At 40.9% G+C, this 144179-nt stretch overlaps 2 protein-coding genes across 2 annotated transcripts; both read left to right on the top strand.

Moving 5' to 3' along the window:
• Nucleotides 1-36428: 36428 nt before the first annotated feature.
• On the top strand, nt 36429-97063 carry LOC118817846 (zinc finger B-box domain-containing protein 1-like). The gene is made up of 12 exons (XM_036584802.1): nt 36429-36458; nt 39292-39415; nt 42391-42504; nt 56330-56402; nt 56675-56726; nt 58995-59113; nt 68215-68310; nt 85303-85485; nt 87990-88179; nt 88804-88921; nt 95426-95520; nt 96993-97063. The coding sequence occupies exons 2-12, from the start codon at nt 39354-39356 to the stop codon at nt 97061-97063; spliced, it is 1173 nt and encodes a 390-aa protein (XP_036440695.1). The 5' UTR covers nt 36429-36458; nt 39292-39353.
• Nucleotides 97064-100985: 3922 nt separating this feature from the next.
• LOC118818183 lies at nt 100986-124284 on the top strand. The gene is made up of 5 exons (XM_036585371.1): nt 100986-101026; nt 103934-104160; nt 110716-110878; nt 121171-121323; nt 124024-124284. The coding sequence occupies exons 2-5, from the start codon at nt 103999-104001 to the stop codon at nt 124257-124259; spliced, it is 714 nt and encodes a 237-aa protein (XP_036441264.1). The 5' UTR covers nt 100986-101026; nt 103934-103998; the 3' UTR covers nt 124260-124284.
• The last annotated feature ends 19895 nt before the right edge of the window (nt 124285-144179 follow it).

Below are 144179 nucleotides of genomic sequence, written 5' to 3'. Positions count from 1 at the left end.
TCTCCTCTAAGTCCAGTGTTCTCCTTCTCCAACATGTTGTCCTTTTCTGATGTCATCCTTTTCCAACACATCCTCCATAGTGTCTCCAACACGTTCTTCTTCTCCATCAGCAGAGTCTATTTCTCCAACATGTTGTCTTTGTCCAACATTCTGAATAGTTAATTGTCCCCAAAACTTTTTGTGGGCAATGTACATCCATCACTCACACATCTGCACACCCCAAACGCTCTCTCTCATTCTCTCTCTCTCTCTCTCTCTCTCTCTCTCTCTCATTCTCTCTCAATCTCTCATTCTCTCTCAATCTCTCTCTCTCTCTCTCATTCTCTCTCTCTCTCTCTCTCTCTCTCTCTCTCTCTCTCATTCTCTCTCAATCTCTCTCTCTCTCTCTCTCTCTCTCTCTCTCTCTCTCTCTCTCTCTCTCTCTCTCTCCCCCTCTCGCTCACCTGTCTGTGTCTTGTTTTAATACTCGCTCTCTCTCTGTCTATAACAGGATGATGATGATGTATATCTGCGGAATGCTAAAGAGCGGTTATAAACAGCCTGATGAGATCAGTGTGTCACACCATCAATTCTGTCTGATAATGTGTGTGTGTGTGTGTGTGTGTGTGTGTGTTTGTGTGTGTGTGTGTGTGTTTGTGTTTGTGTGTGTGTGTGTGTGTGTGTGTGTGTGTTGCTGAGAGTCTTTTCCTGCGCTATTTACTGCCACTCCACACTCCAGTATGTCTGCCAGTCGCCAGCAGGAGCTGCAGAAGAGACAGGCAAGGAGCATAAGGACCTTGGAGGAGCAGCTCTAGGAGCCGGCCCTGGAGGAGCAGCTATAGAAGATCGGCACTGGAGGAGCAGCTCTAGAAGTTCAGCTCTGGAGGAGCAGCTCTAGGTGCCGGCCCTGGAGGAGCAGCTCTAGAAGGTCAGCCCTGGAGGAGCAGCTCTAGAAGGTTGGCTCTGGAGGAGTAGTGCCGGCCGTGGAGAAGTAGCTCTAGAAGGTCAGCTCTGGAGAGCAGCTCTAGGTGCCGGCCCTGGAGGAGCAGCTCTAGAAGGTCGGCTCTGGAGGAGCAGCTCTAGAAGGTCAGCTCTGGAGGAGTAGTGCCGGCTCTGGAGAGTAACTCTAGGTGCCGGCTCTGAAGGAGCAGCTCTAGGTGCCGGTTCTGGAGGAGCAGCTCTAGGTGCTGGCCCTGGAGGAGCAACTCTAAGAGTTGGCCCTGGAGGAGCAGCTCTACGAGGTGGCTCTGAAGGAGCAGCTCTACCTGCCAGCCCTGGAGGAGTAGTTCTAGGTGCTGGCCTTGAAGGAGCAGCTCTAGGAGCCAGCTCTGGAGGAGCAGCTCTAGGAGCCAGCTCTGGAGGAGCAGCTCTAGGAGCCAGCTCTGGAGGAGCAGCTCTAGGAGCCAGCTCTGGAGGAGCAGCTCTAGGTGCAGGCCCTGGAGGAGCAGCTCTAAGAGCCGCCCCTGGAGGAGGAAATTTGGCTACATCACAAATCATGAACTCAACTAACCAACAACTCACTAATGCACACATCACTTTACTGTGACATGATCAGAACTGAGCTATAAATCTGCTGCCATGGAAACACAACGGCAGCATGCACTGACTTTTTCCATGGAAAAGATATGCAGTAAGATGGTTCTTCAGTAGTTCTTTAAAACCTTGGGTCTACATAGAGCCATGAGCACTCAAATAAGCATTTGCATGTTTAAAGTGTTCTCTGCATGGTGAAATTGTTTGCAGTACTTTCGAGGTTCTACCCCACACTCTAGTTAATATCTAGAACCTGTTAGGCATTTCAATGTAATTCAGTTGGACTGTCTTGGTACTTATCATCATTTTACACAAAAAATATTTACACAGCAGTTTGGAGGTTCTACCCCACAATTACTCAGCTCATATCTAGAACCTGTTAAGTCATTTCACTGTAATTCAGTTAGACTCTCTTGGTACTTTTCATCATTTTGCACAAAATATTTACGCAGTACTTTGGAGGATGTCCACCACACTTACTCAGTCAATACCTAGAACCTGTTGGGCCTTCCAGTGTAATTAAACTGTCTTGTTCCTCAAAACAATTACCTAGTACTTTTGAGATTGTACCCCACACTTACTCTATCTAGAACCTGTGTAATTTAGCTAGACTGTTTTGATAATTATCATTATTCTACCCAATATGATTACACAGTGTTTGTTTGGAGATTCTACCCCACACTTACTCTGCTAATATCTAGAACCTGTGTAATTTAGCTAGACTGTCTTGATACTTATGATTATTTTACCCAATATAATTACACAGTGTTAGTTTGGAGATTCTACCCCACACTTACTCATTTAATATCTAGAACCTGTTGAGTATTTCAACTTATACTACTCAAAATAATTATTTTGTACTTGGGAGCTTGTCCCTCACATTTTACCTGATTCATACCTAGAACTTACTAGCCTATACAAAAAAACCATACCCACCTGTTTGATCCTGTCACCATGGCTACTGTTCCACCTTCGTCCAGATATTAAATATAAACTCGTCCAGAAAATGCAAAACAATCAACACACATTCTTTTCCTCTCCTCCAGGTTTGTGTGTGACCTTTCAGTCAGGCAGCCCTGAAGGCCTAGAATGCACTGCTTAGTCACCCCCCCAACACACACACACACACACACACACACACACACACACACACACACACACTCTGATGGACCTGTTACTCATCTGTTAGATTGGATCTTTTTATCCGCGTCATCCTCTGAGGCTAATGAATCACAAAGCTGTGTCAGCACCCTCTACCTTCACTCCTTCACTCACATCCTTTCATCCGCCGCTGCTCTGTCATCTCTCTCTCTCACTCTCTCTCACACACTCTCATTTTTCATCCCTTCCCTCCATCCGTCCCTCTTTCTCTCCTCATTCTGCTCAGCTGCCCGTCCTGACAGCTGTCCATCAGGCTTTTATTGAGGTTAATGTGGAGGGGTGAGGCTGGAGCGCACGCACACACGGAACCGAGCGTTTTCATCATCCTGACGGCCGGGAGAGCTCGAGACACGGAGACTAATGGTGGTGACTCCACCTGTCCTGTGATCTAATATTGATGGTGAGGTGCCACTGCGGCAGCTATTATGAGTCAAGATCACTCAAGGTCATCGCTTTATGGTGGACCGTCCTCTGTTGTTCCCCGCCAGACACATTGTCCTGTGCCCAGGGGTGCAACTGGCTCGGTTTAATGGGGGAACCCTAGTGTTTTGGTTTGTTTGTTTTTTGTGAATGGAGAACTCATGCTGTTTCTGCAACATTATTATATTGAGATATGCCCTAAAAATGACAGTACTTTGGAGGTTCTACCCCATACTCACTCGGTTAATAGCTAGAACCTGTTAGTCATTTCAGTGTAATTCAGTTGGACTGTCTTGGTACTTACCATCATTTTACACAAAATGTTTACACAGTACTTTGGAGGTTCTACCCCACACTAACTCAGTTAATATCTAGAACCTGTTAGTCATTTCAATGTAATTCAGTTGGACTGTCTTGGTACTTATCATCATTTTACACAGTACTATGGATGTTCTATCCCACACTAACTCGATTGATATCTAGTACCTGTTAGTCATTTCAATGTAATTCAGTTGGACTGTCTCAGTACTTATCGTCATTTTACACAAAATATTTACACAGTACTTTGGTGGTTCTACCCCACACTCACTCATTTAATATCTAGAACCTGTTAGTCATTTTACTGTAATTCTGCTGGATTGTCTCAGTACTTATTATCATTTTATACAAGATATTTACACAGTACTTTGGCAGTTCTACCCCACACTCACTCAGTTAATATTTAGAACCCGTTAGTCATTTCAGTGTAATTCAGTTAGACTGTCTTAGCGCTTATCATTACATTACACCAAATATTTACACAGCGCTTTGGAGGTTCTACCCCATACTTACTCAGTCAATACCTAGAACCTGTTGGGCATTCCGGTGTAATTACATTGTAATTACATTTTTATATTGAAATTTACCCTACAAATGACCTTTACATTCATACGTTTTCCTAGAAGCTCAACCTTTCCTTACATCAGGGGTCTCCAACACTGTGGTAAATCTGAAAGAACAAAAACACTCAAGTTCTGCTTGTTGCCAACAACAGTGTTTTTGATTAGCTGTTATAACTAAATCTCGATCTGGTAGATTATAAAAAGGTACAAATATGTACCTTAATGAAGTGGTATAAGGCGCCGTCACTGGACTCTGGAGCTGTGGAAACGTGTTCTCTGGAGTGATGAATCAGCTTCTCTATCTGTCAGTCTGATGATGAATCTGGGTTTAGTGGATGCCAGGAGAACGTTACCTACCGGAATGCAGAGTGCCAACAGTAGAGTTTGGTGGAGGAGGGATGATGTTAAAGTTACAGCACAAAGACATTTTACACCATTATCTGCTTCCAGCTTTGTGTCAGCAGTTTGAGGAAAAGCCTTTCCTGTTCTAGCATGACTGAGCCCCTGTACACAAAGCAGCTCCATAAAGACATGGTTTGACCAGTTTGGTATGGAGGAACTCCAGTGACCCACACAGAGCCCTGACCTCAACCCCAGTGAACACCTTTGGGATGAACTGGAACATCGACTGTGAGTCAGGCCCTCTCGTCCAACATCAGTGTCTGACCTCACAAATGCTCTTTTAACTGAATGGACACTAATTCCCACAGACACTCTCCAACATCTTGTAGAAAGCTTCCCAGAAGAGTGGAGACTGTTATAGCCGCAGAGTGGGGCAACTGTGTAATGCCCATGGCTTTGGAATGGGATGTCCAACCAGCTCATATAGGTGTGATGGTCAAGCATCCACATACTTTTGACCATATAGTGTATAAGGGAAACACATACATGCTAACATGTGTCGTATATTTATAAACCATACTTTGCCATTATCAGCTTTCCGTATGAGTCTAATCTACATCTGAACATCATTAGAATTTCTCTTCCGAAATTCAGATTTTGAGTCTTTCAGGGTGTCGTGCACTTTCAAAAAAGATGGTTCTTCACTAAAAAATGGTTCAATTTAGAACCATTAACACTCAAAGAACCCTTTGCATGGTAAAAGGGTTCTTCAGATTGATGGAGAATGTGTTGTAGGGTGTTCTATACAGAACCTTTTTGAAAAGGGTTTTATACAGCACTAAAAAGGGTTCCACTATTGTTAAAGAAGTCAAAGAACCCTTGTTTGGTACCATATAGAACCCTTTTTGCTAAGAGTGTAGGGGCTTTTTTTGTACCTTAGAATATGTATTCTACTCATCAAATCAAACCAATTTATTAATTCATTCATTCAACAAAGAGCCACAGGCTTTCGTTTATATAATTAATGAATATTTAAAAAATGTAAAATATTATTAGAATGGTTGGAACTGATAAAGGCCCTCCGGCCCTAATTGATAGTCAGACTACTTTTTTAGCCCACCATAACAAAAGCATGCAGTAATTCTAAATGAGTTCTTTCTGACTTGTAGTTCTTTGAAATCAGAGGTGAAACAGATTCCAAACTTTCACTTCATAGCATAAAAAATGGTCTTAACATGTAAAAACATCTTAAATCGAGTCAATATATGTAACATTTCTCATGTTTGAGATTTCTGTAAGAATATTATAAGATTATTCACCCTATTTCTACATATTATTTACTTTTTTTAAGCCATTTTATCTAAAATTATCATAATCCACAGGCAGGTCTGCAGTGGCGGATCTAGAAAATGTAACCAGGGGTGGCAAAGGGGTGACAGGGAGTTTCGTCAGGCTGGCAGTGTGAATGTGAGTACGCAGGAGGGTGGGGGGTTGGAGAGAGGGTAGCTGTTCCGATGCTCGCCAATAGCAAAACAACTTTTCTCTTAAAGATGTAAACACCTGCCACACAGGTGGCAGAAATTATGGAGTGACCAATCAGATTTTTTTGATCCTTGGTACTAAAACTCAGAGAAAGCAGCTTTATGAGAAGCTTGGCTCTTTAGCTTCATATACCAAACCTGAGGTAGGAAACCTGGGTGTGATCTTAGACTCTGAGCTCTGTTTTATCCTGCAAGCGAACGCAGACACTAAAGTAGCTTTTTATCAAGTGAGGAAATCACTAAAGTCCAGCCTTTTCTCCCTCAGAGCGACGCAGAGAAACCTGTTGCTGCATTTGTTCGGCAGAGTTGATCACTGTAATGATCTTCTTACTGGAGAAAACAGTCCATCCTCTAGAACCCGTACAGAACACAGCAGCACGGATCCTCACAGCACCAACACAGAGAGCTCACATCACCCCGTTTACACGCTGCACTGACCGCCTGGATCTGTTAGAGGGAGTTTAAAGCTCTGCTGCTGGTTTTTAAAGCTCTAAATGACCTTAAAGCTCCTGAACGTCTGTTTATGATCTCATATCTGCAGATTCTGACCTTCTGAACTCCTTCAGTAAAACACAGAAAACATGGAGAGACTCTTTCAGTTATTCTGCTTCTAAACTGTGGAGCTCAGTTCAGCTTTTATTAGACAGTCGAGCTCAGAGCTCACTTTTAATAAACACCTGAAAACGCAGCTCTTTAACTCAGCGCTTCAGTAAAACTCTACGGCTCTTTGGTGTTTATCTTTTAATTTGATTTTTGTGATTTTCTTATATGATTTTAAGTTAATACTCAGAATTTATTTTACTGTTGTTAAACTTTATCACCTGTCTGTAAAGCACTTTGAAGGATCTGCTGTATTATATGTTTTATGTGTAATATTATGTTCAGTATTATGTTTGAGCTGCCACCATTATGAAAAGTGCTATATCAGTAAAGATTATTATTATTATTATTATTATTATTATTATTATAAATCACTACATAAAATTACCTAAATAGGTAAAAGTGTCTAGAAATGGGGTGAATAATCTAATAATATTCCTACGGCAACCTTATAATGAGAAATATTATATATATTGAGTACATTTAAGATGTTTTCACTTGTTTACAATGTTTAGCAATGAAGATGAGATTTTGTTATGATCTGAAATTAATTTTTACAGAAGGAAAAGATTTTACTTTTTTCTCTTTTTTTAAGAATCAGCTGCAAACTAAGAATTTAATTGCATTTGTTTTTGACCATAAAGGACTGGAACTATCATTCCAGCCTAGATCAGAGCAACGCTACAGCAGTGAGCGCGTACTAGCCAGGGCTAGTTTGACCCTTGCAAGAAAACAGAAAGGCGCAGCAGCAGCATAATGAGCAGTTTAATCCAATCTGACGTTGGATTTTAGCCTCTGCGGAAGACGCACCAGGCTGGATTGTACACAGAGCAGCTGCGGGCGGTGCTGATGCATTAGTGCAGGTATATTACTCCACTGACTGTGGGTGATTTCAGCATGTTGAATGATTCAGCAGCGCTGTGGCCCTCAGCGTGCTCTGCTGGAATAAACCCAGCGTGACTGAGCTGCCCTCGGACTCTGCCGCTCATATAAACTCCCCCTCTAATACCCTGCTCCTCTAATTTCAGCCAGAGTGGGGCAGTGGGCCACGGGCTGGGTTATGCATACAGTTACTCTGCTCTGTTCCTCAGGGAAACTCTGGCTTCATGGGCAGAGTGGAGCGACTCCAGCTGGGAGACAGCATGAACACACAGGGCCTGAGAGCTGTAGATAGTCAGCGTTAGAAGACAGGCGTTTGCACCAGAGGTGTAGTGGGTGATGTAGCAGTGCTGGTGCAGAAGACACGGACAACATTGTGCATTCAGGCAAATGCTCTCTAATTTTGAACTGGCACTTCAACAGAGGCAGCGAAAGCTAAATACGTCTTACTACTAGTTACACTACAAAGCCCCCCCTCCTCGGACACAGTCACACTAATAAACACAACTACTTCAACAACAACACATCGACCACTTTGCGTGGCCACACCCCCTAAACTCCCCACGGCAATGTGGCCTGTGGTTGATGCTACAATAGGAAAGCATACCGTTGCCATAAGAAGGCAGGGCAAGTTTATTTATATAGCACCTTTCATACACTGCTGACAATCAAAGTGCTTTACAAATGAGAAAAAAACAAAAATAAAAATTAAAAACATGATTAAAACAATAGTTTTAAAAGAGAAAATCATTAAATTAAAAATCAAGTTAGAAATTAAATTAGGAACGTTGCAAAAAATCGCATTAAAAATAAATAAATAAATAAATAAATAAAAAAAAGTGTCATTACAGAAGAAAGGGTCTAGACATGCTAACAGTTATTTAAACTGTACTGAAAGCTGCTCAAATAGGAATGTTTTGAGCCTGGATTTAAGAGTGTCCAGTGTCGGGGAACAAAACCTCGCATCTCTATTTTTGACGTTTTTCAGTTTTTGACATAATTTGAAAATACTTTAAGCCCTTTACATTGTGTGTAAATTTCATGAGGAATGGACAAAAAGAAATGGCCCAAAATTACTTGGAAGGACGTCTGGTTCCACTGACTTACATTAAAAGTAAAGTATGTTTTTTCCTTCTCCTGTAAAGTTACCATTTTGGAGATACGAGGTTTTGTTCTGACAGCAGTAATACCCTGAGTGACCACTAGGAAACCACTAGGTTTTGTGTTCATCCACTTAATTGAAATAGATTCATATTTTTTTTAACAGAATTAGGTAAAAAAAGCTGCCTTTTATAATGTGTTAAACTTTATGATGAATGGACCAATAGAAATGCTCCAAAATGCATTTAATAGAAATTGTGTTTAAACCCTGCAAGTATTGTAGTAGCACTTTTATTTCTTTGTTAAGAATCTGAAACACCCAACAGAAAATCAGGATTGTTCTCTCTGTAGTGTCTCGGTAGATACAGCCAAGCGAGCTCTCCCTTTGGTTAGGACTGCAGGAGCTGGACTGAAGACCTTACATGTTAAACTGCCAACATAATTAGGAAGTGACAGAGGAATCAACACAGCAAATGGTATCTTCTAAAGTAAAATTGTCTTAAAAATAGTCAATAAATCTAATATTTCTCCTGTTGAGATAATTGTAAGCTTAATATATTTGTCTAGGTTACTTCTAGACATTTTTACATGCTTTAAATCATTTTATGAAGTGAAATTATCTCAATATGTTGGCAGATAATTTTGCTTTTTTTAAAAAATAAAAATACCTGAATCCAGCAAAATTCCCAGCCAGTGTAGTGAGATAATATCACTTAATATCACAATAAAATTACAGAAAACATGTAAAAAATGTCTAAAAATGAACTAAACAATCTTATAATAAGTGCACAACCATCTTAAATTGGGAAATATTAGAGCAGTGGTGCCCAATACGGAGATCGTACGGTGCACGTTGGTAGATTGTGCCTTGTTCAAACAGGCTGTCACATTTCAACACTTTCTTACTGCTTCTGGCGGCAGGCAGGTCAACGTGATTGACTGACATGAAATGTGGCCACTGTCTCTTTTATTTGCTGCTTGTTACCATAGTTACACCGCAGCCACTTACAGCACTGCTGTGAATTTGCCTCTCTAGCAAGCTAAAAAGTTTTCATGTATCGGTTGCCAGTTTGTGTAGCACCATTTTTGTGTTTTTCCTTTTGTAACCTTCACTGACTCTTTCAGAAGACGAGTGCGAGACCGAGCGCAAAGAAACCCAAAACCTACCTCTTCCATGCAGAGTGGGAGGAGGACAATGTCAAACTCCAAGTGCATCTGCTATACACAGAAACAACGACAACAAATTTCCAGCTAAAAGTGAACCCGGGAGGAAAAAAGTGGTCCAGACTGCACAAACCAGCGACATCGTTCAGTGCAAATCCTCAGAATAAGGTTAGGGCACACCTTATCGCACATCCTCCACATCTGGACACTTTATTTCAGTACCAATATGTGCACATATTTATTCAGTATTGCCATTATATGCTGTTACCTGCACCTCCTTGTACAGTCATTACTGCACTGCCTTTTTATCACTGCTTTTTTATCTAGTGTGATTTGCGCTGTAATTTGACCTGTCCACTGGAAAAAGTAGATCTCAAGCCACAAAAGTATGTGTACCCCTGCATTAGACATATCGACTAGATCACTTCACTTGACCAGATACCATTTTTTGCAGTGAACAAATCACATTTTGATCACAATGTAACCAATATTGTGAGAATATGTCACTCTAGTCTTTCTGGAAGTTCTAGATACGTCACTGACTGTGATTACCAGTCATAGCCTAAGCAGGTTCTGGTTAGTTGTTAGGAATGTAAAACAGTGGTGGCAGCACTGTGCAGCACTCTTTACTGATTCACTGTAAAACTGACACATACAAGCTCAGATATATATTAAGGTCTCTTACAAGCTTCAAATGTCTGTGTTAATCTAGAACATCCAAAAACAAAAGTGTTATTGTGCACCTGTTGTCCCTTAGTGCTAACAAGGTATACCATTGGGGCGCTGACAGAAATTTGCATCATATCCTAAAGGTGCTTTTTCTTGTTTTTTGATCAAGTTTTCATATTTATGAAGGCTTGGCTCTAATAGTCATGGTTCATCATGGGTTTTTAGGTAGCTAAGCTATCTAGAATAGAGGCTAGACCTCATTCTTGTGAACCATACTGAGAAAAAAAAATCAGGGTCTAAATTATATCTTAAACTGTAACACAGATAACTCTTTACTGATAAACTAGAACCAACAACTCTGAAAAAAAATTCTCCCACAGGCCACTGCTATCATTGTACTCTCTATAAAGATGGTTCTTCAAGGGTTCTTTAGTACAGACAATGGCTCTAGATAGAACCATGAATACACAAAGAACCATTTGCATGCTGAAATGCTTCTTTGCATGGTGAAATGGTTCTTGAGATTGATGGAGAATATTTTTATTATGGTTCTATATAGAACCTTTTTGAAATGGTTCTGTATAGCCCCCAATAGTAACAACAGCTAAGTCCATTTAGGTAGTGTTAGCTCTCCAAATTTCTCACTAAGATCAAACATAATGAGTATTGTCCTCATTATTTCTGCCAGATGTTCTCCTTCACACACTTAAAAAAGATGGTTCTTCAAGGGTTCTTTAGAATTTCTATATAGAACCATGAACACTCAAAGAACCCTCTACACGATTAAAGTGTTCTTTGCATGGTGAAATTGTTCTTCAGACTGACTCCAGACTATAGAACACCAAAAACCGTTCTTCTGTTGTGATAGTGTAACAATAGAAGAACCCTTTTTGGTGCTATACAGAACCATATACATTGCACAGCCTGGCGACAGACATGCTAATGCTAGCTGTTGCAGAACCTTCATTTCCATCATCCAATTCCTGAGTCTCATTTTCTCTCTCGTCATTTGAGTCCCCAGACATTGAACCTCATTCTGTTCATTGTTACTGTGAGGACTTTTACAGCTACACTCAAACTAGCGAGGTAATCGTTACGGTGTGCGCCGCAGTGAGCAGAGCCAGCTAATCCAGTCACACCACATTCTTAAGGTCAAAGGTCAAGAACATAATTCATAGAGCATAGTTTATAAGTTCAATCCAATTTTTAAACTTGTTTTACTCGTTGTCTAAAAAGGCAGTTTGTAAATAAAATGCGAATGTTATTCTTTTAGTGATTTCTTTAAGAGGCTGGTCTTGATTACACTCGTCTTTTTCTTTATCATTCCTGTCATGTTTTGCCCCTTTTTTCCCCACACCCTCCCTCCCTCTCTCTCTCTCCATCCCTCTATTTTTTACTCCTCTTTGTACTCTCCCCCTCTGGTTTTAATAATGCAGCACCTGCCTTTGTCGGTGAGCTCATCTCTCTGCCTTTTTGTCTGTTCTTCCATGAAATTAAAGCGGGTTAAGCCTGAGTCTAATCAGCAGGTGTTTAGGGAGAAAGTGCTGCTGTGTCACAATCTGCTGGCTCAGACCACAGAGAGCCATTCAGACCTTCAAAAGTTTGGAAACTCAAGTATTGAGTGGAACAAAAAAATGAAGGTTTTGAACACTGAATACTTGAGCCTGCACCCCGGACCGGCTCGTTTGGGGGAGGAGCTTATTATCTCTGGTTTGCTTTCATGCGCAATAATTCCATTCACACCGTTTACGCAATGGTCGGCATGAGCTTCATCCGTTTGCTGCTTTTCATTATTTTCCTTGGATACAAACACTCGAGAGGTGAAGAACAGTCCTGGGTCGTTCTACTGAAACGTCTATTTTTGTGTCCCTTGTGTTTACAGATATATTACACTTAAAAAAACATGTCAGGGTTACAATTTATTTAGATTTTAAAATAAAACAATGTTATTTTAACAATTACACCTTCTTGAGGCATCAATTTAGCAATATTCGTTTTTAAATCAATTATCTAGAATTCCAAGCACCACAAAAGAGCTCATCCTCAGCCATGTGTGAAGACTGAGGCCATATTTTGAAGTAAAAACATGTTTTTCTGCAATTCTAACTGCAATAATCTACACATGAGTATGAAATATATGATTTAAATGACATAAAAAAACAAAAGCCAAATAAATATTATAAAATATATAATGAAAGTCCCCAGGAGTCGTGTCACTGGTGTTACTGCATAACAAAAAATCTCTTATTTTGAAATAAAAGTCACACTGATGACATCACTCGACTTCCTTTTACCTGTTTTCTGAGGATCTATGAAGAAAAGCTCATGGTGAGTCCACTGTGTCTTTCAGTTATCAGAGATTTTCTCATTTAGCTCATGATTTCATATGAAGCTTTTAGCTGAAGTCACTGGTGTGACCGACTTTATTCTGAGGCCATTATGAAAAAATAGAATACAAATGGATTAAATTCCATATTTTAGTGGATATTCCATGATTGACAACATGTGGTTTGATGCTCTGTAGCAGCCATTTAGTAAAATGCATTGTTCATTAAAATGTCTCTGGTGTTCCTTTATTATGTGTAACACCAATGAGGATCAGTAACACCAGTGACTCCTATGGATAGATAGAGAAGTGGACATTTCTGTAGAATGACCCAAATACAAACGCTCAAGCGATGAAGAACAACACTTTTTGTGTGAAAATGGCCTTAGACTCCGATTCCAAGAACCAAGAGATACACTCTTAAAAAAAGATGGTTCTTCAAGGTTTAGTTAAGAAAATGGTTCTGTATAGAACCATGAACACACAAAGAACACTTCACATGGTTAAATGGTTTCCTTGCATGGTGAATTGGTTCTTCAGTTTGATGCAGAATGTGTTGTGTATGGTTCTATATAGATCCTTTTTGAAAAGGGTTCTATAGCACCACGTCTAGCTTGTAACAGTAGAAGAACCTTTTTTGGTGCTACATGGCGCGGCATGTATCCCTCCCCCACAAATGGATTTTAAACATACATTTTAAGGTCAAAATCTTCTCAGAACTATCATAAAACAGTGTCTCAGTCATCAGGCAGTGAATTCATAACCATTTCATGTAGGAACTTTCTGTGAGGGAGCTTTTAGAGGTGGACGTCTGGTTCCTATCACCACCACTGTGAACAGTTCTGACTCTGTAAGTTTCTCTAGAACAGAGCGTTTCACACCAAACCACTCTGAACGACTCTGTTTACATCTTAACTATTTTATTATTATTATTATTATTATTATTATTATTATTATTATTAATATTATTATCTGAATGGTGGAATTTGCCTTTAAACTGTAAGTATATTACATAGTTAGTAATTTTAAGGCATACTATTCAGTAACTGCAGTAAATTATTTAGTATCTGCTATGTAAATGGGGAAATTGAAGTATAGACCTGCACATATGCAGCATTTATATGTAAAATCTTTGGATTTTTTAACAAGCCTTCTAATTTTTACACATCAACCTTTTACCTGTCGCCCCATTTTTGCCTGAAACGTAATACCCAAAGTGAAAGCAGTGCTGTTCCCACATACTTTGGGCTACATTTCGGGTCTCATCTGAGAGGAAACACCCTCAGCTTTTTTACCCAACCATCAGAATAACTGTCTGAATTACGGACTCAGAGTAACAGAGTCTAGAATGGAGGAGTTTATTTCCTCCTGACTCATAGATCTCCAAGCTGATCTCTGACTCTTTCCGTGTTATTAGACCATGTGCTGGATTATGGTGTCTCTGTGGAGGTGGAGAGGCTTTGAAGGTGAGGACACATAGATTTGCTCATTCTGTGCTTCTGTTGCAAATAAGACGATCGTCACTGCTGTGAATAATAGATCATAAAATGTTTGCAGGAATCAATCAAATTATGTACAGTTTCTTCTTTGCATTTTAGAGTTTAACTTGCATTTGTGGATGCAGTGATGAACTGTTTTCACAGACAGTGGTTTACAGAAGTGTTTCTGAGCCCATGCAGTGATGTCCACTGCAGAATCATGTCTGTTTTTAATGCAGTGCTGTCTGAGGGCCCAAAGATCACGGCCAGCAAATACTGTTTTTTGGCCTTGACCCTTACATACCGAGATTTCTCCACATCCTCTGAGTCTTTTAATGATATTATGTACTGTAGATGAAGAAAAGCAAAAGTTCTTTGCTACTTTATGTTTAGAAACGTTTTTCTTGAATTGTTGCACTATTTGATGGTGCAGTCTTTCACAGAGTGGTGAACCCCTCCTCATCTTTACCTCTGAAAGACTCCGCCTCTCTGAGATGCTTTTTTATACCCAATCATTTTACTGACCTGTTGTTTATCAACCACCATAAAATGTTTGCGGGAATCAAATCCTGGGATGTCAGGCTTACGGTGTACTGCATCACTGTATTGCTGGATGGTTTTATGCATAGAAATAATGTATGAAAAACCTGAAGTGAGTGCTTTGACTGAAGTGTGCCGGTAGAAAAGGTTAAAAACACCTTGACTAAACTAGATACACAGTAAACATGCTTTGTTTGTTGTCGGCAAATTGACTTAAAAATATGTGGATAAAATAAAATATTTTGGAAAAAAATTCACTGTTTGCTTCCACATGTTTGTGCTGTAGCGTGGATCATAAACAGAAGAAGTGAAGATTTGATCATAGTTGGCTTGTTTTTTGGGCGAAATGAGGCAGAAATCATGTGTAATTGTGAGCCGGGTGGTGTGATGGAGGGATGATTAGAAGCTGCGGGAGGCCGGAGTCGCTGGGTTGTTGCTGGAGCGGGTCGTGGTTAAATAAGCGTCGGGGCTGTTTACGGAGGGCAGAAATGCTGAATAAATCACCTCTCGGCAGCACCGCTGATTAAATCTGCCACATGACACATCAAAGGTGGACCGGAGCTACTGTTTCCACGGCGGAGTCCACGGCAGACTTTGCCAAGGTAAAGAAGCTGCGCATAATTCATAATGAGGGATTTAAAAGATTATTCTGAGAAGATTACAATGATGCATAGTATTGTTGACATTGGACCGCATTCTATTAGATAATCTAAATATTGCCAGTTAAGCCATTTGACTCGAATGCTAATCGAGCTGCTGGCAGGCATGAGGAGGCAGAAAAGTGAACACTGTGGAAGTTTTCTTGGCATTTCCTCAAGAAAGCATCGCCTTTTATTCCTCGTCCATGACTAGAGGTGGATCATATCGCTCTGTGGAAGCTGAAGTGCGTTTTGAGTGGCATTTAGATGTGTGTGGTGTGGGAGAAATGGCCGTGGCTGTTACGGACACGCCGAACGTCTCTTATCACCGGGCGGCAGCAGTACACTTATCTTCATGCTGCGATTGAGATGGAAGAAGAAAACTCTCCACTTTTGGATCCAACCTCAGGTGAAGAATAATATATAAATAAAAGCGCCGGCCCTCATGTCCAAGTAGAGAAGAGGATCAAACATGCTGCAGCTCCTCAGCTCTTGACGACGGGCCTGGATAAGGAGTTGGCTCAATGTTTTCAAACCCTATTGGGGGGGTTTAACCACTTACAGAAGGACGTGTTGGGACTTGACCCTGGATTTGTTCCTCTGCTGACCCCTAGATGGCAGCGCAGGCAAGAAAACCTTGCAGAAGGGAAGAAATGGACGGCAGGGAGATGAGATTGTGTGTGCAGGATGAAAAATCCAGCTTTTGCTGGTAGCTGGTTTCAGATGGTCTAAGCTAGTCTAGGTGGTTGGACATCCAGCTGGACTAAATGGCAACATATCCTTTGCTGGTCAACCAGTGTGCTGGGTATCAGAATCAGCATCTTTATTCAAGTACCAGCTGTATAAGGAATTTTTCTTGGTGCAGGTGTCAACATAAAATTACAACCCCATTTCCAAAAAAGTTGGGACGCTGTGCAGAATGTAAATAAAAACAAAATGCACTGATGTGCAAATCATGAGAAGCATATTTTTAAAAGAAAATACTACAAATACAGCATATCAGATGTTGAAACTGAGAAATTGTATTGTTTTTTGAAAAATATATGCCCATTTTGAATTTGATGCCAGCAACACGTTCCAAAAAAGTTGGGACGGGGGCCTGTTTACCACTGTGTTTCATCACATCTTCTTTAACAACACATTAAGCGTTTGGGACCTGAGGAGACACTGCTGTTGATTTGAAAGTGAAATGTTTTCCTGTTCTTGTTTGATATAGAATTTCAGCTGTTCAACAGTTCAGGTCTCATCGTCATATTTTTAATTTCATAATGTGCCAAATGTTATCAGTGGTGACAGGTCTGGACTGCAGGCAGGTCAGTGTAGCACCTGGACTCTTTTAATACAAAGCAATACTGCTGTGATACATGCAGAATGTGGTTTTGCATTGTCTTGCTGAAATAATCAAGGCCTTCCCTGAAAAAGACGTCGTCTGGATGGCAGCATATGTTGCCAAAACATGTATATATTGTTCAGCATTAATGGTGCCTTCACAGATGTGCCAGTCACCCATGCCATGTGCACTAATGCCCCCCTATACCATCATGAATACTGGCTTTTGAACTGTGCACTGATAACAAGCTGAGTGGTCTTCAGCCTGGAGGACACAGTGTCCATGATTTCCAAAAAGAATTTCAATGTTGATTCGTTGGACCACAGGACACTTTTCCACTTCACCTCAGCCCATTTTAAATGAGCTTGGGCCCAGAGAAGGTGGCAGCGTTTCTGAATCCTGTTTATGTACAGTTTCTTCTTTGCGTTTTAGAGTTCAGCTTGTATTTGTGGATGCAGCGCCGAACTGTTTTCAAGAGACAGTGGACAGTGGTTTTCAGAAGTGTTTCTAAGCCCATGCAGTGATTTCCACTGCAGAATCATGTCTGTTTTCAATGCAGTGCTGCCTGAGGGCCCAAAGATCACAGCCAGCAAATACTGGTTACAGTACTGCTTATATACAGAGATTTCTCCAGATTCTCTGAGTCTTTTAATGATATTTTGTACCGTAGATGATGAAAAGCAAAAGTTATTTTCTGTTTTATGTTAAGAAATGTTATTCTTGAATTGTTGCACTATTTGCCCGTGCAGTCTTTCACAGAGTGGTGAACCCCTCCTCATCTTTACTTCTGAAAGACTCTCTGAGATGCTCTTTTCTACCCAATCATCTTACTGACCTGTTGCCAATCAACCACCTGGTGTTTTTTTTTAGCATTACACAACTTTACCAGCCTTTTGTTTCGCCCGTCCCAACTTTTTTGGAACATGTTATTGGCATCAAATTCAAAATGAGCATAAATAAATAAATAAATAAATAAATAAATAAATAAATGAATGAATATTCTCATTTGATATGTTGTCTTTGTACTGTTTTCAATGAAATGCAGGGTTTAAATGATTTGCACATCACTGCATTTTGTATTTATTTACATTTTGCACAGCATCCCAACTTTTTTGGAAAGGGGGTTGAAAATCCAATAAAATAAATAATGAAAAGATATCTGCACGTAAAAGGACGTGCAATGGAAGATACAGTATGTACATATAATGGTTAAGATAATTGAGCAGCAAATATAAACATAAAAGGAAACATTTATAAAATGTGCATATTGCAACAAGTTAAAGTACATGTGTGCACAGATTACAGTGGTAGAGATTCTTATGCAGAAAAGTGATGGTTCTGCAAGGGTTCTTTAGTAAAGAAAATGGTTCTATATAGAACCATGAACACTCAAAGAGCCCTTTGCATGCTGAAAGGGTTCGCATCGTAAAAGCGTTCTTCAGATTGATGGAGAATCTTTTGTATATGGTTCTATGTAGAAAAGGTCCTATATAGCACCAAAAGGGTTCTTCTATTGTTAAGACGTCAGGCTTGTTACAATAGAAGAACTCTTTTTTAAAACAGGTTCTTTATAGAACCATCTACAGCACATTCTCCATCAATCTGAAGAACGCTTTCACGATGCAAAGAACCCTTTAATCATGCAAAGGGTTCTTTGAATGTTCATGGTTCATAAGAACCATTTTCTTTACTAAAGATCCCTTGAAGAGCCATCAATTTTGTGTTTAATATATATATATAATAAATATATATATATAATATATATATATATATATATATATATACCGTGGTTGTGTACATTACGGAGTGTACAATAAAGGTGTGTGCAGCAGTTTAAAGCAGAGGGATGTGAGAGGAGGATGTCTAGGAGGATGATGCTCTGGAGAGAGAAGCTGTGATGGTGGCGGTTGGTCTGAGTCTTTAGGGCTCTCACATTTGGTCTCTGCTGAGATGGAAACCACTGGGGAGTGAGGGAGTGACCAGGTGTGAGGGGCCAGCCATGACTTTCCCCACCCTGTTCCTCACCCTAGATGAGTAAAGATCTTCGAGGGGGAAGCCAACAGCTGTATTTTCTCTGTATATTGCAACGTTCACTGCAACTAAAGCTACACTTACATGACTTTCACACCAATTTTAGCCCTGATTCTCAGTCTGAGTCTGAGCTGGTCGGCTCTAGCCTGCAGATTTTTGGGTCAGTGGGAGTCGACAGTTGGAGAGAGAATCGAGTCGTGTGTGAGGGGCACAGAGTTTATCAAACGTTCGATTTTTCGACCCGTCTCTGAGCGAAATCTAGTGTAAACTGGTCAACGACTCAATCTGAACAGACTCCTGCAACAACCAATGAAAACTGAGAGCACGAAAAGAAGAAAATACAGCAAGTAAACAAAGAAAGCTGGCAAAAAGTCTCTCACGTGTGGAGCGAAGCTTTTTAATGAGTTCAAGGCAGAATCGAGTTTATGTACATTTAAAACTCTAAAAATACCAAACTGATCACATTTTTAAATCCATGATCCTCATTTAAACATGTTTACCTGCTGCTTCTGTACTATTTCAGCGCAAACAGCAGAGAAAACAGCAGCAGCAGCTACACATTTGTTTATTTGCGTCTCCTAGTAACAGGAGAGTTTGTGTGAGTTCAGTGAGTTCAGTTCAGTTCAGCAGCAGCTTAACAGTTGAGCAGTGTGTGATCCCTAATCGTTTAGTGTGTGATCCCCAATATTTTAGTCGCCCAAAAAAATCTGCAAAAACCAGTCATAGAGTGTGAGACACCCAGTCTTTTTATAATCTGTTAAGACTTTAAAAGTGGTGCAGAGAACCCAAGACTTTACGCTTGGCAGTGCAAAGATGCAGAGCCGAACCAGACGGAGATGGAGGCTGTGATGACAGACTCTGTTGTGGCAGTGTAGAACTGGGCCAGCAGTGCTTGAGGCAGCCCATATTTCCTAAGCTGTTGCAGGAAATACAGGTGCTGCTGGAGCTTCTTCATAAATGCAGTGCTGCGTCTGTCCCATTTCAAATCCTGCTGAATGGTGGTGTTGGTTTGTAGGCCTCTGCTGTGCTGACTGTGAAACCGTGTGTTTCCAGTGGAGGCAGTGGGGTGGGTTTCTTTATGAAATCAATGGTCATCTCCACAGTTTTTGTGTGTTCAGCTCCAGGTGGTTCGCTCCACACCATGACACTAGCTGCCTTACTTCCTCCCAGTAGGTGGAGTCATCACTGTTTGAGATGAGATCAACCAGAGTGGTGTCATCTGCAAACCTAGTAAGTTTAACAGAGTCACTGCTAGAAGTGCAGTCATTGCTTTCAATGCTGATTGACCAGGACTTTCAGAAATGGATGGCTGTGGCATCACTGGGGATCAGACTCACCGTCTCCTGACGATCGTGCTTAAATATGACGAGAAAGCACTGTGCTTTAAAAGGCCCATGTCAAGGAAAACCATGTTTTTTTTTTTAATAAGACAATTTTTTTACCATCATGTGCAAAACTTTGGGCAGCCTTGGTCAAATTCCATGTTTTGTTGATTTGAGTGGAAAAAAGTTAACGCATTCTCTACAGAGAACACTTTTACACTTTTCATACTGTTTATTTTCTGAATTCAAAATATTTGGAGAAAAGAATAAACAAATTAAAAACTTCTGTTTTTTTGTTTTGTCAGTTTTGTTTCTTTTTCAATATGTTAAACTCAGTAAATAGCAGCAGGTAGCATGTCTGTCTCATAATCTGAGGGTCGTGAGTCCAATCTCTTTGGGGGCAGCTGTGCGCTGGACGTTGGGGAACTGGCCTTGTGACCGGAAGGTCGCCGGTTCAATCCCCTGAGCTGACAGTACGTGACTGAAGTGCCCTTGAGCAAGGCACCTAACCCCAACTGCTCCCTGGGTGCTGTGGATAGGGCTGCCCACGGCTCCGGGCAAGTGTGCTCACTGCACCCTGGTGTGTGTGTTCACTAGTGTGTATGTGGTGTTTCACTGCACGGATGGGTTAAACGCGGGGGTGAATTTTCCTGCTGTGTGACTAATAAAGGGGAACTTAAAAGTTGCAGCTTATATAGTTTTATATATAAGTGAGTGTGGATGCCACTTAATCTCCTCCAGTCAGAGTTCAAACATACAATCCAGTCTCATGACTTTGGCTGCAGCAGGACAGTCGAGCTTGAGGCTGAATACTGATGAAGAGGGAGAGGAGAGGGACGAGGAGAAAGAGGGAGGAGTAACAAACACACAGACAGAAGCAGAGGAGAGATCCTGAATGCTGTGAGCTCGTGCGGCGTAACGGTGGCATATGAAAGCGGAGCTGCGCGTTACATGCCTGAATGTCAGGGCCGTTTAATCCGTTATGCTTCTGCTCCATCACAGCTGATTCCAATGGCCTCCTTTAGTTCAGATTATCACGTGAGGTGATTGGATGTGACGTACAGTCAGATCTTCTCTGCTGTGAGCAAAATGGCTTAAGATCATTGCACATCAACATTATGCTGATTTTCAATGTTAAAGAAAGTTCAGCAAAAGTCTAATTCATAGACCCCCCATGACCCCCCCCCCACGCCCCCCCCCCCTTAACCCAAATATAATCACTCAGCCAAAACATGTTCGATTTGCTTCTTTAGTTTTAGCACTGGACCTATGGGGCTAATGTAGCTAATGGTGGCTAATTAGCTAATTAGCATTCAGTGCCAGAAACCTCAACCAAGTTAGCAGGTCTATAGATATGCTGCAAATAAATGGCATCTTCCATCGTCCAGGGAAATTATCTTAATTCTAGTCGATATGTGTAATACTTCGTATTTTGAGATGGTTGTGCACTTATTATAGGATTATTATCTTATTATCTCACTATACTGGAACATAATTTAGCTTGTTTCAAGCACATTTCTTAAAACAAGCATTATCTGCCACTATAGTGAGATCATTTCAAAATAAAATGACTTAAAACAGGTAAAAAATGTTTGGATATAAGTTAAATAAACTAAAAATAAGCTTACAGCAATCTCAGCATGAAACATATCAGATGTATCGACTAGATTTAAGATAATTTTACTTGGCAAGATACTTTTTTTGCAGTGTAGTGTGGTGTCTCCAAACTCCAGCAGCACTGCTGTGTCTGATCCACTCAGACCTGCGCAACACACACTAACACGCCACCACCACGTCAGAGTTACTGCAGTGCTGAGAATGATCCACCACCCAAATAGCACCTGCTCTGTGGGGGTCCATGGGGGTCCTGACCACTGAAGAACAGGGTAAAAGGGGGCTAACAAAGTATGCAGAGAAACAGATGGGCTGCCACCAAGCCACACCATCTTGCGAGACATTAAGGGCTCTCTTTCCTTTGACATGACCTGGAAGAACACCTGTCCAGACCAGCTCGGCACTCCTCACAACACTCTTTGCTTCGCTTTGCTGGTGAAATTTGTGAAAGCTTTGTGCGATTCTGTGAACGTTCGGAAAGTAGGGGACGAGTGCCATTTTGTCTTGGTTACCGTTTCTCCTGGTTTAAAGCAGGGAGATTGGGTAGCCCTTTGTATTTTTGTTTCTTGTTGTGTTTAGGTTTAGTTAGATTTGTAACCATTTATTTTTGTGTTTGTTATTTTGGCATATGGTCGTCCCTGAAACAATCAACGCAACTCGTGTTTTGAAGTAAATAAACCTGCCATTTTCTGGTTTCCATGGTGTCCAGTGTTTGGTCTGGCAGCAGGTCTGGGGAAAGAGCCCACTCTCATTCTCTGTTACAGCCTGACCCTAGACCGGGTCGAAACACCTGGTATTCAGGGGTCCCATGTTGGCTGGCTAACTGCTAATTTACTCACCATAGTGGTGCTGATTCTTCAATTGCACCAAAATGTTTTGTTCAACAATAATTCTCCTGTAAAGTCTCTGTTCTAGTGCGGTTCTGCGCTCTTCCTCACAGTAACTGAGATCTTCCTCGTCTCCTCTTCTGTAGAGTCTCTGTTCTAGTGCGGTTCTGCGCTCTTCCTCACAGTAACTGAGATCTTCCTCGTCTCCTCTTCTGTAGAGTCTCTGTTCTAGTGCGGTTCTGCGCTCTTCCTCACAGTAACTGAGATCTTCCTCGTCTCCTCTTCTGTAGAGTCTCTGTTCTAGTGCGGTTCTGCGCTCTTCCTCACATTAACTGAGATCTTCCTCGTCTCCTCTTCTGTAGAGTCTCTGTTCTAGTGCGGTTCTGCGCTCTTCCTCACATTAACTGAGATCTTCCTCGTCTCCTCTTCTGTAGAGTCTCTGTTCTAGTGCGGTTCTGCGCTCTTCCTCACATTAACTGAGATCTTCCTCGTCTCCTCTTCTGTCTTCAGTGTGAGAAATGAGGAACAGTCACTCTTCACTCCAAACTCTTGGGAAACTGGGCGAGTTTTCAGATTTACAGATCTGCTGCAGCTCATAATAAAGTTTTTCAGAGGTGATCCGAGCACAGTTACAGTTTCTACACTAAGAAGGACCAACAGGGTGAACTAATTTGCTACAGCGCCACCCTGAGGCAGAGCGGTGCTGCACAGTTAGTTAAGAATATTAAAGACAGAAGCTCACCAGTCGAGAAGTGGAGTAAACAATGAGCTTTCCCTGAATTTGCATTTGAGTGTCTATTATTAATGAATAGCATAACATCATAATAAGTTTATTTTCAGGGACCTTTGCAGAATTTTGATTTTCAGCATGGACCAAGTGATTAATTAGGGGGTTCCTGACCATATTGGTGGTATACCACCGGTCAACACAGTGTCACTGCGGCACTCGTAGAGCCACCGTTTGTACAGTGTTAGTTAATAAAGCGTCCTGACAGATAAAATATAGCCGTGGTGTGCTGTGTGGTTCATGGCTGTAATAACAACAGCAACGAAAAACAAGACACTGTAAGCTTTTATTGCATCCCTGACTGTCCAACACTGCGAGGGGACAGAGGTAGAAGAGCTGAGCCGGCCGAGATAGCAAAAATAAACAGCCGTCTCCCCCAAACGCTACCAAAGTCTGCTCTCATCAGTCTGTCACAGGTAGACAGTTAGGTGAAGGATGAATTCTACAGTTTTGCCTTTGTGTTGAGAATGGTTCCACATTGACAACTGACACTGACTGATGACTGACTTATGCAATCCAATGACTTATATCTAGATCTCTTATGCTTAAATGCAGTTAACACCAGTACGTTAGCTGAGCTCACATATCTTGAGCTAACATCAGACTAACACTGATTAACCCCATCAAACATATACGTAGCTTTACTCACTTCTGCAATCACGACAACATTTGATGGTGTTGTTCAGGGGTCGCAACCCAAACGTTAAGAAGAGCCACTTTGTCCTTTCAACAAAAATCAAACCACCTTAGAAGCCACTCACTTTAAGTTTAGCTCAGCTATAGCCGCTTTTCTCGCATCTCAGTCAGGAAACTTTTCCGCCAATGTAGAATAGTTTCTCAACCATTCATCTCCAAATTATTTACACTCATCTTAAATCTTTCTGTTTGCCTTTTTCGTTAACTACTAGCTAGGCGAGATTGTTGTCTGTGCTACTGTGATGACCAGCACTCTGCGTGCCAACCTTCAGGTTTACAGGTTCTTGAATTAGCAGTTATAGACTATATTACCTCCAGCGTTTAAGACCATTTATTGTTAAAACTGTGTTAGAACGATCAGCAGAGCTTTATTTTACCGCAAATTCTGTTGTGGAGCCACAAGAGGGCAGTAAAAGAGCCGCATGTTGCCGATTCTTGTGATTTGTATGCTTTAGTTTCCTGTAATGTGTATGCTGATGCAGTATTTATAAGTAATTATAGATGCCAGGATGTGTTATGGTGGGAAATGACACATAATCAGGACTCACAGATAATGCATGTATAACATATCGACTTCTTGATATCTTGATTTGAAAGCCATAGTCAACATCGACTGCTTTTGCATGTTATGCTGACAGAATGTCAACTGTATGGCCACAGGATGCATCGACTGCAAATACTGTCCATTACATATTACTTTACAACTCCTTACAGTTTGAGGCGAGTGTGTAATGATTTAGGCATGCAGTTAGCACAATGCTAATGGGTGTTAGCCACCATGACTTCTGCATTAGCCTCCTGGCTCCAGTCGTAAAACTAAAGAAGCAAACTTTAGACACCAAATACGTGTTGACTGGTCTACTACATTTGGGTAAAGAGGGGGAAAATTAGATTTTTGCAGAACTTTCTTTAACAGTGCTAATTGGCTAATTGAGTGTTAGAAGCCAGTACTTGTTAGCTACCTTAGCCTTGTAGCTCCAGTGCTAAAACTAAAGACGCAAACCTCAGACAAACTTTTGGATAACTGAGCACATTTTGGGTAATATTAGGACTCCACAGCGTCACATATTACAAATGTTTGGGATTTTAATCATTTTAAGTTGACATAGTTAAACAGTGTTTATCAGCGTAGGAGTGGACAGCACTACTAAAAGAGTTCTTTAAGCAAGATGGGCACTATTCAAAAGTGTATATGACTATAATATACAAAAATATAAAGGCAATATTGTTGCAGGTAAATGGATAAAATGATGATGCTGATTCTGTGCAACTCTACAGGCTGTAAATTAAGAAGGTGCCAAAATAGTAGAAGAACCTTGACCACAACAAGGCCACAAACCTTTTGGTCCCATAAAGAAGCTCTGAGTGGGTGCTTCTTTAAAGACCCGTGACAAATCCAAAGGTGAAGAACCTTTTTAAAGTACCTCCAACAATTGGTTCTATATCAATTAGAGGTTCTTCCTAGCACTGTACATACAAGTCAGGTATCATTTAGGAACTCATTATTTAAAATAGTGTACGGTCAAAACACCATCTGGCATACCTTGGATACTGTCTTAATAATAATAATAATAATAATAATAATAAACTGTAAAAAGCATCTCGTCAGATTACTTCATGTGGTAACAAGTGAATGAACTAGTTTTATTCAACTTAAAAACCACACTGAAAGAATCAGAAGAAGTATTTATTAAGGTTGAATAAAACTAGTTAATTTATTTGTTACCACATGAAGTCATTTTTAAGTAGATCCATTTTTTACAGTGTAAGGATGCTTTAAAAAAGAAATTGGCAGTAACAATAATGACAATAAAGTAATAAGTAAATGGCATTTTTGTAAAGCTTAACCCCTTAAAGCTCATGGGCCCAAAGTAGTATTAAACACTACTACACTGTAAAAAATGATGTAGCTTTTTTAAACTCAAAAAAGTAAGTAATCAGGTTAGCTTGAAATTTTAAGTTATCTAAACTTGGAATATTAAGTTAACTGAGTAATAAATACATTACGTTTTACATTTGTTGACTTAATATTTTATTATAATATTAAAGTTCAGTTAACTCAATATTTCAAGTTAACCTGGTTACATACTTTATAAAATTTAAAAGCAGAACAACTTTTACAGCGTATAACCTATGAATAGCTCTATTAGTTTGCATTTAAGTCCCTGTAGATGCTGAATAATAACCCTATGTGTGAAATAAACCTGGACTGGGGTCAAATGAGCTTCTCATAATTTAAATGTTCTACATTGAGTAAAGACTGAACCGCACTGGACTCTTTATTTAAGACTATATTTATTTAAGAGTTCTGTTGGTGAGATGGTGAGAGCAAGTTTGACAGTCTCGTTAGACTTGGTCAGTCCGGTTTCTCTATAGCCCCCCCCGCCCCCCCCATGTGACTGCCCCTCATTCTGCCTCAGAGAGAGAGAGAGCAGGCTGACAATTCACTAGTTCAAATGGTCAGACCACATGAGGTGTCATTCTGAGAGCACTCGGAGATGATGGTCCTATGTGATGGGAGAGAGAGTGAGAGATGGAGACAGTGTGGTCTTTTCTCCTCCCTGCGGACGAGCGAACCATGACCTTTTCATACACAAAACACACAGTCTCTCTGACAGCAGGAGAATGAGGGAGAAAGAAAGCGTTGGGGTCAGAAAATATGCCCTAATAAAGGGGAATTCCACCCGTTTTTCAAAATGTCTACATCTTTCAATGGTTAAGCTGTAAAAAAAGTAGTTCAGAGTGGTTCAGAGTGGTTTGATGTGAAACGCTCCGTTCTACAGAAACGTACAGAGTCAGAATTGTTCACAGTTGTGGTGATAGGAACCAGACATCCTGTATAAAAATAACGTTCCTCAGCCAGAAATCACACAGATTTTTGATATTCCACTCTCTACAGAGCATAATAACATCAAAAGATTCAGAGAATCTGGAGAAATCTCTGTGCGAGAAGGGCAAGGCCGAAAAACGCAACTGAATGCCTGTGACCTTCGACCCCTCAGACGACTGCTGACCCTTTGACAAACTGTTGTCAATAAACACCGTCCATCACTCCATCCACGAAAAAAAGTACTATGCACAGCGGAAGTCATATATCAACAATGTCCCGAAACGCCGCCTACTTCCACTCACTGGCCACTTTATTGGAAACACCTCCCTTGTGCTTCCACTCACTGGCCACTTTATTAGAAACACCTACCTTTTGCTTCCACTCACTGGCCAATGAAAAAGTCTGTACTCTGCACAGTGGAAGTCGCATATCAACAATGTCCCGAAACGCCACCGAGTTCTCTGGGCTCGAGCTCATCTGAAGTCTGCAAACATGTGTTATTAAGCTCAAAATATGACAACAAAGGCCCTGTACGGTTGCACAGCTGAAAGTTTCTATAACAGAAGAATGGCAAAAAATTGGGTCAGTTTGTGTCTTTAGTCCCCAAATGATTATTAAGTGCTGTGGAAAAGAAAGGCGATATAACACAGTGGTAAACATATTCTAGTCCTGCCTTTTTTAAACAGACATCAAATTTGGAGTGAGCGTATATTCACAGAAAACAATTAAATCCATAAAGTAAAACATCAAACATTGCATTTTTCAAGTTAATACAGGTCAAACCTAATTTACTAATCACTGCTTTCTGTTTTTATTAGCTTTTCACATACTGTCGTAACGTTTTTGGGAATGCGTTTATAAATCAATGTCTATTTCTCTTACATAACGAATCAAATCTTGATTTAAAGTTATTACAAAGTAATTTGCTTTTTTTACCTCGTCAATTTCTACAATTATTTATTTAATTAGTAACTGTGTTCTTTTTATCCCTGACACTAAACATCATATGTGCAATTTTATCACCCCACACTAAACAGACCCCTACCAATATTTTCTGTGTAGGTAAGTAAGGCTGGCTTTATACGGTGAAACTTTCATGCAACTAGTTGCATGTTATGTGTTGCCTAAAAACATTCTGGGACAGTTACACACAGCAACTCAAAGTCAAAGTTGCACACATTACATTTTGATTACTCCAGTATTTAGCCAAATTAGCCACTCATATTTTTGATACACCATATTGTTACCGCTATAAAGTCTTATAAGGTATATATTAACATATTTGCAGCACTTTTATCATCTTTGTATGTTTTTTCCACCATAGCCAATTTTTCTGCATCTGTAGTCTATCTTTTATTTATCTATCTAGCTATATATTTTTCTTAGCTATATATTTTAAATCTGTTGTGTGTATGTTAAGCTTAAGGAATGTTTAAGTAGCTATTGTAGTTGTAGCCTACTTGATGTGTCACAAGTTCACCAAGTAGCGCATCTCCTTCTCCTGTTCTGTAATAATTTTCCTTTTCATTCACACAATAAACCATCTTCTATTTTATGTTCTTGTCAGTAATTCGGTTAAAACAATGGTTTGAAAGTATACGATGCATCATTGCCATTTTAACTGGCTGTTTTGTGAAACTTGTTCCATGAATTTGAGATGCTTGCAACTGTTGTAGATAAGTTTCAACTGAGTTGCAGGAAGCTTTACATTATGCAGCTCAAGTGCAATTTAGTTTCATGCAGGTTTCAAGCAACTAAAGTTGCTTAAAAGTTTTACTGTAAAGCCAGACTTACACTTTATTTATTCTGTGTCTGCAGCATATGAAATTCTGACACGTGCATGTTGATTACCTAATCGTGTGCTGTGCTGACGAATAAAATGACTCTGACTCTGAGAGAGAGTAAAAGATGGACTCTATGGGAGCGAGTGAGAGTGAGGCAGTGAGCGAGAGTGAGGGATTATGAGAGAGAAACACGAAGGCTGTAGGAAGCAGACAGGCGTGAAAGTTCATGTGATCAGGGCCTGGCAGTGCGGAGCCCAAAGGGACCGTCCAGGCCAGAGTGGCTGATAGAGACGAGCTCAGTGAGGGAAGAGCTTTCTGATAGTGCTGTCACTGCTCGGCCAGCAGGAGGGAAGTGTCTACTCTCATTACTTTAATTAGGACAACTTCCTGCTTCAGCGCGTGACAGTGTCCCTGCTGATCTCAGAGCAGAGGAGGAAAAAGAAGAGATAGAACCGACAGCGGTGGCAGAGCGAAAGAGGAAAAGAAGACTGAATCATATCTACACCCACTGGCCAATTTATTAGAATCACCTACCTTGTACCACCACTCACTGGCCACTTTATTGGAAACACCTACCTTCTGGTTCTACTTACTGGCCACTTTCTTGGAAACACCTCCTTTGTACTTCTACTCGCTGGCCAATTTATAGAAACACCTACCTTGTGCTTCCACTAACTGACCACTTTCTTCGAAACACCTGCCTTGTACTTCCACTAACTGACCTCTTAATTGTAAACACCTACCTTGTGCTTCAACTCACTGGCCAATTTCTTGGAAACACCTACCTTGTGCTTCCACTGACTGGCCACTTTATTGGAAACACCTACCTTGTGCTTCAACTCACTGGCCACTTTGTTGGAAACACCTACCTTGTGCTTCCACTCACTGGCCACTTTATTAGAAACACCTGCCTTGTACTTCCACTAACTGACCTCTTAATTGGAAACACCTACCTTGTGCTTCAACTCACTGGCCACTTTATTGGAAACACCTACCTTGTGCTTCCACTGACTGGCCACTTTATTGGAAACACCTACCTTGTGCTTCAACTCACTGGCCACTTTGTTGGAAACACCTACCTTGTGCTTCCACTCACTGGCCACTTTATTAGAAACACCTACCTTGTGCTTCCACTCACTGGCCACTTTATTGGAAACCCCTACCTTGTGCTTCCACTCACTGGCCACTTTATTAGAAACACCTCCCCTGTGTTTCCACTAACTGGAGACTTTAATGGAAACACCTCCCTTGTACTTCCACTCACTGGCCACTTTATTGGAAACACATACCTTGTGCTTCAACTCACTGGCCACTTTATTGGAAACCCCTACCTTGTACTTCCACTCACTGGCCACTTTATTACAAACACGCTCCTTGTTCTTCCACTCACTGGCCACTTTATTAGAAACACCTACCTTGTGCTCCCACTAACTGGCCACTTAATTACAAACACGCCCCTTGTTCTTCCACTAACTGGCCACTTTATTAGAAACACCTACCTTGTGCTTCCACTCACTGGCCACTTTATTAGAAACACCTCCCTTGTACTTCCACTCACTGGCCACTTTATTAGAAACTTCTACCTTCTAGGCCCAATATAGATGTACAGTTACAGACTAGTGGTGCACAGTTCTAGATGCTCGTGAGGCATGGTCATTCTGATGGCCACTCCAGGAGGCTCATGGAAGGTGTGCACCCTCTGGGAAAGAGACTTAAATGTTGCTTGTGTTGTTGTTCATAAAGGTATGTGGTATTTGTTTATTGTGCTGGTCTGTGTCAGGGAGGGGGTTTGGTTAGCATGGGTTGGTGGTCACCATGAGGGGGAAGCCTGTGGTTAGTGGTGACAACCTCCCCCCTGCGAGTTTGTGTCTCTGTATGAGCCTTTCTGCCCTGGTGTTTGATAAAGAGCACTTCTCGTGGTGGAATCGTGGCCTTACTCTACACCAATGCTACGGTATTTATCTAATGGTATTTGCATATTCTAGAAAAATGACAATAATAAGTCTGGACTTCGAGACCATCATTATGATGAATAGACAAAGTATTTAATTCGGTTTGCCTGAGTTTTCATTATGAACCAGCAGGTGGGTAAAGACTTCTGTTCTCCTCTATCAATGAAACAGCCAGTGTGCATGATCACTCTAACAAGGACAAACAGAGCGAGTCATAAATACATAACGCTGCACTGTGCAGATGAGTCTTCTGGTTGGTATAATGTTTTTGTTAATAGATTATTCATCCTCGCCAGAGGCTTTTTATCTTCCTGATGTGAACATAATGAGGGGATTGTTAAAAGCAGGAACATAATAACTACATCATCAATAAGTCACTCAGAATGACCAACTTTCATAGCCTGAAGTAAAACCCGGCATAGTAAACGCTTCCTACAAATAAAACTCAACTCAACTGACTTATTTATGCCTCGCCCATGATTGTTCTTTTGGAACTGTTGCTAAGTTGGACGAACATAACAGAACGCTGGTAAAAATCCCATTTAACCTCATGAGAAACTGTAGAACAGACTCAGTTTATATCACAATACCTACATTTAGAGTCGGTTATTCATTCAGCCTAATGAGAAACAGTAGAACAGACTCAGTTTATATCACAATACCTACATTTAGAGTCCGTTATTCATTCAACCTAATGAGAAACTGTAGAACAGACTCAGTTTATATCACAATACCTACATTTAGAGTCGGTTATTCATTCAGCCTAATGAGAAACTGTAGAACAGACTCGGTTTATATCACAATACCTACATTTAGAGTCGGTTATTCATTCAGCCTAATGAGAAACTGTAGAACAGACTCGGTTTATATCACAATACCTACATTTAGAGTCGGTTTTTCATTCAGCCTAATGAGAAACTGTAGAACAGACTCAGTTTATATCACAATACCTACATTTAGAGTCAGTTATTCATTCAGCCCAATGAGAAACTGTAGAACAGACTCGGTTTATATCACAATACCTACATTTAGAGTCGGTTATTCATTCAGCCTAATGAGAAACTGTAGAACCGACTCGGTTTATATCACAATACCTACATTTAGAGTCAGTTATTCATTCAGCCTAATGAGAAACTGTAGAACAGACTGAGTTTATATCACAATACCTACATTTAGAGTCAGTTATTCATTCAGCCTAATGAGAAACTGTAGAACAGACTCGGTTTATATCACAATACCTACATTTAGAGTCAGTTATTCATTCAGCCTAATGAGAAACTGTAGAACAGACTCAGTTTATATCACAATACCTACAGTTAGAACATGATTACAATGGTACAACAGTGGTTTTAAGGTCTGATTGTGAACCTTAAATAAGTTTTTCCAGGTGAAAAGTTCGTATTTGTACCTTTTCATAACCGAATGTTTTAAAACAGAACAGTACAATAAAAGCCTGGAGATGAGACGGGGTGTGTGGAGTCAGTACAGCTTAGAGAATATCATTTCAATGGATTAGGTACTGAGATGTACCCTTAAGGGTCCCACCCCAGTGACAAGAGGGGCACCAACCCAGAGACAGTTTACTACCTTTATTTCTGAGAGTGTGAGAGTGAAGGTCTGAATACTTCATTGTTTTTTAAATGAGTTTTTCTTTTAATATGGGTTCAGTTTAATTTGGCCAAATTGTCCATAAATATTAGCCCACAGTGACCGGCCCAAAACGTTACCACCCAGATTTTCTCCTGATTATCCACTCAGGCATTGCTGGAAACTCAATGATATGCAGTAACTCTATAGAGAGTGGGTTATGAGTTTACATTACATTCATTGAGATTTTTGCCAATGTTCTTCAAAGCTTGCCAACAGTTGCTATGAGCTATGAGCATGGATAGGTCAATTGAAATGAATTTCACAAGTTGGCCACACTGTTCTGGTTCTCTGCGGGATCCGTTAGGGTTCTTTCAAAGATTTCAAACAAAAGATCTGGGTTGAATTCGAGTTTAGCACTGAAATTATTTTAATTAGAGGAGCTCGGGCGTCCCGTCCCCCAGAGCAGCCCCAGCTGTCCCATTGCAGGTCCTGCACTCCAACCGCAGGCCCTTTTGTAGCAGCAGTAGGTGCCTGATTAGGTCCACACTTCAATAACAGGGCCTATTGTTGCCTGAGGAAAATACTAAGACCTAATTACTGCCTATTTATGTCCGTTTGCAGCGGGGTGCGGGCCGCACAGCTTCGGGCTCCGTACACAGTCCAGTTCGTTTACAGCAAGAGTGACGTTTGAGCCCATGACCGGATGAAGACCTTTCAGCATGAGTCTGAGAGCAGATAAAGTATTTTTTGTGTACTAAATAAATTTCAAACCTACCTTTTTTTAAGTAAAGTCGTTGTTTTAGTTGTTTTAGTTGTTTTCAAACAACTAAATGCGTATCTAATATCAAACAATTTATATGAGAAGTTTCAGTCAGGTTTTCGTTCTAACCATAGTACAGAGACAGCATTGATTCACGTTATGAATGACCTCAGGCTCAGCGCTCATGCACAAAATCCTTCTATTCTGGTTTTATTAGATCTTAGTGCAGCTTTTGATACTGTTGACCACAAGATTTTAATCCATCTTGAATGCTGGGTCGGCCTCTCGGGCACAGTTTTAGAATGGTTTATATCATATTTAAGTAATAGGCAGTTCATGGTTTCACTTGGAAATCATTCATCAAAAAGATTTGCCATTTCTTGTGGAGTCCCTCAAGGTTCAGTCTTAGGGCCTTTGCTTTTCTCTTTGTACCTGCTACCTCCAGGTGATGTCATTAGGAAGCATAATATATATTTTCATAGCTGTGCTGATGACACCCAGATCAAGACTCTGTAGACAGAGTGACCAGCTGTGTGTCAGTGGATGTCGCAAAATTTTCTACAATTAAATCAAGAAAAAACTGAAATATTGATCGTTGCTACAGAAACTCAGAGAAAACTGCTTTATGAGAAACTTGCTGTTTTATCTGCATGTAAACACGGTCACTAAAATAGCTTTTTTCATTTGAGAAATATTGCTAAAGTTTGGTCTTTTCTGTCTCAGAGTGACGCAGAGAAACTTTTTAACAAGCAGAGTCGATCACTGTGCTGATCTTCTTACTGGACTTCCTAAGAAAACAATACATCCTTTACAACTCGTACAAAATGCAGCAGCAGAGAGATCAGATCACTCCCGCTTTAAAAGAACTGCACTGTCTGTATCGTTCAGGATAGATTTTAAAGCTCTGCTACTAGTTTTTAAAGCTCTAAATGACCTTAAAGCTCCGCTTACATCACAGAGTGTCTGTCTGTTTATGTTCCAGCACGTAATCTAAGATCTGCAGATACTGACCTTCTACAAACACCTTCTGTAAAATACAGAAAACGTGGAGAGTTTCTTTCAGTTACTCTGCTTCTAAACTGTGGAGCTCAGTTCACCTTTTATTAGACAGTCAAACTCAGAGCTCACTTTTAAGAAGCATCTCTTTAACTCAGCATTTAATTAAGACTCTATGTTTCGTGGTATTTATCTTAATTTTATCTGTTTCATTTTCTTCTGATACTAAATAAATACTCAATAAATGATTTCTTGTATAACAGTTTTATCACCTGTCTGTAAAGCACTTTGAGCTGCCACTGGCATGAGAAGTGCTATATAAATAAAAAATATTATATTATTATTATTATTCTTTTTATTCAAAATGAATGCATAAATAAATCAGCATCAGTGAATCAATGAATCAATGATGTGGTGGTGGTGTGTTAGTGCGTGTTGTGCTGGTGCGAGTGGATCAGACTCAGCAGTGCTGCTGGAGTTTTTGAACACTGTGTCCACTCACTGTCCACTCTATTAGACACTCCTACCTTGTCAGTCCACCTTGCAGATGTAAAGTCAGAGACGATAGCTCATCTGCTGCTGCACAGTTTGTGTTGGTCATCCTCTAGTTCTTCATCAGTGGTCACAGGACGCTGCCCACAGGACGCTGTTGGCTGGATATGTTTGGTTGGTGGACTATTCTCAGTCCAGCAGTGACACTTTATTAGACAGTCAAACTCAGAGCTCACTTTTAAGAAGCATCTCCTTAACTCAGCATTTAATTAAGACTCTACGACTCGTGGTATTTTTCTTAATTTTCTCTGTTTCATTTTCTTCTGATTCTAAATAAATACTCAATAAATGATTTCTTGTATAACTATGTTTTATCACCTGTCTGTAAAGCACTTTGAGCTGCCACTGGCATGAAAAGTGCTATATAAATAAAAAATATATGATTATTATTATTATTATTCAAAATGAATGCATAAATAAATCAGCATCAGTGAATCAATGAATCAAGCAGTCCTCCCAAATAATCTGTTCTAAGAGCTAAGTAGTAGCTCGTTGCTTTTACTCACTCATATTTGATCTTTATTTTTAATAGTATTGATTCTTTTGCTTCTACTCAAGTTTAATCATGAGGAATCTACTTTTTTGTTGTTGACCTTAAGCTCCTGATTAGTTTTGTCCGATTCAATTTAATTTAATTCTGATCTAAACTGCTTTACTGTTGATTTGTAGTAAGAAGCTCCACTGCAGCTCTACAGGAAACTCAGCCCTCCAGAGGCCAGAGCCCAAGACTAGACATGCTGAGTTTCCTGTAGAGCTGCATTGGAGCTTCTTACTACATCCAGCATCTACCGGCATAGAAACTGCAGTTTGTTTGGCTCTGTTCTTCTCTTTTTGGATCCTTTTGGTCTAAAATAAATTGCTAAAGCTCCAAAATGAGAGTAGTGATCTACCGTAAAGCAATTTAGAACAAAAGGATTAAATTAAATCGAACAAAACTAATCAGGAGCTTAAAGTCAATGACAAAAAAGTAGATTCCTCACAATTAAACTTGAGTAGAAGCAAAAGGATCAATACTGTTTTCACACTAGAGCTTTTTTTCCAGACCCAGGACTGGGTTGTTGTTTCTTTTAGTTTTTGCTGTTGCCCTTTACATTGTATGTAATTTCATGATGAGTGGACCAAAATAAATGACCCAAAGTTACAGGGAAAAAAAGTCTGGTTCCATTGACTTACATTAAAAGTAAGGTATGTATTTTCCTTCTCCTGTAAAGTTACCATTTTGGAGATATGAGGTTTTGTATATATACATATATACATACACTTTTCAGGCATAAAATTATGACCACCTCCTTGTTTCTACGCTCATTGTCCATTTTATCAGCTCCACTTACTGTATAGGTGCACTTTGTAGTTCTACAGTTACAGACTGTAGTCCATCTGTTTCTCTGATACTTTGTTAGCCCCCTTTTACCCTGTTCTTCAGTGGTCAGGACCCCCATGGACCCTCACAGAGCAGGTACTATTTGGGTGGTGGATCATTCTCAGCACTGCAGTAACACTGATGTGGTGGTGGTGTGATAGTGTGTGTTGTGCTGGTGTGAGTGGATCAGACACAGCAGTGCCGCTGGAGATATTAAACACTGTGTCCACTCACTGTCCACTCTATTAGACACTCCTACCTTGTTAGTCCACCTTGTAGATGTAAAGTCAGAGACGATAGCTCATCTGCTGCTGCACAGTTTGTGTTGGTCATCCTCTAGTCCTTCATCAGTGGTCACAGGACGCTGCCCACAGGACGCTGTTGGCTGGATATGTTTGGTTGGTGGACTATTCTCAGTCCAGCAGTGACACTGAGGTGTTTAAAAACTCCAGCAGCACTGCTGTGTCTGATCCACTTGTACCAGCACAACACACACTAACACACCACCACCGCGGTCCATGCTGGTCCTGACCACTGAAGAACAGGGTAACAAAGTATCAGAGAAACAGATGGACTACAGTCTGTAACTGTAGAACTACAAAGTGCACCTGTATAGTAAGCGCAGCATAACAAACTGCCAGAGCCTCATCCAGTGAGCCGCCGCTCATCCACCCACAGGCTCGAGTCTCCGCGAGCCGTTTCCAACGCAGCCGTTTCCATAGCAACGTTAGTACACAACCTGACAACAAGTGCCTCTGGACGGCCGGCGTTAAGAGTAAGTAACCGCTGAGCGCTTTAAACTCGAATATACTTCAAAATAAAGACTTTATTCAGTCTGGTTGGAGCTGCGAGGCCGTAATGATGCCTTAATCTGTATTTTGAGACTCTTTAGAGCTGTTTGTGTGACAGATATCAGAGAGTAGCGTAGGTGTTAGCTAAAGTTAGCTTAGCACAGGACCTCCTATCAGCGCTTTAATTCAGCATATTATCTCTATCTGTTACTGCTGCTGTCAGGCTTAACGGCTTAGGTTTCATGGGTTCATTTTTATGAAATTAATCCTTTTTTGCCCAAAACTAAGTGCCTAAATTGGAGCTTCACTCCTCTTTTCATTGGCTCTGTGCCTGTACTCTGCACAAGGACAATAAAGTTGAATCTAATCTAATCTAATCTAATCTAATCTAATCTAATCTTTTGCTAAAGTTACTGTTGGGTTGCTTCAGTTGGAGGTCTTCAGTTTAGGGTTGAGAGACATTCATGCGCTGATGATATACAGTTCTCTGCCAAAGTGTCCCCCATCTGTGTTTTTCCTGTTTTATTACATTACAATCTGAAATTAAAATAGATTTTTTGGGGGGGTTTGTAACATTACCATTTGATTTGTCGACCAGTTTGAAGGTGTTAATGTTTTTTGTGACAGAAACATACATACATATACATCCATCATCTAAACCACTTATCCTTCTGGGTCGCGGTGGGGTGCTGGAGCCTATCCCAGCTGTCATTGGGCGGAAGGCAGGATACACCCTGGACAGGTCGCCAGTCCATCGCAGGGCAGAAAGACAGACATACACAATCCACCTAGGGGCAATTTTAGCATGACCAATTAGCTTAACTGCATGTTTTTGGACTGTGGGAGGAAACCGGAGAACCCGGAGGAAACCCACGCAGACAAACTCCACACAGAAATGACCCTGGTCACCCGTCCGGGAATCGAACCCAGGCCATTCTTGCTGTGAGGCAACAGCGCTGCCCACTGCGCCACTGCGCCACCGTGCCGCCCTGTGACAAACAATAATTTGAAAAAAAAAAAAAACTGAAATCTTTAGCCTAAGTATTCAACTTGAATTTCCGTTTTAACGCAAACGCAAATAAGACTGACCTCACTGAAATACCACAGACAAACCAGCAAGCTATGTCCAGTGTGGTAGTTAACGTTAACTCACTTTGGTGGTTTCAGGCTGCAGTTTGAGTAGTTGGGGTTGGTGTATAACACAGTTTACTATTAGACTCACTTATATGCTTTTATTACTGCACACAGCAGTGTTCACTTGTTTGTAGCAAGTTAGTAGATTGATTTGTATTTCCACTGCTAAACCACCTCATAAGTCAGAGGAGTGACTCTGGGTGGGCGGGGAGAGATGTATTGGGTTTAGAGCAGTGGTGATTCGCCCCCACCAATCACTGAGCGAAAATGCTCTATGATTTCAGATTCATGTTGACTTTAAAGTTGAATTCACTAATTTGAAGGGCTGTCTGGATACTTTTGGACATTGGACAGTGTTAAGGTTGCTAGCGGTAAGGCAAGGCAAGCCATTTCAAACACTGCTGTCATTCAAAGTGCTTTACAAATGAGAAAATACAGAGTCAGAGTTGTTTAAAAAAAGTAAAGTAAACGCAAATAGAAAAACATAATTAATACCAACATTAAAAACATAATTAAAACAATAAATTTAGATAAAATCATTAAATAATCAGAGTAAAAACTGAAAGTTAGATTAGGATTGAAAAAAAGTGCCGTTACAGAGGAGAAGGGGCTAAAAATGCTAACAGTGTTTAAACTGAGCTGAAAGCTGCTCAAACAGGAACGTTTTCAGGCTGATTTAAAGTGTCCAGTGTTGGGGCTCTTCTAATGCTCTCTGTCCACTGGGTCCATTTAAGAGCAGCATAGTAGCTAAACGCTGTTTCTCCATGTTCAGCAGGGCTAACTGACCAGTTCCTAATGATCTGAGAGTTCTGCTCGGCTCATTTCGCTGCGGCCGAGCAGAACTCTCGGATCCTGCACCATTAAGACATTTATAGAGCAGTAACAGCTCCTTAAAGTCTATTCTGGAACAGACTGGTAGCCAGTGTAAGGATTTAAGAATGGGGGGGGGGGTTCCCTTCTTTTACTCCTGGTGAGACTCTGGCAGCTGCGTTCTGAATCAGCTGAACCTGTTTAGTAGTCTGTTTGGGTGTCCAGTTAGGAGACCATTACAGTGATCAATCCTGCTGGAAATAAAGGTGTGGATGAGGTTCTCAAGCTCTGCTTTAGTCAGATCCATCAGTGCACCAAGGTTACGTGCTAGTTCTTTAGATTTTAGGGCTCTTGAATCCAGTATTCAGAATAATAAAAATATCCCATGCTAAACTGTATCGCTGGCGAACTTCTTTCGTGCACTTTTGGACAATTCCAGACTGGCCACGTCTTCTAAAACCATAGCAAGGTGTTGATAATTTATGATTAAAATGCTCATGTGAGTGTGATAAAAGTTTTTAAAGTGTTTACCACACAGTAGTGACCTAAATTTATGACTTATAGTGACCAAAACCTCTCAAAGAAGCAGTTACTGTGTTAACATGTGCTGGGTTCAGTGTTGAGAGCTAGTTTTAGTTTAGGCTTTAATAGAACTGTTCAGTTTAATTTGCTGGATTGTGGTCCAGTTTGTTCTTACCCAGCTGCATTTGTAACGAAATGTCTTTCTACAATGAAATGTGCTATTTGAGTGTACTTTATGTGCAGCTTTGTTTGCTGGTCTCGGTGCTCATTTGTGTGTAATACCCGTCATTTGGCATTTCTTTGTTGTGCCTTTCAAACATTTATTATTATTATTATCTGTTTTTTTCTCAGGACTCTTCCAGCCACACTGGGGAAATTATTTTCGGAGTAAGCAGCTCTCATCAGTCAGCGCCATGAATTTAAATGACTTTGTGGTCGTTCCCAACAAGCCCAAGTCGGTGAAGTTAAATGTCAGGTTGGTCTGCTCCTCTGGTTCAGTGTGTACATCATTATTAGAGCTTGTAAACGATGGAGTCTGATGTGTTAATCACACTCGTGTTAATCTCTGTAGAACAGTAGCTGCTCTAAGCAGCAGATTAGTGTTCTGTTGTTTGTACAATGGGAAGCTTCTCACTTGGTGGCTCCCTGATAACTTCCTCACAATTACCGACTCTCTTAAAAACAAAGGTTCTCGAATGGTTCTTTATGGAGCCCTGCTGGTGACATCCTGTGCAAACAAAATTAATGCATGGCCACGACTTAGTAAGGCAGGGGAATGAGATGATTAAGTCATGGCCACGACTTAGTAAGGCATAGGAACGAGATCACGGCTTACTAAGTCGTGGCCACGCATTACTTTTATTTACACAGAATGTCACCAGCAGGGCTCCATAGTTCTTGGCTTGGATATACAGTCATCAGAAAAACCTTTTCATTTGTATGGAATACTATGGAAGCCCGGAAAGGCCATGAGCTGTTTTCTTGAGATAACAAGTTAATTATTTTGTGATTTCAAGACAACAAAGATGTTGTGTCCAACATAATGGACTCATTATCTCAAGAAAGCAACTTTGTTATCTTGAGATCACAAGATTATTAACTCGTTATCTCAAAAAGACAACTTTGTTATCTTGAGATCACAGGATAATTAACTTGTTATCTCAAGAAGACAACTTTGTTTTCTTGAAATCAGAAGACAATTAACTCGTTATCTTAAGAGGACAACTTTGTTATCTTGAGACCACAAGATTATTAACTCGTTATCTCAAGAAAATAACTTTGTTATCTTGGGATCACAAGTTTATTAACTCGTTATCTCAAGAAAATAACTTTGTTATCTTGGGATCAAAAGTTTATTAACTTGTTATCTCAAGTAAACAACTTTGTTATCTTGAGATAACAAGATAATTAACTCGTTATCTCAAGATAACAATCCAGAAAATATCTCCCTGGACTTCGGGAGAACGCTATGTGGAGGTTCTTTAAACTTTAAAAAGGGTTCTTCACATTTGCATGTTTCAAATAACTAAGGTTTTGGTCTGTCACGATGAAATTTTAGCTGACACAAAAGTTCCACATAATAATTGCATTTAACAATTTAATTGACTTTTATTGTTCACTGTGTGCAGGTACAATAAACAAACAATACTCGCCACCGCCCTCTAAATGTGTTATTAACAAACATAAAATAAACAAACATTACTTGCCACCGCCCTCTAAATGTGTTATTAACAACCATGAAATAAAGTGAAAGACAACACTATTCATATATTTAATGTTTATAGGTCAAACTACCCCATTGGTTTTTGTTTTGAGAGCACACCTTGTTTATAAAATGTTTTTTAGAAGAGCCATCAATTTAAAAGGTTCTTTGGGGAACCAAAACAACAAACTCTATCTCTTCTATCATTAAATACCCTTCACATGTCCTCAACTCTGCCTTTGAGTTGTTGCCCCAGGCCACCGTTATCGCTGCCTTGGATGTCAGTCTGTCTGACGGAGAGTGTCATTTGTGCCTGAGGCCATCAGGTTGATCCGTGATCATTCATGGTGAGCTGTGTCCTTACTGTGTATTTTATTTATTCATCTTATCTACAACCCCATTTCCAAAAAAAGTTGGGATGCTGTGCAAAATGTAAATAAAAACAAAATGCAATGATGTCCAAGTCATTTAAACTCTATATTCATTGAATGTAGTACAAAGACAACATATCCAATGTTGAAGCTGAGAAAAAGTATTGCTTTTGAAAAATATTTGTCCATTTAGAATTTGATGCCAACAACATGTTCCAAAAAAAATTGGAACGGGGCAACAGAAGGCTGGTAAAGTGTGTAATGCTAAAAAAACCTGCTGGTTAATTGGCAACAGGTCAGTAACATGATAGGGGTATAAAAAAAGCAGTCTTTCAGAAGTACAGATGAGGAGGGGTTCACCACTCTGTGAAAGAATCTGGAGAAATCTCTGTATGTAAGGGACAAGACCATAAACCAGTATTTACTGGCCGTGATCTTTGGGCCTTCAGGCAGCACCTGCATTAAAAACAGACATGATTTTGTAGTGGAAATCAATGCATGAGCTCAGAAACACTTCTGAAAACCACTGTCTGTGAAAACAGTTTGTCGCTGCATCCACAAATGCAAGTTAAAACTCTAAAACGCAAAGAAGAAACAAAATATAAACAGGATCCAGAAACACTACCACCTTCTCTGGGCCTGAGCTCATTTAAAATGAACTGAGGGGAAGTGGAAAAGTGTTTTGGCAACATATGCTGCCATCCAGACAACGTCTTTTTCAGGGAAGGCCTTGATTATTTCAGCCAGACAATGTCAAACCACATTCTGCATGTATTACAACAGCATTGCTTTGTAATAAAAGAGTCCGTGAGCTAAACTGACCTGTCTGCAGTCCAGACCTCTCATCACTGAAAACACTTGGTGCATTATTAAATGAAAAACATGACAAAGGAGACCCTGAACTGATGAGCAACTGAAATCCTGTAATAAACAAGAATGAGAAAACAATTCACTTTGAAGACTACAGCAGTGTCTCCTCAGTTCCCAAACGCTTACAGAGTGTTGTTAAAGAAGAGGTGATGAAACTCAGTGGTAAACAGGCCCCCCTCCCAACTTTTTTGGAACGTGTTGTCGGCATCAAATTCAAAATGGGCATATATTTTTCAAAAAACAATAAAATTTCTCAGTTTCAACATTTGATATGTTGTCTTTGTCTTTTCTTTTAAAAATATGGTTCACATTATTTGCACATCATTGCAAAGTTTATTCAATTCAATTCCATTCCATTCAGTTCAATTCAATTCAGTTCAATTCGAGAAGCGGTTCTTTCCGGAACCTTTCAGCACCTTTATCTTTAAGAGAGTTGAAATTGACGTGTAAACCTTGTAAACATGAGTGTTTTAAGTAGCAGGTGTTGAGTCTGTTGCGGTGTTGCAGGAACCTGCGGGAGCTGCGAATGGAGACGGTTCAGCTGGACCAGGAGAACATTGACATGGAGAACAGACTGAAGGAGCTCAGAGAGATCATGAGCCGCGAGAAAGAGGAGAGAGAGTGAGTGAAACATGGAGGCGTGGAAAATGAGTGAATAAAGGATCTGTTTAAATATTTAGATTTACAGTCTTCATCTAATTATTCACAACTAGGATGACTTTTTAACATAAAAACACTTGATGGACCAGTTGAGTTTTGATCGTGGCTGTAGCTTCATCCTCTATACTCAATGGCCACTTTATCAGAAACCCCTTCCTTGTAGCTCCGTCTTGCTGCTGTACACTTAGGGCATTTTTTTACTGCATGTTCAAAAACAAGAACTGTGCCAAATGGGAACCAGTGGTTTGCATCTACTTGAGAGACAGCTGGAATTGCCATAATAGCCACAGTTAACAGTTAGTTTTTTTGGTCAGTTTGGCAATTTAGCTACCTTGCTTGCTAATTAGCTTAACTTACTGGCAGAAATGAAATACAAACATTCATAAAATTGTCTACATTTACACAGAATCATGTGTCGTGTCAAACAAAGCTCCACTTTTGTTCCTTAGGGCGTAAACTGACACATGAGCTGCCTTGTTTACTAGTTATCTTAGCTCAAAACTAGTTGTGCTGACTTGAAATAGTATCGTGTGCTTTTCTGTGCTCACACTCTCACACAGATGTCTACAATTACTCCGAATCACCTTAATATTCATCCATATGTATTCATCTATATGTATTTCCTCTTTGAAATATACAGGAAACAGCACTATGTTCTCAGGGTTCTATATTCATGTTTCATGTGTATCCATGTTTCAGGCCCAAGTTGCCTCGGTCATAATTCTTCAGGTTATTTAGCGGAGAAATTCATTCTGACTTTTCATTTAGTCAATAACTTAGTATTTCAAAACTGTGACATTTGATTTGGCACTTTCAAACTGGCTGAGTGAGGTAAACTATTTCATCTGTTATAGATTTCTGTTGATATAAGTTTGTAACTTACTGTTAACTTACTAACTTAGTTAGTAAGGAGTTAGCTAGCTAAAGAAGGGCAGTGCACCACACTTAAACCTAACAAAGCATTTATTCACAAACTTTATGTATTATACACCGATCAGGCATAACATTATGACCACCTCCCTGTTTTTACGCTCATTGTCCATTTTATCAGCTCCACTTACTGTATAGGTGCACTTTGTAGTTCTACAGTTACAGACTGTAGTCCATCTGTTTCTCTGCAGACTTTGTTAGCCCCCTTTTACCCTGTTCTTCAGTGGTCAGGACCCCCATGGACCCTCACAGAGCAGGTACTATTTGGGTGGTGGATCATTCTCAGCACTGCAGTAACACTGACGTGGTGGTGGTGGTGTGTTAGTGTGTGTTGTGCTGGTGCGAGTGGATCAGACACAGCAGTGCTGCTGGAGTTTTTAAACACCTCAGTGTCACTGCTGGACTGAGAATAGTCCACCAACCAAAAATATCTTGCCAACAGCGTCCTGTGACCACTGATGAAGGACTAGAGGATGACCAACACAAACTGTGCAGCAGCAGATGAGCTATCGTCTCTGACTTTACATCTACAAGGTTTACTGACAAGGTAGGAGTGTCTAATAGAGTGGACAGTGAGTGGTCACAGTGTTTAAAAACTCCAGCAGCACTGCTGTGTCTGATCCACTCGTACCAGCACAACACACACTAACACACCACCGCCACGTCAGTGTTACTGCAGTGCTGAGAGTGATCCACCATGAATGACGATGCATGACTGGTGTTGGAGCGACAGCCGTGTTCTGTGGTGCGTGTAGGTGAAAGCCAGTTAGCTGTCGCTGAGCCACTGTCATGCATAGTTTTTCTACTGTATTTCCTGGTTCTGATTTAGCAGCACAGCAGATGGAAAAAGAAACTAACCATTCTTACGTTAGCCTCATAGCTTTGTGCAAAGCTAAAAAAGTAAACTTAAGACACAGAGCAAGCAACATTTAGGGTAAGCTGTGTAAATTAGATCTCTGGCTAAACATATCACTTTAAGTGGCGCTTCGCCAAAATAAGGAAGGAAATTCGTTTTCTATAAAAAACAAATATATCAGGAGTCATTAATTTGATGATTTCTTCCTCAGCGTATCCAGCTTTCTCCAAATTTTCATTAATAACATTAATATTTGACCCGTGGAGCTTTGCGGTTTGGAATTACGGCGCCGGCCGTTTTAGGGGCTTATATCTGAATATATGAGCTCATAACTCATACAGCAGCAGCGGCAGGGACCGGAGAAGTGTGTGCATACATCACACTCTCAGCCGCACACAAACACGCATACAAACTCCATCATAATGAAGCGCTGCTGAAACGCTGGGGGAGGGTGTGGATGAACTCGCGTCTGTGGCATACGTGTGCTCTGAAATTCATACATCACTGTGGTGGAAAGCTAACATACGATAATGAAATGAAGATGTTTCTGGGAGTTGTTCTTCTTGCAGGTTACACATCGTCAATTAAAGCCTCATATATCAGCATGGCATGCTGGCCTTTCTGCAGAGATCTGATGAATGCAGCAGCGCTGCAGCGTCTGCGCTATCAACAGTAGCCGCCTCATTCCTCCTCCATATAGGATCTGTCATATTAACCAATGTAGGTGGCTCTATATCTAAATTACATTTGCTTTCATGGAGGCGTTCGTGAGCGTAAGTGCACTTACCAGTCTGGCGGCACTTATCTGAACCAAGGCTGCACAATATATCATTTATTCATGGTTATTGCAATATTGGCTTTTGCAGTGTTGATATTGCAGAAGGCCAAATTTATAAATGTTAGCTCCAGCAATTCACTGCATTTTTTATTTTGTGCTGTGAGCATCACTGCCACAGATGAGTTTCTATGGATGTGTTGATGAAGGCATTCGCAGATAATATAAGGCCAAGGCTAATGCAGGCAAAGTGTTTACCATCTTAGCTTACATATTGTTGGTTATCCATTCATCTTGTTTGTCTTTGCCTCCTTTGAATGATTCTGTTCCCAGAGTAGTTGGTGAGCATGCAAGTCCATGTTGGCCATACTAAAATGGATCAGCATGTGGAATAGGAGCTTTCAGTGAGCTATTGTGTTTCCTATCACTGTATAAAAGAAGCTAACTCGCCTTCGGCTTGTGCCTATGACCAAATCACTTGAGAGTCTGACCAAATCAGACTGAGCCATAAAACTGCCGCAATATCAAGTTCAGCTCAGTTTTGTCAGTTTTTGCCAGATCAGTATTAATGTTGTTTTGTTCCAGCCAGTCTGTAAAGCATCTTACAGCCCATTTAGTTTGGCGAATGGTGTTGGGTTCATTTCTGGCTGATTCCAGGTTGTTTAGCTGGTCTTCTGTTTTAGCTGCCGACTGAAAAGCTGCTCAGTGGTGATGACAGTTTGGGAATTTAGTCTCGTGTCATCTTCAGAGTCTGACCAAATCGGCTGTCGGTCAAATGTGATCTTAAAAGTGTCCATTTTCTGTTTGTGGCAAAGTAAGAAGTAAAAACGTTCAAATGTCTTGACCGTCTCCTACAGCTGTCAGAGTCGTTGCTTAGCAACGGCGTCTCAGCGGAGTGATACAGTGTTTGTCAAAAACCCGTGATGTTATGGCGAAATAACAGCACGGTTAGAACGCCTCTCAACCAATCAGCTTGTGTGGCCGGAACTAACTGTTGTATAAAATACAATATCTCATCTCTGTGGAAACGGTTTACATGTTCTACACTCTTAACTTCTCAAAAACAGTTTGTATTTCAAAGTTTGGAAAAACAGCTATTGAAAAACTGACTCCTCATTGTTCCCTTTGTGACCTTTGGTGGCCCCAAGACCTTCAGCATGACCTGAGGAACCCTCTTATAGGTCTCCTTAATTTGTCATGTTGAGGTACGACGTACCATATAAAGTGTTGAAGGATCATAGGACCTTGGAACTATATGAACTATATGAATTGTCCAACTATAATTCTAAAAATAGCAATTGACACAGCATACTATTCTGGAGACTTTATTTTCGCCTGGAAAAGTTATTTGGTAAATTGTTATTGATAGTGTTTGCAGCTGTAGTGTGCCAGCTAACCAAATGCTAGCTTAGTTAGGCTAAAAGTGCTACACACCAAAGTACAGGCTCGGTTCTAGCTAACTGCTGTTCAGTTACACTTTTAGACGATAAAGACTGAGAGTGCAAAGTTGAGCAACCATTGTTGGGAATGACTGAAAGCCAAAACTGAACCTGCTCTGTGGTGTTTGGGACTGTAGCCCGCTAGCTTAGCTAATGCTAGCCTAATTGGCAGGGTACAAGTGCCACATATTGTTGGTTATCCATTCATCTTGTTTGTCTTTGCGTCCTTTAGATTAAAATCTACTCCCTGGTACTTTCGTTGACTAGCAACCGTGAACTGGTGAGCAAGGACACTTTCACTCACTGTATTTTGGAGTCACTTCATGTTTAGATTTTTGTCATAAAATAATGAACATATCAAAATATAGCAGTGTTTGATGCTGTAACCTTCACCTCACAACTAGCTTTTCAGATTTCTACCACAATGGTAATGCTAATTACCTCCAGGGCATCCTGTTTTGTGTTAGCAACAAGCTAATGGTGCCACACTTTAGTTTTCTTCCACTGTGTTTAATACAACTAATGTCAGATGTAAACCACAGACATGTGAAGCTTGCGAGGCATTCAAGTAACATATTCTTTACCTTTTCTGTAGTTTTTTTACAGCGAATGCTTCATTAAATACTTCAATTCAAAGGCTGATGCTGAATATTTCCACCTGATCCCTTAGTTGAACTGTTCATGCAAGAGGAGCCTGCTAGCCTGTTAGCTGTCTGCTGAGCTATAAGCCTAGTTCTAGCTGTTTTTAAGAGTATGTTTAGTACTGTTTTAAGCCATTTACGTCATATACACTGTGATGTCTCGTCCCAATCTGGTCAAAACACTCAGGCCAGGCCAGAAATGTAAAAGCGCATTTATACAGAATTCAGTTGCTGTGAAGCTCACAAGTGTACTGAGTATTTTGCAACATAACATTTTTTTTAGTTAACCTTAGCTACCAGAAAATATGGAGAGAGACAGAATTGAACAGCACTTTTGCAACTGAGAGTCTTACGAGGTTGATGATCTTCGACGAGGGAAGGTGTTTCTGATCAGGCAGTGCGTCTTGAGCCTTAACAGTATGAGCCACTGACTCAAGCCGCTGCTGAGTTAACGTAATGCCAGAAAACGATTGACAGTTAGCGGCAGAGGCGCCAAACGGTAGAACATTCCCTAAAACTGTGACAGCTCGCTTCTAACTATCTGTTCAGCAGGTCCATATTCAATAAAACCAGTGTCATTATTTCTTAGATGCACTGAATTCTGAATGAATAAAGTCGATTTCTTTGAACTCTGTCTAAGTTTCATTCAGTTTGACATCAAGGTCGCAGACTGCATCACCGGTCAGCCAGGGTTTGCTGCCGTGGCCCTAAATCCTTACGTTCTGCAAGCTGTTCATGGCACTTACCGGTGTTACATCCGATTCAGGTCCCCCTCAAATTCATGTTCAAAATCGAACCTTCAGCGTTGCACTCACTGAACAGAAATCAACGGAAACTGGAACTACAGAAAGCGAGAAAAAAGTCAGAGAAAGGTTGACAAATGAAAGGTTGACACAGTCGGTAACAATGGCCATTTTACTTTCTGTAGTTCCAGTGTTGCTTGCCATTGATTTCTGTTCAGTGAGTCTCGCCCGAGATTGATTTGTTAAGGGGAACGTGAATCGGATGCAACACTGGCAGCTTTATGGAGACTCATAAGAATCCTCACTTAATCGGTCCAACATCTTTATTACAGATGAAGCTTAGATTAAATGGGTTATTTACAGTTGGTACAGACAGCTGGCATAGCGCAGCCTTGTGAGGTGGTGCTGGGGCTATTTAGCTCAGTGTGTGAGTCTGGTTATCTCCTCTCTCGGCTCCTATGCTTTCATATTTATGGGCGTGGAAGGAGCAGGGCGTCATCAGGGGGTGGTAACGTAGGTTGACTTATTTGCATACTGTGACGTGTCGTAGTACTTTGGTATAAAGACACGTCATCCTCGCCTATAGCAGAGTTGAACCAGAGGGGCGCTGCAGAGGCGGAACTGACCATGATAAAAATGATATTTTTTACAGTTTGAAAAGATGTGTTTACATTTCATGCAAGTCTTATGTAAATTATTAATATAAAGCAGTGCATTTCAGCTGTTCATGAAAAAAAAAGGTCTTAGGGTGGAGTTACTCTTCAGTGGCATATAACAATAGCAATATGTAGCATTGCATTGGCAATGTGATATTCCATATCGTGGAGCTCTTGTCAGAAGACATTAATCAATAGCAGTGAGCCTGTTGCAGTAGTTGAACTGCAAAGGGCTGATTTTATCCTGTGGGCTTTAACCTGTTTGGTGTTTATCTCAGTGTCAGCCTGCCTGTTAAAGGGCCACCAGTGAATGCGCTGTCAGACAGGAGCTGATAGACTCCGGCCTCGGGCTCAGCTGGTGTCTGAACTGTGCTCTCGCTCGACTCACATCCTTTTAGTTTAGTTTCCAAACTTCAGATGAGCTTCTCGTCTTTTGTCTTCAAGTTTGTAATCGACCTGACGGCTCTGACAGCCAGCGATGAGGAGCTCGAGATCACAAGTCAATTACTTGCAGATGGATTTGTCAAGGGATAAACTGAATTTGCCTTCTGTTTAGCATCGAGCAACTGGTCTCAGGTCAGAGTTTGTTTACTTAAAGTGGTTTGAAAAAACTGAAGTACTGAAGCTGCAAGGCCAATGTAGCTAACAAGTAATGTAAGTCTTGAGGCGGTCAGTACCACTGCTGGACTGCCTTCTGTACAACTGTAGAACCGCAGTTTAAGACAGGTATCATCCAAAATTATGCTATTTAAATGATATAGCACTCAGGAGGTTGGATAGGATTATATAATGGAGAGAACACAGCTATCTACACTCGTGTGTGTGTATGGCTGTTTTATTTTGTCACACAAACAGGGCATCTTTATTTGATGTGAAGTAGTTATACTATTTTATTTACACAGGCTGTGTTTACATACAAAGATTTTTGCCAATCTGATTGAATACATTCCTATTATAGATTAAGACTGAGGTGTTTGTGCTCACTCTACTCAACAAACTGATGAAAACCTCTGTTTACATGCTCACTACAAGTAATCAGATCCAAAATTACGCTCATGCGTAGAGAACCACTTAATGTAGACGTCACCATGACAACCAGCATCACGTGAGTCCAGTCAGAGTGAGATGAGCAGCAGTGAGCAGCGCTTGTGTTTTTAATTGCTTTAAAATGATGTCAGACTCAGGAAAACGTCCTTCACACGTCCTTGTTAAAGAAGGCCGAGAGGAAGACGTCGTGTTCTGAGACACATAAGCTGGACGTCCGTCCCACCGCCGTCTTTTAAAGATCAGAGCATAAACTTCGTCTCCTCTGCAGACCAGTTTCTGCTCCGCCATGTTGAACGGTATAAACTTTCACTATGACGTGACGAACATGATCAGAACGGACTTAAACTTTCTGATAGGGAATGTAATCAGATACAGGCGTTTACACGGATATTATTCTTCTATTTAACGGATTATTTACAGGATTACCCACCTCGATCAATCAGATAGAAAGGTATTTCAAATGGCCTCAATCAGACTAGTCTATTCTGAATGAGGTGTTTACATAGACGTATTCTATTCTGATCAAGCTATTAGTCGGATTATTAATCGATTATCAGGCAACGTGTAAATGTGCCTGGTGTTGGCTATTGTTGAGTAAATGTGCAGCATTAATCCATATGGAAAATTGACTCTTAGTGTGTTTTGGGGTTTTTAGAAGTGATTCACATGTTAATGGGTTTGCTGATGTGTGCGAGACTATTTTTGTACCAGAGCTCGCGCCAAACTCAGTGGTGGGCTTTAATGCCAGCGCAGACCGAATGTGTTTCCTGCTGCTCCAGACAGCTAGCTAACTAGCACATTCACAGTTATGAAACGGAGATAAAAGCAGCCAAGAGAAACCCATGCATCTTAGATTGCTATGTATTATTACTGTTTTCTTTAGCTCTCCTTATGTGCACAGCTGTGGGCAAATCGTACAAAACAAAGAAATCGGCTATGCACTCAGATTGAGCTCTACCACTGGACGTAGCCACTCATATTCAGATATATTCTGATATATGACAGCCAGACATTAATGTTTATGAACGTGCTAGATTTTTAAAATCTAGATCTCAAACATGTTGATTGTCGTGTTTGATTTTTCTTCTCTTTGCTCTTTGAGATCCCATCACTGCCTGTTAGAAACACATAAATGTAAATATAACCACTTCTTATGACTATTATCAGCTGTCTTATTTCAAATTTGACAGTTTGTATATTCCTGTTGGAAACTAATGTGTTTGTCATGTAAATCAGATGGTTAAATAATCAACAGCATACATAAATGTCTGATAAATATAACAAACCAAATTTGAAAAAATGTGAAAATTGGTGGACTTATAAGAAAGTATTGGGACACCTACACATTACACCTACAGGAGCTCTTATGACTCCCATTCTAAATCCATAGGCATTAATATGGAGTTGGTCCCCCTTTGCAGCTCTAACAGCTTCCACTCTTCTGAGAAGCTTCTACAGATGTTGGAGAGTGTCTGTGGGAATTTCTGCCCATTCCTCCAGAAGAGTATTTGTGAGGTCAGACACTGATGTTGGACGAGAGGGTCTGGCTTTCAATCTCCGTTCTAGTTCATCCCAAAGGTGTTCACTGGGGTTGAGGTCAGGGCTCTGTGAGGGCCAGTCAAGCTCTTCCACACCAAACATACCCAGTCAGGCCTTTATGGAGCTGCTTTGTGCGCTGGGGCTCAGTCATGCTGGAACAGGAAAGGTTCTTCCCCAAACTGTTCACACAAAGTTGGAAGTGTACAATTGTCCAAAATGTCTTGGTGCTGAAGCACTAAGATTTCCCTTCACTGGAACTAAGGGTTCTAGACCAACCCCTGAAAAACTTTCAATCAACAAAACTTTCAATCAACAACCAAACTTTACAGCTGGCACAACAATGCAGTCAGGCATTGTGCATTTTGATCTTAGACTTGTGTGCAGCTGCTCAGTCATGGAAACCCATTTTGTGAAGCTCCTAACAGTTCTTTTGCTGATGTTGCTTCCAGAGGCAGTTTGGAGCTCTTTAGTGAGAAATTCATCAGAGGATAGGCACTGTGCTCTTCAGCACTCGGCGGCCCCACTCTGGTCTACCGCTTCGTGGCTGAGCAGTTGTTGCTCCTAGATGCTTCCATTTCACCATAATAGCACTTACAGTTGTCTGGGGCAGACCTAGCAGGGCAGAAATTTCACAGTCTGACTTGAGAGGTGGCATCATATGACAGTGCCGTGTTTAAAGTCACTGAGCTCATCAGTACGACCCTCTACAGTCAGTGACTGTCTATCCAGACTGCAAGGCTGTGTGCTTAATTTTACCCACCTGTTAGTAATGAGTGTGGCTGAAACACCTGAGGAGATGTGTCCCAATACTTTTGTCCATATAGTGTATATTTGTTTACAAGCAGATCTTGACCCCAACATGACAGACGTGCAGACAGATTGCTGCGATTGACAACAGACAATATGGCATCTGTGTACGTGTATCTATGGTGTGTCCCACCAATTAGCATAATGCTAACTACATGAGAAATAGTGGCATCGTGCCATTTCTAGTGCTAACAGCGAATACAGGATGATGGCAGGACCTCAGAGATCTGTTCATATGGTCACTATGAGACTGAAAAAGGTGAATAAAAATGGACTAATTGGTAAAAACAGTAGTAGTGGTCATCTTGATGCCTGAAATCTGTCAGTAATTTTGTCCAGTAGGCGTGAAGTGTGCGTGATGCTAACTATTTAGCTACATGAGCTGCAGTGTAAAACTAAAGAAGGAAACTTCAGACACCGAACGTGTCTTGGCTGATCGACTGTATTTGGGATAAGAGGGGAAACTGAGCACATTTGATTTTTCCTTGAACTGTCACTGTAACAGCTCACCGTTCACCGGCTGCTTCAGCTGATCTGAAGGGAAGAACGAAGCAAGGCTGTTTGAGACTGAGAGAGAGACGAGTGTCAGTGAGCTAGGCTGTGTGTGTGTGTGTGTTAATCTGGCTGATGTTAGCACACTGCCATGTTACTCACACACACACACACACACACACACACACACCTCCCGCAGGTGCTGTCAGCAGCCTGGCGCACTCTAATCCCCCCAATGAGCCTCACTGTGAGAGATGAAGGCCAGCAGATAAACAGCGTCTAACAAGAGCAGACAGAACACAGATCACTCTTTCTCTCTCTCTCTCTCTCTCTCTCTCTCTCTCTCTCTCTCTCACACTCTCTGTCTCTCTCACTCTCTCTCTGTCTCTCTCTCACACTCTCTCAGTCTCTCTCTCTCTCTCTCTCTCACACTCTCTCTCAGTCTCTCTCTCTCACACTCTCTCAGTCTCTTTCTCTCTCTCTGTCTGTTTGTCTCTCACTCTCTCTCTCTCAATCTCTCAGTCTCTCTCTCTGTCTGTCTGTTTGTCTCTTTTGCTCTCTCGGCCACCGTCCTGTGCTGCACTTTCACTCTCTTTTTCTCTCTCTCTCACTCTCGCTCTCTATCCTATCTTTCTCTCTCTCTTTTTCTCGCTCTCTCACCCTCTCTCTCACTCTCTGTCTCTCTATCTTTTTATTTCTCTCTCTGCCGTAATTTAACTATCACTCACTACCTGTATCTCTATCCTGTCTCTCTCTCTATCTTTCTCAATCTCTCACAAAGTGAATTAATAAACAAATTCATTTTAATGTACATCCGAATGCCCTCCTCTACACCATGTGGGTCGGACGGCCGTAAACAACCTTCTCCACTCTGATTGGTTGAGCTGGTGTTTTGCGGATTGTGCATCTCAGGCTCACTTTAGGTCTGATTTAACCATTTTATCTATGCTGAACTTTATTAAGGAGACCAAGTAGGTAAGCAAACCCACCTCAAGCCTAAAACGGTAGAACTCAGGATTTTTTTTCTTCCATTTTGCTTTGATCTGTTTGCTAAAGCGATTCCATCATTTGTGTATCTGTATAAAGCTCACTGAGTCCCAGAAAAGATCTGGGGCTGTTTAAAAATGTTCAGGCCCAATACCCTGGGCCTAGTCACACCCCTGGTCCTCACCAAACGCCACACTTTAAGGGTTCCTAGAGGGCACTCATGAGCCCCATTCAAACACCCAAATGACAAATGGGACACTCTACAGCCTTGCACACTTGTGGGCTGCAGGACTGCAAGCATGTCATTTGGGACCCTGTGTGAGAGTTTGTGATGATTTAGGTGTGCAATTAGCACCATGCTTGGTTTTGTGAAGGGCACTATACACACACACACACACACACACACACACACACACACACACATTTTCTAAGCTGCTAATCCTTCTGGGTTGCGGGGGGGGGGCTGAAGCCTATCCCAGCGGTCTTTGGGCGGAAGGCAGAAAACACCTTAGGGCACTGTATAATTTACACTTATTATTATTATTATTATTATTATTATTATTATTATTATACTAACTGTTGGGGTCCATTACTTGTTAGCCACATTAGCTGTTCTGACTAAAGCCAAGAAGCAAACTTCAGTCTTGGCTGATCAACTGCATGTGGGGTAAAGGTGGGGGTGGAGGGTGGGGGGGGTTTCGCCTGTCACTGTAAAGCACGTTATTTGGCTCGTAGGTTGATCAGGCTGTTGATTTGCGTAGCACTGGTGTTATACTTGATTTACAGTAGTGCACCGTAATGCTTATGCTTTGATCTGTATTGTGTGATTAATGAACAGGAAATGCGTCCCCGTGATGTATGTGTGTCATACATGCTAAATGATCAAATTATTTACTTTCTTGTTTGGGTTTTTAATTAGACCATCTGTTTTAGTCTTGGTTTGATGAAATCTGCCTCCACCTTTTGCGGCCTGTGGCCCAGGCTGCTTTGGTTTGTTGAAATGGCCTATACACTACAGTTTTCTTTTTTTATTTTGGTCCATGTTACATGACCATTCTCCAACCCCTCTGTATTAAACAACCCCCTTACAATTAAACATGCTTTTTTGAGACACCACCTTTGGTTGATTTAATCCCCTGATTTATTTAATTTCCAGTCAAAACAGCTGTTAAGTACAAATTCAAATTTTTTAGGAGATATTTCTGAAGAGATTAGATATGAGATAATCTTTGCGTAAGGAAGGAGAAAGTAAAAGGAAAATAAATGAAAAAACAGGAGTTTCCGAAACTGGAGTTCAAAAACTGATTAAAAGCTCCAGAGAAAATGTGCCTCCTACCAACCACCTAGAAGAGCTGTTCGACCCCAAAACTGCCCCATCAGATAAACAGCACTTAAAGCTTTCATCTTTGAGAGAGAGGAGAAAATCAAGCTGCTTCAGATCTGAAAACATCCACAGGTGTTTCTGTCCATCCTTCCACTGTGAGAAGACGACTCAGCGCTGTGGGTCTGAAAGGATGTGTAGCTGATCAAGAAGAACCTCACTGAGAAAAGGAGACGGACACATCAAACAAAGCTGAACGATGGACTGACCACCCCAGAGTCCAGACCTCAACACCACTGAATGTGTTTGATTACTTCAAAATGATCAACCAGCTTCTAAGACTGAACTTTGGAGGTGTGTCTGCAGATTCTTTGAGGAACTGAAGCTGTAATAAAGGTGAAGAGTGACTCACTGAACACTGAACAATAGATTTAGTTGTTGAGGCATCTGTGTAATTTTTTTTCCTGAGGCTGAAAAATTAATAACTTCTTGACTGTTTTGACTGGAAATTAAATGGCTGCCCTGGAATGAGTGAATATACTGTATGTGAATGTGCTCGTTTTTGTGACATCATAAAAACAATTCAGCACTGGCTGTTTTTGTAGCTTAGTTTCCGTATATGACTGTGTGGTATGGAAGTCCAGTATGGAGCCCTGCTGGTGACATCCCAAAAAAAAAAAAAAATAATGCCTGGCCACGCCTTATTATGGGAATGAGATCCTATTGCATGGCAACGACTTAGTAAGGCATGGGAACGAGATCATGCCTTACTAAGTCATGGCCACGCATTAGGATCTCATTCCCATGCCTTACTAAGTTGTGGCCACGTATTAGGATCTCATTCCCATGCCTTACTACGTTGTGGCCACGACTTAATTATCTTGTTCCCATGCCTTACTAAATCATGGCCACGCATTATTTTTATTTATACAGGATGTCACCAGCAGGGCTCCGTATTCTTTACATAGTGAGTTAATTATCTTGTGATCTCAATATAACAAAGTTGTTATCTTGAGATAACAAGTTAGTTATCTTGTGATCTCAAGATAACAACTTTGTTATCTTCAGATAACGAGTTAATTGTCTTGTGATCTCAAGACAACAAAGTTGTTTTTTGAGATTATGAGTTAATTGTCTTGTGATCTCAAGATAACAGTTGTTTTTTTGAGATAATGAGTTGTCCTGTGATCTCAAGATAGCAAAGTTCTTTTCTTGAGATAACGAGTTCATTATGTTGTGATCTCAAGATAACAAAATTGTTATTTTGAAATCACAAAAAAAAACAACTCGTTATCTCAAGTAAATAATCCAGAAAATTATAACGCAGCTCATGGCCTCTCCGGACATCCGTAGTGTGGCCTGGTGAGTGAATGAGGAAATGAAATTTTAAAAGTTTAGCAATGTTTACAAACTACATCAAACTTTTATTTTAAAAAGTGAGGAAAATTAGATTTTTCTGTAATATTGGCCCTTTAAAAGCATTCCCTGAGAGCTGAACAGCGCAGCATTTGTGGACTGAAAGATGTTGTTATGTTTTGATGTGCTTCTCACAGGAAGTCTGGTGCTTTCCGCTGGACGTCTGCCCAGGCCAACAGCGGGACGCGGAGTAAGGAGAAAGGAGTCAAAGTGAGGCTTCATCTGAGTATCACTCTCTCTATCTCTCTCTGTCTCTGAGTGGATTAACTTCTCACATATAGATACACGGCGATCATCTCCCTCGGTCAGACTGAAGGGACTTGTGTAAGCACTGGCCGCTGTACTGACCGCTGTTTGCTCACCTATCGGAATATATGACAGTACTAAGTGTAGCGGACAGGCCTATTTTAATCAAAGTGCTATAAAACCCTCTGCCAGCAGCGCTGATAACAGCTGAAACTCTGTATGTGTCTTTTGGATAGCTTTCTGCTGGCAAGATGAAGATAAGAGTGCTGAAGGATGAGTCTCTGCCAGGTGGGTGTCTGAGTCAGAGATGTGCTTGTGTGCATGCTGCTTCTCAAATGATCAGGTTCCCTCCTAAACAGAACCCTCATTAACAAACTCTTGGACTGGATATTAAAGTCAAGTGTTTTTTAGTGAGATGTCTGTTTTTTAGTGAGTAATCTGTTTTCCCAATGATGCTTTCATGGTTAATTATCATTGCTGTGGATAATTAAGTACACTTATCAGGGCCTGTTATATTTATTAATACCTTATGAGTGTGTTTTTCATCTTAAAGGAACCAAATCATTTAATTTTGGAAGTATTTAAGCAAGATTGATAATATTTTTGCAGATGCAAATCTCTGCTACAAATAAAACCTAAACTTGTTTCCAGCAGCTGCTGTTTATGAACAAATCAGCCAAAAGTTACATGGGTGCAGATGACACAGTTAAATCAGAACAGTTCTTTGTAATTTGAACCGGATAAATACATAAAAATATACGTCAAAATAAATGTGACTAGTGAAAAGAAGCTGTGGCAAGTTTATTTTCGACCCCACAGTGGAAGAGCTAATACCATAAAACTGAAATAGATTTTATTAACATGATGTTCAAAGTGGAGATTCCAAGTATGTTTTTGATGAATCTGTGCATAAAAATTTCCAAAAGTGCAAAATCTTGAGAAATGCAATCTGTCTAACTTACAGAAGACGTTGCTCTGGAAATATGAGATAATGACCAAAAGCATTTTCAAATTGAAACTGTTAAATGGCATATAAAGTCCAAGTTTTACCCCATATAAGTTTGTGCCCCAGCACACTCTTATCTGTAAAAATGGACAAAAGCATATTTTGGCCAAAAGTATGTGGACATAGGACCATAATACCTATCTACATGGGCTTGTTGGACACCATAGGCATTCATATGGAGTTACCACCCTTCACAGCTATAACAGCCTCCACTCTTCTGGGAAGCTTCCCACAAGATGTTGGAGAGTGTCTGTGGGAATTTGTGCCCATTCAGTCAAAAAAGCCTTTGTGAGGTCAGACACTGATGTTGGACGAGAGGGCCTGGCTTACAGTCGATGTTCCAGTTCACCCCAAAGGCATTTAGTGGGGTTTAGGTCAGGGCTCTGTGCAGGCCACTGGAGTTCCTCCACACCAAACTGGTCAAACCATGTCTTTATGGACCTGCTTTGTGCACAGGGGCTCAGTCATGCTGGAACAGGAAAGGCTCTTCCTCAAACTGCTGACACAAAGCTGGAAGCAGATAATGGTGTAAAATATCTTTGTGTGCTCTAACATTAGTATCACCCTTCACTGGAACTAAGGGGCCTGAAAAACAGCCCAGCCCATCATCCCTCCTCCACCAAACTTTACTGTTAGTCCAGTGGCGGTGTCCAGCCATCGCTTGGTATTGTGCATAGTGATCTTAGGCTTGTGTGCAGCTGCTCAGCCATGGAAACACATTTCATGAAGCTCCTTATGCACAAGTCTGATGTTGCTTCCAGAGGCAGTTTGGAACTCTGTAGTGGGAGATGCAGCAGAAGATTTGAGATTTTTACATGCCACGTGATTCAGCACTTGCCAGCTTCGCTCTGTGCATTTGCGTGGTCTACCACTCAGTAGCTGAGTTGTTTTTGCTCCATCTCACAATAATAACACTTACAGTTGATCGAGGAGGGCATACATTTTACAAACTGTTACTTTACACAAGGATAGCGTTATATGTTAGTGCCATGTTTAAAGTCATTGAGTATGACACATTGTACTGCGTGTGCTTGATTTTACTACACCTGCGTGTGCTTGATTTTATACACCTGTTAACAATGGGTGTGGCTGAAACACTTGAATTAGGAGTGTCCACATACTTTTGGCCATAAAGTGCAAGTACAAAATTCAGTATTAAGTTTACTAATACTATTACTATTCTTAATGCTATGCTTTATAGCTATGCAACATACTTCAGTCCATATTTATAGACAACAGTGAGTCAGAAACCACATAATCAAGTCTGTTAGAGACGCTGAGCAACTCCACACGGCTTGAAGACAGTAAGTGCTGATTTATGCATGCTGTTAGCGCCATGCTAATTGATGGGAATAGACTTCCATTACTTGTTAGCTCCATTAGCCTTGTAGCTCCAGTGTAAAACTAAAGATGTAAACTTCAGACACCGGATGTGTTTTGGGAGATCAACAACATTTAAGGGGTATTTAGATTTTTTTGAACTTTTGTTTTAAATTGTATGTACATATTTGTTTGTATGTGCATGAATGTGTGTGTTTATTAACATGCAGAAGCTCAAAGACCACCTGAAAAAGTGCCAGGGCCCCCACCCAGAGACCCAGGGCACAGCAGGAAGCCCAGACTCAAGGGCAAAGTTTGTGGTCAGTGTGAAGCCAGAACAGCTGGACTGGTGAGTCATTATACATCCGTATTAGACAGAAAGACAGTTAGATGCACAGCAGATTGTTTGTTACTTGTTCTTATGACCTTTATACATACATAATCTAAACCGCTTATCCTTCTGGATCACGGTGGGGTGCTGGAGCCTATCCCAGCTGTCATTGGGCGGAAGGCAGGATACACCCTGGACAGGTCGCCAGTCTATCGCAGGGCAGACAGACAGACATACACAGTCACACACACACACATTCACACCTACGGGCAATTTAGCATGTCCAATCAGCCTGACTGCATGTTTTTGGACCGTGGGAGGAAACCCACGCAGACACGGGGAGAACAGGCAAACTCCACACAGAAATGACCCTGGTCACCTGGCCGGGAATCGAACCCAGGCCATTCTTGCTGTGAGGCGACAGCGCTACCCACTGCACCACCGTGCCGCCCTCATGACCTTTCTAACATAACAGAATTTGAAATGCAGTATAACAGAAGGCTACAATATGCAAATGAGCTCTCTAACTGGTCACAATGTTTTAACTGTGTGCTGTGAACATTTTACCAATCAGTCATACGCAAAAGTTTGTGTGCCCCTGGTCCAATGATGTGGTGTTGATTTTCAGAGTGTAAATAAGTAAACACATCCTCTACAGAGACACTTTTAATACACACCTGCTGCTTATTTGCTGAATCGAACATATTGGGGGAAGAATAAAATATAAAATGTGGCCTATGCAAAAGCTATGGCACATTTTATATGTTTAGTTCCATTTTCCTCCAATATGTTAAACTCAGCAAATACATAGAGACTGAAATATGTAGAAAAATGTTGTGCACAAGTGTGTTCGTTGTAGATAATGTGCTATTTTCACTTAGAACATCAATAGAAGCTTTACATTTGATTAGAAGTGTTCAAACGTTTGCATATGACCTTAGATCAGTGGTCTTCTTTTAGTTCTATCACCTGGACGCAAATTTACACAGATACTTTCCCGACACAGACAACACAAACAGCTCTGCACTCAACTCCTGAACAAGAGATCCACACTAAGAGTGCTATGAGCCGATCTCTGAATACTGAGTTCAGATTTCTGGATAGTGCTGCGCTCTGCCGTATATGCATGAGCGATGACTAAGTGGGATATTTATAACATCCAGGCAAGACAAACTTGTGCTCTAATAGGTATTTTGCTGTTATTGGTATAAAAGTCTGTACTGGAAGACGCCGTTTTACTCCAGTTCCTTCTGCGAGTCGTGCGTTCTGGAGAAACCAACTTCATGAACAGTTCATTCATTAGTTTATCTGCACTGTTGTTGGTGTGAATGAAGTGAGTGACTGTTGTTAAGGCCTGTAAACTCCCTGTTAATTAGTATATTCATGTTAGTTTCTCTTTCACAGACACGGTTTACTGCGCAGATGTAGTGAGGTATTAGTCTGTAGCTCGTAGCATTTTGGTTTCCAGAGCTGGTTCGAGCTGTAGGGCTGAATGTGATCTGTGACACAGGGTGGTGAACATTCTGTTATTCACTGTTCATTTTACAGCCGCAGACTCTCTCACACATGCATAATGTGCCCTTATATAGACACTGTGCACTTCAATAACATTAAATATTCAGTTTATCTGGTGTGAAGTGTCATCGCATCATAAACATGTTTGATCTTTTAGGGGGGACTGATTTTATAAGGCTAAAAGTCTAACATGCATTATGGAAATATGTATAAGCCATGAGGGGGTACGCAGCAGGAGGTCTAATGTCTGAAGGAATACAGGACTGTAAACAGTTTGGGGACCATTACTGTAGATAAATACACTTTATTTATTTTATTTGCAGGGGGATCTTGGATGCCACCATAGCAGTATGTACACATAATAAATACATATAACTACACATACCATAATCACTTTTATTTATATAGCACCTTTCCTATGTTCAGGGACAATTTACAATCAAAGAACATGAACACATTAAACAATTGACAACAAAAGGACAATACAGGTAAACATTCAAGTATAAATGTAACAATAGTAACACAGGGAAAACAAGAAGGCCTTTGAAGAAGGACTAAATTTTATGATCTTAAAGTACAGGATGGGATATATAGATGAAGAAGCTCAGCCAAATATTGAGGAGCCATGCAGAGCTTTATATGTAATTCAAGTTTCAAGTTTCAATGCTTTATTGTCATATCAGTCGGTACTTGATTGAGAGGAATTTCTTTTGGCGCTGCTCAAACACACACAACACAACACAACACGCAAACAATACACACCGATCAGGCATAACATTATGACCACCTCCTTGTTTCTACACTCATTGTCCATTTTATCAGCTCCACTTACTATATAGGTGCACTTTGTAGTTCTACAGTTACAGACTGTAGTCCATCTGTTTCTCTGCATACTTTGTTAGCCCCCTTTTACCCTGTTCTTCAGTGGTCAGGACCCCCATGGACCCTCACAGAGCAGGTACTATTTGGGTGGTGGATCATTCTCAGCACTGCAGTAACACTGACGTAGTGGTGGTGTGTTAGTGTGTGTTGCGCTGGTCTGAGTGGATCAGACACAGCAGTGCTGCTGGAGTTTTTAAACACCTCAGTGTCGCTGCTGGACTGAGAATAGTCCACCAACCAAACATATCCAGCCAACAGCGTCCTGTGACCACTGATGAAGGACTAGAGGATGACCAACACAAACTGTGCAGCAGCAGATGAGCTAACGTCTCTGACTTTACATCTACAAGGTGGACCGACAAGGTAGGAGTGTCTAATAGAGTGGACAGTGAGTGGACACAGTGTTTAAAAACTCCAGCAGCACTGCTGTGTCTGATCCACTCACACCAGCACAACACACACTAACACACCACCACCACGTCAGTGTTACTGCAGTGCTCAGAATGATCCACCACCCAAATAGTACCTGCTCTGTGAGGGTCCATGGGGGTCCTGACCACTGAAGAACAGGGTAAAAGGGGCTAACAAAGTATCAGAGAAACAGATGGACTACAGTCTGTAACTGTAGAACTACAAAGTGCACCTATATAGTAAGTGGAGCTGATAAAATGGACAGTGAGCGTAGAAACAAGGAGGTGGTCAGAATGACACAAAACATATACAATCTCAATAAAAGTAACAAACACTGACATGAAATAAACAAGGTTGAGATTGTGGAGTAGAGTTCAGAAGTCTGATAGAGGAAGGGTAAGTACTGTTACTAAACCGAGTGTTGGCAGAAGGGAGCTTTTTTAGAAAGGTGCTGTGTTGGGTGGGAACCGTCTGCATAGATTTTTAATGCTTTCTTTTCCTCCTTTAGCGACAGATGGAAGTTCGCACCACTTTCTCTAGCTGCTCTCTCTCATATGCCATTGTACCACCATACCAGACACATATGGAGAAGGTCAACACACTTTCCACTATAGCTCTATCAAAGCAGACCATACAGTCTCTAGTCACACCAAATGTCTTAAGCTGTCTTATAAAGAAAAGCCTTTGATGAGCTTTTCCCCAACAAGACAGCAGTGTTGCTCTCTGACTTAAGAGATGAGCTGATGGTTGTACCCAGGAACTTAAAGGAGGCAACCCTCTCCACCTCCCCACCACTGATGGTCAGGGGCAGCAGGTTAATAAGGAGAACCTTGTACTGAGAATGTAATGGGTAACCAGTGAAGACTCTGAAGGACAGAGGTGATGTGGTCATTCTTCTTTGAACATACTGGAACCTAGTGAGGGCTTTGACAGGGAGGCCAGATGGAAGAGCATTGTAGTAGTCTAGCCGTGATGTCACTAATGCGCGCACAAGTGTTTCTACATCGGCTTGGCCGAGGAACGGTCAGAGACGAGCAATATTCCGAAGATGGAGAAATCCCGTCTCAACAACAGAATTGATCTGAACGTCAAAAGAGAGTGTGGGGTCAAAGATATATACACATATTTATGTGTACACGGGCTTTTGATTGATGATAGCCAATAGAAATGACCCCCAGTAGCGCGTCCTCCAGTTTGCAGTGCTATGTGAGAGGGCAGTGTTATCTTGTGGTAGCTAATTAAAACTAAGCTAAGACTGAAAACTGCAGAGCTATCTGTGTGGCTTTGATATATACATTATAATTATATGTAATTAGCTGCATTTTTACTAAACCTAATAGAACACATTTGTGGGCGGAGCCTGTACGGCTCAATTTTGCTACTGTCCTCTACTCTGTCGCTGCTTTCTGTGAGCTCAGACAGGTAGTCTTGTATTCCATTTAAAGGTGTAGCCCACTGACCCACCATCCATCCACATAACCATCCACCCATTTATTCATCTTCCATTTCCTCCCTTTGATCCATCCATCCATCTTCTTGACTCCGCTAACCGATTTAAGCGACGCTAACTTAAAAAATCTTTGAGCGGTCCACCTTCGCGGAGTTCAGGGACTCGGGGAGACGATCCGTCCTCCTCTCGTTTGAGACGGGTTCAGAGGAAATAGGATGAGTGATGTGTGTGTCTTTGCTCATCGCTGTGGCGGATTACAGTGTTGTTATGGTCCGTGTTCTGTTCTCTTCAAGGTTTACAGTCATTCGGGTTGGGTTTCTATTAGGGCTGCACAGTGTAGTGTTCCTTAATCATTCCAGCGACATCAGCCTTCACGATACTAATATTACCAAAAGCTGCAATATGCAAATGAGTATCTAACCAATTACTTTGTGTATCTGTTTATTTTCTGACCAGTTAGCTTAAATAGCTAGGTAGCTGTTTGGCATTCATTCTGCCTTGTTAGTCATGATCTGTGTAGCTAAGTTATTCATTTCTCCCCCATTTGACACAAAAATGATGCAAAGATCCAGATGTAGGCTGAATAACAGATCCCAGATGATTTGATACAGCCAGAACAGTCCGATGTATGGAAACACCGGCTCCTAGTCTTGTGAGAGAAACTTGTGAGAAATAACTGGTAACACTTTACTGTAAGGGTATAGTTCATAAGGCTACATGACATCTACATAAGCTTGTCATATAACCGTACATACATGTTTATTATGTTTATTGTGTATTTTCTGGTAACCGGTTAGCTTAAATAGCTAGTTAGTCAGCTAGCTAGTTTTATGACCTATATATATATATATATATATAACATGTTCTGTTCACACTGTTTCTCTCTGATGCCTCCAGTCTTTAATCTTTTTTTCAGATGCAAACTTCCACAGGATCTCCTCCATCTCTGCTCTCACTCACTCAGCCGCACACAGCGTTTCATTACCTCTGACTCTAATAGAGGGCAGCCTGACTGTGGTGTCCTCACCCTTCACCTCTTTCTCTCCTCCTTTCACATCTCTCTTCTCTTTCACATCTCATTTCTCTTCCTCCTCTGTTTCTCCTCTCTCCTCTGTTTCTCCTCTCTCTTCTTTCTCCTCTCCTTCTCCTCTCTCTTTGCTTTCTCCTCTCTCCTGTTACTCTTCTCTCTTCTCCATCTCCTCTCTCTTCTCTCTCTCCTCTTTCTCCTCTCTCTTCTCTTTCTCCTCTTTCTCCTCTCTCTCCTTTCTCTTCTATCTCCTCTCTCTACCTTTTCTGTCTTCTTTTCCTTTCTTTTCTTTCACCTATCTCTTCTTTCTCCTCTCTTTCACCTCTCTTTTTCTCCTCTTCTCTTTCTCTTCTCCCTTTTCATACTCCTTTAATTCTCCTCTCTTCATTCACCTCTCTATCTCCTTACTTTCACCTTGCTTTACCACTCCTTTAGAGTGTGTGTGTGTGTGTGTGTGAGTGTGTGTGTGTCAGACAGATAAAGCTGTGTTAAGCTCAGAAACATGCTGTTGTGCTCTCAGCTCTGCCCCATGATTCATACCCTCACAGAGAGAGAGAGAGAGAGGGAGAGAGAGAGAGAGAGTCTCACTGTGGTCATTTTTAAAAAATTATTTTTCATTTCATTTGAAAATAAATAAAAAATATAATAATAATAAGAATAATAATCTCAAGATCACTTTGGTCATATAGAGTTTACATGTATTTATTTATTTACAGTGCACTTTACTCGCTCTACAGTTTGACACAGTTTACTTTATTTGTTTGTTTTTTTATTCTTTCTTTCTTTCATAATTCCATTCATTTTGTATGTGGTCATCTGTGGCTGTGTGAGGGCTGTGAGGGAGATCCAGCTTCTGAAAACAGGTTACAGTTTTCTTTACAACATTCTGGATATGTACAGTATCACTGGATAAGCTGTGATGTAACTTGATTAAACATTGTTCTGAATTATTCTGGATCAGTGAGGAGGTCAGTGCTGCAGGAGTGGACGGAACCAGTGTGGACGATAATCAGTAATCTGAGTCCAGAGAGTTTATTGTTTCCTGAACAAATTTAGTTAAGAATTTGTTTTCTCTCTGTTATGAAATATAAAAGAATGTGATCGGGTGGGTAGGGGTATCGCTAACGGCCCCCGGAATGTTCAGAAATGGCCTCGGGATAGCGTGTGTGTGTGAGTGTGTGTGAGTGTGTGTGTGAGTGTGTGTGAGTGTATGTGTGTTGGTTCTGGTTATTCAGTGGCACTGACAGTCCTGAGGGGACATGAGGCAGCAGGATTGGCAGCCATGCAGGTGGTCCTCAGGGACAGAGACTAGAGAGAGTGTGTGTGCGTGTGTGTGCGTGTGTGTGTGTGTGTGTGTGTATGTCTCTCTCTGTGGTCTCAGCAGCTTCTAAGGAGAACCTCATACTCAGCACCAAACACCCAGCATCCCACCATCATACAGACAACAGAGCCAAAAAAACATCAACATCTGTCACCACCACACCAACCTGACCAGAGAGAGAGAGAGAGAGAGAGAGAGAGAGAGGGAGAGAGAGAGAGAAGGAGAGAGAGAGAGAGAGAGAGAGAGAGAGAGAGAGAGAGAGAGATAGATAGATAGAGAGAAGGAGAGAGAGAGAGAGAGAGAGAAAGAGAGGAGGAGAGAGAGAGAGAGAGAGAGAGAGAGAGAGGAGGAGAGAGGGAGAGAGGGAGAGAGCGGTGAGGTCGAGACAGAGCTGCAGTCCCTCCTTCAATGTGAAAAATCTAAATTGGCCTGAGAAAATGTCACAACAACACTGAAAAACATTCTCCCAAATTGTGGAATTCTAACGCTATCTGAAAAATTCCCTGTGTTCCTGGGAGAAGGACAAACAGCATCTCTCACTGCAAAATATGTGGCAACATGAAGGACGGTAACACCCTGACCTCACTGACCCCCCACCAAACCCCTCACTGTATATGAGTTAAACATACCGTCACTGTCCAGTGAAAAACATGCATCTCCATTTTTTTTCGTTTTCTGACTTTTCTGCGTTGTTGGAGCTCAGCAGCTGTCCTTTACATTGTGTGAAAGTTTAATGATGATTGGACCAATAGAAACGCTCTAAAACTGCTTAGAATAAGATCTCTTTACATTAACTTACATTAAAAAATAAAGAGGGGTTTTGACCTCTCCTGTAAAGTTACTATTTCGGAGATACTTGTTTTTCTTTGGACAGCTATGATATGTTGTCTTATTTTATTTATTTATTTATTCATTTTAATATTATTGTCATTATTTCACTACGACTATTATCATTATTACAATTATTCTATATTTGTTTTTAGTTCTACAAACTATGCTTTGAGTTGAAATTGACATGTGGAAACATTGTACTCAAAACAATCATGCAAATAAAGCTACTCTGAATTTGAATTTGGTAAAAGTAAGAGAGAGTGAGAAAGAGAAAGGAGAGAGAGAGAGAGAGAGAGAGAGAGAGAGAGAGGAGAGTGAAAGAAAGAGAGGAAGGAGAGAGGGAAAGTGTGAGAGAGAATGAGACAAAGGGAACAGAGGAGTGAGACAAAAAGAGAGAAAGAGAATCAGGAGGTTAGAGAGAGTAAGACAGAAACAGCGAGAGAGACACAATGAAAGGGAACATAATGAGAAAGAAAGAGAGAAGAATAGGGAGAAGAAGTGTGGGAGATGGGGAAAGAGAGAGAAAGAAAGATAGTGACAGAAAGAATGAGAAAGAAAGAGAGGGAGAGAGATAGAGAGAGTGAAAGAGATTGGGAGAGAAGAAAGAAAGAGAGACTAAAAGAAAGAAGGAAAGAGATGGGGAGAAGAAGTGTAAGAGATAGAGAAAGAGAAAGAGATGGTGACAGAAAAAAGGGAGATAGCAAGAGAAAGAGAAATTAAGAAGAACAAAGGCAGAGAGGAAGATACAGAAAGAGAGGGAGAGGGATAGAGAGCGTGTGTGATAGAGAGAGAGCAGGGGAGAAAGAAAGAGACAGTTGTGAGAGATAGAAAGAGAACATATTGAGAAAAGGAAAGAGACTGGGAGAGAAGAAAGAATGAGAGAGTAAGAGAAAGAAGGAAAGAGATGGGGAGAAGAAGTGAAGGAGATAGAGAAAGAGAAATTAAGAAGGATAGAGGGAGAGAGGAAGATACAGAAAGAGAAAGAAAGCATGGAAGAGAGATACATATAATGAGAGAGTCAAAGCTAGGGAGAGAGAGAGAGAAATAGAGAGAAAAAGAGAACATACTGAGAGAAAGAAAGAGACTGGGAGAGAAGAAAGAATGAGAGAGCAAGAGAAAGAAGGAAAGAGATGGGGAGAAGAAGTGAGGGAGATCGAGAAAGTATAGAGAAAAAGAGAGAGAAAAAAAAGAAAATAAGGAAACTAGAGGAGGGAGGAAGATACATAAAGAGAGAGAGAAAGAAAGAAAGTGGGAGAGGGAGAGAGAGAGAGAGAGAGAGAGAGAGACACTGGGGACAGCAGGGCTGCTGTTAGTTGGTCTGTAACGGTGCAGGTTGGCGCTTCGTTATTATGGCCGTGTCTCAGGTTCTCGTTCACCCTGTCCGTCTGTCCGTCAGTCAAACCCACACCTCCTTTCACCTCCCTCGCTCATTTACTCTTTCAAAATAAAAAAAATAATGAGCTCCCTTAAGATGCCTACATTTTGCATTTTTTTTCGCTTATTTTAATATTTATTAAGGTGAAGTTTAGATGGAAAAAAGTAGAAAAGAAGAAGAAGAAGAAAAAAGAATCTTCCAACATACATTTGCAGAGACATTAAAGTTTTTGCTCGTTGTGAAAAGGTACCTTGCCTGGAGTAATTGGGGTTTTAATTATTTATTTATTTTGTTTTGCGGTTCGAAGGTGTGCGCTGAATGCGGAGAGGATTACTGCGTCGGCTGCTTCGCCAGATTTCACCAGAAGGGGGCACTGAAGCACCATCGGATGATTCCCGTGCAGGTGAGGAACGCTTCTGACTGCCCTGCAGCCTCACACACTGACCAGCACCGTCCACACTCATGCATTCGCGAGTCCTCATGTCCGTGCGTTGGCACAGGAGGGAGAAATTTTCCGTACTTTTTCTTCTGCGTTTGTCTATTTTTCTGCTGCTTCTTTTTTCCCGGTATGCTAATACTGCTCACCATTAAGCGGACAGCCTGCTCTCTCCTCTCTCTGCCCAGCCGCTCATTACACACACACACACACACACACTGATGCCAGGGCTGGAGAGTAAACACACACATGCTCATACCATCAGAGGACAGCAGCTGTGTGTAAACACAAACAGGCCAACCTGCTCTGGCCGTTTGTTTTAGAGATTGCAGCTGCTGCAAGCTGGAGAGTTAGACTGAAGCTTTTATTGACCGGATGGATGTATCTGTGGCCGTAAACGAGGGCATAGCTTCAGAAAACGGCATGATATGGATGAAATACCATATCTGGACCGTTCTACTGAATTAGTTCAAACAGCGAGTCCCGAGGATTACAACTGTGCAAGGATCGATATTTAAACCTGAGGCATTAAAAGAGACTTTTATGACCTGCACCAGCTGAACGTAAGTTCAGTCGTAACTTAGTTTGAATGTAAACAGCCACTATGTTCAAGTTTGCGAGCTACTAGCATTTAACCGGTTGCACCAAGTAACACAGTTTCAATGTAGCTTTACAATTACGGCATTTGGCAGACGCTTTTATCCAGAGCGACTTACAGTTTGATCATTTTACACAGGTAGGCGAGGGTTAGGAGTCTTGCCCCAGGACTCTTATTGGTATAGTGTAGGAGGGGATTGAACCCCAGTCTACGGCATAGAAAGTAGAGGTGTTACCCACTACACCACACAAACCGCTTTAAGTCATGACTTAAAATTTACACATACTCTGTAGTCGGTGTAAGTTCTGCTGTAATAATCAGTTAAAATGGCTGGTCGTTCGATCAATGGAAAACTCGCAAGAAAACGAAATACGTCTCGGTTTGCACCAGGAACCACTTCTGCAGGATAGATCACAGCCGTTTTTGTTGATTGGAGATAGAAAAGACCTCCTAGTCGCAGATTTGTAACACAACACAGACAGTAACGGAGCCCCGAGTTTTGCTTTGTGTCCGGCGCTGGGATATTTTCCTACAGGGTCGTTCCAAAACCTGTCAACTGTGTTCAGAGCAATAAGAGCAGCTCCATCAGTGCTCAGGTTGTGTGACGCTGACCTTATTATCATACAATACAGAACGCAGATTACTTTTAAAATATAACTAACAAAGCTGAGATCACCTTTCTGTCATTCAGCAGATTCAAGTAGTGATTACATTAACTGCAGCTTCGCTAACATTACTGACCGTTCATTGATAAAGTGCTGTTGAAATATTTGTATGAGAGCCCAGTTTGAACTCAGAAGAGTCCAGCAGCAGAACAGAATAAACACACATACAAGAGACGGACGCTTTGAGGACACCACTTTACTGTAGAACACAGTGTCTTTTTGAACTATAGCTGATACGACCGACACACTGTAAGCGAAGTAAATGTAGCATGAAAAAGAGCAATTTCACTGCATGTGGAGATCGTATGTGTAATGTTTCCTGTTTCTGTTACTGATTGGCTGCAGAGTGAAAACGTCATTCTGTGCGACAGTGTTTTGATCTACGATCACTTTGCGCTCCACTAGTTAAGACGTACCGTAAGTGTCTGTGGTGCAACTGAAATTCTGTGTCGCTAGTTTTAAACTAACTACTCTCAACGTGAGATTTAGGACAGACTTTACACCCCAACTTACGACCAAACTTATGTTCAGCTGGTGCAACTGGCTGCTGGTGCAACTGGCTGCTGGTCTAGGGATGGGCTGAAAAGAACGGTGTGATGCGGAATGTATGCTTTGTGAAGGTTTGTGTAGTGTAGTAATAATAATAATAATAATAATAATAATAATAATAATAACAAAAATGGCAGAAGGTTTTCAACAGCAAATTCAAAGTATATCATACAACTGTACAGTGCAGTCACCGGTTCTTCTTCAGGTTTGGCCAAAACAACAAACAGAACCCAGACTAACTCCAATATAGTTACTAACCAGCCTTAACCACAAAAAAAGAATAAACAAAAGGCAGACAGCTTACCTAACTCCCTGATTGGCACACAACACAGACAAAAACCCAAACAAAATGGCAGCCAGACCTACACCTGGTGAAGCTATTTACAAAATCTCCAAAAGGGCCTCTATAGACAAAACAGTCTGAATGGGCTAAATCAAGGTCAAAACAAAGCAGTTCAGAAGGCCAAACAGTCAGAGAATAATCCAAACAGGCAACGAACAACAAGAATCATGTGACCAAAAAGCTGTCGGTGGAGCCAAGGAGGCCTCCTTTGTCCATCCCGCCTGATGACATCGTAACCTGAACTTAACTGGAGCACGGACTGGAGCACGGACTGGAATATGGACTGGAATATGGACTGGAGCGAGTGGTGATGAGTTGAAAGCAAGGACTGGATCACGGATTGACGCTGCAAATGGAAAGACAGAACAGAGGCACAGAGAAAACAGCACCGATATGTAGCGGAGCGTAACAAGACAGTAATTAGCTAAATATGTACAGAATCATCATTTTAGGGCACTTTCTCATGGCACACTGTGATTGATGAGAGGCCAATAACAATCCATAACCGATAGATTGTCCAGCCCTTGCCTATACTAGAGTGTCTCTGCCCCATTTGGCTTTTTCCCTCACATTGCTAGCGGTTCGATCTCTGATGCAGGTGTTAATGAGGAGCTTAATGGTGTATTTTCGCTCTTCATATCGGCTGGTGTGATTAGCCCTGCTGCGGCTAAAGCGGCCGCTAGATAACCTTGACTTGTGACTTTTTGTATATTACAGCATCATTATTAAATTAGATTGCATAGTTAGTGTAGAAATGGAGGTCCGGGGCGATTGTGACTAACCTCCGTGCAAATGAGGCAGCGTGAGTCAGGAAGAAGGAATAAAGGCTGTAGCTGGAAGTGGTGTTTTCCCTGGAGGGGGGAAAAGACCACCAGATCAAAGACCACTAACCATTAGTGTGTGTATATGTTTAGCATAGATTATCTGTGTATGTAAAAAATGTAATAATAATAATAACAAATAAAAATAATAAGTCAATTTTCATTTTAATTACAAATCTTTAAGAACATTATAGTGTTCATTTCTAGATGCAAGCAGTGTGTTTATGTGTTTACATTCCTACAGTTGTATGAGCAAGGGTGCCCAAACTTTTGTATACGTCATTGTTTGTTTGTTTGTGTGTGTTTTTAGTATTTTCCTGACTGTTTGGGTCGTTCTCCATTTGGAGTGGGAATTCAGGTGGATACATTTTAAAAAATCAAATTCTTTCATCCCAAAACTAAATAATCTTAGTATGTCCATTAACATCTCCTATTATCATATATACAAAAAGGAGCTTAATTCCAAACATATTTTACAGTCACTGGTGTTGTATGAATGTGGTGTAACACCAGTGACGGTGACTCCAGTGACATTCAGGTTAAAACTGAGGATTTTGTAAATTGGCTGACTCGCTGGCTGATCAGGTGACCTTCTGCAACTATTTAAAATCAGTAATAAAAATGATAATATGGCAGTATTTTGACAAAATTTTAATCATCCAGCTATTAAAGCACATAACACCGGTGACACATAGAAGTTATGAACTGCCTGAAAAACAAAATTATTAATAAATTAGTGAAATATAGTGAGCGAGTGTGACTTGCCGATTCACGCCTTTAGACGCTTCCTCTCTGATGAGCCTCGACCCAAAGAGGCGGTTTAATAGAGCTGAAAATACTGTGTTAAAATGTAAAATAAGAGTCCTGATAACACCAGTGACCGCAATCTCTGAGAGAGATGATTTTTAAAATAAAATCATATTTTTTTTAAATGTAGTATAATGTTAATGAAATAAAAAGTAAACATGAATCTGCTTTATAGAAATTCCTAAGTTTTTAACTTAAAAATATTGTTTTATATTAAAAGTGGTTTCTCAAATGTTGTTTTGTGATGAGCTGTTTTACCGATGCAGAGCGACTATGAAACAGGATAAAAAAGAAAAATCAGAGAATCATAAGAGAAAAGTGTTATTTAATCTTAGGTCAACTGTGTAAATGTACATACCGACTTTTGGAGCTGTGTCTGATATTTTAAGCATCTTTTTAAGCCCTGAAACCTCCGTGACATGGCTTCCCCTCCAAATGGAGAATTACTCGTTTATATTTCTATAATATGGCATAACCCCTTTAAGGTGTGAATAATGCTATTTGTACAGACTTTCAGCTTTACTTTGCAGGTATTTACATCCAAATGGTATGAACAGTGTAGGAATTACAAGCATTTTCACACGTAGTCTCCCAACCCCATTTTCATGGGCTCAAAAAGTAATTGGAAAGTTGGCTGCTCAGCTGTTTCATGGCCAGGTGTGTGTTGCACCCTCATTATTTCCCCTTACAAGTAAACAGATAAAAGATCTAGAGTTTTTTATGTGTGGCATTTGCATTTGGAATCTGTTGCTGTTGGCCATCATTAGGCTGAAAAATCAAAACAAGCCCATTAGAGAGAGAGCAAGAACATTAGGTGTGGCCAGATCAACTATTTAGTGCATTCTTAAAAAGAAAGAACACACTGGAGAGCTCAGAAACACCAAAAGGACCTGAAAACCATGGGAAACATCTGTGGTGGATGACAGAATTATTCTTTCTCTGGGGAAGAAAAACACCAAACACCTTTACAACACTTAGATCAAGATAAAGAGCATCATCCAAGAGATCAGCGTATCTGTGTCCTGCCTGTACTATTCTGGAACAACATCTTATTGAGAGATGAGGCCAACTGGTATCAGAATGATGGGAAGAGAAGAATATGAAGACGGGAAGGAACTGCTTATGATCCAAAGCATACCACCTCATCTGTAAAGCATGGTGGAGGTAGTGTTATGGCATGGACATGCATGGCTGTCAGTGGAACTGCTTCCCTTGTGTTTATTGATGATGTAGCTGCAGGGTGAACTCTAAAATGTACAGAGCTATAATATCAGCTTAGATTTGGTTGATTGCTTCAAAACGCATTGGACAGAGCTACACAGTGAAGAGGTACAGTGACCCAAAGCATACTGTGAAAGCAAGTCACGACTTTTTTAAGAAAAAAGTGTAATGCTCAACAATGGCCGAGTCAGTCACCAGACCTCAACCCAGTCAAACATACATTTCACTTACTAAAGGGCAAAACTGAAGATGAAACACCCCGAAAACCAGCAGGAACTGAAAGCAGCTGCAGCAGAGGTCTGACAGATCATCACCAGAGAAGAAACCCAGTCTGGTGATGTCTATGGGTTTTAGACTTAAGGCAGCCATCGACTGCAAGGGATTTTGCAAAAATGACAATTTAATTTATAATTTTTAATTTGTCCAATTACTTTAGACCCCCCAAAATGGGGGCTATGTATAAAAATAATTGTAATTCCTACATGTTTCACTTGATTTGGATGTAAATACCCTCAAATTAAAGCAATCTGCACTTTGAGCTCATATTCATGATTTAATTTCAATATGCAGTGTTAGACAGCTAAAATAACATCTTTGTTAATGTCCAAACATTTATGGACATCACTGTAATTCTATGAAAGTTTACCTAATTTAATTAATTACTGGCATAATTATTATACACTATGTGTTTATGTTTAACCACTAATAGGAATAATAATAAAAATTGTAATTATTATTGTCATTATTATTAACAGTAGTAGTTGCAGTGGTTGCGGTTTGTGCTGACAGAAGAATTAAATGAATGAATATGTTATGTAGCCAAAATTCGTAATTGGAAAAAAATATGGGACAGTTTTATCCCTGCAGTCATTTAACCCACATTGGAGTAGACTACCTGCTTAGCGGCCTTTGGCTAATTTGGGTTAAAGACCTCTGCTCTAACTTGTTAATATGAAAAGTAAAACATTGTGCATCGCTTCTTCCAGGCAGACATAGTCTGTGAAATAGGCACATATTAACATGCGCATGCAGTCAACCCCAGAATGATTGGCACCTCTCAATAAACTAGGCAAAAAAATCATATAAAATAAACAAAATACATTTCATTTATAAAATTTCTTATCATTTATCTAATAGAAATAATTCCTACAAGACCATTCTTGAATTAGAAAATAGAGTACTTTTTTTAAATACATGGGGCAAAATTATTGGCACCCCAACAGCATTTTTAAAATAAAACAAAAAAAGTGTGCACCTTTGGGGAAAAAAAACCTTCTGTTTATTGCTTCTAGTCTCTAGGAACTCCATTATTGTCTATAACCATTTCCTGTTTCCCTGGGGTATAAATCTATGGTTACACACTTGTAAAATCCTTTTGCCATCCATCATCATGGGTAAAACCAAAGAGCTGCCAACTCAAATGAGACAGAAGGCAGAACTGCACAGATTAGGAAATGGCTATAAAAATCAGTAGTTAGTTGAAATTACCATTATTTACAGTTTCACTGCACAGTTTGGTTGGAGTTTTCAAAATCCAATTATAAAATCCACTATCAGACGCCATGACCAGAAGCTTTTTGAAAGAGGCCTTTCCTAAGAGCAAGCTACAAACTGCAGCACTTGCACTTTGCAAAATGTCATTGGAACCAGAAATGGCATCATCAGATGTGATCAGACATGACAAAAATTAAACTTTTTGGTCATGCACACCGTCATCAGTGGAGCAGGCCGAAACACACATGAAGAGAAATCCCACAAATTAATGAACAGCCTAACTAAAGTAGAATGATCACTAAATCATATATATAAACAATGTAGAAGGAAAACAGTAAAACAATTAAAGTCATTCTAAAAAGTTGCGAAGCAGCCGATCACATGAATAACATGCAAATTCTTCCTCCCAGAGGAAACCAGCTCAAAACATTAAGAACAAACAGACGTTAACGCTGCCCGGTGAACAAAGAGCTAACAGTGACGGTGACGACAACAGTAACTAAGCCAATGCCAGAGCCACCAGAACAGTATAGTTAAGAGGTAATAGATCAAACTAAGTAAACAAACAAGTTGGTGTTTACTAATAAACAGAGCAGCATAACCGCCATCAGCCAAAGGAGTGAGCCGAGAGGCTGCTGCATGAAGTCGCACCCCTTCTTGGTCCACTCGGGCTCTCAAAAGGAGACAGCACGACACTATCAGGCCGGAGCAGGAAAAATGATTCAGATTTTCTGCGGGAGCGGGATGAAATGTTGCGGGAGCGGGACTAAAAAACCCGTGCAGACCTCTGTCAAATGGTGGTGGGTCACCGATGCTTTGGGACTGGTTTGCTGCTAGTGGTCCAGGAGCTCTTGTGAAAATCAGGCTTCCCTAAATACCAGGATGTTGTAGCCCTGTATCTACCTTTGCTAGAAGAAGGCTGAAACCCATGCATGGACCTTTCAGCGAGACCCCAAACACACATCAAAATCCACACAGAAATGGTTACACAAAATCACAAAAAACACAAAAAGTTTTTATGTAACCAGATTTGAACGCAGCCGAAAACCTGTGGTGTGTACTAAAGAGAGCAGTCCACGCATGAAGACCTAAGAACAAGTCTAAAGCATTATGGAGTGCTGTTCTACCTGCCAGGGGAGGCTACACCTAATATTAATGATGTGGTGCCAGTATTTTTGGAGCCTGTGTTTCCAAAACACAGTGAAAAATAAAATTATGTAGCTTACTAATTAGTTTGAGCCCAAAAACCACTCACTGCACTGCTTTATTCAATCTATTGATTTTAGCTCATTGTCATGAAGCGTGCCAATATATCTGGACTTGACTGTACATCACCCTGTGATCACTAACAGAGCGTGGGTCCGTCTGTGTGCAGGTGGGAGAGAGTATTCTAGTTTGTATGTGAGTTTGTGTGCGAATGTGCGGGGGCTGCTTTCTGCTGTAGATGACCAATTATTGTACAGGTCAGTGGCTATCACTCAGGTCAGTGTCTGCGTGTGAGAGCACCTGTTGCTCTGTGGGACGCGGCGGTTCCTGTATGTGAACGACCTTGTGTTCGTCATCCTCCGCACGCCTCCAGCCTGTCAGACCGCATTATACTACACATCGTACATCTCTGCGTACACCACAGCTCATACACATACAGTGAGGGACTATTCAGACACTTCTGTTTGTGTTTAATAAACTTCCAGTCCGTATATCCATATATATACATTGTACATATATGGGGGTCATTCTACAGAAACGTCCACTTTTCTGTCTCTCCATAGGAGTCACTGGTGTTACTGATCCTCATTGGTGTTACACATAATAAAGGAACACCAGAGACATTTTAATGAACAATGCATTTTACTAAGTGGCTGCTACAGAGCATCAAACCACATGTTGTCAGTCATGGAATATCCACTAAAATATGGAATTTAATCCATTTGTGTTCTATTTTTTCACAATGACCTCAGAATAAAGTCGGTCACACCAGTGACTTCAGTTAAAAGCTTCATATGAAATCATGAGCTAAATGAGAAAATCTCTGATAACTGAAAGACACAGTGGACTCACCATGAGCTTTTCTTCATAGATCCTCAGAAAACAGGTAAAAGGAAGTCGAGTGATGTCATCAGTGTGACTTTTACTTCAAAATAAGAGATTTTTTGTTATGCAGTAACACCAGTGACACGACTCCTGGGGACTTTCATTATATATTTTATAATATTTATTTGGCATTTGTTTTCTTTATGTCATTTAAATCATATATTTCATGGACATTGATATAAATTATTGTAGTTACAAATGCAAAAAAACATGTTTTTTACTTCAAAATATGGCCTCAGCCTTTATACATGACTGTGGGGACGAGCTCTTCTGTGGTGCTTGGAATTCTAGATGATTGATTTAAAAACCATTACTGCTAAATTGAGGCTCAAGAAGGTGTAATTGTTAAAATATTGTTTTATTTTAAAATCTAAATCTAAATTCTAACCCTAACATGTTTTTTTTAGGTGTAATATATCTGTAAACACTAGGGACACAAAAATGGACGTTTCTGTAGAATGACCCATATAAACAAAAAGGTATGCATTCATAAGCATAAACAAATAAAAAATAAAATAGTCCTAATGTCATTGTAAGAGATGTTGCCATTGATTGGGAAGATTTCACGCAAGAAGCAATCATGGTGAAGGTGAAGGAGCTTCCTAAAGTTCTCAGGGACAACATTCTTAAACAATACTCCCTGTCTGTACTATTGATTAGATAATATGCAGGTGGAAAGTTCATGTAACCACAACTAATCATCCCACCATACAAGATTTCACAGCGTGCTCTCAGACTAATGATAAAGAAGGTGAGAAAGAAGCCAGCAGGTACTTGAAAAGACCTGCAGGACGAACTGAAACCAGCAGAACAACATTTAAACGGAGAACTGAACCACAATCATCTCCATTCTTATGCTCCACACCCCACAAGACCGGCAGGCCAAGTCAGGCACATGGCACAACCCTATTTGGCCTGCAAAATAATTTTAATTTTCTATTAATGTTAACCCATTTCACCATGCACTGCACCGTAACGTATGCTCCCACCCCCCTCTCCAACACCGATCAACGAGACACACACACATCCTCTAAACCGCTTATCCTTCTGGGTCACGGTGGGGGAGCTGGAGCCTATCCCAGCTGTCATTATACGAAAGGCAGGATACACCCTGGACAGGTCGCCAGTCCATCGCAGGGCAGACGGATACATACATACACATTCACACACACACACACACACACACACACACACACACACACCTACGGGCAAATTAGCATGACCCACGCAGACACGGGGAGAACAGGCAAACTCCACACAGAAATGACCCTGGTCGCCCCAGCCGGGAATCGAACCCAGGCCCTTCTTGCTGTGAGGCGACAGCGCACAGTAGAGGCGAATGAGCAGTTTTAAAAAACATACTGTACATTGGGGACATTTAAAGAGGTTCAACAGTGATCTGCAGCTAATGTAGTCTATTATTTTATATGAAACATACATACATCATCTAAACCACTTATCCTTCTGGGTCGCAGTGGGGTGCTGGAGCCTATCCCAGCTGTCATTATATGAAAGGCAGGATACACCCTGGACAGGTCGCCAGTCCATCGCAGGGCAGACAGACACAGTCACACCTAGGGGCAATTTAGCACGTCCAATCAGCCTGACTGCGTGTTTTTGGACTGTGGGAGGAAACCCACGCAGACATGGGGAGAACAGGCAAACTCCACACAGAAAAGACCCTGGTGACCGGGAATCGAACCCAGGCCATTCTTGCTGTGAGGTGACAGCGCTACCCACTGCACCACCGTGCCGCCTTATATGAAACAACCTTTTATTTAAATTATCTTTGAATTGTTCAAGTATTCAGTGCCTATTTTTTGCCGCTGTAGTTTTGGCGTGTTTTGAACAAACAATGGCCAGTTGGGGTCGTGGCAAAATGCTGAGTAAAACCAAAAAATAAAAAGAATGAAAGGAGAAGAATGGAAGCTGGGATAAAGAGTGGGCACTGAAAACCTGACATTATGTGTAAAAATGAATATGTTCTACTAAAATAATGGGTGGTCTCTGACTTTTTCACAGTACTGTCCATGCAGAAGTGTGTGTGTGCATCTCTCGCTCAGCTGGAAAGGGGGACGAATGGTTGGCAGGACACAGAAAAACGGGATTAAAAAAGAAAAAAGCTCTCGCTACTGACGCAGGTTTACACGCGCTCCTAATCCTGTTTGATTTGCCTTAATGAAAAAAGGAAAGAATGAAACTATATTAATCGCAGCAGCACTCCTGGATTTCTACTGCGCTCTGTTGCTTGTAGTTTACGCTCTCTTTCTCCAGAGATGCAGGCCATTGTCTGCTTGTCCTTGCATCTGTTTTCTCTCCTCAGATTGGATGCAGGCTGTTCCCCTCACACTGCTCTGGTGCGTTTCGTATTTCTGAGTCAGTAAGAGTGGAAATGCATGACTGAATTAGACAATGAGTTGCTCTATAATTAGACCGGATAGAATATTTGAATAGAGAGTTCATTAACAATACAGCGTTCGGCAGGTCGAGCAATTAATGGCTCGTATTCTTCATTTTTCTTGATTGTTTACCCCTTAAAGTCCACTTTTGCTTTTAAGTGCCTGATGCTTTTAAATACTGATGTATGTGAATTAGCTCTGCTTTGATTGGCTGCTCTGTATTGTGCCCCCTTTTATGAAGCAGACCGACTGAGCCAAACTACTGCAGGCTGAATGGTGCTCATGTGTAAATGCGCTCGTGGTTGGGGCACCACAAATATAATGAATTCAAAACAAGTTACACTGCAGCTTAGTCTGTATTCACTGGGTAGATTTTAAAACCTGAACATTTTTTTGACTTTTCAAAACAGCGTATTTACAGTTCACGGTATTCAAGCCTTACTTACGGAGCATGTGATGTTGTGGGACTGAAGACACCACTAGATCTTTATCACAGTCACCACGTCGTCACATCCAGCTGTAAATACTAGTGTTATCAAGCACTATCCACCTGCACCGGCAATGGAGGGTCACTGGTTTTCAGCCTGCCTCAAAAATCTTCCTTCAGCCTCAGCACCAATAGGAGAACAGCTGGTGTGCCTGGTAGTTCCCCCCAACGTGGTCAAAAGGCTGGTTTGACTTGGCCAAAGCGCAAAAGTTGAAAACATTTTAACTCTGCCCGTCTCATTTTAAATAATATGTTTGAACGTGAAAAATCCACATCTGAATTGCAAGGAATCCACCTGTGGCAAGAAAGAGTTCATCACCACATCACCCTTAAATAGATAGAATAAGGAAACTTATTGGACTGGACATTTTGGGGGAGAAGAAAGTCCACTAAAATAGCCTAAGACAATCCTTTATTAGTCCCACAGTGGGGAAATTCACAGTGCTACAGCATCAAAGGGACAAAGAGTAAGAAAAGAATAACAAGAAAAAAATGAACAAGCAAAGTAATTAACCTTGATAATGACTTAACAAGTTTGCAGTTTATATATATATATATATATATATATATATATATATATATATATATATATATATATATTTATATATACTAAAGATAAAAAATATCAGACAAAAAATATAAACTCGATCCTTCACATGAACTTCACATGAAAAATTAACAATATAAACAATTATAAATAAAAAAAGCAAAAAATCAAAAAAGCAAAAAATTTTTAAACTGAAGCAAAAAATATTTTTATAAAATTAAAAAATATATATATTTACACAATATTTACACAACCTACAGGTTTAATTCTCCTTCTCGGTCCATGTAAACATTTGCAATGTAAGCAAGCGCAGCATCATATTTCTATATTAAGCTCACTAAGCTATAGTGGTGCTTTGTTTCTCCAAGTTTTAGATCTTGTGATAATTGATAATTCCAGGACAGTTCACATGCCAGTCAATTAATATTCATTTTCACGTCGAGCATTTTTAATCACAATTGTGAGCAAATCTGTCCTACCATGCAGCCCTCATGTTCACCCGCCGGTTCAGTTTTACCCTCCTTTTTGATCGGTTGCCTCATTAAAGTGACACATGACAAGCAGAGCTTTTACTGCTGAAGTTGAACATTTTTCAGCTTGATTGAGTGGAAACTTAGCTAAGGCTGTTTGGTTGAATTATTGGTGTGTTTTGGAATGCAGCCATGATTCCAGGCAGTTTCAGCCATTGTTTACAACATGACCAGAAGTCATTTAACACTACTGTTTACTATTAATGAACATGGAAGTGTTAGAATGGTCTATTGCTCCACTTTTACTATTCTTCAGTTGTACAAGTCTTCAGCTGCACAACTGTATGGGGCCTTTGTTGCTTTTTTTGTACTTCATAATGCACCACATGTTTTTACTAGCAGACAGGAAGGCCAGCTGCACTCTGATTACACAGCCATGCTGTTGTAACTGATTGAATTTATTATTTACACGTGCAGAATGTTTCTTGGTGTTGTCATGGTGAAATAAGCAAAGACGTCCCTGAAAAGGACGTCTAAAAAGCAGCATATGTTGCTCCAAAATGGGTATATATCCTTCAGTCTTAATGGTGTCTTAATGTCTGTAACACACCCTGATACCATGACAGACTCTGGCTTTTGAACTTTACACTGGTAACAATCTGGATGGTCCTTTTCTTCTTCGATATGGAGAACACGACATCCATTATTTCCATAAATAATCTGAAAGGTTGACTCATCAGACCACAATACAAATTTCCACTGAGCATCAGTCCATTTCACATGAGCTCGAGCCCAGAGAAGTCGGCAGCGTTTCTGTACATTGTTGATGTATGATTTTCACATAGTACAGTTTTAACTTGCAGCGATGACCAGTGTTCATTGACAGTAGTTTGCAGGCATCAATTTCAGAATGAGCATGTCTTTACTAAAACAATGAAGCTGGTAAGATAAAACATCTCATATAATAAGATATAATATAAAAAAAATCTCAATTTTATTGTTTTTGTTTAAATACAAGTCAAAGTAGATTTGTCAATCACTGCTTTCTGTTTTCATTTGTGTGTAACCTACTGTCCCAATGTTTTTAGAACTGGGTTTGTAAATACATAAACAAATAAATAATTAAATGAAAGTGCACTGCAACATATATCACTTGTGAGTAATCAAAGATCATTTTATTTCAGTTGATTTTGATCGGTTTCTACTGGCTATTTTTCGGATTTCATGCAGCATCAGCTGTTCATCCTTTGATCATGACTGACTGTGTCTTGTTTATAGGCAGGGGACACTCGAAGGCCTTTTAAACCATAAATAAGTAAATCCTGTTTAAAAATGTCCAGTGTATTATCTGATCATTTTGATAGTTTGAAGATAACATTACCATGATTTGTGAAAAACTGATCATCCAAACAGAATAAGCTTGTTTATTAAAACACACACACACACACACACACATATATATATACATATATATATATATATATATATATATATATATATATATCACTGTTGTCAGAAGAAAACCTTGTATCTCCAAAATGCTAACTTTACAGGAGAAGGAAGAAAAAAAATACTTTTCTTTTATATATATATATATATATATATATACATATACATATATATAACCCTACTCCTTAAACTGATCATTTTAGTGCACAATTTCTATTTATTTGCTGAGTTCGACATGTTGGAAGTAAAATTTTAAATATAAAATGTTCCATAACTTTTGTACAGACCACATTTTATGTTTCATTTTTTCCAATTTGATTAATTCAGCAAATAAATAGTAACTGTGTATTAAAATGTGCAGAAGTGTGTTCTCTGTAGAGGATGAAAAAACATCATCATTTCATGGGGTGCCCAAACTTTTGCATAGAACGGTACTTGCCTGAAATCAGAACGCTTTTGAGCGAATAACAGCGGTGTGTTTAGGACACGCAGCTATAAGCAGAAGTGCTTTGACCTTCAGGTCACCAGTTATTATATTATTATATTTAATCGCCCAGCTTCATCCAGGATGTGTTTTTGAGTCATTCTGTCATAAAATGAGAAAATTGCTACCTTTGCTATTGTGAATGTAATGAAAATTTGCCTTAAATCACACTCCAGGCTTCTGAAGTACGCACCCATTTCCCATAAGATTCATTATTTGAGAGATACGTACAGTAATTAGTCTGAAGGGAAATGTGTGCACGCTGCACACGCTGGTATGTGACATAGCATAAATCTCCATAAAGTTCACATAAGACAAAATAACAAGGTTCTGCCTTTATGACTGAGAAAACACATTCTAGACGAACTGGGTCAATTAAATATAATAGCAGCACATATAAAGTACATAGAGAGGCTGGAAAAACAAGAGCAGTAGGACGTGTTCAACATGCTCAAACATTCATTTCTGCCCGTTCCAAAGTTGCAGCAGTGTAGTTTTATTTTTCTGTGAATTTCTCTGTTTCACTGCTACCAAAGCAACAGCTAGCCATTTTAGCAGCGTTTAATGTTCATTTAAGGGACAATTTGGCCATAATGGAAAACACATCTGTCGTAAACATGCTTACTCGCCCACTACAGCGTCCTAGAGTGAGGTTTTCCTGTTTAAACACCAGGAACACCCTCTTCTGATGATGCACACCGATCAGGCATAACATTATGAGCACCTCCTTGTTTCTGCGCTCATTGTCCATTTTATCAGCTCCACTTACTATATAGGTGCACTTTGTAGTTCTACAGTTACAGACTGTAGTCCATCTGTTTCTCTGATACTTTGTTATCCCCCTTTTACCCTGTTCTTCAGTGGTCAGGACCCCCATGGACCCTCACAGAGCAGGTACTATTTGGGTGGTGGATCATTCTCAGCACTGCAGTAACACTGACGTGGTGGTGGTGTGTTAGTGTGTGTTGTGCTGGTCTGAGTGGATCAGACACAGCAGTGCTGCTGGAGTTTTTAAACACTGTGTCCACTCACTGTCCACTCTTTTAGACACTCCTACCTTGTCGGTCCACCTTGTAGATGTAAAGTCAGAGACGATAGCTCATCTGCTGCTGCACAGTTTGTGTTGGTCATCCTCTAGTCCTTCATCAGTGGTCACAGGACGCTGCCCACAGGACGCTGTTGGCTGGATATTTTTGGTTGGTGGACTATTCTCAGTCCAGCAGTGACACTGAGGTGGTTAAAAACTCCAGCAGCATTGCTGTGTCTGATCCACTCGTACCAGCGCAACACACGACTGGAAATGATTTTAAAAAATGGCACTTTTGGTTTTTAGCAGCACATTTTGGCCTAAACAAAAAAAGAAATAGCAAAAGATCAAAAAGGCACACAATAAAGCCAACACATCACAAATCAGATGAATAAAAATGTAAAATGGTGATGAAAAATCTCTGTTTGTTTCCTTTGCGCTCCTGAGCCTCTCAGCACTGACACATTCAAACAATTTGAGCAGCAGATCAACAGTGAAAATATCAGCCACGCAGAACTATTTCACAGATTCTTTGAGAAACATTATCAATATTAATAAAAAGTTTAATTTCTTTATTCTGTTTTCTTCATTTTGTTTGTTGCCTTTATTGCCTAGCTTTGTATGTTTAGTATGTTTATTCAAAAGCATAAATAAAACAACAAATAAAAAAAGTAATTGGTTTACCGTTCCAGTTTTCATTTCAGTGCATCACTTAAATATTGTACTTATTTGCTTTCATTTACACTCCTAAAAAAGAAGGTTCTTCAAGGCTTCTTTAGTAAAGAGTATGGTTCTATACAGAACCATGAACACTCAAATAACCCTTTGCATGATTTTGCATCATGAAAGATTGATGGAGAATGTGTTGTTCTTTTTGAAAACGGTTCTATATAGCACGTAACATGCTTGACGTTGTATCAGTAGGTGCTAAACAGAACTCTTTTCAAAAAGCTTCTACAGAGAACCATCTACAACACAGTCTGAAGAACCATTTCACCATGGAAATAACCCTTTAATTCTTTTTTCTTTGAATGTTCATGGTTCTATATGGTATAATTTTCCTTGAAGAAGCAGCTTTTTTTTAAGTGTGTAATGTTGAGTGCTCTAATAAACTGAAAATGGAAATGTTAACATAGTAACAAAATGCAGATTTTGAAATTTTAGAATAATAGAGGGGCAGACATGGGCTGGAGGTTGGGGAACCAGCCTTGTGACCGGAAGGTCGCCGGTTCGATCCCCTGAGCTAAAAGTACGTGACTGAAGTGCCCTTGAGCAAGGCACCTAACCCCCAACTGCTCCCCAGGCACTGTGGATATGGCTGCCCACCGCTCTGGGCAAGTGTGCTCACTGCCCCCCAGTGTGTGTGTTCACTAGTGTGTATTTGGAGGTGAAATTTCCCCCATTGTGGGACTAATAAGGGTCACTTAATTAGTTCATTAATTTTGTGAATTGTTACATCCGCTTCTCTGTCGCTCGTTCATTAGTAAAATATTGTTAATATTATCAGGCGGAGCTGCAGACGTCGGTCAGCAGTCTGGATGTTCTGAGCCGTTTCCAGAAACAGATTGGAGAAGAGAGAGAGATGTCCAGCCAGTCCACTTACAGCACTGCGGTCAGTCCAGCAGCACTAAGGACACACCAGGCGCAGACATCAGCGGGATATCAGGATACACAAACACACAGCACACAGGTGGGCTTTATATGTACAGAGATATACAGATAGACTGTTTATGTAAAGAACAGTAGGAGAGCTTTATACCTTGTGGTGTTACTGTGATTATATCCTACATCAGGGATAAATAGAATTTCTATCAGAATGTGAAAAGAGTACAGATATTGGCCCTCATTCATCAAAGATGCACGCATTTGACCATCCCGAATGATGTATGAAGTGCATACATTCAGGAAACACTCATACAATGATGAAACAAGTGGTTGATTTGAACGCAATTGATGAATCAGCTTCAGTGCGTGAAAACAAGTGCGTGTGCACGAGTACCTTATTTAGGCAATAGAACACAGAGGGAGTGTGTTATCACTGAATAACATCACGGCTGTGATTTGGTGGCCGTAGATCATCACAGCCGTGATGTTATTGGCGATAACACACTCCTCGAGTGTTCTACTGCTTTAATACAACAGTTAAATAAATAAAGTAATATGTTTTAATTAATATGTTTTAATGTTCGCAGTTCCTTCACCAAATTATAGTTCCTTAACGAGCAACTTGTTGCTACGTCAGAGTAACGAGCTCCGCCCACTCGCTGCACAGCCTGCAGTTCGTTCTCCAGCTCCTCACACTAAATTCCCAAACTGTCATCATCACTGAGCAGCTTTTCAGTCGGCAGCTGAGACAGAAGAACAGCTGAACAACCTGGAATCAGCCAGAAATGAACCCAATACCATTCGCCAAACGTGTAGTCTGATCTTCAGAGTCTGACCAAATCGGACTGAGCCATAAAACTGCCGCAATATCAAGTTCAGCTCAGTTTTGCCAATTTTTGTATTAATGCTGTTTTGTTCCAGCCAGTCTGTAAAGCATCTTACAGCCCATTTAGTTTGGCGAATGGTGTTGGGTTCATTTCTGGCTGATTCCAGGTTGTTCAGCTGTTCTTCTGTCTCAGCTGCCGACTGAAAAGCTGCTCAGTGGTGATGACAGTTTGGGAATTTAGTGTCGTCTCATCTTTGACTTTGACGACTTTGACAGCTGTAGGAGACGCTCAAGCCATTTGAACGTTTTTACTTCTTACTTTGCCATAAACAGAAAATGGACACTTTTAAGATCACATTTGACCGACAGCCGATTTGGTCAGACTCTGAAGATGAGACGACACTAAATTCCCAAACTGTCATCACCACTGAGCAGCTTTTCAGTCGGCAGATTTGGTGAGAAAATCAGATTTTTACCTGCTGTGTAAACGTAGCCTTTGAGTACTTTGAGTACCACATTAACTTCGGATGATCCGAGTCCCCCTTGGTGTTCTTTTGGAGATTCTGATCCTTTCGGCTTTCAAAAAAAGTTCTTGCTGGTACACAGCCAATTCATCTTGGTTGTCATCATGCCAACACCACACACCCATGGTCAGAGAGTTCGTGTTAAAAAGTTAGCAAAAATTCAACAGAGGGCAAATAATGTAATGTTGCATTTGGGCCATATGAAATATTGCATTTGATGTGCAACATATCAACATATCAATTACTCACTTGATTGAATTCATTTATTGTCGTCCAAATAAATCGCGCTCGGTGTGTAAAGGCCTGAAGATCCATTATATGGGAGTGATGCTTCACAAAGCAAGACAAGTTTATTTATACAGCACCTTTCAAACACTGCTGTCATTCAAAGTGCTTTACAAATGAGCAAATACAGAGTCGTTTTAAAAAAAACAATTAAAAACAACATTAAAAACATAATTAAAACATGATTAAAACAATACATTTAAAAGAGAAAATAATTAAATTAAAAATCAAATTAAAATCGTCAAATAATCAAATTGAAAACTAAAAGTTAGATCAGGATTTTAAAAAAGTGCTGTTACAGAAGAAAAGGGTCTAGAAATGTCGGCAGTGTTTAAACTGAGCTGAAAGCTGCTCAAACAGGAACGTTTTCAGGCTGATTTACAGTGTCCAGTGTCGGGGCTCTTCTAATGCTCTCTGTCCACTGGGTCCATTTAAGAGCAGCATAGTATCTAAACGCTGCTTCTCCATGTTTCGTCTTCACCTTCGGCAGGACGGTAATTAATACTTTAATGGCCTTTACATCAATGCAGTGTCATTTACTTCATAAAGCATCTCATGTTATCCTGCGAGTACTGACTTAACCCTTTAATGTCCTCACCAAGAAAAAAGCAATGGAATTTTATATTTTGTTGTTTTTTTTTATTTGTTTGGGGCAATAATAAAAACTATTGGTCTTTTTTTTTCGTTTTTTTGACCTCGGAAATATTCACGTCTACCAAACGGTCGAGATGGCGCTTTGTGGCATATATAGTGACTCAAAATGTGCTCTACCAAATGGTTGAGCAGATCATTAAAGGGATAAGCTGTGCATAAATTCTCATGTATTTCTTTTTTTTAAAGGTGTTATTCGTAGCTCATGCATGTGTCATGACGTCTCTGTGTGTTCTAGACATGAGAACTCTGAGCATTTGTCTGTCTGTTCAGTCGTCTTCTCTCTGTGTTTGTGTGCTTCAGGTATTATTTGTGAACGAGGGCGAGGAAGTGGAGGATGATGAGGATAAAGGCTCTCTGCTGAGTGGCTGCTTTGATGAAGAAGCTTCATCCAGGTCTTTTCAGCAGGCGGTGAACGAGTGGAGGGAGAGAAAGCAGGCAGGAGACACAGCGGACGAGAGAGAACCTCATCAGCCCAACCGCAGGGTACCGGGTAACTCACACACAGGTTTTTATACCTCATCAGGACGTGGAATCATGCAGATATGGATCATTCCGCTGAACTGGTTCAAATTCAGAGATGAGAACGCATTTCGGACTTAACTCACCTGGGCTTTAGACTAAAATCCTTTTGATTTGATTGACTCTAGTCCTTAATTATGTTTATTTTATTAAAACAAATGATTGAACATTCTGTTTTGTCACTACCAAAACAGTCATAACACTACAGAAACTTTACCAAATGTTTCAGAGGTGACAATTCTAGCTCATTTTGATCAGAACTCAAATACACAGCCAGTACATGACCAGCAAACACAGCTTTGAACAGCTGTTCACACAGAAAATCATCATATTTTCATTAAAACACAAAAAGTTACTTCATTGCAGAAAATATGACAATTTGTAATGTTCTGCATTGATTTTCTGACTGTGTGACACATTTAGTTCAAAACAGTGGGATCTAACTGCTCACCATGTGGCCATGAGGGACAGGGATGCAGCCTCAATTATGCTCTAAAATGCAGGGCATGGCTAAAATAAGGCTCTGCCTATGGAGTAAAACTTTTAGTGTGTTTCCCCCAATCTCGTTCTCTCTCTCTCTCTCACTCTCTCTCAGTGACGGTGGAGGTGATGGGCACTCAGGCTGGAGAGACGACTCAGCAGCCCATTCATATCGAGTTCAGGGAACACAGTCTGAGCTACATGGAGAAGCTGCTGCTGAAGAAGCACCGCAGGTGAGGAGGACTAGTTTCAGACTATAGATCCAGTTTCTGACACAGTGAGATTCTAAATAGGCTCACTTAGCTTCCTGGGCGCCAATTAAATTCCATGCAAGATCAATTAATGGCTTAACAACTCTTTATCTAAAGCCAGCAGGCTGGAAACAAGCTAATAAAAATAAAGAAAATCCTTCTCTGTGGATTCAGTCTTGGATTAGTAGAACATGTGGTTGCTACATTATCGGTTTTGGTAGAACGTGGTTATGAAATAATAAAAAATGCATATAATATGTGATTTAAAATTTGAATAAAAATGCCTACTATGAGCTTTGAAGTCTTCTCTCGGTAGACTGCATTGTTTTGCTGTTCTCTCTACTGAGAGTCTCAAACAGCTCAATTTACAGACTAGGTCAGTGGCGGCTCCTGTATGCAGGAACATTCTCTATTCTGACTCAGTGTATGGAACAGACCCCAGAATGCTAAGTAGAATGTGATTAAATTAGTCAGCGATGGCCCTGGTTGGTGTGAGGCAGGCTTGCCAATGTCATATTCACAAGAGAACAAGTCAGTTCCACTCCACTCACAGCTGTTTTTGGGTCACTGTTTTTGCCTCGGAGAAATGTTCCATTGACCTGGTCGCATTGCACAGTTCAGCTGCCCCTACAGCCCAGAATAAACAGGAACAGCAGTTTGCACCGTATAGCATCGTTCTCTAAATACACATCATCATTCTTCTACAAACACCCACATTCTCCATCTTACACCGTTACTCTCTAACAAACACCATCATTCTCCACAAAACACCAACATTCTCCAACAGACGCCATTATTCTCTACCAAACACCATCATTCTCTAACAAACACTATCATTCTGCACCAAATACCAATATTTTCCACAAACCACCATCATTTTCTACCAAAATTCTCCACCATCAACATTATCCACTGTACTCCAACATTTTCCACTGTACTCCAACATTCTCCACTGAACTCCAACATTCTCCACTGAACTCCACTGAACTCCAACATTCTCCACTGTACTCCAACATTCTCCACTGAACTCCAACATTCTCCACCATCAACATTCTCACTGTATTCCAACATTCTCCACTGTACTCCAACATTCTCCACTGTACTCCAACATTCTCCACTGTACTCCAACATTCTTCACTGTACTCCAACATTCTCCACTGTACTCCATACTCCAACACTCATACTCACTTTACGTACTCCAACATTCTCCACTGTACTCCAACATTCTCACTGTATTCCAACATTCTCCACTGTACTCCAACATTTTCCACTGTACTCCAACATTCTCCACTGAACTCCAACATTCTCCACTGTACTCCAACATTCTCCACTGAACTCCAACATTCTCCACCATCAACATTCTCACTGTATTCCAACATTCTCCACTGTACTCCAACATTCTACACTGTACTCCAACATTCTCCACTGTACTCCAACATTCTCCACTCAACATCTCCACCATCAACACTTACATCTCCACTGTACTCCAACATTCTCCACTGAACTCCAACATTCTCTACTGAACTCCAACATTCTCCACCATCAACATTCTCACTGTACTCCAACATTCTCCACTGAACTCCAACATTCTCCACTGTACTCCAACATTCTCCACTGAACTCCAACATTCTCTACTGAACTCCAACATTCTCCACCATCAACATTCTCCACTGTACTCCAACATTCTCCACTGTACTCCAACATTCTCCACTGAACTCCAACATTCTCCACTGAACTCCAGCATTCTCCACCATCAACATTCTCACTGTACTCCAACATTCTCCACTGAACTCCAACATTCTCCACCATCAACATTCTCACTGTACTCCAACATTCTCCACTGAACTCCAACATTCTCCACTGTGCTCCAACATTCTCCACTGTACTCCAGCATTCTCTACTGTTCTCCAACATTTTCCACTGTACTCCAACATTCTCCACCATCAACATTCTCCACTGTACTCCAACATGCTCCACTGTACTCCAGCATTTTCCACTGTACTTCAGCATTTTCCATCATCAGCACTCTCCCTTAAACACTTAATATGCTACCAAAAATCAACCCTGTCCACCGTACATCATAACATTTGAAAAGGTTGATTGGAATTTGAATTAATTATTGTAGGTACAATCTTTTTTGCAGAAAAGAAAAACATCCTTTACATTTTTGAACTTGCTGATACAGAATGTAAACGTTATTTTTATGTAACCTTGTAATTAATTTTATAATTACTAACTGCATTAAATCATATTGTAAAAGGACAGTAACAGGTCTAGATTTCGTACACTGCTTCTCTCTGTCAGTACAGAATAATATCAAAAGGCAGCAACACCCAGACTGCTTCTCCCTCACAGCAAACCTGCTAAGCTTTTTGAGCCTTGTCTCTGTTGCATAAGTGTTATATTGTTGCCATGGTTTTTGGGTCGGCTATTCTAAGGGCCTCAATTGTAAAGCCATTAAACTGCCTTTATTTCAATATTACAGTCGGCAGAGGAACAGAACGCACAGTGCCCGGTGTTTGTGTGGAGGAGCGAGACTTAGCCAAAAGCCAAAAAGGAGAGAAGGAGGCAAAGACAGAGAAAAAAAGACAGAATGAGCGAGACGTTCCTCTTTGGATTCTTCTTGTAATGCACTTGTATGTTAAATTGTTGTTTGAAGGGCGAGGAGAGGATTTAGAGGAGCTGCCCGAGGGCCGGCGAAGGGAAGCTCAGTTGGGTTTCTGAAATACGCTCAGACACTGCAGCTCTCTTTAGCTTCACCCTGCCCTTTGATGTTGGAGGAATCAACACGCTGTTTGCATTCACATCCATATTGACCATTACAGAATGGATAGTTTGGGTTTCAAAATCTGATTAGCTCAGACACAAATATGACTGCATGCATCACCCGAATTCCAAATTAATATGCCAAGTTATTAGGGTTATTGTGGTGTCATGTATAGTCATGGTATAAGATCTGATGTTTACCCCACCATTGGCATTTTCAAAATACAGATAAAAATGCATAGAAATGCAAAATACACAGGAGGCGGGCCGGGAAGCTCCGAAAGCCGAAACGTCCTCAGCCATGAAGGGATAGGATTTTGCTGCAGCCAAACACCACAAGTCCAGGTACCCTCATAGCTACAATGCAGTGCCACCCAAGTGGCCAGCCCAGGCGCCAAGTAGCTGCGATATAGCGTCGCTTAGGCAGCTGGCCCGAGAGGCCTCGTAGCTGCATCGTAGCACAGCTCATGCAGCCAAACACTACCGGTCCAGGCAGCCCCACAGCTGCAGTGCAGTGTCAACCAAGCAGCCAGCCCAGGCTGTGATGTCATGTTGATCAGGTCCCCAGTCCAGAGAGCCTCGTAGCCACGATACAGCAGTCTCTCAAGCGGCCGGTCCAGGCTGCGTCATAACTGTGATGTGCCATTCAAACAGCCCAAGAAGCCTTTAAGCTGGGGTTGGAAAATCGCTCTCATCTGCAATCTCGGTGGACATGATGGCGAACTCCTCAGCCAGCAGGCAAACATCTAAACATAAACACAAACAATACAAAACAAACAAAAAACTGATGTAAAGCAGCAGCCATATTGCGCCAGCTTACTTACAGCGGAGCACACACACACACACACACACACAAACACAGTTGCTTGAAACCTACATGAAACCAAGAGTTTAGTTTCATGAAATGTTTGTGAAGCTAAATTGCGCTTAAGTTGCATCTATTATGTAAAGCATCTTGCAACGTAGTTGAATCTCAGCCACAACCATTAGACTTGCCTTTGTAGAACTAGTTTCGTGAAACAGCCAATCAAAATGAAAGCTTAGATTACTTTGGAAACCAAATGCTAAAACTTATTACTGGAGAAGTTAGTGAGATGTGCTAAGATGAACTTGCAGTGCTTCTAGGACAGAATGAGCGGAACATCTAGTACATCTGGTACAACCCAACAACGCAGAGTTAAACAGTAATTTTCAAAGGCTTATTATACACAAACTGAATTAAAAAGTCAAATATATAGAGAAAAACCACAGATGCAGATGAAAGATAAATAAATAGATATGGAAAAAAGAACGAGCTAATGAGCTAATGAGCTAATGCTAATGAAAATACTAAAGCTGATAAACTGCTAATAAACTAGACTGTCTGGAGGAGGAACTGTTAGTAACACTTTATAATAACAGGCCACAATAAAAAGCAACTCTATCATTATATAATAGTTTGTTAATGGTAATTAATAATGGTATAATTCCATCCATGTGAATTATTAACCATTTTCTTAGTGACACAAATCATTAAAGCATTGTAAAAGGTTTTTTTTTATATAAATGAGTTATTTTACAGAATGTAGACAATTCATTCATAATAATTCTGAATAGTTTTTATGCAGCTAAGTAAATGCTTAATATTTCATATTATATTTGAGTTATATTTGAGAATCAAATAACTAAATCATTATTAACAAGCTGTAACGAATGACTGTGTTTCTAGAATTCAAATGAATTGTTGAATGATTATATCTCACTAAGTCAATGGTAAATAATTGAAATCCTATCATTTATTAATTCATATGTTACTGTTACATAAGTATTAATGAACTATTAAATAGTTACTGAGTTCCTGTTTATTAGGGCCTGTTATCAAAAAGTGTTATTGAATTGTTTATTTTGATTATTATTAGTAAGAAATGATATACTGAACATAGGTGTATTTATCAGAATGTATTTTGTCACTGTTCTATAAAGGTCCACTGTATCAGTAATCCACTGTAGGCTGTGTGTTACAGTAACGTTGTGCCACTTCATGTCTAACAACATCCCTTAACTGTGGAAAAATCACTGTAATGCACAACGTACAGGTTTATTCCATCTGTTAGAATGGAAACTGTCCTTTTTCCTTTTGGTCACTGAGGCACAAGCTTACACTAAGCTTCAAGTCCACTCTCTGCACAATTTTCATGGCAGTAGACGAATGTATCTGCAGAGTCAGCTTATTAATGGCGCGTCTCCAAAAGCCTCAGTCGTTAGTGGTGAACAAATAAGCCACGGGCAAAGTGTATATGGGTAACTAAGTATTAATGTAAATCTGCTCCAGAACTCAAACAGAAAGGAAAGCACTAGAACTGTAGAGACACACAGGCAAAAACAGGATTTTTCATTTCATAATATATGCTGATTGTGAAACCTGTGATGAACTTGTTTAGGTCTTTGATTAAAGTACGCATAAAAACGTCAGACTCAGAATCAGGTTTATTCACCCTGAAGAGCAGAGCGTGAGCAGAGCTGGAGCCGCCGTCACTCCACTGAGCCTGCATTACAAATCTAATCTGATTTACTGCAACAACAAATACCAACATTCTGTCATTGGTGCTTTATTTTAGTCTGTTCCACAATTAAAAGCAACAGTGTGAATGGAGGGATCACATTCTAGAACAATGTGAATGGACAAGAACATTCCTGAACAGTGTGAATAGACGAGCAACATTCTAGAACAGTGTGAAATGGAGGGAGAATATCCTAGAATAGCATAAAAGAGGAGAACAGTGTGAATGGACAAATGATGGAGAACATTCTAGAACAGTGTGAATAGACGAGAACATTGCAGAACAGTGTGAATAGACAAGAACATTCTAGAACCCTGTGAAATGGGGGAGAATATCCTACAATAGCATACAAGAGGAGAACAGTGTGAATGGACAAATGATGGAGAACATTCTAGAACAGTGTGAATAGGCAAGAACATTCTAGAACAGTGTGAATGGACAAATGAGACAGAACATCTTGGAACAGTGTGAATAGGCAAACACTCTGTCTACTGTGTCCACTCAGTGTCCACTCTATTAGACACTCCTACCTTGTCGGTCCACCTTGTAGATGTAAAGTCAGAGACGATAGCTCATCTGCTGCTGCACAGTTTGTGTTGGTCATCCTCTAGTCCTTCATCAGTGGTCATAGGACGCTGCCCACAGGACGCTGCTGGCTGGATATTTTTGGTTGGTGGACTATTCTCAGTCCAGCAGCGACACTGAGGAGTTTAAAACCTCCAGCAGCACTGCTGTGTCTGATCCACTCAGACCAGCACAACACACACTAACACACCACCACCACGTCAGTGTTACTGCAGTGCTGAGAATGATCCACCACCCAAATAGTACCTGCTCTGTGAGGGGTCCATGGGGGTCCTGACCACTGAAGAACAGGGTAAAAGGGGGCTAACAAAGTATCAGAGAAACAGATGGACTACAGTCTGTAATTGTAGAACTACAAAGTGCACCTATATAGTAAGTGGAGCTGATAAAATGGACAATGAGTGCAGAAACAAGGAGGATGTGTATGTTTGGCACAACAACCAAACGTTTCCATTTGTGTTTGGTCAGCCTCTTTGGTGTTTGTTGGGGATTGTTGGGTCAGTGTGCCGCGGCATTACGATCAGTAAAACAGGTAGATGTTCTGATTGGACTCTCTCCTTTACTGCTTTGGATTTATGTTCTTTCTCTCTTTCAGAACTCCGCTTGAATCTTATCGTCCGCTTCCTGCCCCGACCTCCCCACGGGACCTGCTCAGGCGCTCACCCACACAGCCTGCCGAGGAGCTAACAGGTTAGCATCATTTCATCACTCGAACACAGTGATGGAGAAATACACGTTTATACATACTGTATGCGAACAGGGATTCGATCAATAAATGAAATCGTTGCAAACCTCTCCAACTCGACAGCCCCACAAAGACGGACACGCACACATGCACTCCAGGAAAGTTCGTTTTTCACTCCGTCTCCGCTCAGGTCAGCGGAGCCCCAGTGCCAATCCATCACGGTGCCGCACTGAAGGCTAATCACAGGCTGTTATTATGGTGGAGAGGCTGATGGGTTGACGGAGGTCTCTGACAGCTGTGCCGTGAGATTGGGTCTGAGTTCTAGAGGTGAACAGAGAGCTACAGAGCTCATCTGTCAAAGAGGCCATCCTCCATCTCCAACTCCAACTACTCACCCCAACCCCGAGCAGCTCTCCGCGCTCTGTGCAGCCTGACGAGAGGTGTAAAAATGCATGGATCTATCAGCGTGAAGGTGGAGATCCAGTCGATTTTACGTTAGAATCAAATAGAATCAGTTACAATGATATTCATTTTAACACAGTTATGCTGCGTTTGCATGTTTGCGGTAGACGGACGATGGCAAACTGGATGGTCTGTTGCTTTCAGTGCAAAATTCTGCCACTATACTCTTATAAATAAAGGTATGAAACTGTCACTGTCTTGTCTCTGTGGTGGTACCTCAAGGGTCCATCTCAGTACCTTTATTCAGGGAACATAACTGTACCATAATCCACTGAAATGATATTCTCTAAGCTGTACTGACTCCACACACCCCGTCTCGTCTCCAGGCTTTTATTTTACTGTTCTGTTTTAAAATGTTAGGTTGTGAAAATAGGTTGATGTCCTTCATCAGTGGTCACAGGATGCTGCCCACAGGACTCTGCTGGCTGGATGTCTTTGGTTCTCAGTCCAGCAGCGACACTGAGGTGTTTAAAAACTCCAGCTGCACTTCTGTGTCTGATCCACTCGCACCAGCGTGACACACACTAACACACCACCACCACATCAGTGTCACTGCAGTGCTGAGAATGACCCACCACCCAAATAGTACCTGCTCTGTGAGGGGTCCTGACCATTGAAGAACAGGGTAACAAAGTATGCAGAGAAACAGATGGACTACAGTCTGTAACTGTAGAACTACAGAGCGCTCCTTAATGGTCAGTGGAGCTGATAAAATGGACAGTGAGTGTAGATACAAGGAAGCAGTTTTAATGAAGAGGCCGGTCGGTGTACACCCCCCCCCAACACACACACACACACACACACACATATATGTACAAAGATCTGTCACATGTGTGACTGTAATTTTTTTTAAGAGATTAGAGATTTCATGATGCACTGAATCATTTCTTAAAGACCGGTAATTGAATCGTTTCCTAGCGATTCACCTCCCTGACCTTCACCCTTTCTGACGCAATCCCACAATCCTTCTCTGCCTCCTGAATGTGAGCTCTCTCATATTCTCCTGTTCAATCAGGTCTTTTAGCTCCTCTTACACGCCTCCCTGCTGAGGCTCCAGTCCTAAATGTGACTTTTAATCAGGCGTAGAGGTCCGGGGTCAAGCTCCTGACCCTGTTCCCTCGAGACCACAGCTTGTCCCGGCTTTGTTATAAGTCCGACAGAATGAAGTCTCGGCGGACGAATCGAAAGGCGTCCGGCTCAGGAGAATTCGGAAATCGAGGCTTTTTCTCGGCGAGGTGGTCCGCGCTTATGAATAAAACATGTGTTTTGCACATGGCATTTGGACAGGACTTCACTGCGAGTTAATTGCTTTCGGCCGTTTGTTCCTTTGGGCTATTTCCTGATAACCGTTGTTGCAAGTCCAATAGAGGATATGAAAGTGTTGACTTTACGTAACCGTTCAAATATTTTAAAAGGAAATGAATTCATTAGTCTTCATTCAGAGGAGTCCGTTCTGTGAGCGGACTCCAAATGAGTGTCCTCCATTCACTGTCACTCTGTGTCCTTGATGTCCTTCCAGCAGCGACTGTAGACCCGACTGTACCTGTGTTTGTGTGCTGCTCTTTTGTTACAAGCCTCAAAGGACTGATGCTGCTTAAATGACCCCTAGAAGGTGCAGTTTCTGCTGTAACAATATGTTATCAATTGATATGAATTATTTCCCATTGTTTATTGAAACAAGCAGAGAAGTTGTGTGGAAAGTGCAGGTTGTAAACTTGTTTTATTATGTTTTGAATTTGATAAAAAAGTTATTGTTGTGAATGAAGAAATATTCTATACACCGTGTTTTGTTGTTGTTTTCACATCAAAACAAATGCAAAAAGTCAAGTGCAGACTGTCGGTACAGAATGTAAGTCAGAAATCAAATGTAATTCATTACTACTTAACTATGTCAGTTAATAAGTGAATCAAATTACGCGTTTTGTTGATTTGCTAACTGAAATATAATTTTTCTCTGCACAATTTCATTTAATCAATTGGAAAAAAAAATACACTGTAAAATGTACACAGCATAAAACTTATGCACATTCCTCATTTTATACTTTATTTTTTCCAGCAAATAGAACTTTAAATAGAAGTTTGGCTGGAGATAGAACCTTTTTGTGTTCTAGATAAAGAGTCCAAAAATGCAGACAACTTAAAAAACACCTCACATAATGATAAGAAGTTCTCACAGAATAAGAACATGTGAAAGACTCCATTGAAAACCCCCATAATTCCATGGGGATGACTTGTTGAATTGGAAATACTGTATTAAATGTGTTTTTGTATTTATTTTCCACTTTGATTGGCTGAAATGCGTCTCCACTTCACTCCTGTCATATAATCTCTCTGGCTCGTATCTTTGTGCTGCAGCTGAGGAGATGGACCTGCACAAATACTGCGCGTCTCTGTTTGCCGTGTCCAGCCCTGCAGGAGGAGAACGACCGGATAAAACTTCCAAATCCTGCCTGAGTATCACGGAGATAGACGAGGTAAACCTGAGCTGCAGTGGCCACGTTCTCTGAGGCCGCCACACCAATCACTCGTAGGCAAGAACGGCTAAGATATCCACTATCTTGAAGGTTTCGAATGATGACCCCACGACGTGCATATAAACTCACCGTTTTCATCTCCTCTCTGAACTCCTGCCTCTGTTTCTCTCCAGGCTTTTTCCTCTCACTCGTTTTTTGTGGTTTTAATTTTTCAGACGGTCGGGAGCTGTCCGGCGTTCAGCTCTTCTGGAGTCCAGCAGGGAGACGATAAGCAAAAGTAAGACGTGCTACATATAGGAAAGTGATTATATGGAGGAAAACAAAAGCAGTTTCCCAGCATGTCTTGTCTTCAGGCAGGAGTTCTGTTCTAATGGGAATGGTTCTGTTTTTGATTGGTGGAACGTTATGCATCCGCTGCAGTGCCAACATTGATGTTTGCGTAAAGCAAAATAAGATGTTTTTGTTCATTTTGCTGGACAAACTGTTCAAACGATGGGAATCATTCAATAATACAGAAATAATTTTGCTGCAGACGTCATGTATAAAACGATTCTGTTAAGATGCTGAAACTCTATAACTTCAGAGTTTTGTCCATAATGATAAATGTAGCTATAGGTTCTAAAAGAACTAATTGAGAAAATGAAGCTATAAAATGAACGTCTAGAATGCCTTGTAAGTGGTGATCAGATCTTGTAAGTGGTGATCAGATCTTGTAAGTGGTGATCAGATCTTGTAAGTGGTTATCAGTTCTCAAGGAACATAACTTGACCAGAAATTACTGTCAATAAGTTAGTACAGTATATTATTTACCATTTTATACATTTTTGTTGTTGCCAGTAAGCTTTAAATTTTGAGTAAAATGTCTAATAGCATCTCTGGTTTATAGTATATGATATTTCATTTTACACTGCAGTTAATAATAACAATTATTATTATTATTATTATTATTATTATTATAATATTATATGACACATGATTCCAAACTTTTGAACAACGGTATGTGTTAATTTTATCTGTTTTTTTTTTTTTGCCCCAAAAGATTGAATCAAGGAAGCGAGAATTCATTTACCGCTTCAGAAGAGAGTCCAGCAACTCCATCAACCTCCTCACATGGCAGTTTCGCTCTACCTATTAAAAGAACAAGTCAGTCACCAGAGCCAATCCCAACATCACCACCATCTGACCAATACTCACCATTAGTCAGATCCCAGAAATCAGAGAACCTGAAACTAAAATTAAGTGTAGATCAGCAGGTGGAGCACAAACTTCAAAGAACACAGTCTCCGAGACTTGGTGACTTACCCAAACCACAGATGGCGAGAGGTTCTGCTCCACGAACACCCAAATTCACATTTACAGAAGCAGCACTTTCTTCTTCTCCGGTGTCCTCCAAGACCAGTTGGAGCCAAGGTGATCTAGAAGCTCAGAACAGAGATTCCTTTCTTTTGCCCCCAACCACTGTCCATCACCTGTGTTCTCTCTCTCTTCTGGCCCAATGTTTAGCCCAGGATCTCCTGATGGCCATCATTTAAGCTCTGAAGTGACAGCCTCATCTGCTAAACCACTTACGCCCAAGTCACATACTACAACTTCAAGCCCAAGATCGGTAGTCCTCAAGTCCACTTCAGATTCTCCAATCTCAAGCCCAAAGCCTGTGGTCCTCAAGTCTGTTTCCCGTTCTCCAACCACCAGCCCAAGACCAGTAGACTTCAAGTCCACTTCACATTCTCCAGCCACCAGCCCAAGACCATTAGTCTTGATCTCTACTTCAGAATATTCATCTCCTAGCACAAGACCAGTAGTTCTCAAGGGTCCTTTATGTTCTCCAACCTCCAACCCAAGACCAGTTGTCCCCATGTCTCCTTCATGTTCTCCAACCACCAGCCCAAGACCATTAGACCTCAAGTCCACTTCATGTTCTCCATCCCCCAGCCCAAGACCATTAGACCTCAAGTCCACTTCATGTTCTCTAACCACCAGCCCAAGACCATTAGACCTCGAGGCTTCTTCATGTTCTCCAACCATGAGCCCAAGACCATTAGACCTGAAGGCTTCTTCATGTTCTCCATCCACCAGCCCAAGACCATTAGACCTGAAGGCTTCTTCATGTTCTCCAACCACCAGCCCAAGATCATTAGACCTGAAGGCTTCTTCATGTTCTCCATCCACCAGCCCAAGACCATTAGACCTGAAGGCTTCTTCATGTTCTCCATCCACCAGCCCAAGACCATTAGACCTCAAGTCCACTTCATGTTCTCCATCCACCAGCCCTAGACCATTAGACCTCAAGTCTACTTCAGAATATCCAGCTCCTAGCTCAAGACCAGTAGTCCTCACATCACCTTCATGTTCTCCAACCTCCAGCCCATCCCTTGCTAACTCCCAGTCACAGTGCACCAGCTCCATACCCCAGCAGGCTTCAGTTCCATTATCTGCAGAGTCACAGTCCCCAGAGGATGATTCATTGGCTTTGCCTGACTACTTTCATCCATCATCAAACTCTACAAGGCCAGCAGACCTACACAGGTCACCTCCAACTCCGAGCTCTCCACTTCTCCTCCGCTGAGCTTGTCGGGTCAGTATGTGTAGTCAGGCCTGGATCATCTTGGTTTTATGAGACCAGGGGCCGTATTATAGAAACGTCCTAACTCTTAAATCTTGTCTGATCTGTTTAGTCACCATGACGACTTCAGTAGGACTGAATTTTGAACAGTTGCTATTACAGAAAAACAGTTCCTAACTTCATAATCTCATCATGAACTCCAGATAAGAAAACAGCATCACACAAACATCCTAACTAGACTGAACCTCCTAAATCCTGTCCTAACTTTAGGATGAACCCCAACAGGGTCCTCACTTCTGTTTAAGGTCCGTTTCTATGGTTTTTAGGCAGCTGAGTCAGCAGCATAGTTCACTACCAGCATAATGAGCTCCATTTATTTCTACTGTAAAACGCTGCTTTCACTGTGAGATGATTTTCTTTTCTAACTCTGCGTTTTAAAGATCTCAGACGCTGCAGACTCGATCTCCACCGCCCCTCTGATCACCTTCGTGTGTTAATGTTGATGATGAAATATTACAGTGATGGTGGTGAATAATGAGGAGACGGAGCTGAACGTGTGTCTGTTTATTAGGAGGAGTAACGTTAGCGCGCTCGGCTAAAGCGTTTGGGAAATGGAGACTGAAACTGGGCAGCGGCGACACTCTGATAAACAGCAGGGGGCGCTCTCACAGTATTCATAACACAGTTTATTGCAGTTTAGTTTTGTTTTGTTTTGTTTTCCATCAGTAGCACTGGCCGTCTGACTGACTAGCTTACAGTATTTTGATGACGTGTTTACGTTTCTGCTGTGCGCATATTGTTGGTTGCTTAGTGAGAAAGGATTCCTAAATTGAGATAAGATTTGCTTTTGTGATACGAATTTGTGAAAATCATATCTCACCTGTCAAACCTTAATTTACGACGAAAAATAGGAAGTTTCTGTAATATGGCCTCAGGGCGCCAAGCCACAAGGGGGCCGCTGTGAGCCACTTTGACAACACAAAGAAAGTATATATGGCCTGGTAACAGACTGATGTAATTATTAAGCAGTATGATTGGTAAAATTAGATAATAGTCTGTGTGAAACACAAAAAATAGTGAATAATTGCTTTTTCTGGCTGTAAAAAAATGTAAAACTGCTATTTTTTATTTTTGTTGTTGCTAGTTGTGTAGCCTTTTGTTTGAACATAAATCGCAAGTTATGGTTTTGAAATATTAAGCATTTTTAAGTATTGTATTGCAACGGCTTATAAATAGCTTTGCATTTTGTTCGGCTTTGGAGAGCAAACAGCTTTGCTGCTGAAGTCTACAGTTACTCGTCTTGACAGCTGACTTGACATTTCGCCCCTCCGAGGGCTCATCTAACAAACTTCACTTGAGCTACTACAGTAATGGAGCGGCTGGTGAAACGGCCTCCTTTGAGGGGATGGTTAGGCCTAGTGGGTGGGGTCATGTTAAAAGGAGTATTAAAACTGGCAGTAGACCCCCCAGACATTTGTGTCCAGGCACTTACAATAAGAAACGAGCCGTAAAGAACGGACTTGCCGTTTGTTTTGACATTCAGAGGGCAGCACTAATTGTCTGTCTTTAGTCAGTGCTGTGGTAATTATAGACTGACTAATGGCAAGTTTGTGTGTTTTTGTTGCTGAAGCTGCGCTCAGCGGGGTCCACAGTCACTGCCACTGTCCACTCTCCACTGTCCCCGCTGCTCTGCCAAAGTCAATTTAGACACAGCGATAAAGGCTCGACTTCTTTAGATATCGATTAGAGTTTTAAGTAAATACTTGGCATGTTAGGCCAGTCAGGAAGGTAATTATGCACTGAGGAACATCTCTAGAATACAAGCAGAGGAACCCAATCACCAGCAGCCCTGCAGCCCTCAACAGTCTGAATCAGAGAGGAGCAGTAAATACAGTCGTGTGCAAAATGTGGTCTGTGTTGAAGTTATGGCAGTTTTATTTTTTCCAACATGTTGAACTCAACTTATAAATAGAAATTATGGTTAAATCTTGCCAAATAAATAAATAAATAAATAAAAGATTGCCGCTTGTATATGAAACGGTTATGATACGCTGCCTGATGTCTGACACACTGTTTCAGTACAGTTTGAGATGAGGTTTTGGCCTAAAAGACATTTTTAAAGCATATTTGTAGTGGAGAGATACATGCAGGGCGTTCTAAGGCAAAATACTCCCCAAAGAAAGCTTATTTTGATTTACCACTATTTTATTATTATCTTCATTCCTTTTAACACTTAAATGGCTATTTTTGCTGTATCTTAAATTCCTCTTTTTTATTTATTTACAGTGTTCTTGTCTTTCTGTATGTCTGTCTGTCAGTCTGTCCATCCATAAACCTATACGTCTGTCTATATGTCTGTCTGTTTGTCTGTCTGTCTGTCTATCCGTAAACCTATATGTCTGTCTGTCTTTCTGTCTATCTGTTTGTCTGTCTGTCATCTATCTATCTGTCTGTCTGTCTGTGTGTCCATCCATTTACCTATAAGTCTGTCTGTCTATCTGTCTGTCTATCTATCTATCTCTCTGTCTGTCTGTCTGTCTGTCTGTCTCTGTCTGTCTGTCTATCTGTCTGTCTCTCTGTCTGTCTCTGTCTGTCCGTCTGTCCATATACCTATACATCTGTCTGTCTATCTGTCTGTCTGTCTGTTTGTCCATCTATCTATCTATCTATCTATCTATCTATCTATCTATCTATCTATCTATCTATCCCTCTGTCTGTCTGTCTGTCAGTCTATCTGTCTCACTGTCTGTCTCTGTCTGTCCGTTTGTCCATATACCTATACGTCTGTCTGCCTATCTGTCTGTCTGTTTGTCTATCTATCTATCTATCTATCTATGTGTCTGTCTGTCTGTATGTCTATCTATCTATCTATCTATCTATCTATCTATAATGTCTCTTTCTTGCTGTTGTTTTGTTCAGATTCAGACTCTCTGAGTGACAGTGTGGGTCTGATACCTGCTGATGAAGACTCCTCTGATGAAGAGATGAGGGGATGTGCAGACAGAGAGCAGGAAGAGGAAGAAGAGGAAGAGAGAAGCACTACATCTCTCCATCGTACTGTCTCTCCCACTGGAGACGCTCCTCTCAGCCTGCTGGACTCAGTGCAGGAGACTCCACATTCAGGCCTTTTCACTGAGCCGTCACAGGTGAGTAAAGCCAGCAGCAGGAGAGCCTCAGCACTGCAGAGCTACAGTTCACACCCTGAGAGGTCACAGTTACCACCAGCGATAACTAAAACATGCTGTAATGTGATATGAATTATTTCTGACTCATAGCTCACTGAACCAAGTGGAGAAACTGTGTTGAAAGTGCAGATTATAAACTTTAAATCCATACCACATTTGTTTTTATACATAGGAGAGGAGATATATGAATTTGATGATCCTCATTGTTGTGTGTACAGTCTTATTTTGCAGGAAGAAAAAAAAATCCTTCGCATTTTTGTCAATTTTACATAACAGCAAACAGAAAAAGTCAGAAGAGCAGCCTCAAACCTGTCCATACAGAACATAAATACATAAAAGTCTGAGCTCTGTTTAATCTTACATGTAAACACGGTCACGTAAGTAGCTTTTTTGTCTTTTGAGAAATATCTCTAAAGTTCATCCTTTTCTCTCTCAAAGCGACGCAGAGAAACTTGTTCATGCATGTGTTACAAACGGAGTTGATCACTGTAATGATCTTCTTCCTGGAGAAAACAATCCTTCCTCTACAACTCAAAATGCATTAGCATCCAAACAAAAACAACACAGAGAGATCAGATCACTCCCATTTTGAAAGAACTGCACTAACAACCTGTATAATTCAGGATAGATTTTAAAGTTCAGCTACTAGTTTCTAGGCTCTAAATGACCTTAACCCTTGTGTGGTGTTGGGTTCTGTGGCACCCATTTTCAATGTTTACCTAAAGAAAAAATGATGTGATTTGATTTTATTTCAAGCTCAGATTCTTGTCCTTTGCTCATTTTCTGTGAAGAACATATAAAATAACCCATTTTCAGTGTCTTCACTCTGTTCACCCCCCACACATTTATATTACACATGTGGTGTTGGGTGAACCTGCGGGGAGTAAAAGTGTGGAGGTGCTGTGTCCTTCACTCTGTTCTCCTCCTACATGGCCTGCTGTTAGTGTGTCGGTGTGTGTGAGGGTGGACAACATGGACAGGCTGCTGACTGGCTACAGCTGCTAAAGGAGAACCCTACACTGGACACTTATATTTAAACATCTGGTATTTACATAAATAGTTATGGCTGTATTGATTTAAATAAACAATAATGTGGTGGGTCCAGCAGACCACTGAGTAACACACACACCAACACCACACACGGGTTAAAGCTTCTGCTTACATCACAGAGCGTCTGTCTGTTTATGTTCCAGCACGTGATCTTAAGCCCATTTCACACCAGATGCGGTGCGGTACTTATCTGGAACCACTCCGTGACGCTTGTTATTTCACACTGGAAGCAAGAGCCGTTGCTGTTTGTGTTGCATTTTCACGTACTATAAACGTCTGTATGGTCTGCTTATTACTCATATAAACTTTATGTAGATGACGAAGAGATCAACACTAAATTTTGACTAGCTGGCTTGAATGTTGCCAAAGCAGAAATCTGATTACTGTCTGACTCATGTAGACCTGGAGTTTCCTCATTATCTGATTACTCAAGTGCATTTAAACGCATTGATTGGATTACTGACAGAATCAGATTTTCTGCAGTTATCGGAATATTAAGTGTATGTAAACACACTCATTGTCTCAGTCATCAGGCAGTGAATTCATAACCATTTCGTATAATAACTTTCTGTGAGGGAGCTTTTAGAGGTGGACGTCTGGTTCCTATCACCACCACTGTGAACAGTTCTGACTCTAGACAGTTCTATTTCTCTAGAACAGAGCATGTGGGTGGAGTTCCCATTGAAATCAAGGTGCTCACACGGCTCATACATGACCTCTCTCTCTCTCTCTCTCTCCCCATATTCTAACACTGTGGGATTGAATGGAACAATCTGCACCTTTATTCATTAACTTTCCCACCATGACCTGCACTGCAATTATCATTAAGTGCATTTTTATGTCTAATTACGTGTCTCTAACTGTCACCAGCACATGCAAAGGTCACTGGTGCTCCTATGGAAAGTTTGTAACTCGCTGGCTGGTGTGAGGATGTTTTTAAAGCTGTAGTTCAGGCAAAAACAATACATTTTACCCAGTTTCCTCCCATTTATCCCAAATGTAGGCAATCAGCCAAGACATGTTTGGTGTATGAAGTCTGCTTTCTTAGTTTTAGTGCTGGAGCTATGAGGCTAATGTGATGTGAGCCAACAAATAATGAAAGTTTCTACTACCAATTAGCATGGTGCTAACCGCATGCCTACATCATCACACGGTTACTTCAAACCACATCCAGTTATTAACGACATGAACCTGACGAACTTGGTCCCAGACCCAGATTTCAGTGTCTAGAACCGGAGCTTTCTGCGAGCTACCATGTTTCCTATCTCCGTATAAAAGATGCATGAGCCTTCCTTTATTGTCGGATGCACTGTGATGTTTTACCAGACAAGTGTGTGAGCAGATTCAGAGCGCAGTTCGTGTAATAAATGCTTATTAATATTTTTGTATGATCAGAGTGAAGGCGACAAGCGGCGCTCGACAAAAAATGATGCAAATGCGACACAATTTGTGTTTTTGTCACAGACCTTGTCGCATCCTCACCGGGGTTCGTCCTCGCTCTGAGTTTGGGCCCCGCCTTTCTGCCGGCTCCTGGGGGACAAGTGCACGGCATCAGAATGAATCGAAAGAGCTTCGCAAAGGTTTCATATACATAAAGCCAGCAACACGTTAAGATCTGAAATTTTACCTGTTTAAAAAAAATGTCAGCCCAAAGACATTTCCAGATTCAGAGATGGCGCCCCCTGCTGTGCCTGCTGCATTTACTGTTTTTAGCCTCTATCCATTTTCAGAATGAACTGAGTAAATTAAACTTTATAACATTGAGCCTCGTGTTTAGATAATAAACTATTTCGTTTCCCGTTTTTGAAATTTATGACTATAACCATACATGAGATCCTGCTGGTGTGGGTCTCCTCGCATTCAATGCAAGATAAATGCTGCTTGAGTGCTTGAAAACGTTTGCTTGCTGCGTATGTTTTTTTTTGTTCTTTTCAGAGCACTTTATGTAGTTTTTTAAATTAATTTGTACTACAACTCTTGCAGCTTTTATAGCATCAGCGGTACCTCCTGAAGAAGTGTTCGCTCAGCCCTGATTGGAGAACTCTATAATGAATCCCTTTGCAGAGTTGTAGAGTTAAAGGTGACCAGGTCAGTTAGATATTACTCATTCCTGACTAATTCAGCTCTGCAGAGTGAGGAGAAAAGCCCCGCCGGCCTTTACACTCACTGAGCTGATGAGGAACTGGAGGAGTAAAGTGATGTAGGAGCCGTCATGGATGGACTATTGAGGTTTAATGGTGCACGAGAGCGAGAGAGCGAGAAAGAGGAAAGAGGGAAAAAGAAATTTTATTAAACACCTGAAATTAAATGTCTGATCAGAGAGCATTCTTATCTCCACTCTTTTGTCTGCCTATCAAAAAATCATGTTCTTTAGGCTGTTCGGGATTAATTACTATCCAGCCTTTTTATTCCATCCAGCCTCATTTCGCCTCAAAAGGACAGCAGCCTGGTAACCGTCAGAAAGAGAACATTACTCATTTCCTGCTAAAAAGAGAAACCCAATCAGAGCTGCTGTTGTAATTTTCTGTTTACATAATGCGGTTTGATTTTCACTCGCTTTTTTCTGTCTCTGCACGTCCATTACGTTGACCCAGTCTTTGACTAGCATGCTAATATCGTAACTCTGTTTCCAAATCAGCTTTGCCCCTAAAGTGGATTCTCTCTTTTCTCTCTTTGGCCTCTTGTTGCTAGGCTAACATTATCAGAGACCACAGAAGTTTCATTTAGCAGGCAAGTGGCTAACAGAAAAAAACAAGACAGAAGATACGAGAGGTAAACAAACTAGGAGCGCGCTTTGAACTGTTTACTGTAACCTAGTTAGGTAATGAAGTTTAGCGAGGCCTAGTATGAACAGATCAGATCTGCCAGAGAATCTGGGGCCGGATTCACAAAAGCTTCACAAAAACTTGTGAAGGTTCTTAAGACAAACACTAAGAAGTCCATTTGAATGTTCTTAAATGCAGTTCTCGAAAAAAACTTCTCAAATATTCTCTTAAAATAATCTTAATTCTTAATAATCTTAATTTTCTTATATATGCTATGTTGCAATTTACCATGCACCATAAACGACAATAGAAATGATGCGACATGTTAACTTTATGAAGTTTGGGGTTGGTTATAAAATATAGCCCAGGTCAGACCACGCAAACACACAGTCGACGTCAGAGCAGTAAATAATCGGACAGCACTTAAAACATTAATGAAGTTCATTCAGACTATCTCAGCAAGCTGCAGTAACAAATGAGAAAGTTCCTGCCAGATGGCTGTCACTGATTGGTCACACTGAAAAAAGGATTTTGTCGAGTGAAATTATCTTAATTCCAGTCGATATGTCTAATATTTCTTATTTTGTACTTATTTTTTACCTGTTTTCAGTAATTTTATTCCGTAAAATTATCTCACTATACTGGCAGATACATTTGTTTGGAAATAAGTTAAATAATCTTAAATTAAGCTTACAGGAGAAATATTGGATATATTGACTAGATTTAAGATAATTTTACTTGACAAGATACTATTTTTTTGCAGTGCAGAATCTCTGTTTTGGTCCAAAAGCTGCTGTTCATGGACCTGAATCTCAAACTTAAAGAGTAATTACACCCCACTGTTTTCAGATAACTCCACCCCTGGCTTATCAAATGGGAGGGGCACGTTGGGAGGGGCCCTGCAGTGATCTACGGGTTTGGAGGTGGGGCTGGGAGGGAGGTTTTATAGTTAACGTTAGCTCCCAGAAAATATGAAGAGTGACAGAATTAAACAGCGTTTTTGTAGCTGAGAGTCTTACGAGGCTGACGATTTTTCTCTACTACCATCCCCATCTTTGGTGAGGGAAGGTGTTTCTGATCGGGCAGTCCATGTCGAGCCTGAACAGTATGAGCCTCTGACTCAAGCTGCCGAGGAGTTAACGTAGAAAATGATTAACAGCGAGCGGCTGAGGCGCCGAACAGTAGAACATTCCCTAAAACCATGACAGCTCGCTTCTAACTATCTGTTCAGCAGGTCCATATTCAGTATAACCCGAGTCCTGATTTCCTAGATGCCCTGATTTCTGAATTAATGAAGTGGCTGTTATCCAGGGTTTGCTGCAGTGGCCCTAAATCCTTACGATCTGCAAGCTGCTCATGGCAGCTTCATGGAGACTTGCAAGAATCCTCACCTAATCGGCCCTTCAGGTTACCCAATCATACCTCGAACGTTATCAATAAATGTGCTAATCATAACAACCTTGTGAGGTGGTGCTGGGGGTGTTGTGGCACGGGTAGGGCGTCATTGGTGGGGGGTAACGTTGTTTGACAAATTTGCATACTGTGCCGTGTCATCATACTGTGGTACGAAGACATGTCATCCACGCCTGTAGCAGGAAAAAAATGATATTTTTACAGTTTGGAAGGATGTGTTCACATTTCACACAAGTCTGGTGTAAATTGTTATTACAGAGCAGTGCAGTTCAGCTTTTAATGAAAAAAAAGGTCTTAGGGTGGAGTTACTCTTTAACCTATCCTGGAGTGGGTTAGACATGCAGCATACATTGCTGATTTAGTGATGTAGCCACGGTGCTGTAGTCAGAGCCGGTTTATGAGGAGGCTGGCCACTTCCTATTTCCCCCATTACATCAAAAACTTGACTGCAAAACAGCAGAGGGCGCCCTTGAGTGAGTCCTGAGTGAATGGGAGTAAATGGAGCGCAGTGGCTAAAAATGGAAAGTTAAAATAGTTTCTAATCACTCACCCAGAACTTTTCTTTAATTTTAGAAAGTAGAAGGATGTATTTCACTTAAAAAGCAAAGAAATCTCAGCTGTATGTTTTACTTTTTCTACAGCAAACAGGGTTTTGGGCAGCAGGGCGCTAACATTACTGCTACTGAGTGCTGATTGCTGATTTACGTCATGGACGTACATGAGGCGTCGCTTTAAACTCCTATAACTCGAGTTTAAAAGCTCTTAAATTATATAGCAGCAGCGTTAAAATGTTTTATGTTGTTCTGTGTTCAGGAAATGAATGAATTCTTTTACATTAAAAAATGTTTAAACATTTGTAAACATTGATTTTGCTCAAATGCTCCATATTAACTCATTCATTTTGGACTCGCTCTAGAGCGCCCTCTAGCATTTGAAAAACCCGGAAGACATTACAGAGTGATAATTCTCCTCTCCACAAGTTCTCTGGTGTAGTCTGGTAAAAGGTGATTCACTGTGTTTGGGACAGAAAGTCCAGGGTTAAAGGTTAGCTGGATAGGAAAGCTCTTAGTTACCTAAGCAAGAATCACTTGTAATCATTAGTAAAGTATCGAATTCTTAATCATACTAATATAATTAAATTATTGTAAATAAGTTCATGATGCATGTAATTGCAAGAAAAAACTTCTTCTCCAAAGGTACATCAAAAGGTAGCAGAGCTCGACCTGTGTGCTGATCCACTTTAATTGCTGGATTTGCACCAATGCTAGACTCTCTCTCTCCTCTCCAGGCTCTAATCTCTCTCGCCCAGCGAAAGGCCAGCGAATCCCAGCACTACCAGGGCCTGGAGGGATTTCTCACTCTGGGACTCGACCTCAGCTGTGTCCAGCCAAGCCCAGCTCCACCTCACACCCCTACAGAGAGGCGCTCACACTCTCAGGAGCTAATGACAGGTTAGTACTAGGCCTTAAAGTTCATCCAGTGAAAAGGCCATTTGACCTTTAAGATCATATGTTTTTGAAGGAGGATTTAAGACCATCTGACCAGACATATAGGCCATAAACCAGACTCAGGCTTTAGATCCTTTGAAAAAATATGGACACATGGTTTTTAACCCTTTTGTAACCCTTCTATAATCTTTTGATGCACACAGTTGTTCTGACAGACTGTAATACACCACAGGAAGTGTAGGGGGCGATATGGCTTCTACTGTTTCATTTAAAAAGCTCTATAATGTTCATATGATCCACACAGTCACTCTGACAGACTGTAATACACTACAGGAAGTGTAGGGGGCGATATGGCTTCTACTGTTGCATTTAAAAAGCCTCTATAATGTTCATATGATCCACACAGTCACTCTGACAGACTGTAATACACTACAGGAAGTGTAGGGGGCGATATGGCTTTTACTGTTTCATTTAAAAAGCTTCTATAATGTTCATATGATCCACACAGTCACTCTGACAGACTGTAATACACCACAGGAAGTGTAGGGGGCGATATAGCTTCTACTGTTTCATTTAAAAAGCTCTATAATGTTCATATGATCCACACAGTCACTCTGACAGACTGTAATACACTACAGGAAGTGTAGGGGGCGATATGGCCTCTACTGTTTCATTTAAAAAGCTCTATAATGTTCATATGATCCACACAGTCACTCTGACAGACTGTAATACACTACAGGAAGTGTAGGGGGCGATATGGCTTCTACTGTTTCATTTAAAAAGCTCTATAATGTTCATATGATCCACACAGTCATTCTGACAGACTGTAATACACCACAGGAAGTGTAGGGGGCGATATGGCTTCTACTGTTTCATTTAAAAAGCCTCTATAATGTTCATGTGATCCATGAGGTCATTCTGACAGACTGTAAAGCATTACTCTGACAGCAGGGGGACAATTTGGCTACTGGCAGCGACGAAAGGGAAAGGAACCGAAGAAGGCTGAATAGTCTGATTAGCTGATTAACAGAATTAATAAAAGAAATAATCATTAATTACAAGCCTACTATTTCCCAGCGACTCACAGTACTTGTTTTGGCAGGTTTTTAACTGAACCTAGACGTTCTGGCCAAACTGGCATCAAAATTTCCTAAAATTTATGTATCATTACGGCCAAATTGATGTGCTGGTGGCCACCACCGCATGGCCACCATTAAATTTATACCCTGGTTGGTGCACAAACAAGATAAGGATGTAATTTCAGCACAACAAAACCTGTGTAGCTCTCGACTTGCAGAGGATTAGATGGTAAGATAGCGATTTGTTGGACCACAACTGTGCCGCAAGTCGCATTTCGTTCAGTGTTATTGTTCCACACGGAGAGGAGCTGTTTAATAAGTAATGCAGAAAATGAAAGACATCTATTTCTCTGTCTGGAGGGACAGTTTATGGACACCTGAGACCGGAGTGAGTGAGTGTGGACAGCATTACCATAGAAATGGAGGAAATGTGTTACCTAAGGGGGTTCTTCACTTACGTCATGGTTGATGGTGTTCTTGTACCCTCCGTTCTCCTTATTTGCTGTGATTAAATAGGCACGTGTGTGTCTGTGTGCGTGTGTGTCTGTCTGTTCGCAATCAAATCCAAATTGTCATCCAACTGTGCTGATTCTAATTCACTGTACAGAACACATTCGGTCTGTACCGCCAAGGTTATTCCTGTCCTCAATCAAGCAGCTTTAGACAAGCCATGTATTATTCTCTCCCACAGCAACTCTGACATGCTGTATTGTTCAGCCCTTACACCCTCGGCACCCTTTCACTTAAACAGCAAGTGGGAAAGTCTATGAAAAGTATAAATCTTTTCACAGACTCATGGAGCTCCTTAGAAGAAGCTGTTTCTTCTAGCCTGTAGTGTACAGCAGCCAGTAGCACCAGCTGACTGTAGCCTAGTTTGAATGTAAACCGCCACTACGTTTGAGTTTACGAGGAACTTACGGTGCCATAAAAATCAGTTAAATTGGCTGGTCTATTTAATTGATGAGAAAGCTTGCAAGAAAATGAAATATGTCTCGGTTTGGATCGGCAACCAGTTCTGCAGGATGGATCACACGCGTTTCCGTCACAGATCACAGACCTCCTAGACGCAGATTTACATAGAATATACACCGATCAGGCACAACATTATGACCACCTCCTTGTTTCTACGCTCATTGTCCATTTAATCAGCTCCACTTACTGTATAGGTGCACTTTGTAGTTCTACAGTTACAGACTGTAGTCCATCTGTTTCTCTGATACTTTGTTAGCCCCCTTTTACCCTGTTCTTCAGTGGTCAGGACCCCCATGGACCCTCACAGAGCAGGTACTATTTGGGTGGTGGTGTGTGTTGCGCTGGTCTGAGTGGATCAGACACAGCAGTGCTAGTGCAGTTTTTAAACACCTCAGTGTCGCTGCTGGACTGAGAATAGTCCATCAACCAAAAACATCTAGCCAACAGCGTCCTCTGGGCAGCGTCCTGTGACCACTGATGAAGGACTAGAGGATGACCAACACAAACTGTGCAGCAGCAGATGAGCTATCGTCTCTGACTTTACATCTACAAGGTGGACCAACAAGGTAGGAGTGTCTAATAGAGTGGACAGTGAGTGGACACTGGTGTTTAAAAACTCCAGCAGCACTGCTATGTCTGATCCACTCAGACCAGCACAACACACACTAACACACCACCACCACATCAGTGTTGCTGCAGTGCTGAGAATGATCCACCACCCAAATAGTACCTGCTCTGTGAGGGTTCATGGGGGTCCTGACCACTGAAGAACAGGGTAAAAGGGGGCTAACAAAGTATGCAGAGAAACAGATGGACTACAGTCTGTAACTGTAGAACTACGAAGTGCTACAAAGTGAACTCACCACCTGAGTGTAGAAACAAGGAGGTCATAATGTTATGCCTGATCGGTGTATAACACAGATTAGTTTTAAAGTATAACTAACATAGCTAACATTACCTTTTTGTCATTCAACAGATTGAAGTAGCGATTACATTAGCCGCACCTTCGCTAACATTACCGACCGTTCATTGATAAAGTGCCATTAAAATATTTGTACGAGAGCCCAGTTTGAACATCAGAAAAGAGTCCAGCAGCAGAACAGAATAAACACACATACAAGAGATGGACGCCATTTTCCTGTTTACTGATTGGCTGCAGAGTGAAAACATCATTCTGTGCATCAGTGTTTTGATCTTAACTAGCATTACTAGTTAAGATGTACCGTAAGTGTCTGTGGTGCAACCAAAATTCTGTGTTTCGCTAGTTTTAAACCAGCTTCTCTCAACGTGAGATTTAAGATAGACTTTACAACCCAACTTACGATCAAACCTACGTTCAGCTGGTGCAACTGGCTGCAAAACATGATCTTTTTCTCTTTCATCTTTAGGTGGTCCAAATGTACTAATCCAGTCGAGGGTTAAAGAAATAGGAAAAAAATGTCGTTTTCCCGCTTAGTTGATCAGAAAAGACGTTTGCTTTTTGAATAAGTTGTAACAAGTAACAACAAGCTAACATGTAATGCAAGCTTATAGTTTCTAGGTTAGCATGGGGCTAACTGCATGCCTACACACTTCATCACACACCTCAAACCAGGTCAAGTTGTTAAGTGTTCTCTAATAGACTTGCTTGCACTTAATGGCCAAAGGTTTGTGGACACCTGAACATCACATCCATATGTGCTCATTGAACATCTTATTCCAAAACCAAGGGTGTTAATAGTGAGTTTGTCCTCCTTTGCTGCAGTAACAGCCTCTACTCTTCTGGGAACGCTTTACACTAGATATTGGAACATTGCAGCAGGGATTTGCTTCATTGCAACAACAACATTAGTGAGATCAGGCGTTGATGTGAGGCCTGGCTCTCAGTCATTGTTCCAGTGCATCCCAAATGTGTTAAATGAGGGTAAGGTTGAATGAGGTCAGGGCTCTGTGCAAGTTAAACCAAACTACACAAGTTGTTTCTTTATTAAGCTCGCTTAATTATTGGGGCATTGCTATGCTGAAACAGGAAAGGACCTTTTCCAGACTGCTACCATAAAGTTGGAAGCAGCAATAAGATTTCCATTCACTGGAACCATGAAGAACAGCCCATTATTCCTCCTCCACCAAACTTTACAACTGGCATTCTGCATTCAGGCAGGTGGCTTTCTCCTTCATCCACCGAAACCAGATTCGTCTGTCAGACTGCCAGATGGTAAAGCATGATTCATCATTCCAGAGAACATTTTCACTGCTCTAGAGTCCACTGGTGCCCCTAAAAGGGCCACGTTTTTACTCCAGCCCAGCTTGCAACACGTAAGGAAAGAGCCAAAATGTGGACCATCTAGGGGACCCTGAGGACCAGCTGGAGAACCACTTCTTTACGCCACTCTAGACTCCATCTTAGGCTTGTGTGCAGCTGTTTGGTTGGCATGGTCGCTAAGGAAATCCAAGCCATGAAGCTCCTAGCATTGCTTACAGAGTCTGTTTGGAGCTTGGTAGTAATGTGCTTCAGTGCTCGGACCCCAAGAGGATGTGTGGCTCACCGCTTCACAGCTGGGCTGTTGTTGCCCCTACATGTTCGCACCTCGCACTAACAGCACTTACGGTTGACTGGGGAAGCTCTAGCAGGGCAGAAATTTGACAATTTTGTTGAGAAGGACGCATCCTATGATGATGCTTCATTGAAAGTCACTGAGCTCTGGTAAAGTTTGTCTATGAAAACTGTATGATTGTTTGCTTTATTTATGCGCCTGTTAGCAATGGGTGCAGCTGAAATCTCTAATTTGCCTTTAATATTGTCCAAACTCTCACCAAAAACCTCTGTATGCATCATGCTAACACTCCAGGTTGTTTTTACTGGAAGTCTCTGAAGAAGCTCTGCTGCGCACCTATGAGCACCTTGATGAATGTCACTGTCTTTTGTGCAGCGTGTTATTTAGACGCATAATTATTCTATCCTTAGATGGATTGTCCAATAAAAAGCGCTGCGATTTAACAGATCTGTGCAAATTATACTTCTCTCATATAACCATTTATCCCCCCAGTCTCTTCCTCCAGTGGCCCACCATTAATGAGACACTCTTAAGAGAACATTAGTTAGAGTGTAAACACTAATATTTCTCCAGAAGAATAAAACCACATCTGAAAAACGGCCGTCGTTGGAATATAAGGGAGCTCAAGTGTGCAAGAGGAGACAAACTGGAGCGAAATGGTCTCGTTGTTAGATGCTGTACATCAAGTGTGACGATAATCGAGGAGCAGCGTTAATGAAAGAGGGAAAAGGTCAGAGTGATATTTCCCCTCACAGCGTTTCTCCTTCACTTCCATCTTTTTGCTCATCGTCTTTTGTGTGGCGAACCTATCCATCGCTCTTTCCTCTCGTTCTTTTTTTTTTTACTCCTTCCTCTTTTTTTATTATTCGTTGGGGTGCCAAGATCTAACAGGTTTTATTGGTCTGTCTCTACAGCTCCTGCTCCCCTGAGCGCAGTGACAAGGGCAGTGAGCAGCCAGCTGGAAAATGGTTTAATTATAGCAGTCGTTTAAGAAAGAGAGAAGAGACACACGCTTTAACCTCAAAACCACCACATCCACCATCACTGTCTGTCTGTCTTCTACATCACTCTCTCTCTTTCTCAAAGTGAAAGTACTTACCCCAAATGCTTCTCTAGTTTCAGCACTGGGAGCAATGAGGCTGATGAAGTTAACAAGTAACGAGGAAGCTTGTAACTCACCATTTAGCATCGTACAAACTGCAAGAACCGTTTTCTATGACATGACAGGCTCTGGAAAGTCAGGAGAAGCCTCAACATAAGCAGGGTCTGGTCCAGGTCATTGAGACGCAGCTCCTAAACCCTCGGTGGGTGTCCGTCAAGGGTGCATCATCATCATCATCATTATTATCTTTTTTATTTATATAGCACCTTTCCCATGCTCAAGGACACTTTCCAATCAGAAAGTAACAAAAGACATAATCAACAATACATAAAACAGAACACACACACCTCCACAGTCCCCACAGCTAGTGGGCGGGATTTCACTGACCACGGTATAGAGTCACTTAGCTAGCCCAGAAAAAGTCCTTAGCCGCAGGGAAGGTCTCACACCGTAGAGGAGGTTATGAGAGTGTTATGAGAAAAAAAAACCCCAAAAAAAACGGCAAGATGACTGAGCAAAAGATCAAAGAAACCCACAAATGTGAGAATTTTCTTACATTTAAAAAATCACAATAATCAGTGTATTATTATTAGTTTAATGTCTTTTCAGTGTATTTTGGTCCTTTTCTTCATAACAAGCATAAAAATTGCTAGTAGTGCTGATGTGTTGGTAGCTAGCTAGCTAAATTTCCCATTCCACTTTAAATGGTGCACCATTTAAGGTGGAACATGAAAGTTTGAACAAGAAGCTGGTGAATATCTGACTTCAGCTTCATATCACTGAAGAATTAGGGGTGGGCGATGATAAATAATTGCCCCCCTCTTTGAAGTCATATGATGCCCTAAATGTAACTAAAGCCCAGCAGTGAGGAGCTGAACTTTACCCTCCTCTGCTGTCACTGCAGACTGGCAGGGTCTCCTACAGAGCAGCGCTGGTAGCTGTTAATGAAGTGATGCTCTTTTTATTTGAGGGTCCCGTTTCAGAGGGAAGATTTCAACCACTACCCTGTAACTCAGTTCCAAGGGGCAACACTCGAAAACAAGGGGTAGGGGTAAAAATATGAAATGGGATTGAGCCTCAGTACAGAGCTTGGTCACCTCCTTGGTGGGAACCTATTCTGGCAACAGTAAAGCAGCACAAACTCGCCTGGTTTGGCTGTCTGAAACACCACAACATACTAAATTAGACCATCCTTCCTGGTACCCTTGAGTGAGGCCGACAACATCGTAGAGAAAGGAAGAACTGACTCGTGAACGTAAAGGAGTAAACAGACCTTGGCATGTCTGACCAGCATAGGTCAGAGTTGTCAGAGTGGAAAACCTTGCCAACTGATGCATCCCTCTAGTCCCAACAATGACCAGTTAAGTCAAGGGACTGAGCTCTCAAACAGACTTGCTTATATGGTTTCTGACGCTGATTGATACACGTATCTATAAACGTAGACAAAGCTACGGCACATAGCTACAATTTGTGATGTTTTAGGCTGGCAGGTGGCACAAAGCTAATGGATTAGCTCCAGTGTAACACTGAAAATGAAATCTGTATAAATTTGATTTCTCTCCATTTTTTCTTTCAAAATGTAGAGAAAACAAAATATAGACTCTTAATAACATAAGAGGAACACTCTGGCTAAAATCAAAACTGTAGTTACTTCCTCAAATCATTAATACAGTGGAGAGAATGGATCACTCAGACAACAGAAATGACTCATCAGAAGAGGAGGACAATCAGCTAAAAGCAATAGGTAGCAAAGTAACTGGCTATTTAAAAATCGTAGCTCGGTTTGGCTTTTTTTCTGGCTAAAAGGGTAAAAATGTATCTTTAGCCCTATTCAAGCTGGATTCGTTTGAACGAAGGAGGTCTGGGGATGTAATTTGTGTGTGATTTGACCGGCTTTTTTGTACAAGGTAAAGTCTGTGCCATTTCCCCAAAGTACCTCAAATAGCCCAGACTGAAAGATCATCAAACAGACGTTTACATGACAGGTGCCACGTATTTATTAGAAATAAAGGTTCTGTGCAGGTATATTTTTTGTTCATCAAGGTACAAACAAAGTAAATGTTCCCTCAAATGTACAACAGTGGTTTGAAGGTCTGATTGTGAACCTTAAATAAGCTTTACCAGGTGAAAAGTTTGTATTTGTCAAGTCAAGTCAAGAGGCTTTTATTGTCATTCAATCTATGTACAAGTACACAGTGGAGCGAAATTACGGTCCTCCAGGAACAACACGGTGCAACAAGGAACAAAAAGTACAAAAGTACAAAAGTACAAAGTGCGAACCTGCAGACAGCGTGCAAACAAAAATTAAGCTAGAAACAATACAATAAATACGATAAATCAAACAGACATTAGACACAGCAAACAGACCGGACAGTGTAGCACCGACACAGCACAGATTTCTGGACATGAGGTAGTGGAATAAGGTGCAGGCATATTTAACGTGATGTGATCTGTAAGTTACATCAGATAACATACATAAACACAGCAGTTACTGAGGTAGTGAAAACAGTGTAAACACAGTATTGGCAACAATGTTCCAGATAGATAGTGCAAGTAGTATCTCGTACCTTTTCATAACCGAATGTTTTAAAACAGAACAGTAAAATAAAAGCCTGGAGACGAGACGGGGTGTGTGGAGTCAGTACAGCTTAGAACATATCATTTCAGTGGATTATGGTTCAGTTATGTTCCCTGAATAAAGGTACTGAGATGCACCCTTGAGGGTTCCACCCCAGTGACAGTATAGTACCTTTATTTCTGATACTGCACTGATTTAGCCTTATATATCATTACAGTAGTCCACTCAAGGGAAACAATATCATAGTGGAATAATAGCCATTGTTGCGAGAGTCGTATACTGGATTGAACCGGTTATGCATCATAGTCTTTTTAGCAGCTGTGAGCCCAGCAATGATTAACCGCTTTTGAGCTAATGTGAAGGTGAGAGCCATCCTATGGTATTTTATGAAGAATATCGCTTTTATTGCTCTCTAGTATGTTTTTCTCTTTATCAGTATGTCCTTTTCTCAGTTTGAGTTCAGTTCAGGCTGCTTTATTGTACAGCTTTGCTCTCTGTGTGTCGTCGTTTAAATCTGAGTCGCACTGGCTAAAAGAATAATCGCTAATACTTAATTTCTTCTTCCTCTCCATCTTTCCATTTTCTCAGTGTACAGTGTATCCTTTTTTTTGGACAAGGCCTGTGAAAATGCCATAATTAAGCTCTGTGAAAATATGCTTTAACTCGCCACACCACTGTTGGTTCTACATAATGTGAAACAGTGGGGCTGATATGATTAACTAGGGTGGCCAAGAATCACCTTTCTTAGTGGTAGGCGAGGTGATTCTTGGTTTAATAAAGCATCCACTTTATTAATATGATTAATAAAATGAAGCATAACATATGATTTAGAAGAGGAGGGAGAAAGAGCTGATGGTAACCTGTTTTTTAAGAAAGTACAGCTGTATTTTTTTGCTCAAGCATTTACATTGAAGGTATCTGGCAGACGCTCTTATCTACAGCGACTTACAATTTGATCATTTTACACAGAGAGGTGAAGGAAGTGTTAGGAGTCTTGCCCAAGGACTCTTATCAGTGTAGTGTAGGATTCTTACCCAGGCAGGGATTGAACCCCAGCCTACACTGTAGAAAGCAGAGGTGTTATCCATTAAACTACACCAACCACTACTTAGCATGCAGTATCTTATCAAGGACATAAACATTACATGCACTTGAGTAATCAGATAATGGGGAAACTCCAGGTCTACATGAGTCAGACAGTAATCAGATTTCTGCTTTACAACCAGCTAATAAACTCACAGAAGAAGACGCGACGTAAACGTAACGTAAAACTCAAACTTCACACCGCAGCTTTTTTTTAAATATCGCACAACTTTACCTGAAAATATGAACAAACATCATCTAGAAGATGAAGAATATTTAAATCCTTTATTTCCTGTTTGGTTTCAGTGCCGCTCCAACTGTGTTTTGCTGCGTCTCGCAACATCCACCGTCTGATCTCACGCATGCAGAGACTGAGAAATCTGATAGAAATCAGAGTAAGAGTTTACATGCACTGAGAAATCTGATTACTGAGCTAAAATCCAGCCTTTTTATCAGATTTCTTAATCAGATTTCTAAATCAGAGAATGGTGTTTACATGGCCATTTGAATAATCAGATAACTGCAGAAATCCGATTATGATCAGATTATTGAGTGCATGTATACGCAGCCATTGTTGTTTATAGGTTTTGTTATTATTTCTTTTTGGGTCCCACTTTGGTCAACTTTTTGGTCCCTATTCTGATTATCATCGCTGTCCAAAGAAAAACAAATATCTTCAAAATAGTAACTTTACAGAGGAAGGCAAACTCACTCTTACCTTTGAATGTAAGTCAATGTAAAGAGATTTTATTCCAAGTGATTTTAGAGCATTTCTATTGGTCCATTCGTCATGAAATCAGACAGCATAAAGGACAGCTGGTGTGTTGAAATGCTGCAGAAAAAAAAAAATGGACAAAAATGGCAATGCATTGTTTTTCTTTGGACAGTGACGTTATACTATGGTGTTTACCTCTTTCACTCACTCTCTGGTTCTCTTTCTCTCTCAGTAGGTCAGGGTAGATGGAGACCGGCCAGCAGTCTCTGCCACTATGCAGAGGAGGAGCTAGTTTCTGCAGTGATTAATAACCAGCCAATCAGTAACAGCTCACGTTCAGCCACACCCACTGGCAGTGCTACATTGCGAAGGCTGCATCTACCAGGTGAGTGATCTATAAAATATCAGGGCAGATAGTGAGGGCTGTGCGGTTGGATTGTTCTCGTCAACTCATAAAGTTGGAAAATTGTCACTAGTTTGTAAAAAACGGTTATTTGTGTTTAGGTCACAACTGGCTACTTGCAAACTATAATCATATTTGTTGGATGCGTCTTTGTTTCCTTTTTAATTGCTAGCTGTCACACATGGATGGATAGTGTATCTCCAGAATGCCTGGATGGAGGCTATCAGAAGAACCAAGAACAAGAAGCCTAAAGATCCAAATGCAAGACAGGGTAGTCATAGGCATAATTGTTTTTTCCAACGAACTGGTTCTTCTCATAATATGTCCAGAGAGCTTCAGTCTGGCTGTCTGGGCTGAGTAAGAGGTGAGGCTTGATTTGGTCCATTGGCTCTCCAAAGGTCTTCTCCCCAAAAGTCTTCACCAACACCAAAGTTCAAAGGCATTACTGTTATTATTTATTGTCCAGCTTTCACACCCATCAACAACTGCAGAAAAGACCACAGCCTGGACAGTTTGGCTCTTTGTTTGAAGACACATCATCAGATCTGATGATCTTTTCGAGCTCCTTGTCCTGCTGAGTGCCAATCTGTGTCGTATTTCTTGACTGCTGCATCCTTTGTTGTTAATAATTGATCCAAGCAGGCACAAGCTGTCCACCACGTCTGCATCTTCACCATCGGTGGTAAAGCCAGCTGTCTTTCTCAAGGTCATAACCTTCATTTTCTTCATATTGAGCTGAAGTTCTAAAGTGTAGCACTGAAATTCTCTTTCATGAAGATTGGAACCTGAAACTGAATGAAATGTTCATGTAAATCCAGCCTGTAGTCCTCAATGTTCCCCCTCCCCAGCACCCTCTTTCCTTCTGTCCCTCCAAAATAATTACACTGCACTGAATCCTCTCTGGACATCTCAGCAAATAAAGGCCTCATCCATCCTCCCGAACCCCGGCCTACTGGACACACTAAACACTCCACAGGACTTAATCCAGATTTATAGGGCCAAATCGCCGTTAATATTTTATACCGGCGCCTGTCTGCTGGCGTATCCTTGGCCAGGCTAAATACTCTGTTTACCCACTGCTTCCTCCGCCCTGTTGGATGCGGCGTTACTCACGGCGGCGGTGACATCAATAATAGCCCGACGAACACAACAAGCAGGAAAACCATAAACGCGTTCGGCAGAGGTGTGATTTAGAGTAACGTGTCCGCACTCCTCGATCTGAGTCTGTAATTAAAGCAGAGCACCCTGCCGCATACAGTACACGGGTATATACTGTACGCTTTCATAATAACTTTAATACAATTCGAGTTGCATCAGCCACCTTTTATGGAGTGGTCTTCTGGGGTAGCAGCATCTCAACTGTGGACAGGAAGAGACTTGACAGACTCATTAAGAGGGCCAGCTCTGTCCTGGGAAGCCCCATAGACCCAGTGCAGATGGTGGGAGACAGGAGGATGTTAGCCAGACTAGAATCCATGATGGAGAACAGCTCCCACCCCATGCCTGAGACTCTGACAGCACTGGGCAGCTCCTTCAGTGACCGGCTGCTTCACCCCAAGTGTGTGAAGGAGGCCATCGCCGGTCCTTCCTTCCTGCTGCTGTTAGACTGTAGAACCAGCACTGCTCCCAGTAGAACCTCCTCCACCCCGATTAGACCTCAATCGCGCAATATAATCAATACTCCATGTGCAATATTTTTTAAAAATCTCTAGTGTAAAGATTTTTGCTTTTCTATTTATAATTGTTTATATTGTTGACTCCTCACCATCCTATGTGTAACATAAACCAGTACCTCATGTGCAAAACTCTATGAAATTCAGTTAAATATCCTTACAGTGTAAATATTTTAGCTTTTATTTATTTATGATTCTTTATGTTGTTAATTTTTGTGAAGGATAGAGTTTATATTTTAACTTATTTATTACTTTTAGTATTATATACACCGATCAGGCATAACATTCTGACCACCTCCTTGTTTCTACGCTCATTGTCCATTTTATCAGCTCCACTTACTATATAGGTGCACTTTGTAGTTCTACAGTTACAGACTGTAGTCCATCTGTTTCTCTGCATACTCTCTCGCTCTCTCTCTCTCTCCTTTCTTCTTTTCTCCCTATTGTTTTTCTCTCTCTTCTCTTTCTCTCTTTCTGTTTTTGTCATTTTTTCTCTTCTCTCTCTCACTAATTTCTTCCTTCCACTTTTTCTTTCTGTCGATCCGTTTCTTTTCATTTTTTCTCTCTCTTGCCTTTTCTCTCTTTCTCCCTGTTTTTCTCTTCTCTCTCACTTGTTTCATTCCTTTCTTTTTTCTTTATCTTCTCTCTCCCCCTTTCTTTTCCCAAGTCTTTCTCTCTCATTCTTTCTCTCTTTCTGTTTTTCTCTCTCAATTTTTTTCTCTCTCACTTGTTTCTTCGTTTATCTTTTTCTTTCACTCTTTTCAAGTCTATTAGAGGTTTCTGATCAACTCCACACGGTTTCAGACAAGTGTGTTAGCTATGCAGTTAGCGCAGTGCTAATTGGTAGGTTATAAGCTTCCATTGCTTGTTAGCTACATTAGCCTCTCAGTGCTGAAACTAAAGGAAGAAACCTTCACTCACCAAACAGGTCCTGACTGATCGTCTACATTAAGGGGGGAACTTTGTAAATTTGATTTGTTTTGTTCCTCCTTTAATTTTGTTTCTCCAGGTTCCTCCAGCAGAATCACTCCAACTTTCTCTCCTCCCAACGCTGAGGACTCCGCCAGGACCCCCGAGTTTCGGCCGCTGTCCCGCGCCGCTGTGGAGATCCTGGAGGTTCAGAGTGTGGAGCGGTCGGAGCTGACGGACTCTGAGGATGAGGATGATGAAGATGACCGGGCTCTGGCTGGATTGGAGGAAGAACTCAGAAGGATGAGTCATGTGACCCAAAACAGAAGGACATAAAAATTCATGATGTGGACAAAAAATACTGTAATATTTCACAATGGATAGAAGTTAAAACTGTAATAATAATAATTAAACAAAAAACTATAATACTACTACTACTGCTAATAATAACTAATAATAATAATAATAATAATAATAATAATAATAATAATAATAAATGTTGTTAGTATTTAGCTAGCATTTTCATAATGTGAAAAAAAAGAAGAAAGTAAGAAAAGTAAAAATACAATGTGGAAATGAAATAAAATGAAATCAATCAAATCAAGAAAAAAGATTTTATGTTATCTTTAAATGTAGGTATTGTGATATAAACTGAGTCTGTTCTACAGTTTTTCATTAGGCTGAATGAATAACTGACTCTAAATGTAGGTATTGTGATATAAACTGAGTCTGTTCTACAGTTTCTCATTAGGCTGAATGAATAACCGACTCTAAATGTAGGTATTGTGATATAAACTGAGTCTGTTCTACAGTTTCTCATTAGGTGTGTGTGTGTGTGTGTAATCATACCAGAGATGCAGGAAGGTGTATCCCTAACCGGACGACACTCACCTGTTACCACAGCAACACAGACTTCCCTTCGTTAGCGTGAGGCTGTAAATTACTAAAGACTTATTAATAAAGCCTCACTGTATAATTAAGCTTACTTCAGCATCCGGAAGAGCATACACCACTGCCCCCCTCATCCCCCGCTGCCCCCCCCACACACACAATGACACACACACACACACACAGTCTCGTTTCTGTGAATTGTGGGGCCATTACATAGACTTCCGTTAATTTCCTGGAGACTAACCAGGTCTGCTACTAGGCTAAATCTAACCCTAAACCCAATCCTAACCTTAAAATTTAACGGTTTATCTTGTGGAGCCCAGCTTATGGGGAGAAAGGTCCCCACAGTGTGAGTGTATGTACAGGTTTTGGTCCCCACAATGTGGCATAAACCTGGTCCACACACACACACACACACACACACACACACACACACACACACACACACTGTACTGATGTTTGTGAGCAGTTGGCAGCGTTTAAAAGAGACTGTTTAATACAGAAGAGTGAAGATCAACCAGAGAGAAAACCAGCTAATGTACTTTTACTCTCTCTCTCTCTCCCTCTCTCTCTCACTCTCTCTCTCTCTCTCTCCCTCTCTCTCTCCTCTCTCTCTCCCTCTCTCTCTCATTTCTCTCTCTCTCCTCTCTTTCTCTCTCTCTCTCTCCTCTCTCTCTCTCTCTCTCTCTCCTCTCTGTCCCTCTCTCTCTCTCTCTCTCCTCTCTCTCTCTCTCTCTCCCTCTCTCTCTCTCTCTCTCTCTCTCTCTCTCTCTCTCTCTCTCTCCCCTCTCTCTTTCTCTCTCTCTCTCTCCTCTCTGTCCCTCTCTCTCCATCTCTCCATCTCCCTCCTCTCTCTCTTTCTCTTTTTCGCTCTCTCTCTTCTCTCCCTTCTTTCAGTTCAGTTCCGAATAGCTTTATTAGTGTAACTGTATGAAGTACAGTAAGTGTTATAACAGTAATAACAATGAAAATAACAAGAACTGTAACAATTAATAACCATATTAATGACTGTAATAGTAATAATAATAAAATTATAACGTAATAATAACATTTTTAATTATCATTGTGATTATAATTATACTAACTAACAAAATAATTATATATTTGTGAGTAATAATTAACCATCTGTTTCTCTATCTCTCTCTCCCTCTGTCTCTCTCTCTCTGTCTCTCTCTCTCTGTATTTTCTCTCTCTGTTCTCTACCTCTCCTCTCTCTCTTCCTTTCTCTTCTTCACTTTTTCCTTTCTTTCCTTCTCTGTCACCCTCGCTTTTTCTCTCTCTCTCTCACACACATTGTTTTCTTTCTCATCTCAATCTTTCTCTTCTTCCTCTCCTTCTTTTCTCTCCCTTCTTTTCAAGCAACCTCTATTTCACTGTTTCACTGTCTCTCTCTATCTCTCTCTGTTTTGTCTTTCTCTGTCTCTCTCTCTCTCTCTCTCTCTCTCTCTCTCTCTCTCAATTCAATTTCAATTGTAAATAGCTTTACTGGCATGAATTGCAATTAACAACCGTTGCCAAAGCGATGAAAGAAAAAATAATTAAAAAAAAGGTAATAATAATAATAATGATTATAATAATTAACAAAGAAAAAATTAATCAAAATAAAATACATATATGGGTATATACATATATATTTTACATAGAAGTCATTTATATATATGACATATCTATGTATGTATATATGTATATAAGTATACATATATACATAAATACATATATACATATACACATACATATATACAAGATTACCTATATATATACATATACATATTACGTATGTATGTATGTGTATGTGTGTATATGTAAACTATATAGTTAAATAGTTTATATATAGTTTATAAACAAAATAAATAAATGAATAAAGAGTACATTAATAGGATATTTAAGAAATGAGCAGTGATAATGTTATTGATGAAGTCCTAAAGAGGTTCCTGAGGATGCTTCCAGTGATGATGTAGAGCTGAGACCTATTTGGCTGTTAGTGTCGCTGTCTCAGCTTCTCCAAGAACAACATAAAGTTTCATAAAGAGTCCGATAGAGAAGGGAACGCATTATTTATTTTTTTTAATTTTATGTTCAAAGAATGCTCTGATTGATATTTTGGGCAGTGTAATAGAGATGTAATAGAGAATGTGTTTCATCTTCTGTCTGCATCAGACTGCAGTGTGTGCAGATTCTCTCCTCTCTCTCCCTCTTTCTCGGCTCAATTCCGCCAAGTTTTCGGAGCTGAGAAGTGTTTAACTCCTTCCAGGGCCTCTGCTCTGTTTGAAGTGATGGTTGGGGGGGTCACCCAGATGAGGAGGAGATCTCTCTCTGGTCGCTGGAGCTCCATCATCCATGTGATTCCACATCAGGCGTTTTTGAGGCAATTTTAATTATTAAAACTGAGTGTGAGTGATTCCTTCAGCAGCTCCAGTAGACTAGACAGCGCTCGTGAGAGGACTACGGATAAATCAACCAGCAGCAAACTTACACAAGCAGCAGCTTGGTGGAGCTCCGGTTCCCCTCGAGATTCTCCACTGTAACAAGAACCCACAAGCTGAATGAGCGAGAGTGAGAGGCTACAACCACAGCAGAGTTGAACCACTGACTGTATATATGAAATATGGATGATTTTACTGAACCGGTTCAAAGTCAGAGCTGAAACACATTTGGGACTTTTAACTGACTTGGACTTTAACCCTTAGAACCCGGAGAAACGAGAAAAGGCGATAAAAGGCGATAAAACTGCAGCGTCCCATTCAACACAATGAGGGCACTTTCCCTCTTTCCCTCAAACAGGCCCTAAAACACATTTTGACAGATAAATAACAATAAATATGACAAATGTTATTATAAAATCAATAAAATTAAGCTCTTTCAGTTTACATTGATTTTGAGTATTAAAAATATCTGATTTAAATATGCAACTCAATTTGTAATTAAAAATAAAGCCTTGCTGTGTATCAGAGTTTTAGCACTCAGTCTGAATCCAAGAGGACAGAAAATCAATAAAAAACACCACCAGTGGATCAGACATAGCAGTGCCGCTGGAGTTTTTAAACACTGGGTCCACTCACTGTCCACTCTATTACCTCGTCGGTCCACCTTGTAGATGTAAAGTCAGAGACGATAGCTCATCTGCTGCTGCACAGTTTGTGTTGGTCATCCTCTAGTCCTTCATCAGTGGTCACAGGACGCTGCCCACAGGACACTGTTGGCTGGATATTTTTGGTTGGTGGACTATTCTCAGTCCAGCAGTGACACTGAGGTGTTTAATAACTCCAGCAGCACTGCTGTGTCTGATCCACTCAGACCAGCACAACACACACTAACACCACCACGTCAGTGTTACTGCAGTGCTGAGAATGATCCACCACCCAAACTGCTCTGTGAGGGTCCATGGGGGTCCTGACCACTGAAGAACAGGGTAAAACGAAGTATGCAGAGAAACAGATGGACTACAGTCTGTAACTGTAGAACTACAAAGTGCACCTATATAGTAAGTGGAGCTGATAAAATGGACAATGAGCGCAGAAACAAGGAAGTGGTCATAATGTTATGCCTGATCGGTGTATATAATACAGTCACTTGCTGGAACGTGCAGACGCTGTTGCTCTCACTGGATGCTGGTGATGAAAATAGGAAACTGCGCTGACTCTGTGGAAAACAGGTCACACTATGAAAGTTAAGTTACTAAATTATTGAAGGAAATAAATACATTTTGATGAGGTTATTTTGATCACTCACTTTGGTCACAGCTATAAAAATTTGCTGCTTTTTAAAATGGAAAACATTTTAATTAGGGTCAAATAAAAAATAAAAAAAAAACAACAGCAAATGAAAAGACAAAACTGTGATTTACTACACAAAATAATACAATTAACCATGAATAAATGTTTTAATGACTTGGCAAAAGTCATGGTAAAGCTGGTAAAACTACACTATGTAATCTTTGTTGATAACATTCGCGATATAACAATCTCATGATTAAAAGAGAACTCAATCTTCCGAGGACATGAGTGAATTATCTACAACTGTCATCAAGTATTCATTTGTATAATTTTGATTTTGAGATCATTTGAGACGTAAACATCGAGCTGGATCTTCTTTTTGAGGCTGTACATGACGTTCATAGGTTAAGACGTATGACATTGTTCGGAAAACCTCCGGTAAATCCGAGCCAGCTCAGCAATGCTACTTCTCTCAAATTTAACCAAAAAAAAACTTACATAGTGTAGCTTTAATTTAACTTAGAAAAAAACTTTCTTTTCAGAGTTTCCATAGATTCATTTGTTATGAAATATGTATACAGCTGCTGTTTTAAAATAAAAATAACAATTAAGACAAACACAACAATAAACAAACACTCTCTACCACTCGCCTCAGCTCTGGAGGGAGAGGGAGAATGTGCCCAGTCATCGTCCCTGGAGGACTATTTCCTGCTTGTCTAGACTTGTGTTATGAGAAAATAATGGCTTTTATAGTTCAGCACCTCTCCTCGGCCTGGCTTCTTCAGCACTGACACGGGAGATGTGACCTTTGCCCTCCGCCGTTGGTTCCTATCAGGAGCGGAGGCAGAGCGTTTCAGGTGGTTTTCTGATGGGAACAGATAGTTCTTTAACCTGCTGCTCCACTGCATCTCTCCACTCTCAACACAATCCATCTCTTCGTCTTATCCCGGCACTCAGAATGAGAGCCAGAGGGCTCGAACACAATCCTCCAGCCTCCACACTGCACAGCCCGCACTGCTACACCAGCACGGTTTCACTGCTGGGCCGACCCGCTTACAAGTTTAGTTTAGTCTGGTTTAGTTTGTTATGGGTTAGTTGTACTAATGAGGATTAAATTAAGTGCATGTTTAGAGATGATCATGATTCTAGCTGATCTGGGTTTTATTTTAACTTGAGTACTGCTGCATCATTTAATTTGATAAGGTTTAAATAAACTGTGATTAAAACCTGGATTATGTTCCCAGGCAGTTATGTATCCAAGGTCCTACATTTCCAGGATCCTATGTTTCTGGGGCTCTGTGTTCGTATTTTATTTTGCCCAGGGTCTTGGGGTCCAGGGTTGTATATTTCCAGGGTCCAATTTTCCATTGCTCTGTGTTCCCAGTGTCCCATGTTTAAAAGGTGCCGTGTTTCCAGGATCCTACATTTCCAGGGCTCTATGTTCCCAGGGTCTTATGTTCCCAGGGTCCTAGGGTCCTGTGTTTCCAGGGCCTCATGTTCCAAGGGTCTTATGTTCCTAGAATTCAAAGTCCCCAGGGTCCTACATTTCCGGGATCCTATGTTTCCAATGTCATATTTTTCCAGTGTGCTATATTTTCAGGCTCCTATGTTCCCAGGGTGGTATATTTCCAGGGTCCCATGTTCCAAGGGTCCCATGTTTTCAGGGACATATGTTGCCAGTGTCCCGTGTTTCCAGGGTCCAATGTTTCCAGGATCCCATGTTTCCAAGGGTCCCATGTTTCCAGGGTCCCATGTTTCCAAGGTCCTGTGTTTCCAGGGCTCTGTGTGCCCAGGGAGCTATGTTCCAAGGGTCGTATGTTCCTAGAAATCATGGTTCCTAGGGTCTTATGTTCCCAGAATCCTCTGTTCCCAGGGCTCTATGTTCCCAGAATCCTATGTCCCGAGGATCAAAAATCAGTGTGTGCATGGCATGTGTATCTACTCCGACAGCCATCCCGTTTTAGCTTGCAATGGCTGTGAGGTGTGGGAGATTTTATGGAAGAGTCACTCTTAAAAAATATATTGGCGGTTATACAACAGTTAGTTCCGGCCACGCGAGCTGATTGGTTGAGAAGCGTTCTAACTGTGCTGTTATTTCACCATAACATCACGTTTTTTTTTCACGAACACTGTGTCACTCTGCTGAGACATCATTGCTAAGCAATGACTCTGACAGCTGTAGGAGACGCTCAAGACATTTGAACATTTTTACTTCTTACTTTGCCACAAACAGAAAATGGACACTTCTAAGATCACATTTGACTGACAGCCGATTTGGTCAGACTCTGAAGATGAGACGACACTAAATTCCCAAAACTATCATTACCAACAGCTAAACAACCTGGAATCAGCCAGAAATGAACCCAATACCATTCGCCAAACGTGTAGTCTGATCTTCAGACCAAATCAGACTGAGCCATAAAACTGCCGCAATATCAAGTTTAGCTCAGTTTTGTCAGTTTTTCCAGATCAGTATTAATGTTGTTTTGTTCCAGCCAGTCTGTAAAGCATCTTACAGCCCATTTAGTTTGGCGAATGGTGTTGGGTTCATTTCTGGCTGATTCCAGGTTGTTCAGCTGTTCTTCTGTCACAGCTGCCGACTGAAAAGCTGCTCAGTGGTGATGACAGTTTGGGAATTTAGTGTCGTCTCATCTTCAGAGTCTGACCAAATCAGCTGTCGGTCAAATGTGATCTTAAAAGTGTCCATTTTCTGTTTTTGTGCACAGAGTTAGAAGTAAAAATGTTCAAATGTCTTGAGCGTCTCCTACAGCTGTCAAAGTCGTTGCTTAGCAACGGCATCTCAGCAGAGTGATACAGTGTTTGTGAAAAAAACGTGATGTTATGGTGAAATAACAGCACAGTTAGAACGCCTCTCAACCAATCAGCTCGCGTGGCCGGAACTAACTGTTGTAGAATTATTTGAATGTAGCTTGAAAGTAAATTAAGTATCTACAAAGCATCTTAAGTGGACTATCCAAATAAAGTGTTACCTCTTTTAAAGAGCATCGTTGCCCTAGTGCAAAACTAAAGAAGCAAACCTCAGACACCATGTTGACCACATGTGTGGTAAGAGGGGGAAACAGTGCACATTTGATTGTGAGCACATTAAAAGCAGGTGCTAATCATCAGTACATGACAAAGGCCTGAAACGGAGGGAAGGGACGCGTCCTTATATCCTGCACAGTGTATTTGGCACGGCGAGAGGCGGCACCGCTGCCAGACTCGTCCTCAGGAGTCACTCGCTCAATCCGTTTCTCTGTTGTCATCACATTTTCCTGCTTAATTAGATTTGGCCGGCGTGTGGGCAGCGAGCGTGGGGCGTGTTTTTTCTGCAGGTGATAAATTGTGTTTATGGCAGGGGGAGAACAGAGGCTGCTCAAACGCTCCCAGGTTGATGAAAGCCTCCTGAGTTCATCTGCAGTCGGAGCGAGAACGCGAGTGTCGGTGTGTGAGGTTTGTTTTCACTGTGCTGGTACATTTACACGTTATTTCTCTCCTCTTGGTTTGTGTTTCTCTCTCCACCCAAAGCTAATCTGTCATTCCTGCAGCGTCACAAACATGCCGACCTGCGCTGGAACGAAAGGACACAGGACGTCACTGTTCAACATCAAGTGTCTGACGTCCTGGTCTGTACAGTGCTGTGGGAAAGTCCACCAGTTTTTATTTAATTTTCCGTCAAAATGGCCAGTAAACACAAGTTATTAAGTCCACAGTGTCAGGAAATCAACACTCTTAAAAAATAGGTTCTTCAAGGGTTCTTTAGTAAAGACAGTGCTTTCTCCATTTGGAGTGGAAATTCAGGTTGATACTTTATTAAAAATCAGTTTCTTTCATCCCAAAACTAAATAATCTTAATACATCCATTAACATCTCCTATTATCATATATACTAAAAGGAGCTTAATTCCAAACATATGGTGTTGTATGAATATGGTGTAACACCAGTGACGGTGACTCCAGTGACATTCTGGTTAAAACTGAGGATTTTGTAAATTGGCTGACTCGTTGTTGGTCAGGTGACCTTGTGTAACTATTTAAAATCAGTAATAAAATGATATTTGGCGTTATTTTGACAACATTTGAATTACCCAGCCATTAAAGCACATAACACTGGTGACACATAGAGTTATGAGCTGATAAACAAAATTATTAATAAATGAATGAAATAGTGAGCGAATGTGACTCGTCTTCTCAGGCCTTGAGATGCTTCCTCTCTGATGAGCCTCGACCCAAAGAAGCAGTTTAATAGAGCTGAAAATACTGTGTTAATGTAAAATAAGAGTCCTGATAACAGCAGTGACCACAATCTCTGTGACAAATGATTTTTTTTAATAAAATACATATTTTTAAATGTAGTATAATGTTAATGATATTTAAAGTAAACATGAATCTGTTTTATACAAATTCCTAAGATAAACCTCTTCAAAGTATTGTTTTATATTAAAAATGATTTCTCAAATGATGGAAACTGGTTTTGTGATGAGCTGTTTTACAGATGCAGAGCGACTATGAAACAGGATAAAAAAAGAAAAATCAGAGAATCATCAGGAAAAGTGTTATTTAATCTTAGCTCAATTGGAGACTTTTGGAGCTGTGACTAATATTTTAAGCATCTTTTTAAGCCCTGAAACCTTCGTGACGTGGTTTCCCACAAATGGAGAATGACCAATGTGTTAGATTTGTTAGATGTATTAGCCGTGTGTGTGTGACATCTGTATTCGAGGTGTTTAGTTCTGAAGTTGCTGAAGGATACAAAAGTGTTTCATTTGCGTGAACGTTAATGGCGTCCCGGCGAGCGCAGAAGCCCACTAATCCCACAGCAATCACACAGCGGCTGATTGAAAAACAGCGAAGGAGAGATAAAAAAGAAAAGAAACAAGCTGGTCACAACGTCCTTCGCAACAAACACTGCTGCCTGAGAGCCGAGCAGCAGAGGTGTTTCTGTCCATCCTTCCACTGTGAGAAGACGACTCAGCGCTGTGGGTCTGAAAGGATGTGTAGCTGTTCCAGAAGAACCTCACTGAGAAAAGGAGACGGACGCATCAAACAAAGAAGCTGAACGATGGACTGACCACCCCAGAGTCCAGACCTCAACATCACTGAATGTGTTGATCAACCAGCTTCTAACTCTGAGCTCATACCGGCGGCGTCTTGTCACCCCATTTGCTGGTCACTCATCGCCTGTGGGCCTTTCTGGTTTCATTGATGCCAAACACAATCAGATGCATTCTGGCTAAAAATAAAAATCCTGGTGAGAAATCGCTTGTGTGCTTGTTCTTATTTAATCCTTGTGTCTGTGCAGTCAGTTTGTGAGGAAAGCAGTATTTGGTCCTTGCGATAACTGTCTATTTGCGGCGAAAACACCACCACCATTATTTTATCTCTAGTATGAACAATTATCTAGGAACCAAAAAAGGAGTGTGGCAGAGATAAAGCACATACTACGCTGCTCAATCAGAGAACTAGAGAGGAGAACTGCTGCTCTGTAATGTCTTTCAAGTTTTCTTAAACACTAGAGGGCGCTCCTGAGTGAGTCCAAAATGAATGGGTTAAGATGGAACTTTTGAGCAAAATCATATTTTATAAATGCTTAAACATTTTTAATATTAAAGAAATTATTCATTTCCTGAACAATAAATAGCATAAAACATTTTAACACCGCTGTTATATTTTTAAGAGCTTTTAAACTCGAGTTATAGGAGTTTAAAACGGTGCCTCATGTACGTTCATGACGTCAGTGAGCACAAACAGCCAATGAGCTGCTCCGCTCGCCAACCCATCAGCACTCAGTAGCTGTAATGCTATCCAATCAGCACTCAGGAGCAATAATGTTAGGGTCCTGCTGCCCAAATCCCATTTGCTGTAGTAAAAAGGAAACATACAGGTGAGTTTTCTTTGGTGTTTTAGTGAAATCCATCCTTCTACTGTATAAAATTAAAGGAAAGTTCTGGGCGAGTGATTAGAAACTATTTTAACTTTTCATTTTTAGCCGTTTAGCTTCATTCACTCCCATTCACTGGGGACTTGCGGGCGCCCTCTGCTGTTTTGCAGTCCTGTTTTTGATATAATAGGGGAAATAGGAAGAGGCCAGACTCCTCATAAACCAGCTCTGGCTCAATGCTCAATTCCTGTTGGTAATCACCAAATCGCTTTGGTCCTTATTTACACTCTGCTCAACTTTGTCACATTGCTGACTCCGCCCACTTGGCGTCGCCAACGTTTGCACCACCTCCTGTCACCGGAAATCGCCAGCTCTCATTGAAAATGAATGACCTCCGGCCATTTTGTCGCATTGGAAGTTGTAATAAAGGTAAAGAGTGACACACTGAACACTCAAACAGCTGATCTATGGAATTGTTGAGGCTTCGGCGTAATTTTCTCTAAAATTATGTGTCCTTTGCATTTATTCCTGAGGCTGAAATATAAATAAGCTGCGTTTAATGGATTTTCAGACTAGACTTTTACACAGTACCGTACTTGCTGTGGTAATTCTTTATGCTGCGGGAATTTTGTCTGTGTGTGGTTTTTATATTCGATATAACAGCATTTTATTTAATGGCATTAGTTTCTCTGCACCTCCAACTTGTACAGAGTATATATGGATTAGTGATGGAGAAAATTCATTTACGAAGAAGGGCCATGTAAACAAACAAACAATCCATTAATCTGTGGAGCAGACGAGCCGGCGGAGGCTTTATTAGCTGCGGTGCGTTTGAGGGACGACGGCGCCCGCTCTGTTTATTCGCTCTGAAAGTTCACACTCGTCCCGTCGTCCTCCAGTCATGTGCGGAGGGAGGAAAGCTAATGAAGCGAATTCCCGCCCCGGCCCAGCGGACTGTGTGGGCCTAATGGGCCCTGAAGAGAGAATTCCTAATGAGGTCCCTAACAGGTGCCTCACATTACTGCGGGGGGAAAAAGAGCAGAGCGGGAGAAAAACGAGCAGGAAGAATGTTTTAACCCTTTAAAAGGACTGAGTTGTTGTTATTTTTAGCTGTGCCACAGCAAATTGGTGTTGAAATTAAAATATAAATATGAGCTCACAGTGCAGACTTTCCGGTACAACCATTCTCACACACGGCTGTTATTCCCCCTGATTTTAGGGCCTCAAAAGTAATTGGACAAACTAACAACCACAAATTAAATTGTCATTTTACATACTTGGTTGCAAGTCTTTTGCAGTCTGAAGTCTGGAACGCATGGTCAACATCAGATGCTGGGTTTCTTCTCGGGTCATGGTCTGTCCAGCCTTTACCACAGTCTTCAATTCTTGCTCATAGTGAGCAAAACGTTCCACTTCTTTGCCTTTTTGGGAACTGTAATATGACCTTCTTGTTTTTGAGGCTTAGCAATGGTTTATATATTGTATTAAACTCTTTGTTTTTTGCATATCTTCTCAAACTCTCCTCTAAAGGCTCTTCATATCATGATCCTCATAGGTTTCATATCAAAATGCTCCGTTATCTTCATCACTACTTTCCAAAACCGCTACAGCAGCTTCAGCAGCTGTAAACTCTCTGCACGCCGTTTCACATGAGTCTCCGATGTGGACTGAATGAAGAATGAAGCGTTTCCGGCATGATGGTCAGTCCTTAGTGATCTCCTGAGTGTCCATTGGTCAGTTTCACACAGAATGTAGACGGACACACGAATCCACCAGCTCCACACAGTGAGAGGCAGATGACGTGTATCTCAGCCCCTCTTCATAGGCTCATAACTCCGGATGTGAGTCTCGTATGATCTCGAGATAAGATGGAATGGAAAGGGCGACTCTACAGATTCAGGAAGTGTTTGAACTGGATTTCTGAGCTGGATCATCACAAAGACACACAAACAGATATAGAGACAGAGAATCTGACATGTAGATCAGTTTGTCGACCTCAGAGCGTTAAGAATGTATCAAATAGTTGATTCGGCCACCTCTAATGTCTTTGATCTCTCTCTGATGTGTCTGTTTTGATTTTGATAAAGTTGTAATCCTGAGATAATGAGTTAATTATCTTGTGATCTCAAGATCACAAAGTTGTTTTCTTGAGATAACGAGTTAACGTCTTATCTCGAGATAACAAAGTTGCTTTCTTGAAATCTGAAGATAATTAACTTGTTATCCCAACAAAACAATCCAGAAAATTATAACAACAGCTCACGGCCTCTTCGGACTTCCGTACTGACAAACAGCCAAATTAATACATTAATACTTTGTCAATGTCCAAATATTTATGAATCTGACTGCATGATTTCAGGCATTAGAAGCAGAAAGAGAGCAAAGCCTTTATGATGTAAAATCTACTCAAAGACAGCTCAGTTCTCTCTGTACAGACGTCCTCACACTCCTGTTACAGGTCGAATGAATTATTTGCTTATTTACTGCACTTTTGCTGGAAATCTCGGGTTTGTGGTTCTGTCTCAGCTCTAGAACACGTATGGAACACGTACAGATCTGTCGTTCTCTTGGTTTGCTGTATCCTACTGATGACTGATGGTCTGGACAGCTGCGTGAGGATGATCATGAAGGTGTTTTTCTCTCAGGCAGTAACTCAGATCAGATGGGTGAATGAGGGCTGCAGTGTCTCGTTCATCAGCCTCAGACTCAGAGTGAGTTACTGTAGAGCGGCGCGTGCTCGATCGATGGGCTTTATCGCTGAGCGTGATGGGAAGGCAGCGGCAAGAAGAGAACTGATGAATGTGGAGGATTCCATCTGCAGCCGCACATACATACAGTCTCCTCTGGAAGTGTTGGAACGGCAAGGCTGGTTCTTTTGTTTTTGCTGTACACTGAAGACATCTGGGTTCTAAAAGATGAATATGAGATGATAGATTGAAATTTTAGCTTTTATCTCCTCATATTTACAGCTATATGTGTAAATCCCTTAAAATCCCAGCCTTATTACATATTAACGCTTATTATTCAGTAACTACAGGGACTTGAGTGCAACCTAGCTGGGTTATTCTTAGGTTATAGAAGTGTGTTATAATACTTTGGGTCTGCTGGTGGGTCCTGGCCATTTAAGGGGGCTAAGAAACATGGCACCTGCGGGCTCCCGAGTGGCATGTTGGTCCTATTATCAGGAGATCGCAAGTTCAATCCTTAGTGATGCTACAGCCGTCCATGGTTGGGAGTCCATGAAAGCACAATTGGCCTCACTCTCTGGGTGGGTAGGATGGACCCCGTTTCCCACCATCCCTCAGCGCAATGCTAGCCAGCACAGGCGTCTATTCATAGATATACAGACCTAGATGCCGCATTGGGTCTAGCCAGGCACGTCAACGGCGCCGCCATTTTGGGGAGGTCATCATCGCTGCTGGACTGCATTCAGTACCATTACAGAGCGGCAGTTTAGGAAAGATAATGTCCAAAATTACACTATTTCAGGAATATCACACTCAGAAAGAGGGACAGGATTATATAACGGAGGGAACGCAGTGATCCACACTCATGTCTGTGTGATGCGTATTGTTTGTGTGGTGTTTATGTAGATATGGCCGTGTGGTTGGTGAAGCACAGAGAACCTGTTGATGTGATTGTTTTTCCTCTGGTTTTATATTAAGCTCATTTCATTTAATAGTCTATTCAGGATCTTAACTTTATGTAGTAGTTGTTAACAGTGATGGTTAAAGCTTTGTGGCATTAAATTATAGCATTTCTTAATCTGTGTAGATATTCATAATAGATTAGCGTTAGCACCTTCTTACACGAACCTGAAGTTACCTTATTTGCCAACGTCTTGTTCAAGTTTTCCCGTTCCACCTTAAATGGTGCAGCTTCAGGCACCAGAAAGTGACTGCTGCACCATTTAAGGTGGAACGGGAAAACTCGAACAAGAAGCTGGCGAATAGGACGCCAACTTCAGCTTCGTCCTCCTGTGTATAAAGATTAGAAGTGATTCACACACTGATGGATTTGCTTATTGTGTTTTTACCGGAGCGCTAAACTCACGTCAGGTGCAGACTGAATACTTTTCTGCTGGTCCGGATGGCTAATTATCACGATCAGTTAATAAAGTAATAAAAGCTACCGAGAGCAGATCTGAGCAGCCTGGATTAATCTGTGTCTGAGGATTATAACTAAACAGAATTGGTGAAAATCAGTTGAGTAGTAAGGAAGTTGTGGCTGATTTAATACTGAGACTCTTCGTCTCTCAATACAAGTGAATTTGTTCACAAGCAGAACTTGACCGCTCCAACATATCCAACATATCTGCTGTATCTGATCCACTCAGACCAGCACAACTCACACTAACACACCACCACCACGTCAGTGTTACTGCAGTGCTGAGAATGATCCACCACCCAAATAGTACCTGCTCTGTGAGGGTCCATGGGGGTCCTGACCACTGAAGAACAGGGTAAAAGGGGGCTAACAAAGTATCAGAGAAACAGATGGACTACAGTCTGTAACTGTAGAGCTACAAAGTGCACCTATATAGTAAGTGGAGCTGATAAAATGGACAATGAGCGCAGAAACAAGGAGGTGGTCATCATGTTATGCCTGATCGGTGTATATTGCTTGCAATAACTGCATCAAGCACTGCTTTGTATGTGATGCTTTTCCAGCCTTTTAATGCAGCTTCCTTCAGCTGTTGTTTGCTTTGGGGGGTTTCTCACTTCAGTCTCCTCTTTAGGAGGTGAACTGCACGCTCAATTGGGTAAAGGTCTGGTGATCGACTTGCTGCATGATGAAGTTCCACCCGATTAGATTGGATTCATTTCTCTTCTGAATTCTTTCTGCTGCTACCATCATGAGTTACATCATCGATAAAGATTAATGATCCCGTTCCAGAAGCAGCCGTGACACTACCTCCACCATGCTTGACCGATGAGCTCATCTGTTTTGGATCATGAGCAGATCTTTTCCTTCTTCACACTTTGGCCTTTATATCACTTTGAAAGAAGTGAATCTTGGTCTCCTCAGTCAATATAACTCCAGAGTTTTTATGGCTCATTCATTGGTGTCTCTTTGCGAATTCCAATCTGGATGCCCAGTTCTACCTGCTGTCCTCCGCATCTTATACTGATGGTCAAATTTTATTCTCTGCTGTTACTGTTTGCTATTCGGTGTCGACCTATTAACTGTTTAAACAATCAGTCACACCTGGGTGTCAAGAAACACCCGTCAGTCAGACATGTTCCAGTATTTTTGCTCACTTGAAAAATGGGTGGGTAAAACAAAAGGTGCCATGTTCTAATTTGTTTAACACTTCCAGATGTAAATATAAAGCCGGGTTTACACTAAACGGCTTTAACCCCGATTTTAGCCCTGATTCTCAGTCTGAGTCTGAGCTGGTCGGCTCTAGTCTGCAGATTTTTGGGTCAGTGGGAGTCGACAGTCGGAGAGAGAATCGAGTCGTGTCTGAGGGGTGCAGATTTTTGGCCTCCTGATCATTTCAGACCAGACAGAGTTTATAAAATATATTTGGTTTTTTCGACCCGACTCTGAGTGAAATCTAGTGTAAACTGATCAACGACTCAATCTGAATGGATTCCTGCAACAGCCAATGAAACCTGAGAGTGCAAGAGAAGAAAATACAGCAAGTAAACAAAAAAAATGGCAAAATGGTCTTATGTGTGGAGCAAAGCTTTTTAATGAGCTGAGTGAAAGACATGATCACAATTGAGTTTATGTACATTTAAAACTCTAAAAATACCACAGTATTCACATCTTTAAATCAATGAGCCTCATTTAAACATGTTTACCTGCTGCTTCTTTACTGTGTCAACACAAACAGCAGAGAAAACAGCAGCAGACGCTCCACGTTTGTTTATTTGCGTCTCCTAGTAACGAGAGTTCACGTGAGTTTAGTGAGTTCCATTCGGTCCAGCAACAGCTTAAAAGTTGAGGAGTGTTTGATCCCTAATTGTTTAATGTGAAACACCCAATATTTCAGTTGCCCAACAACCAAAAAAAAAATCTGCAAAAAACAATCTGACAGTGTGAGGCAAGACTTTAAAAGTTGTGTAGTAAACCCAAGGCTTAAGGAAAAGCTAAAATTCTGATCTTTCACCTCATATTCATCGTTTGATTTCATGTCCAAATGTTTTCAGTGTATAAAAAATAAAAGAACTAACCTTGATGTTCCAGTACCTTTGGAAGAGACGGTACTGAAGTCATCTGCAACTAGTCTCGTTAGTCGGCCCTAAAACGCTGGTTTCCTCCATCTCCAGTCTCACTGTGAATGCAGATGGTATTCCTATTAAATCAGATCAAGTCAGTAAAAAACTTGGATTCATTTTTAATTCTTCACTTTCATTTGAGCCCCATATTAAATCACTTACTAGGGCTTCATTTGTGTAACATTGCACGCCTCCGCCGTCTGCTCAACAACACAGATGCCACAATTTTTTCCTGCAATGATTATTGCAGCTCCCTCTTTAATGCTCTCCCCGTTAACCCTTTTAAAGGCTAAAGCAGAGAGCTAATAGCAGGTTTTACAGTGATCTGGCTGTGTGTTTGTGCTGTTTTTCTGGGTTGTGGGATGTTCGAGCTGGTTCCTCTCACTCTGACTAGTGATGGCAGTTTCCACTGAGTGCTCTGATGTGCGAATCATGTCACTGGTTTAACCCTTTGTTTATAATATGAAGGCTAAAAGCAGAGATGTAATATAACGGTAGTGAGTGGAGTTTGGGTGATTTTTGAGCTGGATCTCTGGCTGATGGGTGGTCATAGGTGGATGAAGTCACTCTGGATGGTCGGTCCAGAGTCTTTTGAGTGATCTGATCTGTGAATCATGGTACTGTTAGAACCTTTTGTTTACAATATGAAGGCTAAAATCAGAGCGATAATATCAGGATTTTGGGTGATTTTTAGAGCCTAATTACTCACTGATGCTGATGTTTGGGCTGGGTCTGTTGAATGGTCCGATGTGTGTATCATGTCTGTAGCTTAAACCATTTTGAGGTTATGAAGGCGAGAAGTTACCTACATTTTGCCCACAAATTGCTTCTAAGGGTTAAACAGCTCATTCAGCTCATTCAGAACTCAGCAGCCAGAGTCCTCACTGTTACCAAACTCACTGTGTACATCACTCCCATCCTCCATCAGCTTCACTGGTTACCAACATCCTCTCGCATCAAGCATAAACTTCTCCTACTAACCTTCAAAGCTCTTCATGGTCCCACCCCCATATACCTCAGTGAGCTCCTTCCTCCGTACTCTCCCTCTCACTCCCTCAGATCTTCCAGCACTGGACTTCTTGCTGTCTTATGCACAAGACTCTCCACAGTGGGCGGCAAGTCTTTCAGAGCTGCTGCTTCCAAACTTTGGAACTCTCTACCTCAATCTCTTCGTGATCTACCCTCTCTTCTTTTAAAGTTCAATTGAGTGACCCTTATTAGTCCCACAATGTGCAAATTTCACCTCCACATTTAACCCATCTGTGCAGTGAAACACCACATACACACTACTGAACACACACACTAGGGGGCAGTGAGCACACTCGGCCGGAGCGGTGGGCAGCCCTATCCGCAGCCCCCAGGGAGCAGTTGGAGGTTAGGTGTCTTGCTCAAGGGCACTTCAGTCACGTACTGTCGGTTCAGGGGATCGAACTGGTGACCATCCGGTCACAAGGCTGGTTCCCTAACCTCCAGCCCACAACTGCCCCAAAACTCGAAACCTTCCCCTTTACTGCTCGCTGCACTTCTTCTTCAAAGTCTTAGGTCTTTTCTTCCTCTTTGTAAAGCGTCCTTGGGTTTGTGAAAGTCACTATATAAATTAAACTTATTATTGTTAGTAGTATATTCACCTCCTTTAACCCAGCTAGATCATCAGATGTTCTGTTTAATTATTTCTGACTCATATCTCATCAAAACGGGCGGCACGGTGGCCAGTGGGTAGCGCTGTCGCCTCACAGCAAGAATGGCCTGGGTTTGATTCCTGGCCGGGCGACCAGGGTCATTTCTGTGTTTAGTTTGCCTGTTCTCCCCGTGTCTGCGTGGGTTTCCTCAGGGTACTCCGGTTTCCTCCCACAGTCCAAAAACATGCAGTCAGGCTGATTGGATATGGTATGTCTGTCTGTCTGCCCTGCGATGGACTGGCGACCTGTCCAGGGTGTATCCTGCCTTCTGCCCAATGACAGCTGGGATAGGCTCCAGCACCCCACCGCGACCCAGAAGGATAAGCGGTTTAGATGATGTATGTATGTATATCTCATCAAAACAAGTGAAGAAATTGTGTTGAAAGTGCAGATTCTAAACTTTCAATCCATACCACATCTGTATCTGTAGGTAGAAGAGGAGATATTTTTATGATTTGAAGTTGATGAAACGCTGGATATCTGCTGAAACAATGTGATAATTACAAACATACTAGTAAAAATATTATCATATGATTGAAAGGAAATTCCACCAATTTTGCAAAATTTCTGCTAAAACATGTAAACAGAGTGGTTCAGAATGGTTTGGTGTGAAACGCTCTGCTCTAGATAAACTTACCAAGTCAGAATCATTCACAGTGGTGGTGATAGGAACCAGACGTCCACCTCTAAAAGCTCCCTCACAGAAAGTTCCTACATGAAATGGTTATGAATTCACTGCCTGATGACTGAGACACTGTTTTGATAAGATTTTGAACTAAAATATATTTTAAACTCCATTAAATGGAGTCACATGTATTTCACTGGGAGGCAAAATAACCCCCAGAAAACAAAGATTTTTTCCGGTTTATCACTATTTTCCCATCATCAACATTCCATATAAACTCAGAAGACTCGTGTAGGTTCACTAGTAATTCTGGATAGTAAATAAAATGTCTATATTTGTGTTGTAGTCATGGCGACCCCTGGTTCCTCTCACCACCACTGTAAAGACATCTGAACCATTTCACTCCAAACCACTCTGAATGACTCTGATTTCATCTCACACACTCAGTTATACAGAAATCGAGAAAATCTGAGAAATTCCCCTTTGAGAATGAAAGCAAATGAGAAAAACCTCCAAGTATCGACTATTTGTTTAAATAGTTTAGAACCCACTCTTTAAACAGGATTTTGCCGCTTGAATAAGCGATGAGCCACAAATAACTTTGTGCTTTTGTTGTCACTGTTGATAAATGCAACTTCTAAGTGTAAAATATTATTTGGAGAAAATTAAAAACAAAAAAAAAATCACATACAGGTAATATTCTAGTGCACCGCTGATTTATGATCAGGTGTTTGTTTTGTTTTGTTGTTTACTACTGAGATGGTGTCTGTGCTACTGAGGCTCCTGCTGCACAGATGGATTCTGTCATTCTGCATTAGACTAACTGTACTACTGTAGGTAAAGAGAGAGAGAGAGAGAGTGAGAGAATGCCCTCCTATTCAACAGGCCTGTCAAATTATGATGTTCCCAAAATAATGTTAAAAATATAGAATAAAATGTAACATTTTAATAATATATAATGGGCATTAATATTTCTTTATTATTATCATCATTATATATGGGTACTTATATAACATATATAGAGCACATTACTGTTAACACATGCAGATATATATATATATATATATATCGCTATTGTTGGAAGAAAACCTTGTATCTCCAAAATGGTAACTTTACAGGAGAAGGAAAAAACATACTGTACTTTTAATGTAAGTCAATGGAACCAGAGGTTTTTTTTTGGTCATTTCTTTTGGTCCAGTCATCATGAAATTTACAAACAATGCAACAGGTATTTTCAAATT

Source organism: Colossoma macropomum, unplaced genomic scaffold, assembly GCF_904425465.1.
Source record: "Colossoma macropomum unplaced genomic scaffold, Colossoma_macropomum, whole genome shotgun sequence".
Taxonomy (NCBI): domain Eukaryota; kingdom Metazoa; phylum Chordata; class Actinopteri; order Characiformes; family Serrasalmidae; genus Colossoma; species Colossoma macropomum.
Note: the sequence above shows the minus strand (reverse complement) of the source record. Positions and strands in the feature narration are given on the sequence as shown.

Bases quoted from the DNA above. Each gene is read 5' to 3' on its own strand.
- LOC118818183 (XM_036585371.1), top strand. From the start codon at position 103,999: ATGAGGGGATGTGCAGACAGAGAGCAGGAAGAGGAAGAAGAGGAAGAG. The intron at 110,879-121,170 runs GTTAGTACTAGG...TTTCTCTCTCAG, and splicing joins CTCTCAGGAGCTAATGACAG to TAGGTCAGGGTAGATGGAGA. The intron at 121,324-124,023 runs GTGAGTGATCTA...TTGTTTCTCCAG, and splicing joins GCGAAGGCTGCATCTACCAG to GTTCCTCCAGCAGAATCACT.
- LOC118817846 (XM_036584802.1), top strand. From the start codon at position 39,354: ATGAATTTAAATGACTTTGTGGTCGTTCCCAACAAGCCCAAGTCGGTG. The intron at 56,727-58,994 runs GTGGGTGTCTGA...ATTAACATGCAG, and splicing joins GAAGGATGAGTCTCTGCCAG to AAGCTCAAAGACCACCTGAA. The intron at 68,311-85,302 runs GTGAGGAACGCT...TAATATTATCAG, and splicing joins ATCGGATGATTCCCGTGCAG to GCGGAGCTGCAGACGTCGGT.